The sequence below is a fragment of the Eriocheir sinensis genome, chromosome 1, assembly GCF_024679095.1.
Source record: "Eriocheir sinensis breed Jianghai 21 chromosome 1, ASM2467909v1, whole genome shotgun sequence".
NCBI classification, from domain to species: domain Eukaryota; kingdom Metazoa; phylum Arthropoda; class Malacostraca; order Decapoda; family Varunidae; genus Eriocheir; species Eriocheir sinensis.
This window is the reverse complement of record NC_066509.1, coordinates 2,656,891-2,801,069: the sequence shown is the minus strand read 5'-3', so window position 1 is coordinate 2,801,069 and position 144,179 is coordinate 2,656,891. Positions and strand designations below refer to the sequence as shown.

Sequence of the window (144,179 nt, the reverse complement as noted above, 5' to 3'; positions counted from 1 at the left end):
ATAAGGTTGGGTTTAGTAGGGAGTGGGTTGGGTTGCATTGGGTTGATAGTGGATTGGTTGAAACTGGATTAGGTCTGAGTTAAGCTGGGACGGACTACGCAAAGACTGATCTAACGTCACTTAAACCAAGAAATAAAAGAAAATAAAAAAGACTCACATTCTCCTTATTCTCCCTCCATCCCCAGAGCCCCAAAAAACAACAGTTAGCTCCTCAATCAGCAGGCCTAACACTGTGCACATCCACCTTCATTATACAACCTTTTCTTTCAACATTTTACTCTACGTTTACCTTATACATAGTCCCCCGATCCGCAGCGGAGAACGATTAGCTATGCGCGTGAATGTAAAGAAGGAGAATACAGATAACAGAGTGGGAAGTAAAAACAGAGAGAGAAAATATTAAGGAATGGAGAGACGAGGATAACCAGACATGGAAGACATAGAAAAACGATTAGCTATGCGCGTGAAAGTAAAGGAGGAGAAGACTGATAACAGAGTGGGAAGTAAAAACAGCGAGAGAAAAGATTAAGGAATGGAGAGACGAGAAGGACTAGACATGGAAGAAGGGAAAAGAAGGGATGAAAAGAGGAAAGTAGAGGAGAAAAGAGTTAAGATTATAGAATGGAAAATAGCGGGTTGGTTTTTTTCATCATTATTTCCCTTTTTTTTTTTTTTTTTTTTGCCCTTGAGCTGTTTCCTTTCCCGTAAAAAAAAAATGCTTGAAGAGAGAGAGAGAGAGAGAGAGAGAGAGAGAGAGAGAGAGAGAGAGAGAGAGAGAGAGAGAGAGAGAGAGAGAGAGAGAGAGAGAGAGAGAGAGAGAGAGAGAGAGAGAGAGAGAGAGAGAGAGAGAGAGAGTACACGGTTATAAGAGGAAGCATACATAATTAAACTACACAGAAAACGACGCTAAAATAGAATAGATCAATTGTCCACTCTATGTGAATTGGCCACTCCTCTCTACTCTATCCAGGAGCAGTAAGTAGCGGGCTTTTTTTTTTTCATTATTGTTTTCTATTTTCTACGCCCTTGTGGTGTCTCCTCTGCTGTAAAAAAAAAATAAGTAAAAAAAAAAAAGGTGTGTGCGTGCGTGCGTGCGTATATACATTCTTCCGCGGAACGCTCCCACCGCCACGTGAACAGTTATCGAGTCAACAGAGTATTTTCCGCTCAGGTGATCAAGCGGCGAACAGGTAAGATTGTATAAGTAATAAACCGTTCACCTGCTTCGCCGCCGCCGCCGCCGCCTCCCGGAAACTTGCATCTTGGAGTGACGAGCTGAGGTTTTTTTTAGTTTTATTTTTTTACTTTACTTTTTGGTATCTTGGTATCTTTACTTTTTACTTTACTTCCTGGTATCTTGGTTTGAGGAGCTACGTTTTCTTACTTAAATTTTTACTTCATTTTATTTTTCTACTTCATACTTACACACACACACACACACACACACACACACACACACACACACACACATGAGCTTCGTTTTTTACTTAACTTTTTACTTCGCTTTTTTTTTTGCTTCTTTATACTCACACACACATACAGACATACAGACAGCAAACACACACACACACACACACACACACGGGCCGCACCTCCCCTTCCAGGCTTCCGGTCAAACATGATGAGGGGTAGGGTAGGTTAGACAAGGGAAGGGTAGGAAGGAGCAGGGGCGAGGTAGTTAGGGCAGGGAGAGACAGGGGAAGGTAGGAAGGGGTGGGGTAGGGAAGGATAGGCAAGGGAATGATAGGAAGGGGTAGAGTAAGAAGAGGGAGAGTAGGCAAGGGAAGGAAGGGAGGGGTAAGGTAGGGGATGGTTAAGTTAGGCAAGGGTAGAAAGGGTAGGGTAAGGGTAGGTAAGGGAAGAGTAGGGTAGGAAGGGGAAGGGTAGGAAGAGGGAGAGTAGGCAAGGGAAGGAAGGGAGGGGTAAGGTAGGGGATGGTTAGGTTAGGCAAGGGTAGGAAGGGGAAGGGTAGGAAGAGGGAGAGTAGGCAAGGGAAGGAAGGGAGGGGTAAGGTAGGGGATAGTTAGGTTAGGCAAGGGCAGGGTAGGCAAAAGAAGGGTAGGGAGGGGGAGAGAAGGAAGGGTAGGGTAGGAAGGGTAGGGTAAGGTAAGGTAAGGCAAGGTAAGACAGGTGGGTAGATGTACTTAAAAGCGTTCTCTTGGGCAGTTTTATTGCGTTTACTTCCTGTTCTAACCGTGTACTCTCTCTCTCTCTCTCTCTCTGTCTCTCCCTCCCTGTATACTTTGACCATGTATATTTCCTTCCTCAACACAAGCTTCTGTTCTAGCGTTCTCCTGTCTAGTTAAATTATGTATACTTTCTTTCGCTTATAACCGTGAACCCTCCCTCTATTTCTCTCCTTTGTATACTTGCCTATGACCATGTATACTTCCTCTCTCACCACACGCTTCACTCTTCCCTTGATTAAAAGAGAAACAGAAAGAAAATGAGGCTTGATGATTGGTGGGCATGGGGAGGAAGGGGAGGGTATGGGTATAGGGGAAGGAAAGGGTGAGGGACCAGAGTAGCAGTATTGGGGAGAAAGGAGAAGGGGAGTATGGATATAGGGGAGGAAGGGGGTGAGTAGGGGAGTATGGGGAACATGGGTACAGGGGAGGAAGGGGGAGGTAGGGGGGCAGGAGAGGAGTACACTAACACCGCTGTCTCAACCTTCCTGCTTCTGCTGATGTTGAGGAAGCATCTGCTACTTTTTATGGGGCTTTAACATTGGTTCTGTGTGTGGGGGGGAGGGGTGGAGGGGGGGAAGGGGAGGGGGGAGAGCGGAGGAATGTTTGTGGGGGGGAGGGAATGTGTGCGTGGGAGGGGGTTATGTATATGGTGGGGAGGAGGTGGATGGGGGATTGTAGGGGGGAGCTGTGTTGGTGGGGGGGATTGTAGGGGGGAGCTGTGTTAGTGGGGGGGGTTGTGGGGGATTGTAGAGGAGTTGTGGAAGGAGGAGGTTGTGTGTGTGTGTGTGTGTGTGTGTGTGTGTGTGTGTGTGTGTGTGTGTGTGTGTGTGTGTGTGTGTGTGTGTGTGTGTTTTTTTTTTACACGAACGCTACCACCACCACCACCAACAACAACAACAACAACAACTCAATCACAGAAATCATAACAGTAATAATAATAATAATAATAATAATAATAATAATAATAATAATAATAATAATAATAATAATAATAATAATAATAACAGCAATGAAAATAATTAACCCACTTCCCATTTTCTTTCAGCCCCTAACGACCCCGGACACCACAAAACAAAATCATCTTCACACAATTTTTATACAGGACATAAAACCTTCGCAAGAACAAACACACACACACACACACACACACACACACACACACACACACACACACACACACTCTTTCCAAACCACAAACTCGCGCGAGCACCCTGATTGATACGCGACACACACACACACACACACACACCGCAAAATACATACACCGATGATAACAAGGCGACGAGGAGGCGAACAAAAAGAAGACGAACGCGGAGTCTCCCTCTAATAGAATCCAACACGATATATAATCTCATAACACGATCCGAACCGATTCCCGCGAGCGTGTAATTCAATAAACAAACGCTTCTTGCTTGGAGGAGGAGGAGGAGAGCGGGTGGATGAAGAGAAGACAGAAGGAGAGAGGGAGGAAAAGACTTTGCATGATATATATATTTCTTAATTAAATCTAAAGTATTCGTATTTGTGATGTTTTGGTGAAGTATAATGTATGGGTTATCTATCTTCCTATCTATCTATCTATCTATTTGTTTACCTGTTTATCTATCTACATATTCACACGCCTTGTTTAGCTTTTAACGCCTTACTTGAATTCTCTAACTTCCAACATCGGCGGTAACACAACACAACACACACAACAACATCCCAGCGAACCCACATCATCACCACCACATCTCCCCCTACCTCACCCCCTTCCCCTTCCACCACCACACACACACACATACACACACACATCCCCTCCCCCACCGTCAGCAGTCACATCTACGACTACTAATCGAAGCGTGCGTGGTGACATTTAAAGTCGGGAAAGGTTGATTAGCATGTATTCGCCCGATTACGAATGCACACACACACACACACACACACACACACACACACACACACAGTCAGTCAGTCAATCACTCACTCACTCACTCACACACTCACGAATCGATTCATGAACTTCGTTGGGTGACTGTGAAAAATCGAAGTGATTTTATTTTCCTCGATTTTTGTTTCGGTAAAGTTTATACCCAGTCAGTCAGTCAGTCAAGCGATCGATTAGATAAATTATTGTTTCCAGTGTTGTCAGCTAATGATTTCGATGTCAGAGTGTTCGTGAGAGATTGCAAGTATATATAAACACCTATTCTCGGTCTAGTTAGCTTATGATTTAGATGTTTGAGATTATAAAAGGAAAATGGTGGAAAATTATAGTGATTATTAATGATTGTGGTCAGCTAATGATTTCGATGGCAGAGTGTCCGTGAGAGATTGCAAGTATATATAAACACCTATTCTCGGTCTAGTTAGCTTATGATTTAAATGTTTGAGAGTATAAAAGGAAAATGGTTGAAAATTATAGTGATTATTAATGATTGTGGTCAGCTAATGATTTCGATGGCAGAGTGTTCGTGAGAGAATGCAAGTATATATAAACACCTATTCTCGGTCTAGTTAGCTTATGATTTAGATGTTTGAGATTATAAAAGGAAAATGGTGAGAAATTCTAGTGATTATTAATGATTGTGGTCAGCTAATGATTTCGATGGCAGAGTGTTCGAGAGAGAATGAAAGTATATATAAACACCTATTCTCGGTCTAGTTAGCTTATGATTTAGATGTTTGAGATTATAAAAGGAAAATGGTGAGAAATTCTAGTGATTATTAATGATTGTGGTCAGCTAATGATTTCGATGGCAGAGTGTTCGTGAGAGAATGCAAGTATATATAAACACCTATTCTTGGTCTAGTTAGCTTATGATTTAGATGTTTGAGATTATGAAAGGAAAATGGTGACAAATTATAGTGATTATTAATGATTGTGGTCAGCTAATGATTTCGATGTATGAGTGTTCGTGAGAGAATGCAAGTATATATAAACACCTATTCTCGGTTTAGTTAGCTTATGATTTAGATGTTTGAGATTATAAAAGGAAAATGGTGGAAAATTATAGTGATTATTAATGATTGTGGTCAGCTAATGATTTCGATGGCAGAGTGTTCGTGAGAGATTGCAAGTATATATAAACACCTATTCTCGGTCTAGTTAACTTATGATTTAGATGTTTGAGAGTATGAATGGAAAATGGTGGGGAATTCGATGTGATTGTTAACCTGGTAAAGGCGGGGATCATGTTTCTTAAAGGCCCCTCTAAGCGAATTAATGGAAAAAAATCATCACTCACGCAAACCATTTCATAATATATATCAACGCATTTGTGATCAGTTCATGCATCATCTATTTTTGGGGGTTTATATCATGGCAAAAATTTGGCCCGTCGCTGCTACCGGGTTAACGAATGTAGTCAGGGTACACAAAACGGGTTGATAGGGCGTGTAGGGCGATGATCGACTAACAGACCCGTTATGCGGATAAGGAGGAGAGAGAGACAGATGAGAGACAGATGAGAGCTTTACAGACAAACAAATCAAACACACACACACACACACACACAGCACGCCGGGGGTATACAAATAAGGTGCCCGATAAACAGTAAACTACACCAGAACAACAAACGCATACCATACAACTGTACACTCCTATGTCTTTCCTTCTCCCCACCTGTACCTTCGCCACTAACCCACTCCCTCTTCTTACTAGTCCCTTGATAAAAAAAAGGAGAGATATGAACTCGTAATGGGGAAAATGAATGGAGGGGAATTAAATACGATAACATGACGAACAAATTTGAGGTCAGTTGGTTCCTTGATATTACCGGAAAAATGAAAATGACTGAATCGTATCTAAAAACCGCACGATTAATTAAAGGCGGTGAGCTTAAAATAAATACCTTGAAATATATATCATGTAAAATTAGGTAAAATATATAGATAAGAAATTTGCGATCAGGGTTTTATTTTTCGTTAATGGAAGAGTATAAGAGAATGAACTTTAATTGAAAAAAATATAGAAGAAGCGCTGAACTTAAAGTAGAGTCTGAACGAATGTATTACCGTAAAATTATGTTAGAGATAAGAATATTAGGCTGCGATCCCTTTCCTTTTAATATTGTGGGAAGTCCATCTAAAAAAAATATATTAAAAGCGGTCAACTTATAATCGAAGCCTAAAAGAATATATTACCGTAAAATTAGGTCAAAGAAATTAAATAATATACTTTGGATTAATTATTTTTTTCTTTTTTTTGTTATTGGAAGAGTATAAGTGACTGTATTGTAGCTAAAAAAAAACCACTAGTAAAAGCAATGAACTTATAATCAAAACCCAAATTAATACAACACTACGCAAAATAAGGTCAGAGATATAAGTAGGTAACAAACTAGCAATCAATTCATTATACGTTTATCATTATCGGAAAAGTATAAATGACGGAATCGAATGTAAAGTTAAGGGGATTAGATTCGCCAAACTCTATCCTAATCAACACCTGAACTTCTATATTACCGCAAAATTAGGTCAAAGAGATATATGACAAACTCCCGATCGAATTCCTTTTATTTTTATTGATTGGGAAAGTATAAGTAACCGAATCGAATGTAAGATAAAGGGGATTAGATTCGGCAAACTCTATCCTAATCAATACCTGAACTTCTGTATTACCGTAAAATTAGGCCAAACATGCGATCGAATTCCCTTTATTTCTATCGATGCAAAAGTATAAGTAACCGAATCGATGTAAGGTTAAGGGGATTAGATTCGGCAGACTCTATCCTAATCAATACCAGAGCTCAGGTGAGAGGAAGTCGATCAGGTGACGAATATGCCTGTGGTCAATTTGCTCTCCTACTTTTCTTCTTGTTACAGGTAGAGGATTACAGGTGAGTGAGTCCCATGAGTGTGAGTGTGAAAGGGGATTAGAAACGGTACATGGGGTTAGAACGTTCATACCTGAGTGACCGTATAATTAGAGTGATAAAAGGGGGTTTATATGTAATTGTGTTCTCTTGCTCCACCTGAACCACCACCTCCACCTCCACCTCCACCATCAGTTCGCCGTCTCCACCACCCTCCCACCCGTTAATTTGCCTACTTTCTCTCCTCCACTGTACAGTACTCCACCATTTCTTGTCCTTATCATCTTCTCCACCGAAATCCACCACCACCACCTCCACCTCCACCACCAGTTCGCCGTCTCCACCACCCTCCCACCCGTTAATTTGCCTACTTTCTCTCCTCCACTATACAGTACTCCACCATTTCTTGTCCTTATCATCTTCTCCACCGAAATCCACCACCACCATCACCTCCACCATCCTGACAACCTAACTCCACCACCGATCCTCCTTCTTCCACCTTGCAAACCACTCTCAACTTCCTTCTCCTCAACCATCACCACCTCCCACTCCATCACCTACACTCTCTTCTATACTTCTACCATCACTACTTCCACTCACTCCACCACCACCGCCACCACCACCACCACCGCCACTTCCTCATTTAAGACCATGACGCTTCAGAATGCGATCGATAATAATTCATGTGTTCTCCGCTCGGCCGCGACCCCCCGCCCAGGTATCGGGTCTTCATTACCGGGGAGTTCGAAAGGAGGAGGACCAGGTGAGACAGAAGGAAGGAGAGACAAAGGAAGAGGAGGGAAAGGAAGAAGAGGGAGAGTAATAAAGATGGAAGTGAAAGGAAGGGAAGAAGGGTAGTAAGGGGAGATAAAGAGGGAAAGGAAGAGGAGGATGGGTAAAAATAATAACGGAGGAGGAAAATATGGTCTAACGGCGAGAGGAAGGACAAGGAGAGAAAATTGACGGGGAGGTAAAAGGAAGGAAAAAGGAGGAGGAAGTAGGTGGAAGGGCAGGTAAGAGGGGAAGGAAGAGGGAGGAGGGAGAAAGGAGGATAGCAGCATGATGGTAGAGTGAGGGATAATGTGGAAGAACGGCGGGAAGGGAAAAAGGAGAGGAAGGAGAAATGAGATGAAAGGGAAAGAAAAGAGATGAGAAACGAGAGGAAGAAAAACAAAAGGAAAGAGAAAGGGGAGGAAGGGGAAATAAAATAAACGAGAAACGAGAGGAAAGGGGAAAGAAGAGAAAGGAGAAGTAAGAGGAAGAAGAAAGGAGAAGAAAGAGACAGGAGAGAAAGAAGAAGAGAAGAGGGTACTTGCCGGTAGAGAAGGAAGAGAGGAAGGATAGAAGGATGAAGAGAAAGACCGGAGTTGGGAAGGAAGAGAGAAGAGAAATGGAAAGAAAGGAAAACAAAGAAAAGAAGATGGGAGGTAAGAAAGATAAAAGAAGGGGAAGAAGGGGAAGATAGTTAACAAGGAAAGTAAGATAAGAAAGAACAAGAGAATGAAAGGAAGGGAAAGAAAGGGAAGAGCAGTGAGAGGAAGGTAAGATAACAAAGAGAATGGAACGGACGGAAGGTAGGTAAGACGAGGAGGAGGAGGAGGAGGAGGAGGAGAGGAAGAACGTTGAGAGAGGAAGAGGGGGAGGGAACGGACCGGATGTGTCTTTACTCCACAACCTACCTTCGCCAATTACGTCTCTCTCTCTCTCTCTCTCTCTCATAATCCGCGTCCTTGCCATCGTCATAATAATTCGGGGCAAACAAAAGCAAACAAAAAGAAGCGGTGTTTGTCTAAGGCGTGGCGTGTGTTTGCCGCCGACATACATTTCTCCACAACTCCAAAAAAACCACAGGCGAGAGAGAGAGAGAGAGAGAGAGAGAGAGAGAGAGAGAGAGAAAACTCCACCCTATTAATTCCCTGGTTGAATCACACACGTACACACACATATACACATACACACATGGGCGCTATAGGGAGAGTGTGTATGAAATTGCGTACGATACAGAGGCTTAATCTAATCAGTATCTCATTCACACACACACACACACACACACACACACACACACAGCCAGAACATCTCTCTCCCTCTCTCTCAAGCACACTACGAAATGCATTGGTCTTCCCTACCACTGAATTACACGAGTTCAAAAATGAGATGTGAGTCGGAGTGTAGCCTCTTGCAAACTCCTTTATGTTCTTATGGTTCCTTCCACTCCGTCATCCCTACTGAGTGTGAGTGAGTGAGTGAGTGAGTGTGAGTAGCTATTCACAGCGGCTCTCAGGTGTTACTCGCAGCGGTGAAGAAGAAGAGGAAGAAGAAGAGAACAAAGAGAGTCAAGGTGTGAGATTCTTGCACTGACCAACACTAGGGTGAGAGAGGGAGAGAGGGAAAGGGAGAGAGAAAATTAAAGGAGGAAAGACGGAAGGGAGAGAGAAGTGCTATAGAGATGAGAGATGGAAAATTAAGAGAGGGAAGGTAGGAAAGATGAGGAGGAGGAGGAGGAAAAGATGATCAGTGAAGGAAAGGGACGGAAAAAGAGAGAAAGAGGAGGAAAGGAGAGGAAAAATAGTGAGAGAATGAGGAGGAAAGGAAAGGATGAACAGTGAGAGGAAGGAACGGAAAAAGAGAAAGAGGAGGAGGAAAGGAGGGGAAAAACAGTGAGAGAAAGGAAAGGAGAGAGAATGAGGAGGAAAGGAGAGGAAGAACAGTGAGGGAAAGGGACGGGAAAAGAGCGAATGAGGAGGAGGAGGAAAGGTAGCCAAGAACGGTGAGAAGAAGGAACGGAGAAAGAGAGAAAGAGAGAGAGACGCGAGTGTTCCCATCAGCGTGTCTTGCCCTGCTCGCCTGAATGAATGAGCGCACAAAAGAAAGAGTCAGGAGTGTGAAAGAGTTTCCTCGCCCGATCATCCCGCCGCTGCCGGGCCGAGGAGGAGGAGGAGTCGCGTGAGTGTTGGGAATTAAGTTCTTGCGCGTCGAAACAGGAGCTTGTGTGCCGGTTTTTGCTCTTCACTCATTCAGGTCTCGGCGGTGTTGAGATGCAGCGTAACTGTGGCGTCCCGCGGGGCAAACAGGCCATCGGGATGCAGCAGCAGACAGCGCCGACACGCCCCTCGCCTCCCCGACACGGCGGCGGTGGCGGCTGACGTGGGGGAGCCGCCGCTGCCCGCCATGGTCTGCCCGCACCCTGACGCGATTATCATACGTGACCGAGACCGATCCAGACCTTTTTGCACGCCCAGGAGCCGGGGCACGGAGACCAACACGACCTCCCCCACCCCAGCAATGCCCAAGGAGCTGAACACCGCCGCGTCCTGCCGGGCAGCGGGCGTGCTGGCGCGGCGGCCACAGACGACACAGGAACTCCCTCAGCGCCCGGGGTTTATAATGTGATAAGCGTGAAGATACAAACTGGCGGAGTTAGAGATAAAACAAGACTCTCACGACCCCCCCGGAGCATAAATCTCCGCCCCCCGCGCGGGGAAAAAACTTGGCTGCGGCAGCGGCGCCAAGACACCTGATCAAGGCGGCGGGTACTCACCTGTGTGGCGGCGGCCAGCAGCAGGAGGGCGTAGAGGAGGGCGTCGCGGAGGCTGGCTGCCCCCCCGGCGCGGCCAGGGGCGTGACACGCCATCGTTCGCACTGTCACTCGCACACACGAGGCCACAGGGACGCCAGATCCTATCTCAACATAGTGCCACAGGGCCACACGTAACAGCAGGTTCCAAGGCGGGCACGGCACCTCCTCTCAGGGTCAGGTGGCAGCGGGCGGCACACACACGCGACACACACGACTCACACGCCCCGACACACACTCGTTAGGGCGCTGCTTGGTTCGCGGGGCGGCGCGGGCCAGACACTTGGCATAGTGTATCACCATCAACCATCGAGTTATTTTAAGACAACAGTAAGGCACAGGATTGCACTCCTAAGGCTTATCAAAGGCTTCACAGGACCAGGTAAAGGCACTTGTTGGGTCCACGTCCGCGCCCTCGCTCCCCGCCACGAGTTTGACGTCCCAGGGGCCACACGGGGCAGGTGGGGCCAGGGCAGGGCAGGCAGGGGCAGCGTGCAGGGCGTGAGTCCGCGGCAGGGCGGCACGCACGGCTGGACAGCGGGCAGGTTGCGGGGGGCGGCAGGAAGGCGGGAGCGCGTGCAGGGGAGCAAGGGAGTGCGAGTGAGAGCAGGGGAGTGCGGGAGGTGCGTAGCGGTGTGTTCGGCGCACCGGCCAAGTAGCGACTGGCGAGCGGCGAGGCGGCGGAGCGGGCCAGCGGGGCGGGCGGCGGCGGGCACACGCGGGGGCACACACACACACACACACACACACACACACGATACACTCAGCAGCGGCAGCCACCCCCCCGCCCCGCCCCACGCTGCTACACCGCCACCGCCGCCACCGCTCACACCCGCCTGCCCCGCCCCACCCCGCCCCGCCCCATCGGCACACCGCACTTTCTACGCTTTTATGCAACGCTCTGCACGGCCTAAATGCTTCATTGAGGGGAGGGGGAGGGGGAAGGAGAGGAAAGGGGGGGCGACGGGAACATCACGCCGACACACACACACACACACACACACACACATACACACCTTCCTTACCTGCCACTCTCACTCACGACCTATCTACCTCCCCCCGCACACACACACACACACACACACACACACACACACACACACACACACACACACACACACACACACACACACACACACACACACACACACACACACACACACCGAAGGTTTCATTGTCAACCCACTAAAATAAATTGCACACACACACACACACACACACACACACACACACACACACACACACACACACACACACCGAAGGTTTCATTGTCAACCCACTAAAATAAATTGCACACACACACACACACACACACACACACACACTCGGCGCGGCCCAGTCTAAGTTAACTAACTCTGGCCGCCCGCGCGCCCGCCAACTCCCGGACGCTCCTTAATAAACAGCGAAGACAATGCCTGGGGCGCCGCCAAGCACCTGGGAATACGAGGCGCCCTCCGCTTGGCCTCGCTTCACTCTGCTTCACTCTGCTTGGGCCGTCGATAGGAGGTGCACTCTTCTGATTATTTTATCCTGTACCTGACATGATTTATCTCACTGTTTCTCTCATTTTTGTCATCATCATCATTATCATTGTCATCATCATCATCATTTTGCTTGACTCTGCTTCGCTTACTGATATGAGGTGCCATCTACTCAACGTACTTACACTGCGTTGCCCATCCTTACGTCGGTATCATCACCCTCATCGTCAATCTGCTTGTCTCTCCTTCTCTTATTAATGCGAGGCTTCCTATATGCTTGTTTTTGCTTCACTTTGCTTCACTCTGCTTGGGGTATCGATGGGAGGTGGACTCTTCTCTCTCTCTTCTCTCTTCTATACTTGACACTATTTAGATTTGTATTACTCCAGCATCTTCATCTTTATCATCTTTATTATCATCTTTACTTTGTTTGACTCTGCTTGGGGTATGGATAGGAGGTGGACTCTTTTCTCTCTCTTCTCTCTTCTATACTTTACATTATTTAGATTTGTATTACTCCAGCATCTTCATCTTTATCATCTTTACTTTGCTTGACTCTGCTTGGGGTATGGATAGGAGGTGCACTCTTCTCTCTCTCTCTCTCTCTCTCTCTCTCTCTCTCTCTCTCTTCTCTCTTCTATACTTGACATTATTTAGATTTCTATTACTCCAGCATCTTCATCTCTGCCAACAGAACGAATGATGACGGTGTATTGATTAGCTGTTATCATCCCCCTTCCCTTCACCTTTTTCGCCCTGATTGGTCCTATGTCCATGAGTTCTTCCCACCACGGATTCAGGGGGTCAGTGCGCCGGAGATGAGCACCGAGGCGACGCGTAGCTATAGCGTATGCACTTTACCCAACCGAACTTTACCCTTACATACCATTTTTCCATTTGGGGAGTGATAATAAGCGCACTTCTTAATCCTTTTGTGTGTGTGTGTGTGTGTGTATGTGTGTGTGTGTGTGTGTGTGTGTGTGTGTGTGTGTGTGTGTGTGTGTGTGTGTGTGTGTTTGTTTGCCCTTGACTGTTCCCCTGATGCAAAAAAAACATTAAAAAAATAAAACAGTGGCGGTGGAAGGTGTACAGGTGTGGGTTTATGTTCGCAGGTGTGTGAGTGTGTGTGTTCGCAGGTGTGTTTGTATGTAAATAATGCAAGTGAATAATAGATTCGTGAAGAGTGCATGGCGGTGGTCTGTGTGTGTGTGTGTGTGTGTGTGTGTGTGTGTGTGTGTGTGTGTGTGTGTACCTCTGTTTGTGCTTGTAACTGTACGCACACAAACAAACAGGACATAGAGAAGTGACCGCCATTATTAAGCTTAGATGTGTTACCGTTGAAATTAAGAAGAAAACGGGGGTTGATATTTGCACGTAACTTGAAAGCGGTTTAATAATAATTGCACGTAACTACGAATGTTGAATAAAAGAAAGAAAGAAAGAAGGACATACAGAGGAGATGCGTGCAGAAATGAATGAATGACTGACTGACTGACTGAATGAATGAATGAATGATTGAGTGAATGGATGAGTGAAGGAGTGAGTGAGGGAGTGAATGAGTGAATGGATGGATGTGTGAATGAATGGATGAATGAGTAAATAAAGAAAAAGATGAAAAAGATAAACAAAAAATTAAAACAATAAAGAAAACAAAAACCTCAACCACAAAACTAAACGAAGAGAAGGAAGGAAGGAAGCGAAGAAAGGAAGGAAGGAAGGAAGAAGGGAAGAAAGGAAGAAAGGAAGGAAGAAAGGAAGGATGGAAGGAAGGAAGAAAGGAAGTAAGGAAGGAAGGAAGGAAAAAAAGATGGAAGGAATAAAGGAAGAAAGAAAGAAAGATGGAAAGGAAAAAAAGAAGGAAAAAAAGAAGGAATGACGAAGGAAGGAAATAACGATGAAAGGAAAGAAGGCAGAAAGAAAGAAAAGAAAACAGAAACGAGAAAAAGAGAAGAGAAAAAAAACGTCACAATTGAAAAAAAAGCTAAATATATAAATGAAAAAAATAAATACACATATAAATAAATCCATCAAAAAAAAAACTATAAATATAATTGATAAATATTCAGAGGCCCAATTAACGTCAACTAAGAGATGTTTAACAACACTTATCTTTTTTCCTCTCTGGACGCATCGATGCCTGACTGTGTGTGTGTGTGTGTGTGTGTGTGTGTGTGTGTGTCAGAAAGAGAATGAGAGAGAGAGAGAGAGAGAGAGAGAGAGAGAGAGAGAGAGAGAGAGAGAGAGAGAGAGAGAGAGAGAGAGAGAGAGAGAGAGAGAGAGAGAGAGAGAGAGAGAGAGAGAGAGAGAGAGAGAGAGAGAGAGTTGGCAATGTCAGTAGAGAGAGAGAGAGAGAGATAGCAGGTGCAGGACAAGTGAGACCACACACACACACACACACACACACACACACACACACACACACACACACACACACACACACACACACACACACACATACATACATAGTGGTTATCTCGGTGTTGAAAAAAATAGGGAAAATAATCGTCTCCTTAAGTTCTTAAAACCCTAAAAAAAAAAAAAAAAGAACGAGAGAAGGCGAAATCTCTCCCCCCCAAAAAATTTACGATCGCAACACATCACCAACGAGGAGGAAAAAAGAGAAAAAAAACTAAGATTGAAACTCGTGGATAAAAAGAAAAACGAAATATATTAAACCCGCTGAAATAATACTCACAAATAAACAAACAAATAAAGAAAATAAATAAATAAACATAATAATGAACACGTTAACAATTAAAACACACGAAATACGAACAAAAATAAAACAATGCAAAAAATAATCATACAAAAAATTATTCAACGAGGGAAAAAATTATAAAAGATCACTGAAAGACTTATGTAGGAGGGACTATTGCTACATTTACTACTACTACTACTACTATTACTACTACTACTGCTACTACTACTACTACTACTACTACTACTACTACTACTACTCGTGTTGATTATAAAATGAAAAAAGAAAACGGAAAAGAAAAAATCCACAAAAAATAGACAAAAATAAGAGAAAATAAATAACAAGACATCAAATACTAAAGAATTTCTGCAAGACGTGGCAATAGTAGTAGTGGCGATAGTAGTAGTAGTAGTAGTAGTTGTAGTAGCAGTAGTAGTAGTAGTAGTAGTAAGGTGAGCCGCGGGAGGGCGCCACTGGCCGGCCCGCGAGGTAAACAAACATTGGTGGCCGCGTGACGCATGACCCCCACGATTGCCAGGACACGCCGCCGCCCCGCCCGCCTCGCGCCCCCATCACTCTCCGTCACCGCCGCCGACACACTCCCATGCGTTCTCGTGCACCTCATCAGCCAGCACAAGCGAGGAGAAACTTTTGAAGGCGCGGAGAGTAAGTGCGTTGAGAAAGGTGTGTGTAGATATATTTATTTTAAGATGGTAATTTGTGGAAGCATGTGAGGCGCATAAATGTATTGGGAAAGGTGTATATGCTATTTTTTTTCTTCTTTGGGTTATGTGAGAAACGATGCGTACTTATTTTGAAAGCCTGGAGAGTAAGGGTCATATTTTAAAACATTTCGTCCCCCGAGTTCACATATTTGACAAGGCTTTCGTATGAGTTTTGGGCATTTCCAGGAGTAGTTTTTATGACCCTGGTGGTAGTTTGACCATTCCTCTGTACTGTGAACCTAAAAAAACACTCTTGAGAACCCGATTAACCCCCTCTTTGACCTTTAGAAATAGCTGATGTTAGATGCGAAAATGTCTTATAATATCGACCTAGGTGTCATATAAAAGATGTGTATTATAGTATTTTTTTGGGGGGGGGTTATGTGTTGAAGCATGCAAAGTGTATATTTATATTTTGAGAGCATGTCGAGTAAATGCATTGCGGTTATGCGTGAAAGAAAAGCATGCGATGTATTTATTTTGAAAGTATGTAGTGTAAGTATATTGGAAAAGGTGCGGTCAATATTATTTTTTCTTTTTAACGGTTAAGCGTGGAGGCATGAGAAGCACAGGAGGTGAATATTATAGAAAACCTGTTGGGTAAATATATTGGCAGGGGTGTCTATTTACTTTTTTTTCTTTTTACATTGTTATTTGTGGAAGTATACGCGAGGTTTGTGTGTATTCAAGTGTATATTTAAGTGTAGATATATGAGTGTATTTTGAAAGCGTGTCAAGTGTATATATATTTTTGAAAGAACATCGATTAGGAGTCTTGGAAACGGTGTATGTACTATTTTTTTTTTCCTTTTTGATTAAACGGTTTTGTGTGAAAAGGAATGCGAAGTGTATATTTAAATTTTGAAAGAATATCGAGTTAGAATATTAAAAAAAGTGTATATATATATTTTTTGTTTCCATTAGACAGTTATCGATTAGGAGTCTTGGAAACGGTGCATGTACTATTGTTTTTCCTTATTTTATTAAACGGTTATGTGTGAAAAGGAATGCGAAGTATATATTTAAATTTTGAAAGAACATCGAGTTAGAATATTTAAAAGAAGTGCATATATATTTTTTTTTCCATCAGACAGTCACGCGTGAAACCTATTTAAAAATCTCAACGGCAAAGGAAGGAGGAAGCAACGCAAGGGCCAAAAAACGTGAAATAAAAAAGATACTGAAAAAAGACTCCCGCTATCTCGCAGCTCCCAAAAAAAGAAGAGAGTAGAAGCGCATCCAAAAAGATTACATGCGAAGTGTTTATATTACTGAGCACCGCGCGCCTGTGCCCAAAAAATGATGATTGATATTGTTGAAAAAAAAACATAAATAACACCGAGAAAAATATATCAGGCAGAATGAAAATAATAAAAAGTGAACTGTCAATATCCAATGAATCAACGCGTCAAAATAGGATCATAAATAACAAAGAGAGAATTTTTTTAAGGCAGACTGAAAAAAATAATAAAAAGATAACCTGTTAATATTCCTGTAAAAATCGCGCTAGTCTAAAATGTGATGCTTGGAAGGCTGAGAAAGAACATCAATCACAGAGAAAGAAAAATACTGAACGCCGACTGAAAAAAAATATATAAAACTGTCAATATTCGTATAAAAAAAGTGAACTGTTAAATATCAATCACAGAGAAAGAAAAATACTGAACGCCTACTGAAAAAAAAATATGAAACTGTCAATATTCGTGTAAATCATTGGACGCCTTCTGGAAATCCTTCGGGGTGAATTTATGGCGGCGACAGACAAGGAAGAACCCGTCAATGTATTCCGCCTTCAGGTCACAGGGAGGCGAGGGGGCGATGGCGTGTTGAAGGATATTCGTCTCCGTTTCATCTTTGCGGAATTATTTTGGGGGCATGGAATTTTTTTTATTTTTTTTTTTATTTATTTATTTATTTATTTTTTGCCTCGTCGTCACTTTTGTCAGTTTTCGTGATGTTTATGTGTGTGTGTAAAAGGTGTCAAGGGGAGGAGGAGGAGGAGGAGGAGGAGGAGGAGGAAGAAGAAGAGAAGGAGAAGAAGGCGAACGAGACAAGCTACCAAGAGAAGGAGAAGACAAAGAAGAACAAGAACAAGCAGAACATTTAGAACAGGAAGAAGAACAAGAAGAAACATATGAATTGGAACAAGAAGACTTAGAGGAACAACAACAACAACAACAACAACAACAACAACAACCAGACAACCAAAACACCTTCAGCGGAAAACGAAGCAGAACAAAAAAAAAGAAGAAAAAAACAACAATAAAAAAGGAAGACAAGAATAAAGAGAAAAAATAAACCCAATAAAACATAAAAACAGCGAAAAAATATAAACTCCAGAAAATAAAATGCCTGACGCCGCGCCCTTTTCCGAACTCTTCTTACCAACAAAGACGAAGAAAAAAAAGAGCATAAAAAGATCAAGACGTTCATATATCTATTTCCCGAAAGCAAGAAAGGGAAAAAAAAATGTGAGCAGTGAGTTCGTACGTTTGTTTTATCACCTGGCCGATGATAATAAACGATTGGAGTATTTGGATTGATGAAATAAAGATGCTGGGTGGATCAAAGAGGAGGAGGAGGAGGAGGACGAGGAGGAGGAGGAGGAGGAGGAGGAGGAGGAGGAATGGTTGGGTCACGTGATGTTATGATCTTGTGGTCTTTGTTGTCACTAATAATGGGTCGGAGGAGGAGGAGGAGGAGGAGGAGACACAGAGGGAAGGGGAAGACAGAGGAGGAAGAAGGGAGGAAACAAGGAGGAAAAGGAGGAAGAAACAAGAGAAACGAAAATGATGGACTGAACAGAAAGAAAGGAAGGGAAGGAAGGAAAAGGAGGGAGAAAAGGAAGAAAAAGCAAAAGTGGAAGACAGGAAGGAAGAAAAGACAAGAAAGAGAAGAGAGAAAGAGAAAGAAATGAAAAGGACAAGACAAATAAGAAAAAGGGACAAAGTGGAAAAGGATGAAAAAGAAGAAGCAGAAGTGGAAGGCAGGAAGGAAGAAAAGACACGAAAGAGAAGAGAGAAAGAGAAAGAAATGAAAAGGACAAGACAAATAAGAAAATGGGACAAGGTGGAGAAGGATGAAAAAGAAGAAGCAGAAGTGGAAGGCAGGAAGGAAGAGAGGAATTACAGACAGTGAAAGAAATAAACGAAAAAAAAGACGTGAAACAATAAAACAAGAGAAAGAAAGATAAGCGAAAGAGGAAAGAAAGAGGAAGAAGAGAAACAAGAAAATACACATAGAACAGGAGGAACCTGCAGCCCCGGCAGAGCCCCTGGCCCAGCTCCCCTTTATGTATCTCACCCCACCTCTTATCGCTGTCCATTGATTTATCTTGTCCAATTTATTATGATGTCTAAGCCCACTGACACACATCCACACCACCCTATTAGTAAACCAATTTTTGCACCTATTAGTAATTAAATTTAATTTATCCAGTTTAATCCCGTTTGAAATCTCGTTACCACTTTTACTTTCCGTTTTAAACCTTCTTACTACTGTAAAACCTTATGAATGTCTCAAACTTAAACCTGTCTCTCATTAAACCTCCTCTCCATCACGCACCCTTCGCCTTTCTAATTTTTAAATCGGTGTTTAACTTGTTTGATGGCAAGTTTCAGTTTCTCAACCTGAAAATCATTAGTCATCCTCCTCTGCACCGATTCTAACATTTTGATATCCATTCTATAGTAGGGTGACCAGAACTGAACCGCATAGTCAAGATGAGGTCTAACTAATGCTAAATATAGTTTGAGGAAAGGAGAATATAAGGACAAGTAGGAGGAGAAACAAACAAACAAACAAAAGATGAAATACCAAGGAGAAAGAAAAGAAAGAAAAAGAAGGAAGGAAGAGAGGAGGAGGGAGGAAGAAGGAGGGGCAAGCAAGGAGGAAGGAAGGAGGAAGGAGGGAGGGGCCGGGCACAAAGGAACACACCCACCCACCACCACCACCACCACCACCATCCACAGGTATGCTAATGCACCTGCCGGCTAATGACACCTGCCGACCAGCGCATTACGGCCGATCTGATACAATTAACCTGCCAAAGGAACACACAAGGCCCTGGCAAATTTGTACACACACACACACACACACACACACACACACACACACACACACACACACACACTAGTAAAATAGACATTCCTTAATTAAAAAGCTATTCGTAAATGGTGGTAGTAGTAGTAGTAGTAGTAGTAGTTAATTGTGGGGGATATAGAAATAAAAAAAAAGGAAAATTGGCTTAGAAATGAAAAATAAAAAGGAAAAAAGAAAGTTAAGTCTATCATGACGTTAATGTTTAAGAAGCTGAAGGGAAGGATCTAAAGGGGCGTGTCGGTGAGAAAGGGATGTGAAAGGAGGAGGAGGAGGAGGAGGAGGAGGAGGAGGAGGAGGAGGAAGAAGAGTTGGAGGAGAACGAGTTATAGGAGAGAAAGAGGACGAAGAGGAGGATGAACATGAACCAGAAAAAAAAATAAAAGAGGACGAAAAGGAGGAAAAGGAGAAGGGAACCAAGAAGAGAAGAAGGAATTAGAGGAGGAGGAGAAGCAGGAAGAAGAGGAAAGACGAAGAAGAGGGAGAAAAGGAGGAGAGAAGGAGGAGGAGAGGAGGAGAGCAAGGACGAGGAAGAAGAGGAGTAATAACAGTTTAAACCAAAAGGGAAATAAAAGAGGAAAAGGAGGAAAAGAAGGAAAGGAGAAGGACAAAGACGAGGAAAAGGATGCGAGAAAGAGAAGGAAAACAAAGAGAAGGAGATATTCAAACCAGAGAGAAAGGGGAAGAGGGAGAAAAGGATAAGGGAAACAGGAGAAACGAAGAAAGAATAGGAAGAGGAGGAGAAGGAGGAGGAAGAGGAGGAGGAGAAAGAGGAGGTGTGTGGGTGAGAATGAGAGCAGAGATAAAAGGAAAGAAAGAGGAAGAAAAGGAGAAGGGAAACAGGAGAACCGAAGAAAGAATAGGAAGAGGAGGAGAAGAGGAGAAGGAAGAGGAAGAGGAGGAGGAGAAAGAGGAGGTGTCTGGGTGAGAATGAGAGCAGAGATAAAAGGAAAGAGAGAGGAAGAAAAGAAGAGGAGCAGGAGAAAAGGAGGAGGAAGAGAAGAGGAACAGGAAGAGGAGAAGGAGGAGGAGGAGGAGGAGGAGGAGGAGGAGGTGTCTGGGTGCGGGAGGGAACATGATGAATCCTGACCCATTAAGGAGCAAGGGCCTGTCCCCTCCTGAGCCACGACACTACATGGGCCCAATGCATCACCAGGAGGAGGAGGAGGAGGAGGAGGAGGAGGAGGAGGAGGAGGAGGAGAAAGGAGCTGGAGAGGTGGATGAAGCAAATGGAGTGTGTAAAGGAGGAGGAGGAGGAGGAGGAGGAGGAGGAGGTGGAGGAAGAGGAGGTCAAAAAAATCCCTGTTGGCTTATAACGAGGCAGCCTGACCTTGGGATATGCTGAAGAAGAAGAAGAACAAGAACAAGAACAAGAACAAGAAGAAGAAGAAAAAGTAGAAGAAGAAGAAGAACAAGAACAGGAACAAGAAGAAGAAGAAGAACAAGAACAAGAATTAGAAAAAGAAGAAGACGAACAACAACAACAACAACAACAACAACAACAACAGAAACAAAAATAAATAAACAAAATAAATAAAAAGTAACAAAAAAGCCGTATTCCCGTTGTTATTGTTGTTACTGACGTCATTTCGCCCTTGAGCTGCTTCCGTCACCGTATACAAAAAACAAAACACAAAAACAAACATTCACTCCACAATTCTTCCCTCGACAACTTAACGGTCAGTACAATGTCGCTAAGTCCACTTTTTATTGCGTCATATTTTGCGACTTATTCATAATTCATTTGCGTTGTCGGAGTTAATAATTGATATGCTAACGTTTACTTTTTTTTACCGGAGAGAGAGAGAGAGAGAGAGAGAGAGAGAGAGAGAGAGAGAGAGAGAGAGAGAGAGAGAGAGAGAGAGAGAGAGAGAGAGAGAGAGAGAGAGAGAGAGAGAGAGTAAAGTTTCTGTCAATGTCTTGGGTTACTTTGCTTCGCTTAAAATCAATGAATCGTGGTTTTGAGTTTTTTTGGTTTACTTTGATCGACACTAATGAGAGAGAGAGAGAGAGAGAGAGAGAGAGAGAGAGAGAGAGAGAGAGAGAGAGAGAGAGAGAGAGAGAGAGAGAGAGAGAGAGAGAATGAGACAGGAAATAGACCAACTAGCCATCCATATCAATAACCAATTAAACAAGTCTACCATTATTTACAAACTCCCTTCTTGTTCTTCAACTCTTCTTCTTCTTGTTCTTCGTATTTGTGATTCTCTCCTGCATCATCATCATCATCATCATCTCCTCCTTTTTATCTTCTTTTATTCTCTTCATCTTCTCGCGTTCCTCCTCCTCCAATCTTCCTTCACATACCTCTTCTTTTTCCTTCTTCTTTATCTCTTGCCTTACATACCCTCCTCTTACCCTTCTTTCCCTTCCTCCTCCTCCTCCTCCTCCTCCCGTACCACCACCAACACCACCTCCCCAAGACTGACCACTCATAATCAAAGTCCCCGAATCGAGATGGGCCCCACGGCGACTACCCGATGGTCGCCGACACTAACCTCAAACCACGACGGAGACGGCGACAAAAAACACGCAGATACACTCGAGATCAAGGAGGGGGAGAGGGAGGGAGGGAGAGTGACAACAGGGAGGAAGATTACAGTGTCGCGGGAGGCTGAGGGCGGGAAGGCTTTCATTACGAGGCGATATGCTTGTCATTGTCCGTCGCTCTGTCGCAAGGGCCGTAATAAAGACTTGAGTTATGGGTCTCCCTAGCTGTGTTTACCTGCCCGGGTCTTTATCAAGGTTAATTAAATGGTTGGGAGAGACACCGAGGGAGACACCGCGGGGACGAGATGATGCTCCCTCCCTCTCCCTGTCTCTGCCTCCTTCTCTCCCTGGGGTTACTCTATACTGGGGGGGAGGAAAGGGAGGGAGAGAGGGAGTTTTAATGTGGATTTGGCGTGTCGAATCTTGTGTGTGTGACTGTGTGGTGATATGTGAGAGAGAGAGAGAGAGAGAGAGAGAGAGAGAGAGAGAGAGAGAGAGAGAGAGAGAGAGAGAGAGAGAGAGTAATCTATTTTTTTTCTTTTTCTACGGAAGACAAGAACCATGACAGACAGACAGACAGACAGACAGACAGAAAGAAACAGACAATCACAATATAACAGAGATAGACAGAAACAGACAGACAGACAGACAGACAGAAAGACAGACAGACAGACAGAAGGAAACAGACAAACAAACAGACAATCACAATAAAACAGAGATAGACTGACACAGATAAACAGACAGACAGATAAACAGACAGATAAATGAGAAAAAAAAAGGAGAGGAAATTACGGGAGGAGATTCGGGCCCTGAAGGACAATGGAGGAGGAGGAGGAGGAAGAGGAAGAGAAGGAGGAGGAGGGACAAAAAGAGGACAATCGACAGGATGATAATAATTAACCGAAGATTTAAACCCCTTTTGAGAGAGCCTCCTCCTCCTCCTCCTCCTCCTCCTCCTCCTCTTCCTCCTCCCTTCTACTTACTACTTAACCACATGCAAACCAGCGCTCATCTCTCAAAGGTGTGTGGGGGGAGGGGGGGAGGAGGGAGAGAGGGGACGGGATTGATCTAACTCTTCCTCTTCCTCCTTCTCTTCTTCTTGTTCTTCTTCTTCCTCCTCCTCCTCCTTCTCCTCTATTTCCCTATTCTCATCTCATTCTGTTCCTCTCTTTTCCTTCTTTACTTTTTTTTTCTTCTTCCTCTTCTTCCTTTTCATCATCATCATCCTCTTTTTTTTAATTTTACTCTCATTTTTATTTCATCCTCTTCTTCCTTTTTCTCTTCCTCTTCTTTCTCTTCCTCCTCCTCTTCCTATTCCTTATCTTCCTTTTCTTACTCTTTTCCTTCATTCTCATCTCATCTCATCTCTCTCTCTCTCTCTCTCTCTCTCTCCTTTTCCTCCTTCTCTTCCTTTTCATAATTTTTTTCTTCTTATTCCTTCCCCATTCTCATCTCGCCTTTCTCTCCTACCTCCTCCTCCTCCTCCTCCTCCTCCTCCTCTTCCTCCTCCTCCGCCTCCTCCTCCTTTTTTGGTCATTTCGTTTTCCCTCCCTCGCCAATCCATCTTATTATTTTCTTCCAATTTTTCACTCATCCTTTTTTCTCCTCTTCCTTTCCTCCTCTTCCTCTTTATCAGCGAAGCCTCCTCCTCCCTTTCTGGCATCGGTTAATACTTTGTTCCTCCTCCTCCTCTTCTTCTTCCTCCTCCTTCTTCTTCTTATTTGCATTTTCTCCTCATTTTCTGAACTTTTTTTTTGTTTTGATTCCGCATTCTCGTCCTTGTTTTCTTACGCGAATTTTAGAAAGAGAGAGAATGGAGAAAACGAAGGAAGAGAGAAGAAGAAGGAGGAAGAAATGAAAGGGAAAAGAGAATGAAAGAAAATGAAGTAAACGGAGGAGAGAGAAGAAGAAGGAAGAAAGAAAGGAAAGGGAGAAGAGAAAAAGAAAATGAAGAAAACGAAGAAGGAGAGAGAGAAGAAAAGGGAGAAAGAAAGGAAAGGGAAAAGAGAAAGAAAGAAAATGAAGAAAATGAAGGAGAGAGAAGAAGAAGGAGAAAGAAAGGAAAGAGAAAAGAGAAAGAAAGAGAAAGAAAAGGAAAAAGAAGGAAAAGAAAATGGATCACAAAATACAAAAAAAATAAAAGAAGATCGGATGTTAACAAGAGAAAGAAAGAAAGAAAGAAAGAAAAGAAAGAAAGAAAGAAAAGAAAGAAAAAATAATAACAATGAATAATAACCTAGCAAATCAGAGAGAGAGAGAGAGAGAGAGAGAGAGAGAGAGAGAGAGAGAAAGGGCGGGGTCCCCAGGGTATACATTCCCTTAACCCCTCCCCCCCTTTCCTCCCCCCTCCCCCCCTCTTCAGACTGCTCAAGCTCTCTGCATAACGAAGTGGGGAGAAGAAGAAGGGGAGGAAGGGGGAAGAGGGTGGGGAGAGGGGAGCTTGCCTATATAACGGCCCCACAGCTGTCTCTCTCTCTCTCTCTCTCTCTCTCTGCATCCCCCTCCCTCTCCTTCTCTCCCTATCCACTTCCTCCTTCCCTTTCTTCTCCCCTTCTTCCCCTTCATCATCGTCATTTTCGTCTTTTCTACCCATCCTGTCTTTTTTTTTTCCTTTCGTTTTTGATTTTTTCTTTTTTTCCTTTATTTTTCTCTTACCTAAGCCTATCTCTCTCTTCCCATTTTATTTTTATTTTTCTTATACCCGTTTTCTTTTGTCCTATTCCCCTTTTTTTCCGTATATCCATCCTCCCTTTTCCCCTCTTTACCTTATTTTCAAGTCCCCCTTAATTTATCATCCCCTTTCCCCTTTATTTTGTTTTTGTATCCAGTTCATCTTCTAAGCATCCCCCCTTTCGCCCTTATTTTTTTTTCTTCCTCCTCTTTTTTTTCGTCTTCAATGCCACCCTCATGTTATCCTTGAAGGTTCCTCCCTCCTCTCTGTTGCTATCAATCTCTTACTCATCCCTCTAACTCTTCTTACTCATCCTTACTCATTCTGCCTGTCTTCTTCCTTATTCATGGGGTCCTCATTTCCTGCTAAAGACTCCTTCCTTCTCCTCTCTCTATCTCTTCTTCTCTCCCTCTTCCTTACTCATTTCTTACTCATTCTGTCTCTCCTCTTCTTCCTCCTTATTCATGGCGTCCTCACTTTCTGCTAAAGACTCCTTCCTTCTCCTCTCTCTCTATCTCTTCTTCTCTCCCTCTTCCTTACTCATTTCTTACTCATTCTGTTTCTCATTCCTGACTCTCCTCTTCTTCTTCCTTATTCATAGCGTCCTCACTTTCTGCTAAAGACTCATTCCTTCTCCTCTCTCTCTATTTCTTCTTCTCTCCCTCTTCCTTACTCATTTCTTACTCATTCTGTCTCTCATTCCTGTCTCTCTTCTTCTTCTTCTCCTTTCTCATCCTTCCTTCCTTATTCAAGATGTCCCTTCTCTCTCTTTTAAAGGCTTCTCTCTCTCCCCCTCCCCCTTTCTCTTTCTCTCCATTTCCTGACCTGCCTCTCTCTCTCCACCTCCTTTCCTGTTCCTTCCTCTCTCCCCTTTACCCCCTCCCCTATCTCTCTCTCCCTCTCTCTCTCACTCTTCCCCCATCTCTCCCATTCTCTCTTCACCCATTCCCCACCCCCATCCCTCCCCCTCTCCCCCCACCGCGTCCCCTATTTAATCTTTAGTGACACTTTTCTCCCCACGAACGCATTACCTTGGCAGGAGCGAGGCGTGGGAAGCTTCGAGGCAACATAACTTACTGGTAGGTGCGTGGGAGGAAGGAAGGGGAGGGGAGGCGGTGGGGAGAAGGGGTGAAAGAGAGGCAGGGGTGTGGGGGGGTGGGGGGGGGAGAGTTAGTACAAGCATGGAAGTTATAGAGATGGAAGGGACGTCACACCTATTAACTAACCAACCAATCTACTTATATATACCCGACGACCCGTACCTACCCACCTACCTATTCTCCTATCATTCTTATGTCCCTGTTTCTACTCCTTCTTTTTTTTCCTTTCTCTTCTTCTTCCTCTTCCTCTTCTTTCTCATCTTATTTCGTCCTTTCGCCTACCAACCCTCTTACCTTATTCTCCTCTTATTTTTCTGTCCCTTTTTCTGCTCCTTCTTTTCTTCCTCCTCTTCCTCTTCTTCCTCTTTTTATTCCTTCCCTCATTCGTATTTCATCAACCCACCCATCTATCCACCTATACCCTATTCTTCTCCTATTCTTCTGTTCCCTCTTTCTATTTCTCCTTTTCTTCCTCCTCTTCCTCTTCTTCCTCTTTCTATTCCTTCCCTCATTCTTATTTCATTCATCCTTCCACCTGTATACCTCTTCCCCCCCCCCCCCCCTTCATACCTCTCTCTCACACCTCTCCCTGCATTCCCCCTCACACCCTACCCACTGCCTTCACACCTCTCCCCCCGCCCCCCTCCACCCCCTTGCCCACCTCACCCCCACCTCGACCTCTGCAAGCAGGTATCTGTCGCCCCACGGAGAATATACGCCGACCTAAAGTCTCGTGGGCGTCGAGTTCGCGGCCCTAAAGAGTCGATTCGTTGACGGCTGAATGGACGGGACGAGGAGGGATGGAGAGGAAGGATGGAGGAAGGAAGAAAGAAGGAGAGAGAGGAAGGAGGAAGGAGAGAAAGCAAGGAGAAAGAAGGGGAGGAAGGCAGGAGGAAGGGGAGGAAGGAAGGAGGAAGGAGGGGAAGGAAGGAGAAACGAGAGAGGAGGGAGAGGAAGGAAGGAGAAAGGAGAAAAAGGAAGGAGGAACAAGGGAGGAAGGAGAAGAAGGAAGGAGAAGAAGGCAACCTGTGGGGAATGGGAGGAAGGAAGGAGAAAGGAGAGAGGAAGAAGGAAGGAAAGAAAGGAAGAAGGAGAGAAATAGAACGAGAAAGAAGGGGAGGATGGAAGGAGGAAGGAGAAAGGAAGGAGGATGGAGAGAAAGGAAGGAGGAAGGAGAGAAAGGAAGGAGAAAGGAAGGAGGAAGAAGGAGAGGAAGGAAGGGGAGGAAAACTACATGTGAGAAAGGAGAGAAAGGAAGGAGGAAGGAGAAAAAGGAAGGAGAAAGAAGACAAAGGAAGGAGAAAAAAGAAAAAAGGAAGGAAGGAAGGAGAGGAAGGCTATATACGTGTGAGGAATGGGAGGGAGGAAGGAGGGAAGGAGGGAGGGAAGGACTGGCTAGGCGCTCTCCTTAGCATGCATTCCTTCACTCCTTCAACACTCCACATTCGCCTTGTCCTCTTCCTTAGTATGTAGAGATAGGTATGTGGCGTGGGTAGGTAGGTAGGTGAGTGGATGGGTAAGTTAGTAGGAAAGTAGATAGGTGGTCGGCAAGAACGTAGATGGGAGCGAATTTAAACTGGGAGGTAGACAGGTGGGGAAAGTAGGTAGATGAAATTATGTATCAAGGTAAATTGGAAGGTAAAGGGGAAGGGAAGTGAGTAAGCAGGCAAATGGGTATGGGTAAGCACTAAGCAGGTGAGTGGGTGAATGGGTAAGCAGGCAGAGAGTTTAAGCAGGTGAATATGAAACAAGGTAAGTGGGTTGCAAAGAACACACATAAGGGGCAGTAAGTAGCGGGTTTTTTTTCTTCTTTTTTTTTCATTTCTTTTTTTACGCCCTTGTACTGTCTCCTCTGCTGTAACACACACACACACACACACACACACACTAAACACACAAAACAAACAGGATAACACACACATACCAGGGCCAGGAGCGAGGCATTAGCTGAACGGCGAAGCTTGGCGAACTTTAAAAATCTTATTGTCTCAACACACACACACACACACACACACACACACACACACTAAACAAGATAACATACACATACCAGGGCCAGGAGAGGGGCATTAGCTGAACGGCGAAGCTTGCGAACTTTAAAAATCTTGTCTCACCGCAAACACACACACACACACACACCGGCTAACTGGCCCAACGGAACAGGTTTTTGGGGTCCCTCACGATAGGATAATTAAGCTGATCAGGACGAAGGGCTATGACGGTGCAGTTTGGGGAGTCGCAAAGAGAGTAAACAAGCGAACGAGCATCGGTGAGGGAGAGTTATTTGGCCGAAACTAACTGGGGGAGGCATATTAGGTCACAAGAGCCATTTCGAAGCCTTGTATTCAGATTATCTTCGCGTTTTATTCATTTTTGAACGCTGTGGGAAGCGATTGTGACTTGGGTTTGTGATGAGGTAAGGAAAACAGTCGCAAAGAGAGTAAACAAGCGAACGAGCATCGGTGAGGGAGAGTTATTTGGCCGAAACTAACTGGGAACGACACATCACTAACCATTCCGTATAGCCTAGCATTCATATTTTCGCGTTTTTATCCATTTTTGAACGCTATGGGGAGTGATTGTGACTTGGGTTTGTGATGAGGTAAGGAAAACAGTCGGAAAGATGAGCTAACAACCTAACAAGCATCAGTGAACGAGAGTTATTTAGAGGAAACTATCTGAGAACGACACATCACAACCATTCCGTATAGCCTAGCATTCATATTTTCGCGTTTTTATCCATTTTTGAAAGCTGTGGGAAGCGATTGTGACTTGGGTTTGTGATGAGGTAAGGAAAACAGTCGAAAAGAGGAGCTAACAACATAACAAGCATCAGTGAACGAGAGTTATTTAGAGGAAACTAACTAGGAAAGACACATCACTAACCATTCCGTATAGCCTAGCATTCATATTTTCGCGTTTTTATCCATTTTTGAACGCTATGGGGAGTGGTTGTGACTTGGGTTTGTGATGAGGTAAGGAAAACAGTCGAAAAGAGGAGCTAACAACATAACAAGCATCAGTGAACGAGAGTTATTTAGAGGAAACTAACTAGGAAAGACACATCACTAACCATTCCGTAAAGTCTAGCATTCCCAATTTCTTTGCTTTTTATCCATTTTTGAACGCTATGGGGGAGTGATTGTGACTTGGGTTTGTGATGAGGTAAGGAAAACAGTCGAAAAGAGGAGCTAACTACCTAACAAGCATCAGTGAACGAGAGTTATTTAGAGGAAACTAACTAGGAAAGACACATCACTAACCATTCCGTATAGCCTAGCATTCATATTTTCGCGTTTTTATCCATTTTTGAACGCTATGGGGTAGTGATTGTGACTTGGGTTTGTGATGAGGTAAGGAAAACAGTCGGAAAGATGAGGTAACAACATAACAAGCATCAGTGAACGAGAGTTATTTAGAGGAAACTAACTAGGAAAGACACATCACTAACCATTCCGTATAGCCTAGCATTCATATTTTCGCGTTTTTATCCATTTTTGAACGCTATGAGGAGTGATTGTAACTTGGGTTTGTGATGAGGTAAGGAAAGCAGTCGGAAAGATGAGGTAACAACATAACAAGCATCAGTGAACGAGAGTTATTTAGAGGAAACTAACTAGGAAAGACACATCACTAACCATTCCGTATAGCCTAGCATTCATATTTTCGCGTTTTTATCCATTTTTGAACGCTATGGGGAGTGATTGTGACTTGGGTTTGTGATGAGGTAAGGAAAACAGTCGAAAAGAGGAGAAAACAGCCAAACAAGCATCAGTGAACGAGTTATTTAGATTTTAAAGGAAACTAACTAGGAACGACACATCACTACCACCTCGCGACAGCCATTCCGGATAGCTTTGCATTCGTATTTTTCACGTTTTTATCTATTTTTGAAAGCAGTGGTGAATGATTGCGCCCTAGACTGTAATGAGGTGAGGAAAGCAGACCAAAACGAAGAAGAAAACATAAGGAAACACCAAAAGTAGATCGTCATAATGAACTAAACTATCTAAAACTACCTAACAAGCGAAGGACAGTTACCCGCTTCGCCCCCTCCATCGTTTCACAGCCGAAGCAGACGGAGGAGAGCTGTTTCTTTAGCTATAAAAAAAAAAAGGAAAGGAAACACCAGCTGCTAACCGTCACTGAACTAAACTATCTAAAACTACCTAACAAGCGAAGGACAGTTACCCGCTTCGCCCCCTCCATCGTTTGACAGCCAGAGCGGACAGAAGAGAGCGAGGAAACACCAGCAGCTAACCGTCATTGAGCTAAACTATCCCAAAATGCCTAACAAGCGAAGGGCAATTAGCCACTCCGCGCCCTCCATTTCACGTTTTACCGCCATCAAAGCACCGGCCAGGCAAGCAAGCAAACAGCCATTAATCATCAACCATCCACTAACCATTTTACACACACACACACACACACACACACACTTTCTTTCCCAGCGCTGCAGTTAATAAGTCTTCATCGATCACTTACACGAGTTAATTCCCGAGGCGGACATCTTACTATACGATCAAATGCAGGTGTCTTCTTTTTTTATCCCCCCGCCCTCCTTCCTCCTCCTCCCCCTGCGTGAGTTCGTCTTTTTACGCTACGGTGAGTCTCGGTGTCAGAAGAATTAATTGTTCCCGCTGATCCATCCTTCATTATTGACGCGGCCTGGATCGCCTCTTAACAGCCAGCCAGCCAGTCAGCTCGATCGGTCTTGGGGTCACCGTTGCCAGATTATCGTACTCAGAGCATCATAGTATTTGCCGGTTTCTGACGCTCAACTATTGCCAAGACACATCAGGATATAACTCTTTTTAACGGTAACTATAAATGAGTTTCGTTATTGAAGCCCAGAAGTTAGTTTTTAGGTAGGAAGTCGGGAAATATAAGCGACTGAGTACGACAATCTGGCAACGTTGCATGGAGTCTGAGTTTGCAAGATACACACATACACACACTCGGCTGGATCTAAACTCTATACTCCATGCGCTTGAGATTTTACGCTTTATACTAGACAAACTTATTTCACTTGATCCTTTATATTAGACTTGAAACGTGATTAATATTTGACCTAAACTCTAAACTGCATATTCTTGAGACTCAACACTGTCTATACCGGGTAGGAAACTATGTACTCTATCCTCTGTATTAGACTTGGAACCACACTTAATCCACACACAATCTACAACCTAAACTCTAAACTGCATATGCCTGAGACTCCACATTCTGTCTATACCGGGTAGGAAACTATGTACTCTATCCTCTGTATTAGACTTGGAACCACACTTAACTCCACACATAATCTATAACCTAAACTCTAAACTGTATATGCCTGAGACTCCACATTCTGTCTATACCGGGTAGGAAAATATATACTCTATCCTCCATATTAGACTTGCGTTCTCTACTGTCCCCTGTGCTAAGACCTACCTATATACTTTAAGCTCTAGAACATCTATACAAGACAGCAAGTATATTCTCTATCCGCTACATTTATCTCGGACTCTATGCTTTGCTCTCCATACATGATCTATACTAGACTTTAACTCTAACTTTAAGCATAAAAAAGATAATCGTGTCATATGTCCTTAATAATTACAGGTGTGCGTGCGTGTGTGCGTCCTTACACCTGTGACTTTGATCAGCTAACAGGAACAGCAAAATTAATGGAGTTACTTTACTTTTTGTTGTTGTTGTTGTTGTTGATGTTGTTGTTGTTGTTGTTGTAATTTGCGAGACCATTTGTTAGGTCCAGGAACAACAAAATTAGTGGAGGTATACTTTTCTGTTGTTGCTGTTGTTATTGTTGTTGCTATTGTTGTTGTTGTTGTTGTTGTTGTTGTTGTTGTTTTACCTCCTACCCGTCGCTGGTGCAATTTCCGAGACCATTTATTAGATCCATTTATTTCCTGCCAGTCATGATTGCTCGGAAATTGATCACGCGGTACTTAGGCGAAGCAGCTTAAGAAGGAGAAGGAGAAAAAAAAAAATAAGTTCAATAAAAAAAAAAAAAGGTTCTTGTGTACAATCATCCCCCCCCCGTCCGATGGTCTTAAGATACTGGTAATGACTCGCCTCAGCTGATTCGTTGAATAAATACGATGAATTATTACTGCCACCATGAATACGAGAGTGAAGTGCAGACAGACAGACAGACAGACAGAGCGACAGACAGACAGACAGAGAGAGCGACGGACACAGACAGACAGACAGACAGACAGAGCGACAGACAGACAGACAGAGAGAGCGACGGACACAGACAGGCAGACAGAGAGAGCGACAGATACAGACAGACAGAGAGAGCGACAGACAGACAGACAGAGAGAGCGACAGACAGACAGACAGAGAGAGCGACGGACACAGACAGACAGACAGAGAGAGCGACAGACAGACAGACAGAGAGAGCGACAGACACAGACAGACAGACAGAGAGAGCGACAGACACAGACAGACAGACAGAGAGAGCGACAGACAGACAGACAGAGAGAGCGACAGACAGACAGACAGAGAGAGCGACAGACACAGACAGACAGACAGAGAGAGCGACAGACACAGACAGACAGAGAGAGCGACGGACACAGACAGGCAGACAGACAGAGCGACAGACAGACAGACAGAGAGAGCGACGGACACAGACAGGCAGACAGAGAGAGCGACAGACACAGACAGACAGAGAGAGCGACAGACAGACAGACAGACAGACAGAGCGACAGACAGACAGACAGAGAGAGCGACGGACACAGACAGACAGACAGACAGAGAGAGCGACGGATACAGACAGACAGACAGAGAGAGCGACAGACACAGGCAGACAGACAGACAGAGAGCAAGCGACAGACACAGACACATAGACAGACACAGACACATAGACAGACACACACACACACAGACACACACACACACTATAACCAGTAACCTAAGTGTGGCTTCAAGCTGATACTGACGATTTAGCTAAGTTACGGTGAAGCTAACCGCTCTCTCTCTCTCTCTCTCTCTCTCTCTCTCTGAATCTATCTATCTATCTATCTATCACTTAAAATGCCTCCCCTCTCTGCCTACCTCCTTTTCTCAGCCATTCTCTTTCTCTTCTCTCAACCCCTTCTTTCCTACCCTTCTCTCTCTCTCCCTTCTCTCCCAGCACCATCTCCACTCCCCTTCTCTCTCTCCTACACACCCTCTTCCTCTCCCTCTCTCTCTCTCTCTTCACCTCCTTTTCCAACACCTCTCTCCCACCCCTTCCTTCTCTCTCTCTCTCGTCCTCTCTCTCCCCATTTCTTCCCCAACACCTTCTATACCCCTCCTTCACTCTCTCATATATACCTTCCTCTCCCTCCCTCTCTCTCTCGTCACCTCCTCTTCCAGCACCTCTCCCCTTCCTTTTCTCCCTCTCTATTTCCTTCTCCAACACCTTCTCTACCCCGTCTCTCTCTCACACACACACACCTCCCTCTCCCTCTCTCTCTCTCTCCTTTTCTCACTCCTTCAAGCTAACTAATTAAGCATCAATTTGGATTCAGGTGGCCGCGTCGCCGTCCCCGTCTCTACAGCATACCTCGCACGTTCAGCCTCGCCCTAGCTCGCCGGCACCACTAATGCAAGGGGCGGGCAGGGTGGCGGGTGGGAGGGAGAAGAGGTGCAGGGTGGGCAAGCTAGCAGTGGTGGTGGTAGTGGTAGTGGTGGTAGTGGTGGTAGTAGTTTAGTGCAGGCGTTATCGGACACATAAACTTAATACCTTGACCAGACAAATCCTGGTCCAGCCACCGCCCGCCACTACTACTATTACTACTACTACTACTACTACTACTACTACTACCATCACTACTAACCGCTTGACCGCTACCTGCACCTCCATCACCACACCCAACACCACTCTCACCACTACCCACCTCCACTGCATCATTGCACACACACACACACACACACACACACACACACACACACATATAGACACAGGCATTTTTTTATACAGACAGACAGATAGATATACATACCATACCCCGTTTCCTCTCTCTCTCTCTCTCTCTCTCTCTCTCTCTCTCTCTCTCTCTCTCTCTCTCTCTCTCTCTCTCTCTCTCTCTCTCTCTCTCTCTCTCTCTCTCTCTCTCTCTCTCTCTCTCTCTCTCTCTCTCTCTCTCTCTCTCTCTCTCTCTCTCTCCTTCCCTTCCTTTCCCTTGCTCTTTTTTCTCCTTCCTTCCTTCCTTCCTTTCCCTCTTTCTCTCTCCCTTTCCTTCCCTTTCTTTCCTTTGCTCCTTTTCTCCTTCCTTCCTTCATTCATTCCTTTCCCTCTTTCTCTCTCCCTTTCCTTTCCTTCCCTCCCCACACACATTTGCCTCTCCTTCCCCCTTCCTTTGCACTTTTCTCCCTCTCTCTCCTTCCTCTCTCTCCCTCCCTCCCTCTCTTCTCTCCACCTTCCTCCCGTTCCCTAATTGATCAATGTGTCTAAACTAAAAAAAAAAGGAAAAAAAAAGACTTAAGTAAATATGTAAAAGGTGAAGGAAAGTTTAAGGGTTATGGATAATTCCTCCTCCTCCTCCTCCTCCTCTTCCTCCTCCTCTTCGCTAAGCTGCCCCATCACTTCAGACAGGTTCTAATATTCGTGTTCAGAAAGGCAAGAGGAGGAGGAAGAGAAGGAGGAGGAGGAGGAGGAGGAGGGGGAGGAGGACGAAGAAGAAGAAGAAGAGGAGGAGGAAGAGAAGCAACCGTGTTTACTCTTATCACTCATAACAAATTAAAACCAAGGTGTGTGTGTGTGTGTGTGTGTGTGTGTGTGTGTGTGTGTGTGTGTGTGTGTGTGTGTGTGTGTGTAACCCTCTCTGCAGCAGCCTTAAAAAACTCTAAACCAACAACAACAACAAAAAAAAAAAAAGGTGGACGAAATCAGAACTATTAAGAACGAAGGGAGGAAGGAACCAACACGGGAAAGAGGGAAGGAGGAAGGGGAGGGGAAAGAAGGAAGAGAGAGAGAGAGAGAGGAGAAGCAAGGAAAGGGAAGGGAAGGGAGGGGAGGCAAAGAGGAGAAGAAAGAGGGGAGAGAGGAGAAGCAGGGGGAAGGAGAGCGAAGGAAAGGGAGGGGACGCAGAAGGAAGAAGAAGGAGAGGAGGTAGGAGAGGCAGGGGAAGGGAAAGGAAAGGGAAGGGAAGGGAGGCAAAAAGGAGAAGAAAGGGGGGAGAGAGGAGAGGCAGGGGGGAGGAAAGTGAAGGGAAGGGATGGGAGACAGAGAGGAGGAGGAAGGGAGGAGAGGCAAGGGGGAGGCAAAGAAAGGGGGGGTCAGTCGTAACCTAACCTTTATAGGGGTTCAGAAGGCGTGTTAATGTGCCAGGTTCAGGCTAGGCTCAGCTCTCTGCCCTTCCGTGACCCGTCCATTCTCAGACGTGCCTTAGCTGTGGGACTTCTTAGGCAAGGCAGGGCAGGGAAGGTGTGACGGAAGGTATGGGAGGGGCTTAAGGGGAGAGTGTGAAGGGGGGAGAGGAGGAGGATAAGGGGAGATGTGTGAGAAGGAAAGGAGAAAGAGGAATAGGAGAAAGGAAGGAAGGATCTGGGAGAGTTAGAGAAGGAGGGAAAGAAAGACAGAGTGGAGGGAGGAGAGAAGGATGATTAGGGGAGATGTGTGAGAAGGAAAGGAGAAAGAGGAGTAGAAAGGAGGAATAGGAGAAAGAAAGGAAGGATCTGGGAGAGTTAAGAGAAAGAGTGAAGGAAAGAAAGGAAGTAGAGAAGAAGAGAAAGAAAGAGTAGGAAGAAGGAGTAGAGGAAGAAGCGAAAGAAAAGAATAACTACTGGAAATGGGAGAGTTAAGAGAGAGTGTAGAAAAGAGAGGAAGTAGAGAAGAAGAGAAAGAGAGAGAGTAGGAAGAAGGAGGAAGAGGAGTAAGGAAAGAAGCAAAATAAAAGAATAACAACTAGAAATGGAGAAGCCTAGGAAGAAAGAACGAGGGAGAGAGAGAGAGGAAGAGGAGGAGAGAGGTGAGTGAAGGAGAGAAGAATGAGTAAGGAGGAAGACCAGAAGACGAACGGAAGAGGAAGAGAGAAAAATTAAAAAAGGAAAGAAATAAGGAAAACCAGAAGACGAACGGAGGAGGAAGAGAGAAAAGATAAAAAAGAAAAGAATGAAAAAAATAAGGAAGAAAAGTTAAGAAATACCAAACCGAGACATGGATGGGAAAGCGTGAACGAGAAAGACGGAAGAAACATAGAGAAAGGGAAGAATAAGAGAAAGCGAACGAAAGAAAGGAAGAGGATAATGAAAAGGAAGAAGCAAAAGGAAAAATACCAGAGTCAGACATAGAAAAAAAAACAAGAAAAAAAAGTTAGTGAGTAATGAAAGGTTAGGAAGATTAGGAGGCATGAGAATGGAAAAAGGAATGGAGAGAGAGAGAGAGAGAGAGAGAGAGAGAGAGAGAGAGAGAGAGAGACGGGGGGGGGAGGAGGGGGGAGGGATTATAACCAGCCCCAGCTTATAACTTGGTCCGTTCTAATCATTCAAGTCGCGTGTGATTGTGGATAATTGGTATGTTCGTGTGTGTGTGTGTGTGTGTGTGTGTGTGTGTGTGTGTGTGTGTCCGTTTTTTTTTTTTAACAGGTGGCGTTGCTAATGGTTTTGCTTGATGATGATGATGATGATGATGATGATGATGATTGCACGTATAAAAGGACTTAATATTTCTCGTTACGTATACATTACGAGTCCACCAGTCCGCCATTTTGAGAGAGAGAGAGAGAGAGAGAGAGAGAGAGAGAGAGAGAGAGAGAGAGAGAGAGAGAGAGAGAGAGAGAGAGAGAGAGAGAGAGAGAGAGAGAGAGAGAGAGAGAGAGAAAGAAAGCATATCAAAACCCAGAGAGCTACCAAGCCAGATCACAACAACAACAACAACAACAACAACAACAAAAAAAAAACAATAATAATAATAGTAATAATAAAACACACAAATCACAAATGCCAGCCAGAAACTCCTTTAAAAATAAACTCCTGTGTACATCATATTCCTCGCGACAATAAAGCTACACTATAAAAAAAAATACAACCGCTTAGTGTATATCAAGGGGATGAAGAGACCGCGCCCATACTACCACCACCATCACCACCATCCCTAGTTCGAGTCCCCTTCAAGCAATCCAAGTGTCAGTTAAGGCGTAGACGATGAAGGTATACTATAAAAAAATACAACCGCGCAGTGTAGAAGGGGGCGTGCACATGATACCACCACCACAACCACCACCACCACCACCAGTTCGAGTCCCCTTCAAGCAATTCAAGAGTCAGTTAAGGCAGAGACAAACGATTCCCGGGGCCTCATCACCCGACGCGGCTGAGGGACGATTCAGCCAGGTATGACGAGGAGAGGAACGCCACCTGAGTTCTGAGAGGGAGAGCTTAAGCAGGGCGGGGGGAGGGGGGAGGAAGGGGGACGCGGAAGGTAGTTTGACGGGTTCATGATTTATAATTGAGACCGAGAGACTGAGAGACTGAGTGAGTACGTCCTTTTGTGTTGGGTGCTTAAACGGAACGAGGGGAAGGCTAGGAATGTGTCGTGTCCTGAGGTAGACTGTAAAGGGTTTTATTCCTAAACACTTCGGAGCCTAAGAGCACACATTTGACAAGGCTTTCGTAGGAGTTTGGGGACATTTCCAGGGGGCGCGGAAGGTAGTTTGACGGGTCCACGAGGGAGAAGGCTAGGAATGTGTCGTGTCCTGAGGTAGAATGTTAGGGGTTATATTCTTCAACACTTTGGAGTCCAAGTGCACACAGTTGACAAGGCTTTCGTAGGAGTTTGGGGACATTTCCAGGGGACGCGGAAGGTAGTTTGACGGGTCCACGAGGGAGAAGGCTAGAAATGTGTCGTGTCCTGAGGTAGAATGTAAAGGGTTTTATTCTTCAACACTTCGGAGACCAAGAGCACACATTTTCATGCTGACTGCTCTTCTGAACTTGCTAACTGCATGCCTCCCCTCCTCCCGCGGCCCCGCTGCACACGTCTTTCTACTCATGCTCATCCCTATACTGTCCAAACCCCTTATGCAAGAGTCAACCAGCATCTTCACTCCTTCATCCCTCACGCTGGTAAACTCTGGAACAATCTTCCTTCATCTGTATTTCCTCCTGCCTGGGACTTGAACTCTTTCAAGAGGAGGGTATCAGGACACCTCTCCTCCCGTATTTGATCTTTCTTTCGGCCACCTCTTTTAATTCTTTTTTGGGAGCAGCGAGTAGCGGGCTTTTTTTTATTATTGTTTTCTTTTTTGTGTGCCCTTGAGCTGCCTCCTTTGTTGTAAAAAAAAAAAAAAAATTGACAAGGCTTTCGTAGGAGCTTCGGGGGATTTCCAGGGGTAGTTTTATGACCCTGGTGGTAGTTTGACTCTCCTTTTGTACCATGAGCCTAAAAGTACAAGGTATACTGGGCCAAGGGTCTGACATTTCTACCTAATATTTCTGGGCCCAAACACACGTACATTTGACAAGGCTTTCGTAGGATTTTGGGGGCATTTGCAGAGGTAGTTTTATGGCCCTGGTGGTAGTTTGACCCTCCTTCTGTACCATGAACCTACAAAAACACTCATTAGGACGCGACTGATCCCCCTTTCGCCCTTTGGAAGTAGCCGATGTGAAAGGCGGAAGAGTAAAAAAATACCACATTAAAATTCTGAGCCCAAGAACACAAATTTGACAAGGCTTTCGTAGGATTTTGGGGCATTTGTAGAGGTAGTTTTATGACCCTGGTGGTAGTTTGACCCTCCTTTTGTACCATGAGTCTACAAAAACACTCATTAGTACGCGATTAATCTCTTTTTCGGACTCCGGAAATAATTGATGTGAGAGGAGGAGGAAGCGTCTGAGAATCCCGAGTCGAGTACACGTTCCCTAACATTGGGTGCTCACACGGAACGCGGTAAATAGCCAAGGATCTCATTTGTACCGAGGCAAAAGGTTAAGAATCTGACTTGTGTGCGTCCTCAAATACCAGACACGGAGGGAAGGGTAAGCAGGGCACGACTCCGGCTCGTTGCTCGTACCGGAAGGCTCGTAGTGAAGCGTCCGGGTCTGTGGAAAGTGTGTTGGCTCGACGGCCACTTGCAGGCGCGCATATATTTGCTGTGCGTGGCGAGGCGGAAACAGGGAGTGAAGTGACGGCATTTTTTTTTCATTTGAGGAGAGAAATACAACGTGCGCGGCAAGGAAACGTGTCAGTAAATGGCTTTGGACGCGGTGCAGTTTTTTTTATACTTTATGTAAAGCAAAACAGAGTAAGGGAACAACATTCACCAGCAGAATCCTAAATGATGCAATGTTGTACCAAGGACTGAGAACTCATATAGATAAGAACATAAGGAGTCTGCAATAGGACGGAAGGCCTGTACATGGCATCTCCTGTAAACCTGACCCCCTCCCGCGGCTATACAATGTCGGCGGTGCAGTAGGAGGGCAGCAGGGGCTCCACGTCGTAGCCGCGCGCCAGCAGCCTGCAGCGGTGCTCGTCGAGGCGCTCCGGCACGCCCTCCACGCTGGCGGTGTCCTCGACGCTGCTCCACAGCTTCTCGGCCACCAGGGCGGCGCGCGGCCATGTGCGGGGGATCAGGTTGGTGCGGTCCTCGTACTCCGTCCACACGCACGCCTCGCCGCCCAGCACCAGCGCCTTCTGATCGTCCCAGCCTAAGAGGGGAGCGGTCACGGAGATAGATTATGACACTATGTGCTGCCAGTATTCTGTGAACCCGCTGACCAAGGGATCTTGCCCTAGTTACCTTAGGCAAACGCCCCCCCCCCCCCCCCTCTCTTTCTCTCAAAAAAAGGTGCAAACTCTGTAAGACTGAAGAGGAACACACACTCAGCCACTGTCCGGCACCGTCTTTGATAGTCTTTAATATACATTAAATGAATACTGACAATTTCATATCTACGGGGGGAAAATTCCCCCAATTTGCTAAGGCCTCATGAAGGCCTCTCTTTTGCTGTTCCCATAGCTGCACATTGCATCCTCTATAGTGTACTGTTAGAAATACACGTCTCGGCAATCCTTCTGACGCGACCATCCAGGGGGAGCGCTATTAGTGTTTATGTGAATGTCTACATGTACATTATTCACAGTACATGGTGCGACCGGAGCCTCACTCGCTCTTTCCCTCTCTCTCTCTATCTCTGACTTTTACCTTCCTTCTCCCATCACCTTCCTCTCCCCCTTCTCTCATTGCCTCTCCTCTCCCCCTCCCTCCTCTTCCCCTCTGTATCTCCCTTCCTCCTCCCCTAAGCACAGAAAGAATCAGCTTCGCAACAAATACCAAACTCCTTGGTAATGAAGGTGATCAAAGGCGCTCACCACATGCAATTACACCTGCGAGAAAGGAACACCAGGAAAAACACTGAGGAAGCGAGTCTTACCTGGGAAGTCATGGGGGTCGCAGGTGTAGTAGTCGAACCAGTCCGAGCCGAAGGTGTCGAGGTTGAGGTACCAGCAGGAGGAGAGGATGGCGAAGTAGCCCTGCATCGTCACCTGAAGAACACAGAGAGCTCGGTCATTACTCTGTCTCCGTGTGTGTGTGTGTGTGTGTGTGTAAGTGGGTGTTTGTATGAGCCATTCAGTGTTGCCAAGTCAGCGTTGAGGTTACTCGCGTTCTTCCACACAAAATCAATGTAGTTCCCCCCCCAAAAAAAGCTTAATGTTGAAAAAAAAGCGTTCAGTTTCAATATAAGCAACGATAAACTATACAACATTTGCCGAAGCAGGATGGAGAACACTACATATAACATTACAAGGAGGAGGAGGAGGAGGAGGAGGAGGAGGTGGAGGAGGAGAAGATTGCTTACTGACTGAACAACATCTCACCTCTAGAATCATGGCCATAAAATCCTAATGCATTTCTAGAGGCAATAAACTAATAATAATAATGATGATGATGATGATGATGATGATGATGACGATGTTTACTGCCCCCCCCCCACCACCACCACCACATTGCCTCACCTGGTCAACCTTGTCCATGAAATCCGCCGGGCTGTCTCCATCCTGCCAGACTTGTACCACCGTGTCCTCCGCCAGACTCATGCCCTTGTCGAACACGTCCTGCCACACCAAGTACCTGCGGGAGGAGGGGACAGAGGGAGAGATAACTTAGTGGTAAGCGCTGTCAGACGGATGTAGGAGTGTCCGGTCTTAGCCAGGGAAGCGACATAACATAGAGGGAAGGAGGAAACACAGCAGAGGGAAGGAGGTAACATATAGCAGTAGTAGAAGGAAGGAGGTAATACATGCGAAGGAAGGAGAAAACACAAGTAGAAGGAAGGAGGAAAGAATAGAGAGGAGAGCAGGACACAGCCTATGGTCGATATTGCAAGACAATTTCGCTATTCACATCAGCTATTTCTAAAGGTCAAAGAGGGGGTCAATCAGGTTCTAATGAGTGTTTCTTTAGTTTCGTAGTACAGAAGAAGGGTCACACTACCACCAGGGTCATCAAACTACTCCTGGAAATGCCCCAAACTCCTACGAAAGCCTTGTCAAATTTGTGTTTTGGGACGACGAAATGACTTATAATACGACCCTTTGGTATTACAAGAAACTTTCGCTCCTCACATCAGCTATTTCTAAAGGTCAAAGAGGGGGTCAATCAGGTTCTAATGAGTGTTTCTTTAGTTTCGTAGTACAGAAGAAGGGTCACACTACCACCAGGGTCATCAAACTACTCCTGGAAATGCCCCAAACTCCTATGAAAGCCTTGTCAAATATGTGAACTTGGACAACGAAATGTTTAATAACACGGATGACTCACGAGTTGGTGGTTGGCAGGCCGGCGATGATGCCAAAGAGCCTGGTGATGTAGTATTCCTCCAGCATATCGTACTGGCCGCTGATGCCGAGCTCATCCATGAAGTCCGAGACGGCAGGATTCGATTGCCTGGTGTCCATATTGAAAGATTAATCGACCACAAGTATATGATATCCAGCACCATACCCACTGCGCCACCCTGCCCCAATGATCATAGATAGGAGCTGGGCCATGAATCCATCCCATTCCACTTCATTCCACATCCAGCACCATACCCACTGCGCCACCCTGCCCCAATGATCATAGATAGGAGCTGGGCCATGAATCCACCCCATTCCACTTCACTCCATTCCACATCCAGCACCATACCCACTGCGCCACCCTGCCCCAATGATCATAGTTAGGAGCTGCGCTATGATTCCACCCCATTCCACTTCACTCCATTCCACCGCCACCACCTTCCCTACCACTTCACCCTACCACAACCGTCTCCATTACTCCAACCCGCTCTACCACCACAACTTCAATCCACACCACACAGCCACCACCACCACCTTCAGCCTACAGACACTAATTTCAGCTTAACCCGTCCGCTGCGATTGGCACGGATTTGGCTTTCACTGGTAGCCTGGTAATATATAAAGTCTCAGGTCTTTCTCTGCCTCTGTGGTGGATAGTGGAGTGTTTCCCATGTGGTATTGGTGTGTTGGATATCCCCTCCCAAGCTGCAGGACTTTACATTTTTCTTCATTGAATTGTAGCAGACACCTTTTGTTCCACTCCTGTAGCTTGGTGGTGTCTTCTGCTAGGAAAATCGCAGTCAAGGGCTTAAGGCAAGATCACACACTCACCAGCAGCCGTAGTCCACCTCGTCGGCGCCGAGGTGGACGTAGCGGTCAGGGAAGCGGCTGGTCACCTCCGCGAAGAACTCCGTCAGAAAGTCGAAGTTCTTCTCGTTGCTCGGGTCGATGGGGCCGAATGTACCGTCGGGCACTGAGTCCCTGCATGGCGGTGACAACAATTACTACTGAGGGACACACGGGTAGGGGCATACGCAGCGGGGCATGTCTTACTATATAATTATGCACTATATATACACTATAATACATATATATCTAGATGAACAGACAATTAAGCAGAAGGCAACTCACTGATAGCACTGCGTCAAGAGGCTGGGCTGGCCGGGGCCCCAGGAGCGGGTGTGACCTGAGGGAAGTGGAAGATTGATTGAATGATTGATTGATAGTTTATTGTTGCAAGTAAAACAACAAAGGAGAAGGGAGGAGCATGCCATCCCAACCCCCAGGCAGTACAGAGTGTGATTATACAACTAAGTGCACGCTTACTTTTGAACTTGTGTGTGTTTGAGTGTTATGAACAGTGAATCACCATGACCGTCTACAAAAAGTGCAGTAATCTAGAGATATTTCAGCTAGTACAAAGTTTTTTTTTTTTTTTTTTTTTTACAACAAAGGAGACAGCGTAGGTTTGAACACAGTGAATGTTACTCTACTCCCAGACACTCCCTAGCGGCGAGGCTTGCACGTCACGCCGCCAACAGATCGATGAACTGGTGAACTGACACATAAAAACAACATCATTACCCAAGCGTGACGTAAGCCGTTGGAATTGAGTTTGCAACACTGTAGTGAGCTGGCGATGACACCTCGGCGCCAGAGTGTCTGCTGCGGGAACGTCACCACACTCACCTCCACCCTCTCTGTATCCTGACCCGCCCACCCACCTGGCGTGTCGAACTCCGGCAGGACGCGGATGCCCCGAAGCCGAGCGTACTCCACCACGCCGGCCACGTCCGCCAGCGTGTACACGTGGCGCTCTGTGTAGGCGCCCAGGCGGCTGCAGGGCACGCGTGAAGCTACGTATTATTGGCATATGAGTGGTTGCAACACAGCAAAGCGTCATGTTATTGGACCAGACTTATTGACACTCATAAAAACTGAAGGCTCCACAGTACAGGGGCGCTACCTGATGTCAGGGAAAGCCACGCTGACGAAGGGGAAGCTCTGGTCGTCCACGACGTGCCAGTGGAAGACATTAAACTTGTTCATGGCCATGAGGTCGAGGGTCTCGTGGATCTTGGCGGGCGGCAGGAAGTGGCGCGAGGTGTCCAGCATCAGGCCCCTGGCGAGCAACACAGCGGCTTACTCGAGGCCGGAGGTTAGGACTCAGCAACGCAATGAAGACCAACAGACTAACTACGACAAAGTACTGATGATAAACACGTGTATACGGAATTACATCTCAGAAGACAGCCCTGACAGTGCTTCTAATTCTTGCATGGTTTGGTCAACCCATTAGCCGCTTCCAAAGCTGTTTCTCAATACCTGTAACTGAATCTCGGAAAGTCAGTGATGTGCGTGGCCCTGATGGCCCTGAAGCCCGAGGCGTCCGGCAGCAGCAGCTGTGAGAAGGTCTCCAGGCCCCTCAGGATGCCCCACACGCTCTGGGACGACAGCGTGGCCGACCCCGGGTAGTCTGGGCTGTCGACCTACGTGCCAGTGATAGGGACGAGGTCAGGCTTTATCTTTAACGAAAGGCATCGCGCGATCCGGAGTACCACCGAAGGATAGCGATAGTACAGCACACACAGCCAGCACACCGGCCATCGGAGGGAGGCACATATTCTCAAATATTTTGGGGTTTACGCATCCCAATTTGATAAGGCACTCGTAGAGGTTGCTGTGGGAATTTCCATGGGTAGCTTGATAAGCCTAGTGATAGTTTGACTCATGAGAACCCGATTAGTCTCCTTTGTGGCCTTTGGAAATATCTGACGTGGGAACCGAAAACGTATCAGATGACGGACCTGACCATTGCGAAACCGACCCGACAAATTTCAACCGGGAAACAGGTAACGTAAAAAACTTTGATACACAAGAAACTGAACCAATCAAATACCCAAAACATTACTCACCACTAGGCTGGACAATACACTAAATTCAAGGTAAACAGGTAAAGCTGGGGGCATACGTTAAAGCTGCGCGTGGCCTCAGTGCTCATCCCCGTCGCATTTTCTTACTATACCAGGTGGACGGCGGGATAACGGGTCGTATTTTAAAACATTTCGTCGCCCAAGTTCACATATTTGACAAGGCTTTCGTAGGAGCTGTAGGCCTTTCCAGGGGTAGTTTTATGACCCTGGTGGTAGTTTGACCCTTCTTCTGTGCCGTGAACCTTAAAAAACACTCATGAATAACAGATTGATCCCCTCTTTGACCTTTAGAAATAGTTGATGTGAGAAGCGATGGTGTCTTAAAATACGACCCAATGTCTCTCACCTTCAGCTCGTACGACTCGTCCATGCCTTGATACGGATAGTCCTCACACGGCGCGGAGAGGTTCACGCTGAGCTGGTCCAGGTAAGCGCGGGACCCTAAACTGTAACTCTTGGTCTGACGGTCCATCTGCAAGGAGGACAAAACTATTAACCCGTCCGCTGCGATTGGCACGGATTTCGCCTTCACTGGTAGCCTGGTAACGCATACTCCCAGGTCTTCCTCTGCCTCTGTGGTGGATAGTGGAGTGTTTCCCATTTAAATAACTCTCCTAAATCAATATCTTAGAGGATACTACTGCAGCATCCCTCCCTCATCACCTCCTCTCCTGCATACCTGTGCAACTGTTGATTGGACTGACTAATTGCACTTACTAATCATGAATCATAAATATCTAAATAACTCTCCTAAATCAATATCTTAACTAATGGGATGCAGCTCAGAGGAAACTGTTGACTGGACTGACTAATTGCACTAACTAATCTTGAATCTTAAATATCTAAATAACTCTCCTAAATCAATATCTTAACTAACGGGATGCAGCTCAGATGATATTACTACAGCATCCCTCCCTCTCCCTCATCACCTCCTCTCCCGCGTACCTGTGAGGCTGCGGACTGGAAAATGATGTCCGTGTACCTCGTGACGGCTTCCTCCACGATATCGCAGCTGTGCCCGACCACCACAAACCTAATGAACAAACACACAAAAAATTAAGCTTTTTCACGATACAGTTCAGGCGTCTTACCGTTTCAGTTAGCAGGTAGGTCAGACAAGTGTTGCAGAGGTCAAGGCTCCAATCTTTTTTTTATAACTGAAGCTTGAGAAAAAGAATATATGTATAGCTTTTTACTACTACTACTACTACTACTACTACTACTACTACTACTACTACTACTACTACTACTACTGCTGATGATGATGATGATGATGATGATATTTATTGTATTCATTATCTTTTCATATATATTGTATTTATCATTTTTCCATTAGCTTTTATTTTTTCTCTAAATTACGAGCTCTTGCACAGGTGTCACGTGACGTCTGCCGGTTCGCTTCAATCGCTGCACTCACGCGAAGTTGTCTGCCGTGACGGTCATGTAAGTGTCCTCATACTGGGCGGTCTGCGGGCGCGGCCACACGTCCCCGACTGTCGGCGTGACCATGGGGAAGCCAGCCCACGCCCGCCCCAGCCACCCAGCCGCCGCCACCACGCTCAGCACGTACACTAATGGATGGGGAAGGCACGTAGGGGTGTATGCGGGTAACACTGGCGGGGAATGTAAAGCGTCCATCAAACAAAAGCTCAGTCCAGTCCTGCAACAGTCCCCACTTGATGCACCTGTCCTGTCCTTCCCCTACCCAGTTCTAAAGAGGAGGTGCTTGTGTTGCGTGAGCCTGAGCCAATGGTGATTAGAGATTAGAGGTCTTTCGTAGGAGTTTTGGTCATTTCCAGGAGTTGTTTTATGACCCTGGTGGTAGTGTGACCATTCTTATGTACGGTGAACCTAAAGAAACACTCATCATAAACCGAGTGATCACCTCTTTGTCTTTTAGGTCCATATTCTTAAACGTACAAGACTCCCATTACGATTATTTCCCAAGGCCACAGAAAGGAATAACGGGGTTTTCATGGGTGATTTTCCAGTTCAGGGTGCAGCAAAGGTCGTGTCAAATTACCACTAGGATCACAAAACCGTCCATGGAAACCCTGTCATCTACTACGAGAGGCTTTTCAAACGGGTGAACTGAGACACTGAGATGTTTAACCCGGTAGCTGCGGGGGTCGTGTTTCTTAGGTTAGGTTAGGTTAGGTTAGGTTAAAGGCCCCTCTAAGTAAAATAATGAGAAAGAATCATCACTCACGCAAACCATTTCATAATATATACCAACGCATGTGTGATCAGTTTATGCATCATCTATTTTGGGAGGTTTATATCATGGCAGAAATTTGGCGCATCGCTGGTACACGGTAAAGCCACAAATTTGGCCCGTCACCGCTACCGGGTTAAGAATACAGGCTTACTAACTGTCGTGGATACCTGCATGTTATTGTTCTATGTCGCTCAGCACACTCACCAGCACGCATGTCACCTGGGCAGCCAGAGGAGACGAGTGCTTATCGCGGCGCCGAGAGCCTTATATATTGTACCGCTGCGCCTCACACCGCGACGAAATGACACAGAAACATTGAACCTTTGTCAACGATTGCAACACTCTCCGTGGGAAGGTGATGACGGTAGCAATACGACTAACAAATAATATCAACCACGAAACATGTGTGTGTGTGTGTGTGTGTGTGTGTGTAAGGCGTGCTTCACCACAGCTGGACATCATGACAGATTCGAGAGAGGAAAAGCGAAAGAGCCCCCAATTAACTTTGCTGAAATAGAATAGGCTACCTTCGAAATCAAGCGTACAGTCTTTACCAAACAGACGAGTCGAAAATGGGCGTGGAATTTTCCCTCTGAAGCAAAATGTGAGGTAGACTATAATCTTACAAACAGCGATATAAGAAAAAAGTAATAATCCTCGACAAAATAAATGTTGATAGCGACCACTGAGCCTCAGAGGAGAGATTACCAGGTAAGAAAACCACTTGAGAGTTTAACGAGCATGTATATTAAAAAAAAAAACGAATTCGCAGACAGCATTCACAGAAACTTTTGATACTGAAGAAATGAACGAGACACTTCCCTCGTTAAAACTCCACAAAAAAACTCTACGCGTGTAATCTTGTTCTGTTAAGATTCGTTCGAAGTAATTTCCATATCACGATAAGGCTGAGACGCTGACATGTGTGCGCAGTGTTGTGACGTGACGCACACACACACACACACACACACACACACACACTATACTCCTATAAGTCCTTTAGGAAATTTAGGTAAAACAGTCATTAGTAAAAACACTACACCGACATCACTCCCACTACTACTACTACTACTACTACTACTAATAATAATAATAATAATAATAATAATAATAATAATAATGCCTGATATGCTATTTCCTGATATCTATATAAACAAAACCCAATGTAACGGCCCGGTTCTACAATTCAAAATAATAGAATAGTTAAAAAAAAAAGCTGTTCAACGCGTGTTTGTAATAATGTAAAATCCCAAATGAACCCGACGGTCTGCATGTCGTCTTTCTCCTATCTCGTGAGAAATGATGCACCAAGGTCACTCAAATGTCACTTTCTTCTCATTAAACACACACACACACACACACACACACACACACACATTTATCCCCGAGGCTGATCCTCTACCACTTAGCCACCACAGGTGTTAGGTAACCGTACCATGGATAAAATGTCATCCCAGTAAGGCACGACGCTACCATTGCGACGCAGTGAATGGCAAACACCTGACGCCCGTGATTAACGCTTGGCGCACCTGTGAGCTTTGAAAGAGTGACCAAGGGGGTTTACAGCACACCTGTGGCCTCACAGGTGTAATCACACCTGACCCGTTTGGTCATGGCTAAGAACACTGAATTATCACCAGTATGACTAATGTTTGCTGAAGATTTATAATAAAGTTTTTGATATTTTAAAACCTGTAAACTGCGGCACCAACGTTGAGTGTCCCGCGGCGCAGCCAGCTCGGGGAAGCAACAACCAAGGCCGTGACATGTAGCCTAGTATAAAAGTGCTACACGTAACATGAATTTCCTAAGCAATTTGAAAAGCGGACGCTCAAGGTGTGAACAGCAGGTTATGGGATCAATTTGTACACCCCCACCCTCTCTCTATGGCAAGGGGGTGAAGGGGGCCGGGAGGCGGTCCACTGGATCACCCACACAACGCTGGAGCCCCGCCACGATGCCGCACGCCCAGGCCGCCGCTGCGAGGCTGTGCACGCTGCTGCTGCTGCTGCTGGGAGCCTCACTGACCGCCGCCAACTCTGAAGAGGTGAGGCTTGTAGGTCCTCGTGAGCAGCCCAAGACACATCGATTTCATGGCTATCATACTTAATGTTGACCAGGGCCTTTTTTTTTTTTTATAGCAAAGGAACCACCCATGTTTGTTTCCAAGTGCCTATAAGTTGCACAGTGACACCTACTTCAAGGGGTCTGTTATTAACGCTTTCAATAACGATATTTGCAGTAATGCTTAGAGCACATATATGTACCTAATGTAACTAATTGCACAGTCATTCCATTCATGCTGAGGGAGAGTAAAAGTGGAAGCTGTGGTGAAGGTGTCAAGGCTTGCAATGATGGGAAAGACGAACACGCAGTAAACTGAAGTCCGTATATTCTTTGGGAAGCAAATACAAGACGGACGAGTATGCGTCTACGTGATATGATACAAGGCGGGCGTGAACTGGCCTTGCTCGGTATGTTCAAACCCTTCCGCTTCTCACATCAACTATTCCCAAAGGCCGAAAAGGAGATCAATCGCGCTCTAATCCGCGTATTTTTAGATTCATGGTATATACTAAAGAATTATCAAACTACCAAAAATATCATAAAACTACCCATGCAAATGCCCACCACCAAAAGAATGATCAAACTACCGAAAAGATCATAAAACTACCCACGCAAATGCCCACCACTACGAAAGCCTTGCCAAATGCCGAAAAGGACATCAATCACGCTCTAATACCCGCATTTTTAGATTCATGGTATATACAAAAGAATTATCAAACTACCGAAAAGATCATAAAACTACCCATGCAAATGCCCACCACTACGAAAGCCTTGCCAAATGCCGAAAAGGACATCAATCACGCTCTAATACCCGCATTTTTAGATTCATCGTATATACAAAAGAATTATCAAACTACCGGAAACATCATAAAACTACCCATGCAAATGCCCACCACTACGAAAGCCTTGCCAAATGCCGAAAAGGAGATCAATCACGCTCTTATACCCGCATTTTTAGATTCATGGTATATACAAAAGAATTATCAAACTACCGGAAAGATAATAAAACTACCCATGCAAATGCCCACCACTACGAAAGCCTTGCCAAATGCCGAAAAGGAGATCAATCACGCTCTTATACCCGCATTTTTAGATTCATCGTATATACAAAAGAATTATCAAACTACCGAAAAGATCATAAAACTACCCATGCAAATGCCCACCACTACGAAAGCCTTGCCAAATGCCGAAAAGGAGATCAATCACGCTCTTATACCCGCATTTTTAGATTCATGGTATATACAAAAGAATTATCAAACTACCGGAAAGATAATAAAACTACCCATGCAAATGCCCACCACTACGAAAGCCTTGCCGAATGTATGCAGTCCTGAGTGACCCCGAGATGTAACGAGACAAAGAGCCAACAGAGAGTCCTTTTGTAAGCGCCCCAACCAAACTATATTCCCCACAATGATCCGATTTTTCTACTCAACGCTAGATACTAAAGAGATTCCCTGTGTGGTGTCTTAAAATTTTCTCCTTTTTACATCAACGCCAAACACTACACAAGGAATTTTCGTCGTGTTTTGTGCTTGGTTGGGGAGCTTACAAACGTGCTGTACTGTAACTGTAAAACTGGACCAAAGTGCTGGATGGCATTACGAAACCTTTAACCTTTAACCCCAAACTATCACTACCCAGCAGCTCTTCCCGATTACCCTTGCAGAGTGGCAGTAACAGTGACGAAGCTGAAGTGGAGCTGAAATGGGACGCGTTGGGGCCCGTGGAGGACAGACACTACGGTCTCAACATCCTGGACAGCCGCGGGGAGGTCATCCTGAGTGACCCTACAGACCAAGTCCTGCGAGCCGTGGTGAAGTCTGGGGACCCCCACTACCCCCTCGACCTCCACAAGGTACCCTCAACCCCTTCAAAGCTCACACAGGCCACGTTCTTGAGGTTGTATAATGCAGCCAGTCTTTTACAAGCATCCATCTGCCAAGCGTCTTTCACAAGCATCCATCATCTGCCAAGCGTCTTTCACAAGCATCCATCATCGGCCAAGCGTCTTTTACAAGCATCCATCTGCCAAGCGTCTTTCACAAGCATCCATCATCGGCCAAGCGTCTTCTACAAGCATCCATCATCTGCCAAGCGTCTTCTACAAGCATCCATCATCGGCCAAGCGTCTTTCACAAGCATCCATCATCGGCCAAGCGTCTTTTACAAGCATCCATCATCGGCCAAGCGTCTTTTACAAGCATCCATCATCGGCCAAGCGTCTTTCACAAGCATCCATCATCGGCCAAGCGTCTTCTACAAGCATCCATCATCTGCCAAGCGTCTTTTACAAGCATCCATCATCTGCCAAGCGTCTTCTACAAGCATCCATCATCGGCCAAGCGTCTTTTACAAGCATCCATCATCGGCCAAGCGTCTTTCACAAGCATCCATCATCGGCCAAGCGTCTTCTACAAGCATCCATCATCTGCCAAGCGTCTTCTACAAGCATCCATCATCGGCCAAGCGTCTTTTACAAGCATCCATCATCGGCCAAGCGTCTTTCACAAGCATCCATCATCGGCCAAGCGTCTTTTACAAGCATCCATCTGCCAAGCGTCTTTCACAAGCATCCATCATCGGCCAAGCGTCTTCTACAAGCATCCATCATCGGCCAAGCGTCTTTCACAAGCATCCATCATCGGCCAAGCGTCTTTCACAAGCATCCATCATCGGCCAAGCGTCTTTCACAAGCATCCATCATCGGCCAAGCGTCTTTTACAAGCATCCATCATCTTCCAAGCGTCTTTTACAAGCATCCATCATCGGCCAAGCGTCTTTTACAAGCATCCATCATCGGCCAAGCGTCTTTTACAAGCATCCATCATCGGCCAATCGTCTTTTACAAGCATCCATCATCGGCCAAGCGTCTTTAACAAGCATCCATCATCGGCCAAGCGTCTTTTACAAGCATCCATCATCGGCCAAGCGTCTTTTACAAGCATCCATCATCGGCCAAGCGTCTTTTACAAGCATCCATCATCGGCCAAGCGTCTTTCACAAGCATCCATCATCGGCCAAGTGTCTTTTACAAGCATCCATCATCGGCCAAGTGTCTTTTACAAGCATCCATCATCGGCCAAGTGTCTTTTACAAGCATCCATCATCGGCCAAGCGTCTTTTACAAGCATCCATCAAAACACAAGCCTCTTTTACAAGCATCCATCATCGGCCAAGCGTCTTTTACAAGCATCCATCATCGGCCAAGCGTCTTTTACAAGCATCCATCATCGGCCAAGCGTCTTTTACAAGCATCCATCATCTGCCAAGCGTCTTTTACAAGCATCATACACAACATTGCCAGATTGTCGTACCCAGCCTCCTATGTTTTCCGATTTCCAACCCAAAAACTACCTCCTCGACTCCAATAACTGCCTTCATATATAGTTAGCGTTAAAATGGTTAATTATGGGTGTTGTTTTGGCAATAGCTATGGCTCAGAAACCGGTATATACGAGGGTCTTGAGTACGATAATCTGTTTATCGACTTTGACTAAAACTACAATCATAATGAAAGTAATTTTAACATGGCATTCTCATCACAAATAATCAAAACAGAGAACAATGACATTTGCTGTTTACTTGCAACAATAAACCATCAATCAATCAGGGCGTTTAGGTATTAAAATATAACAAAATGAAATGTCAGACCTGAAGACAAACCATATTTCCCAGCCATTAGACCATATTTCCCACCCATTAGACCATATTTCCCAGCCATTAGACCATATTTCCCACCCATTAGCAACCATCTTTAACATACCCCGGTTGTATTGCAGCTGAAGGCTATAAAAAGGAGGCTGAGAGAAGATGGTGACCAGGTGCAGGAAACCGACCAGCCAATGGACGGATTGGACAAGAAGAAGCAGGTAACCGTAATAGCCCAGCCTAGCAATTCCAAGGCCACAAAGGAGGTTATTTGAGTACTCATAAATGCTTCCTTTCTTCTTTCTTCTTTTCTTGTTGTTGTTGGCAAGTTTACCTGTAATTAGTGGCCTTGCCCATTAAATTATATGTCTGTCAATGTGGTCCCTAATACTATATCTGCTATTATTGACTCAAGCATTTTACCTATAACTGACACCAAACTAATCAGCCTATAGTTTTGCATAGAAGATTTGTCTCCCTTCTTATATATTGGAATAACGTGTGCCTGCCTCCATGAAACAGGCGCACCACCCCTAGGTCTAGCGACTTCTTAAAAACTTATGTTAGCTACCCACTGATCTCAGAATATAGATTATGTATTAACACACACACATTACGCTTTATATCGCTTCTTAGGTCCTCCTCCTCTCGGTCCACTCATCTTATTCACACACTTTCCTTTTCAATAGTACATAACTTTCCAATTTTCTACGTTCATGGTACCGAAGCCTTGTCATACTAATCTCTATAATACATTGCACATTCAAATAAGCACTTTTCAAAAACCAGGTGTTATGTAGGCACATTTTTATAATAAGGCTATTTTTATAACGAGCTAAATTCTGCCCTCAGAGCGATGGGCGTGACGAGCCTGTCCTCTCTCGACTTGTGAAGTGGATTTGGGAATAATGACTCAACCATGGAATATATAATAGCCTCCTCGGCCTCAACCATCACCACCACCCCATCAAGAAGCGTCGTTCTCGCCTCAGAAAGTGGAGATAAATGACAGCTTTACGGCCACAATTTTATGAAACTAAAATATCGTATCCTTGAAGTGGCAGTAATTATGGGACTGGGTGTTTTGAAGTTGATATATGTTAAAAATTGCAAGTTTTGGAATCTTTAAGCTGATATGAGACACTGAGTAAGAAAATACACGACTTACATTAAAAATTCCGATGCTGTTTGACTTCAGAAGAAAAAATATACAGTATATAAATAAATGTACCTGTTATAGAAATGCACACTGCATGAGAATATAGCTACTATTATAAAAAAGATACTGCCGCTAACATATCGGCTATACAGTGGGGAAGCCTATGTATTAATAAGCGGTAAAATCTTGACCAAATACACATCACCAGTGCTAGGAAAACCAGACTTACTCTCTCCCGGACTCTCCTTGGAAATGACATCAGGAGAAGGAAGCTAAAAAAAAAATTGTAGGCTAAATGAAGTCAACATACTACTAAATACTACTACTACTAGTCTACTACTACTATACATAGTGTTGTGCTGGAAGCTTCCACATGTTCTTGTATGATCTAAAAGTCAGTCCCAGTCATAGTAAGCTAGTGGTAAGTGAAGAGTCAGAGTGAAGTGTACTACTAAAGAAGAATATTAAACTACAGAAACTGTGCAAAGTAAGCTGCCCAGAGGGACGACATGTTGACTGAACTTTAGAACTCAAAGAACAACAAGAAAGAGCACAGCAACAACAAGAAGGAACACTCCAAGAACTCAAGAACAACAAGAAAGAGCACACCAAGAACTCAAAGAACAACAAGAAGAGCACAGCAACAACAAGAAGGAACACTCCAAGAACTCACAGCTTAAAGCAGTACAAGATGGAAGTGAGTCAGTGCGAAGAGAAATGACTGATGTAACCACGAACTTGGGACAACGCCTGATAGAAGTGGAGAAAGAACACACAAATCTTCAACAAGAGATGGAGGTGGTACGGAGACGACACACAAAGAAATATTAGAAGTGCAAGGAAAGGTGAAAAGTCCGGGGTAGTTTGAGCCCTGTTTCGCCTGAGTTTATCCCCTCAGGAGTTTGATGGCAGAGCTGTTGGCAGCTCGGAACGGATGGGATGACCAAGAGTGCGCGGTACAGCTGGCCACTAGCCTGAAAGGGGCGGCGCTGGCTGGCACAGGCGCTGGAGCAACGATATGGGACCAAGCACCAGAACGAGCTCTTCAGGGTTGGGTTCAGAACCCGCAACAGGAGGCGCGGCGAGTCTCTTCAGGAACTCGCTCAGGACCTGACCTGCTGACGGTTTTGCTGCGTGATCAATTCATCGATGCCCTGGACAGCCCTCAGCTGAAGATAGCCAACATCAATGCTTCAGGGACGACTCGACTTCTGGCTTTAGGGCACGAAAGGGCGCTGTCAGCGACACAGACAGGTTCAAGGAAAGTGCTGGTACTGCAATATGAAGGTGCCGCTAAGAAGAAGCCCAGGAAGGACCCAAGTGCTGGACCTGTGGAAAACACTGGAAGAATGAGAAACTAAGAAGGACTGGTTCACGGGGCAACGACCAGTCTGTCCTGTACGGAGAACCACCATGACAAGCTGCCAAGTGGAGGAAGTTTGAGCTCGGAGGAAAGGAAGAGTTCCTCTCTGTGTACGTGGCCGACATGGATGACCCCTGCATCCTAGGTATGGATTATCTTGTCTCCCACAGGTGCGAGCTGGACTGTGAACAAGGAAGACCTGCCAGTGACGGTCAAGCGCACCACCATTATTCCTCCGAGGTCGGAGATGCTGTTACCCTGTAGACCCTGCTGCAGCGGAAGTGCCTGTCGTCGTGGCCAATGTCTCCTTCAGCCCAAAGAAAATAAAACACACCACATCGACACAGGTAGCCACCGCGAAGGATGGCACCAGCCCGTCGCAAGGAGATGGATGAGGTAATGGATGATCTCCGGCAACAAGGGTTATCAGGTGCTGCGGGATCGACGACACGCACTCATCTACCTCGACGACGTGATTGTCTCGTCAACGCGACCTGGGTGGGAAGTAATCTCGAGAAAGCCCTACCAGGCATAACAATACTAACATCACTATATGGCTCTCAAAAATAACAGTAACAACAACCACTGCACCCGAGCTGAGAATAAAATAAATAAATCAAAAAATAAATCAATAGGAAATTAGAGATACAGACAGAATATAAAGACTGATATGCACTAGAGTAACACAAACCTTCAGAAACCATTACCTAACCATGCTATAGTTCCTAGTGAAGGGAATCAAATAATATTACAATACCCCAGCTAATCTAAGGTTGCACTAGACCAAAACTGCTACTTCTTCATACGCCAGAAGGATTAAAGTGTTATAGGAAACTACTAAACTAATTAAAACTTGGTAGTTGTTAAAAAAAATCATATAAGAGATATACTATAAAATATGTGATCTTGACAAAACATTATGGTAAAAAAACACAAGTATACAAGAAATATTCATTCATTTACATTTTCTTTACAGCTTTTTAGTATTTACAAGATATATAACTTTGTCTCATGCCTATATATTGTGCAGTTTAGTTTTAGAGACTTTATAACAGTCGCTTATAAAATATTAAAAAAAAAAATCAAATAAATAGTCCATCTTACACTTAGCTATCACACTCTCTCTCCTTACTCTTTCTTACTCTTTACTCTCTCGTTTCTCTTTCTTAGTCTTATTTATTTCTCTCTCCTTACTCTCTTATAGCGAAACAAGATTGGTGAGATCATTTTTGCATTGGTTTCCGTGAGTCCTTTCCTTCCCACTGCTCTGCCAAACGGTCTCAACACCAATCTCTTCCTCTCATATGTGATCCATTGCTAACATGAGAGGAAGACCTAGGAAAACGCGGAGAAGGTGTATACAGGAAGACTTGGCATTGATGGGATTGGGTGAGCATCGGGCAGAAGACAGAGTATAATGGAGGAGAGCCATAAAGCGTCCAGCAGTGGGGTAGCTTACGCATTAACAAGCGGTAAAATCTTGACCAAATACACATCACCGGTACGAGGAAAACCAAACTTACTCTCTTCCGGACTCTCCTTGGAAATAACAACAGGAAAAGGAAGCTAAAAACAAAATAAATAAATAAAAATAGTAGGGTAAATGAAGTGAAAACGAACATTAAACTAAATTATGATGATGATGATGATAACAAGAGAGGCAGAGATAGGTTTTGGCAAAGTGAGGCAGGGCGAAGGGAGGAAGGGACCCGCAGAAGGCAATACAAAACAATCCCGCCAATCTGGCTTCACTATAGTCTTTGTTATTACGCTTATTCATCATACATAGATGACTTACTTCAAGATCACATACTCCATACACTACAAACGAACAACAGACTATGGAAACGATAAAACGACAAACAGGTACCGGGTCAAGGACTGCTTAGCGTTCGCCCTCTCCTGAACCTGGTGGAGATGGGCTTGGAGAACAGCCGCTCCATGCCCTCCAGCGGCACACCTCGGGTCTCCGGCAGCAGGAAGAAGAAGATGACGAGACCCAGACCAGCGAGACCCATGTACATGTAGAAGGTACCTAGGGGGGAGAGAGAGAGAGAAAGAGAGAGAGATGGAGAGAAAAAGAGACAGACAAACAGAGGGAAAGTGAGAAAGAGCGAGAGTGAGAGTGAGAGCAACAGAGAGAGAGAGAGAGGTCTGTGTTACACCTTATAAGACAGGAGGAGATCATCACCTTTATAGACAAAATGCATCTTTTTTTTTTTTTAATATTTGGGAAATCATAAAAAAACTCTAATTTTCCAGTCAGCTTGTGATAGGGGGCCGTATTACAAGTCAAACGCGAGAAGTTTCGGGTCCCTACAGAGTTCGGGATGAATAACTGAAGGGACCCGAAACTTCTTGGATTGGACTTGTAATAAGGCCCCTAAACCGACCTTTGTAGGGACCCAAAACTTCTCGGATTTGACTTGTAATACGGCCCAGAGGCAGAAAGGTTAGGGTGGATTTTAGAACAGTTTCACCCTAGAATGACAAAGGCAACTACATATACGAAAAGGTGCGCCACCCAGTGATGAAAACTTGATCCAGAAAAATATCCATAAATCAACAGGCAGTTTGTTTATGAGGGTAACGCTATTTTAAAATATTTGAGTATTTTACGAGTACTTTTCTCAGTAATTTATTCCAATATACTATAAGAAAGTTTGAACAAAAAAATGGCTTATAGGTTGAGTTTTGATTTCTTTCCTGTGAGCCTGATAAGAAAGTTTGAACAAAAAAAATGGCTTAAAGGTTGAGTTTCAATTTCTTTCCTGTGAATCTGATGAGGTTGAGTTTTGATTTCTTTCCTGTGAGCCTGATAAGAAAGTTTAAACCAAAAAAAAATGGCTTAAAGGCCAAGTTTCAATTTCTTTTCTGAGCCTAATGATATATACAAAACATAAGCCTAAAACCTCAAGACTTACCATGTTTGAGAAGAGTCTCCGTCAGGGTGAGGAATGAGATGGAGACCAGGAGGTTTGAGGCCCAGTTGACGGAGGTGGTGATGGAGGTGCAGGTGGCTCTGGCCCAGCCCGGGTATATCTCACTGTTGATGGTCCAGGGCATGGGGCCCATACCTGTACACACACCAACACAGAATTTATAATCAAATGTAAAAAGAAATCTATGCAACATGAAATTCCAATATGAAACATGATCCTACTGCTGGATGGTTGTAATCAAAGCCATACAGTAAGAGAATTTGACCAACTTCATCACAGTCACAATATTATTACCAAGAAAAACTGTGCAAAATTCAAACTAATGCCAATAATATAATGTTTTTTTCTGTGCTCAAGGTACTTCTGTATACTGCCTAGGGTTGCAAAATTTCTATACAACAAAGTGTGGTCATTCTTTGTTGATATATACCATAAGGTGCTGGTTATCATGTGTTTGAAGATACCCCAAGCTTAACCTAACCTAACAAAATCACAAAAAGTTACCACACGTCTTGACTCAGAAAAATTATAAATGCTTCTTTACTGACTGAGTGAGGTCATTCTTTGTTGATATATACCATAAGGTGCTGGCTATCATGTGTTTGAAGATAACCCAAGCTTAACCTAACCTAACAAAACCACAAAAAGTTACCATACGTCTTGACTCAGAAAAATTATAAATGCTTTTTTACTGACTGAGTGAGGTCATTCTTTGTTATTTTGTGCCCCGAGCTGTCACCAATTATGTGCTTGAATATGCCCTAAACTTAACTTAACAAAATCACATAAAGTTACCATACGCCTTGACTCAGAAAAATCATATGCTTCCCTACTGACTGAGTGAGGTCATTCTTTGTTATTTTGTCCCATGAGCTGTCACCAATTATGTGTTTGAATATGCCCTAAACTTAACCTAACCTAACAGAAACACAAAAAGTTACCATATGTCTGGACTCAGAAAAATCATCTATTCTTCCTTACTAAATGAGACTTTCTATATACCTCATTGAAGGCTTTCTTTGTTAATCTTGCTCTTTTGGTGATGCTATGGTGCCTGTGAACAAGCTGGACAAACTCCCCTACTCTACGCCTCTGATTGTAACACCTCACCCGGGGAGAAGCAGAGCAGGTAGAGGGCCAGGCCGACAATGCACAGCCAGGCGTACTCGTAGGGGCACCAGTCGTAGGCGAAGGTCACGTCGTCGGCATCGAGGAGGGTGGAGTTGGCGCACCAGCCGGCCTCACTCATCTGCAGGAACACCAACCCAATAGGAAAGATGGTAAAAGAAGAAAAAGAAGAAGAATGATTGATGTAATTGATATTTTAAAGTACCAATAACTCTTGCCTCTCCCCGCGGTCTGCATTACCTCATTGTAGGACGAGTGGTTGGAGGCAAGACAGGTAGAGTTCTGAATGTCATCTGGATCCCCTATGAAGCAGAAACCACACGAAGACCGGCTGGTACACACGCCACATCTGCAACACATTACATCGCGTGACTATAAGAAAAAGAAACTATGGGCCAGTCTTCCAGTCCAATACAGCAAATTTGTAAGCTCCCCAATCAAATACAATATACCACGAAAATTCCTTGTAGCTTTAGTATCTGGGCGTTGATGTAGAGGAGGAAATTTTAGGGAACCACACCGGAAATCTCTTTATCAGTATCTGGTATTGAGTAGAAATAGCGGATCATTGTGGTGGATATGGCTTGGTTTGGGCGCCTACAATCTCTCTGTGTTGGACTACTGCACTGGCCGTATATATCACTGAAGCTTTGCCAGTGTGATTCTGACTCATAAAGATACAATACATTATCATCATTCTACATCAATGCTAGGGGAGTAATTTTCTTTCTGTTAGTTAAGTAGAAAATACATTAAATATATATCATTTTATGGCAATGTTAGTAGAGTAATATTCCTTCTGATAGTAAAATAGAAATTACATTATATATATCATTTTAAAACAATGCTAGTGGGAGTAATTTTCCTTCTGGTACTAAAACAGAAAATACATTATAATATTCTTCTCCTCTTCTTCTTTTCATTCAATGTCCATATTTTCCTTTATGGTGTTGGATAAGCTATGAGTCTCTCCATATCTTGCAATACATCAGACACTATTTCATTATATATTATTCATTTCACTATTTACTTTTTCATTCATTATAGATCATTCATTATATACATTGCATTCTACTTAAAAACAATGCGAGGGGTGTAAAGTTCCTCCTTGTAGAACTTACGTATCAGCAACGCATTCAGACGAGGACGGATCTTGCATGAGAATATCCGGGCTGTGGAGGTACGCCAGGTGGAAGGTGAGGGCCAGCAGGAACAGAGAGACGACAGTGCCCAGGAGGGAGCCCAGGGTGAGGGAGCGCCGGCCGAGCCTCTCCACCAGCCACAGCCCGAGGAAGGTGCCGAGAAAGTTCATGGAGGAGGTGGCGGCGGACAGCCATATCGCGAGGGAGTTGTCGGTGACGCCTGCCATGGAGATGATGGAGGCACTGTAATACCTGCAGTGAAGAGAGTTAGAAGGCTTGATCATGGCTTGGTCTTAGCTGTTTTGATGCCTGTAGCAAAGAGTTAGGTTCAAGGCTTTATCATGATTCTGTTTTTGCTATTCGGGGGCCTGCAGTAAAGATAGGTATACAGGACTTTATTGTTGTTCTGTCTGTGTTTGCTATTCAGGTGCCTGCGGTAAGGAGTGATGAGGCTTTACCATGCTTGTAGTAAAGTAATGAGTGACAAGGCTTTATAATAGTTCTGTCTTTGCTGTTTTAGTGCATACAGTAAAATAACATGACAAGGCATTATCCTGGTTCTGTCTTTAGTAATCTATTGCCTGAGTCTGTGAGTTGAGGAGACAGTGAAAGGGTATACAAAATAAAAGACATCTAAAAAGTGCAGAGGACAAGGAATATCACAAAGAAACTCCCTTATTAATGACACTAGTTGTGAGGGAAGAGCATGTGGCTGTATGTAGCAATGATAATGGTACCATGTTAGTTGTGGTCCTAATCTAAGGTATATAGGATTGGAGGAACAGAATGTGAATGATAGGAAAAGTAAGTAAAAAGAGTAAAGGAGTAAATGGAGTATATGAGAGCGATGAGTAAATGAGGAGAGATGGCAAAGCAGGAACACTAACCAAACGTAAAAGATAAAAAAGTTGGAAAGTTTTGTTTAGTCGGTGCAATGTCTGTGGTCATATGCCGGAGGGAGACAGAAGGGGAAGGACAGGTGGACAGGGGCGTAGGGTATCGGAAAAGACGCCTAAATTTTTCCACTCCGCCCAGGAATCGAACCCAGGCTCTCTCAGTTGGGGAAAGACAGGAAAAAGCTCGAGAAAAAGAAGGAGGAAAAATTAACATACATACATAACCGTGTTGATGCCAGAGATCTGTTGGAAGAGCTGCAGTAAACACCCGAGCAGCAGCGCCTGACGGACTGGTTTAGACGCGAACACTTCTCTCAATCCCGCCTGCAAGAACCACAAGAATTAAACGTTTGACTAACCAACAAGGAACTACAAGGCTTCCATTCCGCTACCAAACATAAACTCTAGCAAAGTGAAAGACAGCCTAAAGAATGAATGGCCATCTAGGAACAAGGCTTCAATATTTCTGCTAAACTGAAGATCTGATGATGAGAAAGACAAAAAGTAAAGTAGTCATCCCTCAAATAATACAGTTTCCAATAGTTCAGTTTCGGTTTTGTGGATTTTTATAGAAGAGTTTTTAGGATTTTTGAATTTCCCATTGAGCAGGAAGTTTAAAAATCCTAAAAAGATATTCTATGACAATCCGTATAAAACCGAAACCGTACTATTTGCAAGACGACTGTACTGTATATAATCATCAAAGAATAAAAAAGCTTTAATATTCCTGCTAAACTCAAAATCTGGTTGTGTGATAAACAAAAAATGATAAAAGAATGGATGTGAAAGTAATACCAGGTGTTATCCTTACCTGATCAGCATCCTCAGCCAGAGCCACTTTCACTGATTCAATTTCCTCCTTCAGATCTGCATTCTTTGGTCTGATCTTCTCCAGCACTTCCCGAGCATCCGTTTCCCTGCAAAATGTAGCTTGTGAGTGTCCTGGTACATATACTTTTTAATGAGGGGAATGCCAGGTCTTTTTTATGTCAAGTTCGTTTTATATTCAGACACACACAAGCTCATGAACACCCACCAATACCCACCCAGGTTTCTTTTATATATTTATACACACACAAACTCATGCACACCCACCTATACCCACACAAACACACCCACCCACCTACACCCACACACCCACACTCACAAACACAGACGCACCTCTCCCGTGACAGTAACCATCGCGGGCTCTCAGGCATGAAGGCAGAACCAATGAGCTGCAGCAGGGCAGGTAAGCCAGCAAGGCCCAGCATGTACCTGAGGAGCAAACCAACTCTTAATAGGATCAACACAACCAGGGAATGACTATAGAAGAAACCTAGATCTGTCAGTAAGATCATGATCACAGCACAATGGCAAAGATCAGTGAGAGTAAGATATGAAGACAAAAATTACCATGAATTTTTCCTTTATTGCAAATTGCTTCCTCAGAATTATGGACGTCATGAACAACACCAAGATTATATACAAGTAAAACATCTCAAGGGGATTGTAGTTTAGTGAATAATTCTTGTTATCAAAATATCTGCAAGTAAAAAAACTCAAGAGAATTACAGTTTCATGAATAATGCTTGCCATCAAAAATATATCCAAGTAAAATATTTCAAGAGTATTGCAGTTTAGTGGATAACGAATGCTTGTGCAACTACACAGGAGGAAAAAAAGCACTTTGTATACAAAGAGCCATGATACTAACCTCCAACCCATCTTGACTTCAGAGAAAGCCCCGGCGACGATGGAGGAGACGACCTGGCCACCAGTGATGAAGATGTTGTTGACCACCGTGATCCTGCCTCTCAGGTGCAATGGGGAGACCTCACTCAGGTACACCGGGACAGCCATGGACGCAAAGCCTGCCAGTGGTGGTGTGTTCCTTGAGCGTGTACTCGTATTCTTACAACGACATACAAAATTCCCAGAATGGTATGCTCAGTTATTCTCATATGAATACCATAGAAAAATTACTAAACAGAAAAATGACAGTACATGTTTTCCCTACATATAAAAGATATTTGCAATGGTCTTCCAAAATACATCAATATAAATCACTTTCCACATACATTTACAAATTTTTTATACCTACACAGAGTTTGCGTACTAGAAATAGGAAGCTAACACTAAATATTTTTAGTAGTGTTGGGAAAGGCAATATTTCAGGAAGTGTTAAGAAGAACATTATACCAATCCCGATGCCGACAATGATGCGGCCCACCAGGAGGGTGACCTTCTCGGGGGCAGCGCCCATCACTATGGCCCCCACCAGGAACACCAGGCTGGCGCACAGGATCACGGGCCGCCGCCCAAAGCGATCTGAAAGGAGTTCACTCATGGATATACTTCAGCCAAATGCTACATATACCAAAATCAACATATGTAATGACAACAGTGATACATTAATGCAAAACCTTAATTTCAATAAATTAATATGACAATCATTATATGGAAACTGCAATTGGTCCTTAGCTATAAGGGATCCCTCCTCAGGCCCTCTACAGGACAAAGGTCCAGGCCTCACCTGTGGCTTGGCCGGCCACCAGGGCAGACAGGAAGGCCGCCCCGATGGTGGCGGACACAATCAACTCATGCCACACTGTGCTCAGCTCAAACTCCTCCCTGTAAAAAATCATCCATACCTTGTGGCAGTCTGACTTGATGATTAGAAAATCAGAATATTACACAAAGAACAGAATGCACTGTAGTCAGTAAGTCTATGCTGGATTATTTATAGAAAGTATATTAATACAAAATTCATAGATGTAAGTTGAAAAAAATATATTTATGGATTCATACACAAGCACTGCAATAAATAGAACAGAAGTGAAAGATAAATCAGTTATCAGAATAAATAAACAGAACAGGAGTGAAAGATAAATCAGTTATCAGAATAAATAAACAGAACAGAAGTGAAAGATAAATCAGTTATCAGAATAAATAAACAGAACAGGAGTGAAAGATAAATCAGTTATCAGAATAAATAAACAGAACAGGAGTGAAAGATAAATCAGTTATCAGAATAAATAAACAGAAGTGAAAGATAAATCAGTTATCAGAATAAATAAACAGAACAGGAGTGAAAGATAAATCAGTTATCAGAATAAATAAACAGAACAGGAGTGAAAGATAAATCAGTTATCAGAATAAATAAACAGAACAGGAGTGAAAGATAAATCAGTTAGCAGAGGACTAAAGACAAATAAATATACAAATGAGGTAAAAATAGCACTGAAGGCAGGCCATTGCATTACTGAGATACTCATGAGGGGCAGAAATGTAAGCATGGAGGAGATAAAGGATGAAGGAATGGTACATAGTTTTGCCAGCCTTGAACTCTGCCTCTGTAAACTGGACAGGGAGTGAATTAGTGTCTGAAAAGTTTTGGGAGTGAAATAATACTTGTATGAAGGGACAAATGCAAACATTATGTAGTCTTCCTTATAGTATATGAGAAACATTATGCTCTAGTACTAAGTAAGTTTGCTGATAAAATCAACTAGTTGTTATCACAACTTTACATACAATTTTCAAGCAATCAAGAACTAGTAAAAGCAACCAAGTACAATTTATATTATATATTTTGTTGACTTACTGCTAGAGGTGGTGAGGTCCCTCCACCCTGCAATGACTGCTGACCCAGAGACAGAATCATTAAAATTAGAGCAACACTTGTGGCCAATCTTCCTCAACTCTTGCAGGTGACACAAACATTATTTACTTTACCTACCACATATTCACGAGTTACACAGTATTTCTGCACTTATGGCCACACAAACATTTTTTCTTTGGAAAATTCCACTAACAACAGTGGCAATGAAAAGTAATAACTGCCTATCACAAAGGCAGCACACTCAAAGACTCACACACCTTATGAGGATCATTGCCCCGGACACCACGCCAGTGTCATAGCCGAAGAGGAAGCCACCAATGGCGCTGAGTAGAGTCAGGAGATATATTGCCGTTGGCAAGCTCTCAGCAGCACTGCCCTCCCCCATTGTGGTCCCTGCAACACACAAAAGGATTAAAAGCTATTTAATTAAATCTAACATAGTTTTTGTTGTACATACACAGATATGAACCTCTTTTTTACTTAATGCTTTCACCTCACTATAACCTTATATACAACGCCACATTAGCCAACCATCAGAACATCCACATTAGCCAACCATCAGAACACCACATTAGCCAACCATCAGAACATCTAAGGGTCAATCTACTTGCTGTCTTGGTTGGAGGCGTCACCTGACTCTAGATGGGGTTCTCAGAACCCCGTCTAGGTAAGAAACCTAATTCCAGAACCCTAGTTCTTATTTTTCTTGGAAGAGAATATTTAACGATGACTGTAGAGCAAAGAGACTGACATAGAGAACTAACAAAGTCACACACACAGAAAAAAAAAGTAAAATCCCAAACCCAGAGTTGCAACCTTTCAAATGTTTTCTTATAGGAAGGGAGTTCACATTTAGGTAAATCTTAGGAATAGCGGCTCCTAGCGGGCATGTGTTTAGGGCACGGTGTGTTGGTAATTACAACATTTCTAGCACATACGACGGGGGTTTTGACAAGTGGACAGGCGTGTTTATGTCACAAGGGGTGTATTTTTCCGCGCGGGCTCTTCCCTTTCTTCACCCCGGAGCTCACAGTCTCATCGGCCATCGACTTGGAAGAAATCGTGAGGCCAGCGTGGAAAAATACACCCCCCTTGTGACATAAACACGCCTGCCCGCTTGTCAAAACCCCGTCGTACATGCTAGAAATGTTGTAATTACCACCACACCGTGCCCTAAACACACACCCACTAGGAGCCGCTATTCCTACGATTTACCCTGACTTTTCTTGAAAGAGAATATTTAACAACGACTGTAGAGCAAAGAGACTGACGTAGAGAACGAACAAAGTCACACACACAAAAACATGAACCACATAAGAAAATCGTTGGTTGGGTGAAACTGTAAACTGTCCACGTTTTCTTATGGGAAGGAAGATCACATTTATTTGAACTGAAGAACACCATGGAAGGGAAACTACAAAAAAATCCTTACTTATGCAGTTTAAAAGCTTCCCCACAAACTTATCAAACTGAGACTGAATATTGCGCATGTGACTCAGATGCTGGACAGTGTTGTGCAATGAGTGTGTTGCTGGGCGAGTCATTACCGCTGGAGGAGGACAGGAGTGGTATGTGTTGGTCGTCCATGGCACAGCACAGACATCCGCGCCACATGAGTAACACGAGACTGCTGAGTGCTGACCAAGGCTTGTCTGGGCCCCCTGGTGCTACATTCCTCGGTGCTGACGTTATATTCTAAGGCGCCTCTTGACTAGTCCACTACTCTCTATTTCTCGCCATAATGCCTCCCCCCGTCCACACTGCACCATAATTCAGTGTTCTCAAGCCTCCAGACAGTGTTACAGGTGGCGGGGAGGCGTGGCAAGGATATTCCGAGCCTGGGTGAGGTTTAATTAAATGGATACACTGAATATTGGCGCAGCGACGGTCACACGCGGCGGTAAACACTGAACAGCTGACCGTGACACACACACACACACACACACACGCACGCACACACACGCACGCACACAGCTGCCAGACGTAGAGGCAAGACACTTTTAAGGCGGCTTTACACGTGGCAATTTACAGCCGCGATGATCTAGCGGCCATACCACCTGGTGCTCTCGGGACAAGCACCTTCACACGTGGGAGGAGCCGCCGGGAGCATCAAGACGTAAACTGCTAGTAAATGCAAGGGCGTGAATTCATCCCAGACACCCAAAAAGGCTACTACCATATCTTAAAACCACAATGAGTTTGGTCCATTAGCCTGATATTGTAGAAATGCTTTAAGTAAATGAGTTTTACCTTCAGTAGTATTGATTGATTGTTCATTGTTGCATTTAACAACGAAGGAGAAGGGAGGAACATGCCATCGCAACCCCTAGGCATTACTTATATAGTGTGATTATATAATACACGAAAATAATCGTTCCTTACCTCCTTCGATATCTCGCAAAGCAACATACGAGAAATGTTTATTTATCGTATGTTGCTGCCACTCTCTCAAAAGTTGCTTTGCGCAGACTCAGCTTCTCCTACAGCTTATCTTGTGGGTCCAACAAGTATCTATGTTGCCTCACTTCTTCTAGTAATGCCACCTCGGCCTCCCGGCTCCAAATCTTGTCTGTATCTGTCATTTCTTGTTTTATTGGCGCCGACATGTACTCAGCCGCCAGTCGGCAATACAAGACGGACACAGAAAACTTGCCGCGCGAAGGGCTCCCAGACCCAGACCCAGACCAAAAATGCAGCCGCGAAGAAGAAGAAGAAGAAGAAGAAGAAGAAAAAGAAAAAGAAAAAGAAAAAGGAAAACAATAGACCCAGACAGTAGACACATCAGGGAGTGCCGTTACAAAAGCAAAACTCCCGACCGACTACTACTACTATTGCCCGTATTGGCGACTAGGAATTGCCAGGTGTAAAGCCGCCTTTAGAAGAGAACCTCAAATCAATGTCTACCAAGCGATTCCTGACGATAGATAAATTTGTTAAGTTTGGGTTTGATTGACTGGGGAGGACACTTATAAGCACACCACCTCAAATTGATGTCTACCAAGTGATTCCTGACGATAGATAAATTTGTTAAGTTTGGGTTTGATTGACTGGGGAGGAAACTTACCAGCTCTATATATTGACGACTGACGCGCGACGCGACGTGACGTGCGTGTGACGAGAGGTGACAAAACAACTGAACAAATTTTCAAATATCATCATTGTTAAACTGTTAAACTGGGGTGGCGATTCATGACTTGACGTGACGTGACGTGACGTGACGGGACGCGACGTGCTTGGTGTAAACGCAGCCTAAGCATACCACCTCAAATTGATGTCTACCAAGTGCTTTCTAACGATAGAAAGATTTGTTTAATTTCCAGTCAGCCGTCTTAATAATTCCTTCTTTATTACTCTTTTTCTCCCTTCATACACCAGAAACTTAACGCACTATATCACCCCAAAAATATTATCTACAACCATTCAACCATCAAATCATAGACGAGTGGTAGGCGTACGTTACAGAGCCTTACCTCGGCATATCTACATCTACCTACACCTACATCAACTTACACATTTAGGCCTACATATCTACATCTATATCTATCTACGTATAGAACATCTATCTACCTACATCTACGTACTCATCTACATCTACGATAATCTACATCTTTCAGCCATACCCAAAACTCATTCGGGGAGGTTCCTATATAGCCGGGTAGTACTTCCTTCACTTTGGTTTATTCAGCTTGATGTGGTATTACGAGTCCAGCGCGTGATCAGACCATGGTGAATTACTCCCCCCTTTCCCCCTCCCACACACTCACTTTACGCCTCAACCCTTTATTACCGTGTCAAGAGAACCTGCCAACGAAGAATGGACTCGATCTCAGGCGTTTCCGTTGTGGCCCAGCCGGGAATGCTGTCCACCTGTCACTGCAGAAAGGGGACAGCAGAGGCCTCAGATAATGCCCTGATAGTAGCGATAATACCCTGCTATCTTTGTGTTAAGGTCATCGCTATATTCACGTTCGGTTTTGCCCACTATCTATAGCTGAGGGTTATCACGAGATTCACATTAGATTCCAAATACTATCTCTATGAAGGCTATCACAATATTCACATTACATTTCATACATTATCTATCTATCTATCTATCTATTATAAGAGGCGAAGCAGGTAGAGAGGCAGCCCCCAAACATCTGAGATTCCGAGAAAGAGAAAAAGGAAGTGAAAATGATGAGAGAGAAGGAGAAAGAGAACGCGATGATATAGAAGATTAGAGAAATGGAAACAGAGAGGTGGGGTAATAAATGTCTTAAAATACATAGCAACAACAAAGCTAATAAAAAAGTAAAAACAACAAAATATTACCATCATCACAACATACACCTTAGATTTCCAATACTATCTATCACAAAAGCTATTACAATATCCACATCAGATTTCCAGGCTTGTCTAAACTCTGGTCCTTGCCAAAAACACAACCTGAGGAGGTCATGGGAAGATAATGGCTTAGCTTATCAGAAAACTTTATTGTCTAGCGTACAGTGAGTGGTATTCATGCAGATGCAGATGGACCTCAGCCGTACAGATTGTGCAAAAGGTTCTCTGCGTAAACTATAGCGAGGTCGTAGGCACTCGGGTGGGGGTGGAGGGATGGGGAGAAGGGGAAGGGGAGGGACATGGGTTCAGTATGTGGAAACAGATGTGACCGGGATCGCTGACAAGTTTGCATGATACGTATGTGCAAAATCCTAAAATAATATACAATAATAACAGGTTGCGTGTATAAATATGGTGTTATTCATTTTTACAACTGAAAAAAGACGAAATACAAACGCTACGTATCTTTGCTCAGAGATAACAACAACCTAATAACAAAATGCGTGTCTAGAGAGATATGGCGCTATTCATTTTTCGTCGTTATAAAAAAATATCAACGCTATTATTGCTTTGGTAACAACGGCAAAATTGTTCTGTTGAATCGACGGGCTTCATACCTTCAGAGGCACCAGCAGGATCCCCGTCCCGTGCGTCACCATTTGAGTCAACCGCTGCCACCAGTGTATTACAGACTTCGTAAGCCCCGACGCTCCACACCACAGGAGGCTGACCAGGTGATACAGACCGATAGAAGTTTTGCCTGACACACCACCTTCGCCTTCTGCTGCCCGTGACGTTGACTATAACAAGAAACTGCATTGACTGGCCTTCGTAGAATAAAACAAGAACCTGCTTTTACTGGCGTCCATCAATCTGACTGCTGCCCATGTGACATATACTATAACAAGAACCTGCATTGTTTGGCGTTCGTGTCGTCTGTCTATCTTTTAGCGTTCGTGTTTGTCCATCTACCTTTTACTATTTCGAACACTTCGCTGGCAGAAACGTCATGAGTCGTTTTTCAATATTTTCCTTTTCTATAAGGACCGACGATGATCCCAGCTGTCTAGATTCAATTAGTCCACTTAACGTCATGTTAAATCAAGCTTCAAACATCCACCTCTCCGATCACTCACAATGTAATACTGGGAAAGCTTTCAAGAGTTTCCCATCACAAGTGACAAACTGTCTCTTCGTGCTCTTCATTTCTTGCCTCGCCCTCGCCACCTACGCACTGTTCGCTTCCAAACGCCCCTGAAAATTTGGAATCACTGGAGAAAATAAATCGATGGGAGTTTCTTCGTTGCTTGTTGATGCACATTTGTACTCATAACAAATATATATACCATTCACAGATAGATGCATGCAGGCACTCAAGTGGGGACCTCCATTGGGTTGGTTATATAGAGAGTACGAAAATAGTATTCCGAAACAAAATATTGAGCACTGGCTAAAGGTTGCTACGAATAGAAGTATCACACACACATCGGATCAGAGAGAATCGGGGACACGTCGTAAAACACATGGATAGGATTCCCGATCTCGACTCCCGTACTCCCAGACGCTTTCGGCTCTCACAACAAATACTTTCAGAGGCCGCAAAGGAGATTCGTCGGGTTCTCATGAGTGTTTTTCAATTCCATGGTGCAGAGACCTTGTCAGACCATCACTAGGCTCATAAAAAACGCCCATGGAAATACCCTCACAACACAACCTCTACGAAAGCCTTTTAAAACATGGATGTATTAGCCCTGAAATGTTGGAGAATATAGACGTATGTTTTGCATTGCTACATTTTCGGCAGGATGAGTGATCGGTCCGTGTTCCCATCAACAGGAAGTGGATGCGAGGAGCCAAAAAGATGCTTCTACACTTCAGCTCGCAAGGCCAAAGTATCTCGCTGCATGGCTGAGTCGCGTCCACACTTTTCTTGGCCGGCGAGCAGAGTACCAGTGGGCGGGGCCGAGAGGGGCGTTTGTCTGAAGCTCAGTTTAACATGAAGTTCAGGAGTCAGTCTTTAGGCAGCGCGGAGTCGCTTTTCCCTCGCACGTATATCCGCGTCGCCTTGCTGCCCAACACCCGGTCCAGCAGCGACGTCTTGTTCCTCTTCCGCACGTTCTGCACCTCCTTGAACACCTCGTGGAAGGCGTTGGCCACCTGCAGCACGTGTTCCGACGCCGCCACCTCGCAGAAGAAGCTCTCCAGGTCCTTGGCCAAGATCTCGCCTGCAACAAGAGTAGAGGTGATGATGATGATGATGACCCAGCAGCAGTTATCATCGACAGCAGTAGCACCATCAATAATATCAAGATAGTGACAATAATGATTACTGCTCTTCATTTTCCTCTTCATCCTCCTCTTCTGCTTTCTGCTACTACTACTATTACGTCTACTACTACTACTACTACTACTACTACTGCTACTACTACTACTACTACTACGACGACGACTACTACCATCACCCCCCACACACACCGCCACCATTACTACAATAATCATAAAAATATTAATAATTATATAAGCCTTCCTTCCTCCTCCCGTACCCAACTTGTCGATATATACCATAATAGAAATAAGAATAAGAATAAGAATAATACGACCTACATAGAAACAGTACCACGAGTAGAAGAAAAAGGTTAATTGATTATCACTAGACATCTTTATCAACAGGCGTCAAACTTTTACCATAACAAAAACTACATATGCTTTGAAATATGAATCAAAGCGGATAATGGATGACCTCATAGGAGAAGAAAGAAGAGGACCAAGAGGAAGAAGAATCAAAGGAAGAGAAGGAGCAAGGGGAAGAGCAGGAGGAGGAGGAGGAGGAGGAGGGTCAAATTGAGGAAGACAAAAACGAAAACCATCAAGGACATTATTCCCTTATATACCCACGTAAGCATGTCATCAAAGCAACGATCGCACACTTTTTCCGGAGAGTTAAGTGTTGCTGCTTGAGTGATGGCGCGTCGGATGTCATATTGGAACCGTCTGGCTGAGAGAGCGCGCGAGAGCAAGAGAGGAGGAGCGTCGCGTCGGAGGGGGTGTGTGTGTATGCATGTGTGGGCTCGGGATGATAGAGGTAAACAGTTTATCCTCTCTTAATACGCAGAGTGACACCTCCTCTTTCATGTCACACGAGCACCGGGGGCCACAGCGTTAACCTACATAGCAGCAGCCTCCGGTTCTCCTCTTCTTGCCGTTGAGAAAGCACTTGGGCTATTTGTATGGATAATGTTGATATTGGACAATGAGAGAGATGAGGAGGGAAGGAGAAGGGGTGGAGAGATGGGAGAGAGAGAGAAAGAGAGAGAGAGAGAAGAACAAGAACAAGAAGAACAAATAAAATATAAAGGAAGAAGAACAAGAACAAGAACGACAAAGAACAAGAACAACAAGAACAAGAATGAGAAGAACAAAATCAAGTTACAAAGGTCCACAAAACACAATACGATCCCTTTAGATGTTAATATTAATGGGATCGATTTCTTTTCTTCAACTCCAAAAGAATATCGGAACCTATAACCAAATTTTTCTTCCATTCCAAAAAGTATATCGTAACTTATAACCAAATTTTCCTCCTCAAAGCCTAATAAGGACCTTTTGATATTAATATTAATGCGAATGTTTCTGTTTCTTCCACCCCAAAACTACATCGTAACCTATCACCAAATTCCCTCCTCTCTTTACAGGCTTCAAGAGATTAAGGAGATCGGAAGCTGAATGTAAGAAGCATTGCCAAGTTATGTGTTTTTTTTTCTTCCCTCCGAGAGATGTATTTAAGCACAGCGCTAAATTAGGACTATTCACGTAGGTAGGTATGTAGGTAGATTCTCTCTCTCTCTCTCTCTCTCTCTCTCTCTCTCTCTCTCTCTCTCTCTCTCTCTCTCTCTCTCTCACGTTGGTTTGTTAGCTCAGTGGGATTGAGTCGAATCATTAGTTAAGTTTCGAAGCTTTTTAAGAAGACTTTCATAATAAAAGAAAAAAAAAATAACTGAAAACATGATAAAAAGGAACGTGAACAAAAGAATTTAAATGAAAAGGTATTAGAATCAGAGTGGGGGTGGAATCGGCGGGTGAGTGTAGCGACGCGCCCCCTTATGTATGCTTCCCGTTAGTTAGCAGTATTAAAGGAACATCAAGGAAACCAAAAGGAATCGAAATACACATTCATAGCAACACACACACACACACACACACACACACACACATACAGGTAAGAGGAGGGGGGGTGAGGGGGGATGACACACACACACACACACACACACACACACACACACACACACACACACACAGGTAAGAGGGGGGGGGGTGAGGGGGGATGACACACACACACACACACACACACAGGTAAGATTGGGAGGGGGGATGACGCACTGATTTCAAGAGGTAGCGACTTCGTTCTGGCCAAAAGGGAAGCCAAGGTGAGAGGGGTCGCTTGGACTATATTCGCGGTGTGTGTGTGTGTGTGTGTGTGTGTGTGTGTGTCCTGAAGAAGTCAAACGGCCCCGCCCCTTGCCACACACGAGTCTCAGCGCTCAGTGTTTGTTCGTGAGTTCGTACGTTTCATTATTCCAGTAACTGACCTCTCTTTTGGCCACTTTGTAATCTTTTTGGGAGCAGCAAGTAGCGGGTTTTTTTTTCATTAGTTTTTTTTTTTTTTGTGTGTGTGTGCCTTTGAGCTGCCTCCTTTGCTGTAAATAAAAAGGCAGATAAAGTATTCTGGAGTATCTAGCTGAAGTTAAGAATTATGGTTATGAAGTGTTGTTGAGAAGACTAGGACAAAAAAAAAACTAATGTATTCCGTTTCTCGATAAAAAAAAAATACTTCATCATATTTTTTTCCATATTATTTTTCAACACATCAGGTGAAGAAATGAGCGGAAAAAAATACTCTTCCATAATTCATAAAAACAAAAACTTTTACAAATTACGTAAAACTTGAAATAAAGGTCAATAGGAAATATATGTTACACCATGAAATGTTAAAGTCAACCCCCTATGACATTAACTAAGGAAAAAATCAAGAAAAAACAGGTAGATGACTAAAACTTGAAAAGGTCAACTGTAAGGAATATCAAACACTGAAATGGTAAAATTAAATCCCTAAGACATTATTAAAAAAAAAGAAAAAAAAGTCGAGTCCTCCAACCCTTACCCTCCTCCGTGGACACCTGTCTGAGGTGCACCATGTCCGCCTTGTTGGCCAGCAGCACCATGGGCGGGCCGAGGGTAGGGGACACGTCGCCGCCCATGCCGCCCGAGAGAGGTAGGGCCGTGGGCGTGAGGGTGGCGGCGCTGCCCAACCCGCCGCCGCGCCCCCCTGCCTTGCGCTCGCAGATGTGCAGCCTCACGCGTTTGGCCCAATTAAAGCTCTGCCGGTCCGTGATGGAGTAGACGAGGAGGAACCCGTCCGCCCAGTTGATGGTCTCCTGCGATGGTAGTGCCTCCATGTTCTGCAAGAGGTGGCTTCATGAGTGATGGGGGAATTTGTTGTTGTTGTTGCTTTTTACAGGAAAGTGAGAATTTTCTGGGGGATAAATGAGAGGAAAACAAAAAGTCTGTAATGGCGCTGCTCCTACAAAATTAAATAAAAAAAGAATGATTGGCCAGAGGAGAGAGTCAATTCAAATGTGTGTGAGTTGTTGTTGTTGTTGGTTTTTACAGGAAAGTGGGAATTTTCTGGGGCATAAAAGAGAGGAAAACAAAAATAAAGTCTGTAATGGCGCTGCTCCTACAAAATGAAATAAGAAAAGAATGAATGGCCAGACAAGAGGGTCAATTCATGTGTGTGTGTGTGTGTGTGTGTGTGTGTGTGTGTTCCGGGGCTGAATCAGACTCGTCGTTATATGAGGCTTAGTTTTCATTCTTCCACTCAAACTTAAAACAAATACATCTCTCCCCTTGATATAGTAAGTACCAATTATAACACTGCGTACAAAATGGCAAACACACACACCCTATTAATAACCATCTTCAGAATCTATAAGAAATCTTGACGGGTGAGAGGGATCAGTGTCCCTATCTTATCGGGCTGTTTATCCGCGGCCACACGATGCTCTTGTTCCGCTAAAAGCTCGTGCCATCTGCCCGTTCAATTATCGTCTCGAATATTATAATAATCTCCTCCCTCGACCTTGTTCTCTGTCTTCCTTGGCACGGCTGATCTCATACTTGTCACGCTGTCAACCTATTGTCCATCTCGCGCGGCGCTCCACACTGCCACTTCATGTTAACGTTGGCACACAAATAGCTCGGCGGGTTGTTGTTTTTTTCGTTGTGATTTGAGGCTGTTTCATTCTTTGTGCTTCATTTCGTTATAACACTCGCTACTGTCTATCCCTCGGCCCTCCATATTAACGGCCGTCCCCGCAGCCATTTCATATTAAAGGGGGTACATAAATATATAGCTCTGCGTTTTTCTTCGTTGTGATATAAGAGGCTAGTCCTTCTTACGTCCTTCCTTTCGTTATTACACTCGCTATTGTCCATTTCACGGCCTTTCATATTAACGGTCCTTCCCATTTTCATGTTAAAGGGAGTACATAAGTAAACAGCTCTGCGTTTTTCTTCGTTGTGATATAAGAGGCTAGTCCTTCTTACGTCCTTCCTTTCGTTATAACACTCTCTATTATCCATCCCACAGCCTTTCATATTAACGGTCCTTCCCATTTCCGCTATTTCCTCCTCTCAGGGTATCCAAGACTCTACAGGTACATTATGTGAGCGACTACAGCGACTTTTTTTCCAACGGGACCAATTTACTTTCCATCTGAGTGGGCGGGGTAAGGAAGTGGGTGCGTGTGGAGGGAGGAGGTAAGTAAGGGGAGGAGGTAGGTGTTTCTGGGAGGCCGACAGGTGTGCTCAAGTCATTATCATCAGTCACGGGGTCCTTGGAGACGTGGACACATATATAGTTTGCCAGGGACGCTTTACCCCCTACCCTCTTAACCTTCCCCTTATATCCCAACTGCCTGTGTCCTTCCCCTTCCCTTCCCTCCCCTTCCCCTTGACCCACTATTACCCCCCTACACTATAGCTACCCTGGGATGCCCTTGTACGCCCCCCTGACCCCCTGGTGACGCCCCCTCCCCCCTGTGTCGCCCCCCAGTGTTTAAGAGGGATAAGGTTAGGGAGACAGGACAGTGTTGGCAGCCTTGGTCTAGATGAAGCAATGTGTGTCCCTCCCCTTTCCCTCTACCCCCCCTACCCCCCCCCCACCCCGCTGTGTGTGTGTGTGTGTGTGTGTGTGTGTTGTAATAATAGTACGTAGATCATCTGTTTCTTGCTCTATAATAAATCGCATGTAGTGAGATAAACAAAAGTGACGTCATTCTCTTGATAAAAATAGAAGATAAAAAATATATATAAACGAGGAAAATACTGAAAAAGGCGTCTTAAAAAGTTATTTCAGGGCGAATAAAAGGGCGTGTGAGAATAGTTTACTTTTTGTTTAATGAGGTGAATCTAGCGACCATTGATTACTGACTACTAATAAGATGAAGACAGGTAAATACACGTGGATAGATAGGTAGATAGATAGGTAGAGAGAGAGAGAGAGAGAGAGAGAGAGAGAGAGAGAGAGAGAGAGAGAGAGAGAGAGAGAGAGAGACAAATAAAGAGAGGAAATCAGATTCGTCAGGTAAATCATTAACCACTCAAGAAAACTACGAATATCAATGAGGTTTGGGAATGCAGCGACAGCAAAAAGTGACAGCTGGGAGGCGAAGAAAACTCCACTTCAAGGCTCCCTGATGGCCGGAGAATTACGAGAAGCACATTATTAATCCCTGCACAAGCCGTCGCCTCGCTATGATTTCCCTCTGTAAACAAACTCGAGTGGCGCCGCAGAGGAAGAGTTGGAAGCTAAATCGCCCGTGAAGGAAGGAGTGGCGCGCGCATGTTGTTAGGCTACCTCTTGCGACGCCCTCACTTTCTCCCCCTCCTTCTTGCTTTCTCTTCGTGTCCTTTGCTTTTTGGTTATGGTTTTGCAGGAAAGGAAGTAACTCAAGGGGAAGAAAAAGAATAGAGGACAGAGAAAAGGAAAGAAAGAGGATACTAAAATAGATAGACGGATAGATGGATAAATATAAACAGAGAAAACGGAGAAAAGAGAATGCGAGAGAAAAGAAATGAGAAGAAAGAGGATATTTAAAAGCCCATTGGCAAGAAAAAGAAAAGAAAAGAAAAGTCAGAACAATTTAAAGGTGTCTTAATAGGCTATACCCATTCACATAAACAATAACATCAGCAGGCATAAGAAAATAGATATAAAACAAGAAAATCAAACAATATAAACGACTGAATAGATAAATGAATATACTAATGACTAAAAAATGAGATTAGCGTCAATATAGCGCCAGGTCGACACAACCACTAAACTCCACATGAAGAGCGAGTGAATTCTAATTAGGGAAGGTGTTAAGCCATGCAGGTGACTCACAGTATCTCCAAAATCATTCACGGCTTGCCTAGAAGAAGTGGATCAGAATTTACAGTGGGACAACTTGGGATGCAGGGTAGAAGCTGAATATATAAATAACCTCAGACTAGCTCGTTGGGAAGAAATATGAAAGAACTATGAGTGTGACGCCCTAGGAATCGACGTTGAATATATGAACAACCTCAGAAGCATGTAGGAATTTAGTATGTGACAAAATGGGAATCAGGCTAAACGGAGAATATATATAAACAGTCTTAGATTTCCTGATGACATAAATCGTTCTGAGCGAGTCTGAGAAAAATGAAACACCCAAAGCATAATAGAGTGACTGAATGGATAGATATGCGCTTTAGAGTTTTAGAAAAGGAAAATAAAGGGAAAACTAACCGCTGTGAGGCAGAGTAGGCTATGCACTGATATTTCTTCAAAACTATATATATTCAGATACTTCCTTATGAAAAATATAGACAGACAGACAGAGAAACAGAGACAGAAACAGAGACAGAGGGAAGCGGATAGTAACAGATAGCAATAAAGTATCTTAGTCCTTATTCTTTCACTGCAAAATAAGGAAGATAAGGAAAACTACTTATTAGGATTGTCAAATTTTCGATCCCTATTTTGGTTTTGGTTAGTTATGCCTATAGAGTAAGGAGTGCAATGTTGTTGTTTTTTTCGGTGGGACCAATGTAAGTTCTCTCTCTCTCTCTCTCTCTCTCTCTCTCTCTCTCTCTCTCTCTCTCTCTCTCTCTCTTAATGAATGTTTGCCCAAAAGGACGATATGACGTCAGTAAACACACATCCTCTTGCCCTTATCGCACTTATAACTCATCATTCCTCCGCCTCCGCCTCCTCCTCCTCCTCCTCCTCGCCGCCGTCCGCACTCCATCTCCACAAATCACGCAGGAATGTCTCGCCGTTGCCTCGCCCCGCACGTCACCGTTTCATCACCAAGACGTCGCTGCCAACATTTTTACGGCGCGGTCGGAGAGGTTTGGTTTTAGGGCTTGACTGCCAATGTTCCTACGACTACTGTGGGCTCTGTTTTACCGCTTCTGTGGCTACTGTTGCTACTACTACTACTACTATTGCCAATGTTCCACTATTTCTATTGCTATTACTACTGCTACTAATACTAATACTAATGCTAATACTGATACCAATACAAATACAGATGCTATAAAGATACATTTCAATAATATTACTTCTCAATCTTGGAAACTTAACTTCTTTTACTACTTCTACTACTAATGCAACAACTACCGCTACCTCTACTACTACTACTACTACTACTACTACTACGGTAAGCTATATATTTGGTTCTTTCTTTTAAGCATATCGAAATAAATTATGAGCTTGTTACGAAATTAGACCAACTTAGCTTCATCTCAGCCGTGACTCTTGGGGCAGAATGGTAAAAAATAAGATAACCTTCAGATTCTCAGCTAAAAAGAAAAGCGAAGAATATGTAGGGAAAGAGGAGGAGAGAGAAGGTATGTGGAAAAGACGAGGATATGGGAGAGAGAGGAAAGGAAGGAAGGAAGAGGAAGAGGAAGGGAGAGAAGGAAAAGGGCAGAGAGAAAGGAGTAAAGAAAGCGAGGAATATGCATGCAGTGAAAGAAGAAAATATATGATAAAAAAATGAGAATGAGAAGCGAGAGAAGATGGGAAAGAGGAAGAGAAAGACACTGAAAGAAGAGGGGAAAGTGAGGAAAGGAAAACGATGGAAGAGAAAGAAATACAGGGAAAAAGAGAAGGAATATAAGAGAAAGAAAACATGAGAGAAAGACAAGGATAATTATGAGAGAGGAAGAGGGAGAAAGGAATGAAGGGAAGAAAGAGGAAGAAGGGCAAGACAGGAGAAATGAAGTGAGGAATGGGCAGCGAAAGAGGGAGGAAGGCAAGGAAATGGGAGAGGGAAGGAAAAGGAATGGGAAAGAGGGAGAAAGAGGGAAAGAGAGTGAGAAATGAGAGGTGAAAATAATAAACGGATAGAAGAAGAAAGGATATAGAAGAAAAAGGAAGCAAGAGAGAAGGACAAGGATATGGGACAGGGAGGAGAGGAGAAGGAGGGAGAGGGAGAAAGGAAGAAAGGGAGGAAGAAAACGAGAAAAGGGGAATGAAGGGAAAACAAGGATAGAAGAGAAGGAATAGAAGAGAGAGAGAGAGAGAGAGAGAGAGAGAGAGAGAGAGAGAGAGAGAGAGAGAGAGAGAGAGAGAGAGAGGAAGGGAGGATAAGGGAAGTGGAGGTGTGGGGGGGTGGGGGGGAAGGAGCAAAGGACACGGCGCCAATGTGCGAATATTTTGCCTCCAAACAGAAAAAGAATTTATGAAACAGTTAAGTGCCAAGTGGAACCCGTGACGAGTGCTGCTCCCACCTGCCTCCTCCTCCTCCTCCTCCTCCTCCTTCTGTTTCTCCTCTTCCCTATCTTTTCACATGTCATTCCCTCATCTGACTCCACAAATACTATTCCTCCTTTATTTCTCCTCCTCCTCCTCCTCCTCCTCCTCTTCCCTATCTATTTACAAGTCGTTTCCTCATCTGACTTCACAAATACTATTCCTCCCTTATTTCTCCTCCTCCTTCCTCTTCCTCCTCCTCCTCCTCTTCTTTATCCTCTTTTTATATATATATCTCCTTCCTTCACACATACTTTCATTCTTTTGTCTCCCTTTTTCCTTCTTTATCTCCCTTCTTCTCTCCCTTTTTTTTCTTCACGTGGGTAATATCTTTTTTCTTTCTTCTCTCTCTCTCTCTCTCTCTCTCTCTCTCTCTCTCTCTCTCTCTCTCTCTCTCTCTCTCTCCTCGTAACTTGTCTCCTCTTATCCTCTCTCCTCTTCTCTCCCTCCACCTGTCGCCTCTTCTCCGCCAAATCTCTCCCTTTCTTCCACTGTCACTGCTCTTTGTCCTCCTCCCTGCACCCTTCCTCCCTCCCCTCTATTCTTCCCTCCCTACCTCTCTCTCTCTGTTTCCTATCCTTCTCCCTCCTCAATTCTCTACATTCCTCTCTCCGTCTCTCTCTTTCTCCCTCTTCGTTTTCTTTCCTCCTATTCCTCTCTCTACCTGACTCCCTGCATTGTTCTCTCCGTCTCCTTCTCTCCCTTCCTCCTAGTCTCTTCCTTCCATTATTCTTTCCCTCTCCCTCTCTCCCTTCTTCCTACCTCTCTGATCAGCTGTTGTCTCCACTCACCTCTACACACACACACACACACACACACACACACACACACACAATAGGTACACTTCACACCCTGTTCTACCTTTCCTGACCCTCCCCTTCTCCCCTCCCAATCATCTAGTCCAACTCTCTTTCGTATATACCAATTATGTAGTTTTTTGTTTCTTTATTAAACAGAAAAATGATTGACGTTCGGAGATGAGCACCGAGGCAACGAGTAGGTATGACGTATGCCCTCAGCTTCACCTTCATCTACGTTGTACTAAGATTCCCTGATTATGCATGTTTTGATTCTCTTTCCTCTCATTCTGACTTTCTTAACCTTTTCATCGTCATCGTTTTCAGTATAATTACATCGTCGTCTTCCTCATTATAATTTCACTCACTCTCATCCTTCACGCTAATTAAAGATCTTTGCTAACTAAGAGATACGATAGAAGAGGAGGAAACACAGGGAAAAAGAGAAGGAATAGAAGAGAAAGAAACCATGAGAGGAAGACAAGGGTAATTATGAGAGAGGAAGACCATTAACCATTTTCGATTACCATTATTAACACACCCAAACCAATCCTTAACTCACTGTCTGTATCGCTCTCACCCTCCCAACTGTCACCCGTTATCACGATCCTCACACGAGAGACATTTCTAGTTTCGTTTCCAAAGCATGTATCTTATTTCTATTCACGCTAATCACTACCACACCACTAGCACATACACAAATCAATTCTCAATCCAATGTTTATTTTTTTTACCCTCTTTGCTGTCACTCATAATTACGACTTTACACGAGAGACATTTTTAAGTTTCGTTTTCCAATGCATGGATCTTATTCTTATCCACGCTAATCACTATCACCACTAGCATATACACAAATCAATTCTCAATGCAATGTTTATTTTACTTACTCTCCTTGCTGTCACTCATAATTACGACTTTACACGAGAGACATTTTTAAGTTTCGTTTTCCAATGCATGTATCTTATTCTTATCCACGCTAATCACTACCACACCACTAGCACATACACAAATCAATTCTCAATCCAATGTTTATTTTTCTTACCCTCTTTGCTGTCACTCATAATTACGACTTTACACGAGATACATTTTTAGTTTCCTTTCCAATGCATGTATCTTATTTCTATTCATGCTAATCACTATCACCACTAGCATATACACAAATCAATTCTCAATCCAATGTTTATTTTTCTTACCCTCCTTGCTGTCACCCATAATTACGACCTTACACGAGAGAGCCGCCGATCGAAGAGCTACACCAGGAATGATCGAGACACGGGGTATGCATCATCGCCTAACCCTGCCCTCGGAGCGATCTATGGGCACGGTTAAGGAGGTAAGACGGCCCACATGTCTGGGGCGTCACCTGCCACACCTCTAATTAATTCACGAGCCGCTTGAATCACCTGCAGTATAGTCTCACATGTTGCACAGGTGAGGAGATGGTGGAGGAGGAGGAGGAGGAGGAGGAGGAGGAGGTGTTGAGAGAGAAGGGAAGGGATCGAAAGAGTTGGAGAGGTATGTAAAGAGTGAGAGAGGGATGGAGAGAGAGAGAGAGAGAGAGAGAGAGAGAGAGAGAGAGAGAGAGAGAGAGAGAGAGAGAGAGAGAGAGAGAGAGAGAGATAACACTCCCCCAAAAAACACACACACAGATTATGGATTCGTGCTTTCAAGAATAAATTGTCGAATGGATTCACTCAAGATTGCAAACTCTTTAATAATAATGGCATTTGTATCGCTTTCAGTCTCTAATGTGATAATATAAACTCATGGATTAGCGAGCTTTTTTTCTACACTCTTTTTGTTGCCCTTGAGTCATCTCCTTTGTTGTAAAAAAAAAAATAAATAAATAAAGGACTTTTGTTAATTGTAGTTTTGCTCTCAGTGTAAATATCTCGCAGCTGCTTTGGTGAACATATCGACATCTTGACACCAATACTTTGCAGAAGACTTGTTAAGAACTCATTATTATCATTATCAGTCATTATCTTAGTGAGGTGTGTCTTCATCTCTCTTCGCCGCCAAGTTGACAGCCGCTGGGTGTTCTGAAGTCTCCCCTTTTATCGTTTATCAAGTGCATCTCAAAAATGTATCGCTTGCTTAACTTCATTATTTTAGTAGTCAGAGTTTCTTCGTCTCTCCTCGCCTTAACGCTGACAGCCGCGCCGCTAAAGCAAAATTCTAACAGTCTCCGGACGGGTTAACGACTATTTCCTAAAAGTTGATCAAAGCGTCCTCTACTTGATGTCTTTTGGGAACGCGCGTCCTGTCAAGCGGCGAAAACGTAAACAGTCATTCTATCTGAAATTAATTATCCAAACCTCGTTCACGCTGATTTGTTAACGCTTCCTCATTATCTGTTTGAGGAAAATGCTTCGCGGGTTACTAAAAGGAGATCCAAGCGTCTTGATGTCTGTCGGGAACGCGCGTCGAAAATGTAAACAATCATCCTATCTGAAATTAATTATCCAAACCTCGTTCACGCTGACTTGCTAACGCTATATTATTAACAATCATTCTATCTGAAATTAATTATCCAAACCTCGTTCACGCTGACTTGCTAACGCTATATTATTAACAATCATTCTATCTGAAGTTAATTATCCAAACCTTATTCACGCTGACTTGCTAACGCTATATTATTAACAGTCATTCTATCTGAAATTAATTATCCAAACCTCGTTCACGCTGACTTGCTAACGCTATATTATTAACAATCATTCTATCTGAAATTAATTATCCAAACCTCGTTCACGCTGACTTGCTAACGCTATATTATTAACAATCATTCTATCTGAAATTAATTATCCAAACCTTATTCACGCTCATTTGCTAACACTTTATTATTAACAGTCATCCTATCTGAAATTAATTATCCAAACCTTATTCACGCTCATTTGCTAACACTTTATTATTAACAGTCATCCTATCTGAAATTAATTATCCAAACCTCGTTCACGCTGACTTGCTAACGCTATATTATTAACAGTCATCCTATCTGAAATTAATTATCCAAACCTCGTTCACGCTGACTTGCTAACGCTATATTATTAACAGTCATCCTATCTGAAATTAATTATCCAAACCTTATTCACGCTCATTTGCTAACACTTTATTATTAACAGTCATCCTATCTGAAATTAATTATCCAAACCTTATTCACGCTCATTTGCTAACGCTATATCATTAACAGTCATCCTATCTGAAATCAATGATCCAAACCTCGTTCACGGTGATTTGTTAATACTTCCTCATTAAACGTTTGAAAGATATGTTTTATGATGGCGAACTAAGAGTTTTTCACATAAATAGTCAGATCGATGTCTCACAGTTTTTGCATATTTTAGATTCCTGTTTATTCCTCACTCATTAGCGTTCACAAAAATCATCTATGAATGTAATCAACTACTTAGTAATGCCGATATAATTTTGGTTTACGAATTTCATGTCTTTTATATTCCACTACGAGATCGATGTTACAAAGTTTGCATTTCTGTTTAAATTATCGCTTATTCCCTTACTCATAGACGTAAAGAGAGAGAGAGAGAGAGAGAGAGAGAGAGAGAGAGAGAGAGAGAGAGAGAGAGAGAGAGAGAGATGTGTCATGAAACTATTTATTTTTTCACATTTTCTCTTTAATTACGAAAATGACCTGTGATGATAAAAAAAGGAAGGAGAGTAAGTGGCTTTAGATTAAGACATTTATACATTTCTACTTCAAATCCATACCCATTGAGAGAGAGAGAGAGAGAGAGAGAGAGAGAGAGAGAGAGAGAGAGAGAGAAAAGAGAGGGCGGTAGAAAGAAAGTAGGCTATTTTTCACCTCTGTCAGCACCTCGGTAATGGACTCCGCAACCCATGACTCTACCCTTCTCTGCCACACTCACGCCCGTCCCTGCAGCTGTCCTCACCCGCTCACCTCACCACCTCGCCACGCCCTCTGTCCACACCAGGGTTATCAAATTATCGTACTCAGCCACTCACCACATCGTACTTTCCGGTTTCTGAAGTACAGCTTTCGCAAACAGACACCAATGGCTAATGACTTTAACGATAACTTTAACTGGAATTTCGTTATCTGTGTGGGCGGAACACTATATATAAATGGACGGTATTATTTCGCTTCTCACATCAATTATTTCTAAAGGTCGAAGAGGGGGTCAGTCGGGTTCTAATGAGTGTTTCTTTAGGTTCACGGTACAGAGGAAGGGTCAAACTACCACCAGGGTCATAAAACTACTCCTGAAAATGCCCCAAACTCTTACGAAAGCCTTGTTAAATATGTGAACTTGGGCGCCGAATCCAAAGGCCAAAAATGAGATCGGTCTGGGTCTTACGAGGGCTATTTTATGGTCCATGTACAGAAGAAGGGTCAAGCTACCATCAGGGTCATAAAACTACACCTGGAAATCCCGATACCTCCTACGAAAGCCTTGTCAAATATGTGTTCTTGAGCCGCGAAATGCTTAAAAATACGCCCCTATAGACTATAAACACTATAAACAGATTGCCTTCCTCTTTTTTTCTACTAACGGCGTATAGGCCAAGTGTTTTAAGGCAGGTTTTAGAACACACACACACACACACACACACACACACCTTGAATGCCAATGAAAACTCTATCAGAATGTGCGTCAGGTGAAAAATCGGTCCTCATATATAGAAATGTGAAAGAACACACACACACACACACACACACACTCACACACCTCGAATGCCAATGAAAGCTATATCAGAATGCACGCGAGATGAAAAATTGGTCCTCGTAGAAATGTGAAAGATGCCGAAAAGTGACTTAGGCAGCTTGTTTACGAGAGTGACGATCGAAGTAGGCTATATGCAAGACCTTCCCTCACGATCCCTTTTGGTTAGCTCTTCCTTGATGTGTATCCTTTAAACCTTCCGTAGTGAGATGAATATAAGTAAAAAGGTTCGTTTGTTCAGTAAAGGATAATATGAGAGGATTTAGAGATTGTATGAGGGTGAAGCATTGAAATGAGGAGAATTAAAGGAGTTTGTGAGTGGGCTAACACGATTTCTCTCTCTCTCACTCTCTCTCTCTTGCGTAGGAGTGGGCGCCAGTAACGTCACTTCTGCCACTTGTAACCAGAGAGAGAGAGAGAGAGAGAGAGAGAGAGAGAAGTTCAAGGATGAGGAAGCAAAAGAACACACACACACACACACACACACACACTTACACACATACTATAATTAACCACAACCTAATGGGGCCGGGATATTCCGAAAATAGCAAGTGGGCTTCTATAATTAGCGAATGTCACGTCCTGGGCGTTGGAGGTCCACGTATATACCGAGGAGGCTATTCCCGGCCCGCTTAAAAGAACGATGTACCAACTCAACCAGCGGCTAAAACGGTTCCTGCGTGGGGGGAATAGGAAGGTCGAGGGATGGACTTAGGAGGGAAAAGGGAGAAGAGGGAGGGAGAGAATGGGGGATAGGCAGTAAGGAAGAGAGGTAGAAAGAGAGATAGGGAGAGGACGGGAGACAGGTAGAAAGGAAAATAGATAGAGAGAGAGAATTGAAGGACAGGCAGTAAGGAAAAAAGGTAGATATATAAAGAGAGAAGAAAAGACATGAAGTACAGAAAACAGGTAGAGAGAAAAAGAAATAGATAGATAGATAGATAGATAGAGATAGATAGATAGAGAGAGAGGAAGGAAGAAAGGTAGAAAAAAAGGGAGATTGATAGAGAGAGAGAGAGAATGGAAGACAGGAAATAAGGATAACAGGCAGAAAGGAAGAGATAGATAAATAAAGATAAATAGTTCGAGAGAGAGAGAGAGACAGAGAGGAGAGGGAGGAGAGTCAGCGAGAGAGAGAGAGAGACACAGAGAGGAGAGGGAGGAGAATCAGAGAGAGAGAGAGAGAGAGAGAGAGCACACAGATGGGTTGACGGGAGGCGGGCAGCGGCGATGGATAATCCTCATTGCTCATGTTTTTTCCTCCCCTACAGCCATTACTCCTCTCCCTAGACGGCTGACTCATCTTGGCCGAGGTGAGAAGTGATTCTTGTGTTAAGATGACAGCTAGAATGAGCGAGGGAGAGAGAGGGCGAGAGAGAGAGAGCATTATATTTCCTTTCCACGCAACAACGAACGCTGACGCACCACCCCGAACACACACACAAACACACAAACAGACAAACAGCTGAGAGTGCAATGTCTATTTCTCTCCCACCGTGGAATATTTAGACTACTACGTGAGGTTCCTTTGTACCTACACGAGAGAGAGAGGGAGAGAAACCGAGATACACCTTACATTATAAAGACATAAATCCTCCCCTGATATGTTGCTCCCCTTTGTATACTGTTTTCTTAATGAGCGGTAGAAGAAAGAGGAATACGATTAGTAGCCATTTTCTCCTTTTACAGAGGGCACGAGAGAGAGAGAGAGAGAGAGAGAGAGAGAGAGAGAGAGAGAGAGAGAGAGAGATTAATAAGTGAAATAAACGAGAAAAAAAATGCTTTCAAGAGTTTGTTTTCTTTGACGGACGCGAGGCAAGAAAATGAGGATATGTCAGCTCCTTCAAACACACACACACACACACACACACACACACACACACACACACACACACACACACACACACACACACTCGTTACCTTGCTACAGGTGTCCAGGATTTCAAACAGCACCGGTTCTCCGTCCACCAGGATCTCATTTCTGTACCGTTGCTCTGGAAGACACGAGAAGGGGGAAGGGAGGTTAGGAGGGAGTCAAGCGAGAGTCCGTGTTTGTGATGTTGTTGTTGTTCCTGATTGCGAGACTAATGCGGAAATATATAAACCGAATGATTGAAGGATAGAATAATGTAATGATGAAAGTAATGAAAAAACGAGATAGTAATGATGCTGATGTTGGTAATCACAATAATAATAAAATAATCGTAAGTGTAGGATAGGAGTTAAGCGCGTGTCTGTGTTTGTTTGTCCTGACACTCATACAAAAAAAATAGGAGAAATAAATCGAATAATTGAAAGGAAAAAAATATAGTGATGATGATGATGATGAACGACGACGATAATGAGGATGTTAATAATGATGAAGACAATAACATTAAAAAAAAAACGTTGTAACAATAGAAATAATGATGATAACAACAATAATAATAACAATACTAATAATAATGATGAAGACAATAACATAAAAAAAAACGTTGTAACAATAGAAATAATGATGATAACAACAATAATAATAACAATACTAATAATAATGATGAAGACAATAACATTAAAAAAAACGTTGTAACAATAGAAATAATGATGATAACAACAATAATAATAACAATACTAATAACAATACTAATAATAATGATGAAGACAATAACATTAAAAAAAACGTTGTAACAATAGAAATAATGATGATAACAACAATAATAATAACAATACTAATAACAATGATGAAGACAATAACATTAAAAAAAACGTTGTAACAATAGAAATAATGATGATAACAACAATAATAATAACAATACTAATAATAAGAATAAAAATAAAAATAAGAAGATGAAGAAGAATGGTAACAACAACAGTGACAGCAGGAAGATGTTCTAACACGTAATAGCGACAGGCGCACGGTGAGTCAGTGTTACCAAGTGTGTGCACAGGTGTTGCCTCTCACCTGTGCCGGGAGGTGGAGATCTGTAGCCAATAGAAACGCAGATTTAAAGATCATATGCGCTTTAGATTATACGTTAGGATACACTGATTTCAAGGCCATTTGTGTACTGATGTCTCAATCGATCTCTCAGGTGAAGATGAAGTCCATTTCAATACTTGCTTCTCTGTTTATCTCGTGATTTCACATAGATTTGAAGGTCATTTATTCACTTACGTTTCCATAGATGTTACAGGTGAATTCACACTTAATAACGTCGCTATTATCTCTTGATTTCACTGATTTGAAGGCCCTATGTTTAGCATCAAGACAAGGAGCATAGAATGACTTAAAAAAAATTGGAAGGCACTTAACAAGAAACCCATTATATAACTCTCCAGCTGATAACGTCGATTTTTTCTTCATACTTAATCAACACTACCATATCTTCCGTCTTTGTCTGTCCTCTGATTCATGACTCGCAGAAAACTCACCCCCACAGAGTTATATACTGTCTCTAACTCTGTGTTCACCCCCCCCTTCCCCATTCCCACCACCAGCGCCCCCTACAGTCTTTGCTCCCCCTTCCTCCGCTCCTTTTCTCCCCCCTCCCCACACGAAATTGACCTCTCTTTTGGCTACTCTTTACTTTTATCTTTTATGGGAGCGGCGAGTAGCGGGCTTTTTTTGTTTGGTATCCTTTTTGTTGCCCTTGAACCGTGTCCTCGGATGTAAAAAAAAATAACATAACATAGCATAACATAACACTAACCCCTCCTTAAACATCCCTCTCCAAAGCTTAACCCCCTTCAAACATACCCCCCTCCTCAAGTCTAGCCCTCCTTCCCCTTCAACCTCCCTCTCCCCCTTCTCATAACATAACATGGCATAACATAACACTAATCCCTCCCTAAGCATCCCCCTAAAAGCTTAACCCCCTTCAAGCATACCCCCCCTCTCAAGTCTAACCCTCCTTCCCCTTCCCCTCCCCCCTCCCCTCTTTTGATACCCACGTTCCACACTTGAGATTATCGCCAACACTTGTGGTTCATAGCAGAGGGTTTGGGCATGGGCAATTGTCACTCTTGTTGTTATTGTTGTGATTAGTATTGGTGGTGGTGGTGGTGGTGGTGGTAGTGGTGGTGGTGATGGTGGTGGTGTCCCATTTCATTCATTATAATATCTACTATTGGTATTGTTACTGTCACCACCACCACCACCACTACTAATACTAACACTAACACTAACACCAATGCTAATACTAATACCAATACTACTACTCCTATTTCTACCACCAACGTTATTTCTCCTAAGCGAGCAGAAAAGTTACAAAAAATATATAATAGTTCTTCACAATCCTAAATATAGCTGCTGAATGATGATGATGCTGATGATGATGATGAAGAGGACGGTCAGACAAATATAACTGCGACTTTTTTTTCGGCACCTGAAGATAAAAGTTTCCTGCGTCACTTTGTTTTATGGTCTTTTATTTTTGTTTTGTTTTTCAAGTTACATCATTTTCCGGATCATTAACTTGACTCATTTCCGCTCAGAAGGTTGAATTCAAGGCCGTGATAAAGGAGGTGCCAACTTTTCTTCTCTCTCTCTCTCTCTCTCTCTCTCTCTCTCTCAACACTCCATTCTTTCTCCCCATTTCTCCCTCCTCCCTCCTCTTCCTTCACCTTTTTTTTTCTCTCCCTCCTTCTCCTCCTTCTCTTTTTTTTTTTTTTTTAAACAGGGCTTACAGAAGATTGTGCTAAAGTTGAAGGTTTTAAGCTTCATCTATCTATAGCTACATCTATCTCCCTCCTCTTCCCCCTTAACTGACGGCAATTCTTTCTTTTCTCCTTCAATTTATCCTTTCTCTTCCCCCCATTCACACTATCTCCCTCTTCCTCTCCTCTCGTAAGGTCGTGAAAGTGACAGATAAAAACTTGGACGAAGACGGAACGCAGACATGATTAGGTGAGTGAAATGAGGCAAGACATAACCGTAGACTTGTTCCTATTTTTTTGTTTCTTCGTATATCTCTTTTAGTTCTGTTTCTTGTTCTTGTTCTTGTTCCTGTCGTTATTGTTCTTCTTGATCCTGTTCTTGTTCATGTTCTGGCTCTTCTTCGTCTTAGTGTTCTTGTTTTTTCGCTGTTCTTTCTTTCTTTATTCATTTCTCTGTCGTTCTTTATTTTTTCGACGGAGAAGAGGCATGGAACCCAATTAAGCATCACCGCCGAAAAATAGAGTGCCACCATCACCTCTCCCCATCCTCACCACCATACCACCAACGCCCACCCTACAACCGCGCTCTCCCCGTCTCCCTTTTTCTCTCTCTGACTCACTTCCTCCTCCATCTACTGAAATTAATTGTCTATGGACCGTAAGCTTGGTTAAGTTGATGTATCCTCCTCCTTCTGTCTGTACACGAGGCAATTAGAATATCTTGAAAATGTTTCTTATACCCTTTTCCACTTCATTCGCCACTTGGGTATGTTGGGTATGTTGGGCAGTACATAGAGACATTAAAAGTGTTTCTGCAACATTTATAATTTCTTCCTTCACTTGGGTATGTTGGGTATGTTGGGCAGCACGTAGACATTTAAAAGTGCTTCTCAAACATTAATCATTCCCTTCTCCACTTGGGTATGTTGGGTATGTTGGGCAGCACATAGACATTTAAAAGTGCTTCTCAAACATTAATCATTCTCTTCGCCACTTGGGTATGTCAGGTATGTCTCAGTACACAAAGCCACTCAGGTCTTTGACAACAGAATGATTATTGAGGTTAATGAATTTGCCCTGAACTGTACCATACTGTGTTTACAATCGCACCCACAACAGCTAACCAAAACAAATAAACCAACTTACAAATTAAAGCAAGTTTTAGCCGAGGACACAAGTAAGATGTTGTTTTAGATTTCACACTCCTCTACGCACACTAAAGGAGCAGCGCTTGACTGTTTTTTTTTTTGTTTGTTTGTTTGTGTGTGTTTTGTTTATGCCTTTGAGCTGTTTCCTTTGCTGTCAAGAAAACGAAACGCCGCAACCAACATCCCAACACTGCCCGTCCATCATGGCCCCCTAAATCACGATCGTGGCCTCCTTAGGAACCATGGACACTACCTTGAGAAACACTGATTTAGAGCATTGATTATAAATAGTTTAATTGTTTTCAGAAGAATAACTTTTTTTTTTACAACAAAGGATTCGGCTCAAGGGCACACAAAAAAAAGAAACAATAATAATAAAAAAAAAAAGCCCGCTACTCGCTGCTCCCAAAAAGAATCCAAAGAGGTGGCTGAAAGAGAGGTCAATTTCGGGAGGAGAGGTGTCCAGATACCCTTCTATTTTGTAACCCCTAAGAACGATGGGGTTGTTTTTAGAAGATTATTTACTTTGGAACACTAAAAAAAACGAAGGAGTTCCATCGTTTATGCGTTTTAGAAGAATGAATATTTTTGGAACCCCAAAAATGATGAAGATTTATAGTTTGATTGTTTTCAGACTAATAAACATTTTGAAACTCCTATAGACAAAAGGGATCTACGCGGAAAATCAAATCGCTTATACAGAGAATCCGCCCTGACTCAACTCTTTCTTCCTCTCTTCCTCTCTTCCCTGTAGTCCTTGGAGGGAGGGAGAAAGAGTGGGGGCGTGCTGACGGGGGAGGCTGAGGGGGGAAAGTACCCTGGGTTGGGGGAAAATACCCTAGGAAAAACATAACTTGTGGGGAAAATACCTTAAAGACAAGCGTTGATTTGGATTTGTTTTCATTATTTGTTCGTTTGTTTTGTGAGTGCTGAAAAGAAAATGGGGTGAGAAGGGGATGAGAGGGAGAGTAGAAGAGGGGAAAAGGGAAAAGAGAATAGAAGAGGGGAAAAGGGAAAAGGAGAAGAGTGAGAGGGGGAAAATGAAGAGCGGAAAAGGGGAAAGGATTGGCGGGGTGACGGGGTGTGGCGGGCGTGGTATAGCTTTAGTTTAGCCCATAACAGTGTGGCGCAGTTTCACGGTCCAACAAGGAAGGGAGAATGCGAGGAATAGGTCACAGGTACGGAACAGATTATTTTCTTTATCCAGTTATAGTCCAATACACCCCATTACAACCCATTATAACCTATTAACCACTATCTGAACGGGTACGGTACAGATTATTTTCTTTATCCAATTACAGTCCATTATACCCCATTACAACCCATTATAACCTATTAACCACTATCTGAACGGGGACGGTACAGATTATTTTCTTTATCCAATTACAGTCTATTACACCCCATTACAACCCATTATAACCTATTAAGCACTGTCTGAACGAGTATGGTATAGATTTTTCTTCATCCTATTAGAGAGTGTCGCAGTTTCACGATCATGCAAGGGAGATGGAGAGGAAGGATGAGGTTCAGGGTATGGAACAAATATTTTCTTCAGACAAATTTACGAACCCCTTTTCTTTGTTTATTGACCTTGAGCTGTTTCCTGTAACATTAAAAAATATGACCTAATACAGACCGTTACAAGCAGCCCATTACATCCCCTTACAGCCTATTATACATCATTAAAGAACATTACAACGGATATGGTACAACAGACTCTTTTCTATAGACCACCACAGACCATTTTTTCTTTGTTTATTTCCCTTGATATGTTTTCTGTACCGTTAAAAATATACCCCATTACAGATCATTACATACAACAAATACACCCAATTATAGAGCATTAGAAAAGGGTGTGGCACAGATTTCTCCTTATCCCATTACATCCTGGCCCATTATCACGACCATGCAGGGAAGGGGGATTAGGAGGAAGGGGAGGAATGAGTCACGGGAAGGGGTGTGGAAAGCTTGTGTTTACCTGAGACGGTGGTGAAGATGGTGACCTTGATTTTCACTTTTAGAGGAGGAGGACGCATAGGAAACAGGTATAGGACAGGTAGAGGAAACAGTTAAAAGAGAAACAAAGACGAGACAATGATGATGATGATGATGATGATGATGGGGAAGTAGAGGGAGGGGAAAAAGGGGAACTCCGCGCGTGTAAAGCATTCCAATCCCCTCTTCCTCCTCCTCTCCCCTCCTCCCCCTCTACCCTGGTCTTCCCCTCTCTCTCAGCTGTTGTTGGTATATTATTAAAGACAAAGGAGAGAGAGAGAGAGAGAGAGAGAGAGAGAGAGAGAGAGAGAGAGAGACTTGTGGATAATGGGATATTAGAGTCAAAACAAAATATATGTACTCGGGTTCTCTCTCTCTCTCTCTCTCTCTCTCTCTCTCTCTCCCCATCTCCCCCCTTCCCCCACCCATTATCTCAAAGCACAGAGGAGACCCGTGACATTTTTCGCAGAGAAGTTATTAATGGGCGCCGTGACAGTGACGGAGAGAGGAGAGGCGAGCCTGGCGACCGTATGGAGGCGGCAAGCACAGAGAGACCCAGACCAAGACCGAGACCCAAAACAAGACAGCTGCCATGAAGAAAAGGCTAATTGGACGTAAGGCATCAGGACACACACTTTGTGGATTGTGTTGTTGTCTTGAATGTGTCTACCGGAGTGAGTTTTCCGTGTATTCGAGTGTCTGGAGAGTGAAGTTTGTACCGATTTCACAGTCCAACACAGCGTCTTCGTAACAGCCCGAACCAAACTATAGAATCCCATACACTCCAAAATGGGGAGGTCTTCGATGCCACACTAAATACACAAGACTTTTCTAGTACAGTTTCATCAAATTTGTGAACTTGAATATAAACACCAGACACTATACAAGGATATTTCGAAGGCTCTGGTATTGGTTTGGGAGCTTACTAACCGATTATGGGGAACTGTGAAACTGGCCCTTAGTGTCGAGAAAGGGATAATTAGACCTAAGGGATAAAGATACACGCTTCGTATTTAGTGTTGCATCCTCTATTGTGTGTAAGGAAGGGCGGTGAAGTGTTTTCCTGGATACTTGACTGCCTAAAAACGTCGAATCAGGTACCTCATAAGAACCACTAGCAACAAAAAGGAGATAATTGGACGTAAAGAATAAAGACACTCGCTTATTACGTAGTGTTGTGGCATCTATTAAGTCTTAAATGGGTGTTTCTCTAATGATTGACCGTCTAGAGTGAAATCTGGGACCTCTTCAGAACCTTTAGCATCAAGAAAGGAGATCATTCAACGTAAAGAATTAAAGACACGTGCTTATTACGAAGTGTTGTGGCATCTATATATTAGGTCTTAAATGGGTGTTTCTCTAATGATTGACCGTCTAGAGAGTGGAATCTGGAACCTCTTCAGAACCTTTTGCATCAAGAAAGGAGATAATTGGACTTAAAGAACAAAGACACTTGCTTATTACTGTTGTGGCCTCTATTAGATCTTAAATGGGTGTTTATTTAATGATTGACCGTCTAGAGAGTGGAATTTGGAACCTCTTCAGAACCTTTAGCATCAAGAACGGAGATAATTGGACTTAAAGAACAAAGACACTTGCTTATTACTGTTGTGGCCTCTATTAGATCTTAAATGGGTGTTTACTTAATGAGTGACCGTCTAGAGAGTGAAATCTGGGACCTCTTATGAACCTTTAGCATCAAGAAAGAGATATTTGAACTTAAAGAATAAAGACACTCGCTTATAACGTAGTGTTGTGGCATCTATTAAGTCTTAAATGGGTGTTTCTTTAATGAGTGACTGTCTAGAGAGTGGAATCTGGGACCTCTTATGAACCTTTAGCATCAAGAAAGAGATATTTGAACTTAAATAACAAAGACACTCCTTTTGTAGTTAGTGTGGGAGTCTTTGTTATGTCAAGCGAAGGGTTTTTCCTGGATATTCGAGGGACAAAGAACTCTGAGCTTCAAGAATTAAGAGATACAGGTATAACTCTCGACTCAGGTGATGTTTGGGTTCCTGAAAAAGCCACCTATGCGTACACACCTGGCTCCCAGACATACCTGGTAACCTGTGTGTGTGTGTGTGTGTGTGTGTGTGTGTGTGTGTGTGTGTGTGTGTCTCGGTCTCTCTCCCTCGTCTCGTCCCCTTCCTCCCTCTCCTTCTCGCTATATATAACAGTGAGTCACCATCTTACCTTCCCTCTGCGATATCGTGCAGGTAAACCACACAATCCGGTCATCGTGTTTGCTCCAGAAGGGAAATAAACCAGCGAGGGAATCTCCGGAAACACACGCGGGTTCGGAATACATACACTGAGGGGAGGGAGGAGGATCAAGACACCTTTGGAATATAAACTGATTCTCTTTTCTTTTTTGTGGCTTTTGGGGTCTTCCATCTATACTTTATCAAGACACCTTTCGAGTATAAATTGATTCTGTTGTCTTTTTCTTTTTTTCCTTTTGGGGTCTTCCATCTATACTTTATCAAGACACCTTTCGAATATAAATTGATTCTCTTCTTTTTCTTGTTTTCGTCTTTTGGGGTCTTCTTCCATTTATACTTTATCAAGACACCTTTCGAATATACACCGATTCTCTTTTGTTTTTCTTGTTCTGTCTCTCGAGGTCTTCCATGTATACTTTATCAAGACACCTTTCGAATATACACCGATTCTCTTTTGTTTTTCTTGTTCTGTCTCTCGGGGTCTTCCATCTATACTTTATCAAGACACCTTTCGAATATACACCGATTCTCTTTTGTTTTTCTTGTTCTGTCTCTCGGGGTCTTCCATTTATACTTTATCAAGACACCTTTCGAATATACACCGATTCTCTTTTGTTTTTCTTGTTCTGTCTCTCGGGGTCTTCCATTTATACTTTATCAAGACACCTTTCGAATATACACCGATTCTCTTTTGTTTTTCTTGTTCTGTCTCTCGGGGTCTTCCATCTATACTTTATCAAGACACCTTTCGAACATAAACTGATTCTCTTCTTTTTTTTTTTTTTATTTCGAGGTCTTCCATCTATACTTCTTTCTTAGGGTCGCAAGTTTCAAGGCTTTATTTACTTTTGTTATGCCGTAAAAAAGTGTGAAATACCGTAAACACCGAACACGCGACTTCTCTGCATCATTACGTTTTCTATACACAACAACAACACAAAAACTCGTCAACAGATGCGATACGTCTAACAGCGAGAACGAAGCACCACGTTGATTCTTTCTCTACTAATCTATTCCTTAGGACGTAGCTGATAGGTCCATATTCTCAAACACTTCAGGGATCACACACACACATTTGATAAGGCTTTCGTAGAGGTTGTTGTGTTAGTATTTCCATGGGTAGTAGTTTTATGAGCCCAATGATAGTCTGACATCCTTCTCCTCTTTTTCTTCCTCCTCCTCCTTTTCTTCCTTCTCCTCCTTTTCTTCCTTCCCTTCGTGGCCTTTGTAAATGTCTGTTGTGAAGGCTGAAAGCGTCTGGGCATACAAGCTGCCCCCCAGACGCTGCCCCGGCGAAGACAAGGGGGCGGGGTTATGGCGGGTGTATTTACAAACACAAGCCACGCGTCAGGCCCCCCACCGCCCCCACCACCACCATCACTGCTTTCCCCACCACGCTGACTCACACCAAGGGCCAGTCGACAGTCTACCACAGTCATTGTAAGCTCCCAAACCAAACTGTATTCTCCACAATAATCCGTTTTTTCTAGTCAATATCAGAGACTAAAGCGACTTTCTGTGTGGTTTGCTAAAATCTCATCCTTTTTTACAGCAATCCCAGACACTATGCAAGGATTTCTAGTGGTATTTCGTGTTTGGTTGGGGAGCTTACAAACGTGCTGTATTGGACTGTAAAACTGGCCCCCAAGACACCCACGCATTACCATCATCACCATCATCATCATCATCATCATCATCATCATCCCCATCATCATTAGTGTCATCATCATCATTATAATTATTAGTCTTACGATTATCTTGTGTTTCCGTATGTTATGTGTGCAAACAGACCTTGGAAAACCTAAACAGACCTTCGAGAACCTAATCAGACCTTGGCAAACCTGAACACACCTTGGAAAACCTAACTAGACCTTGGAAAACCTAACTACTGTAGACCTTGGAAAACCTAACTACTGTAGACCTTGGAAAACCTAACTACTGTAGACCTTGGAAAACCTAACTACTGTAGACCTTGGAGAACCTAACTACTGTAGACCTTGGAAAACCTAACTACTGTAGACCTTGGAAAACCTAACTACTGTAGACCTTGGAAAACCTAACTACTGTAGACCTTGGAAAACCTAACTACTGTAGACCTTGGAGAACCTAACTACTGTAGACCTTGGAAAACCTAACTACTGTAGACCTTGGAAAACCTAACTACTGTAGACCTTGGAAAACCTAACTACTGTAGACCTTGGAAAACCTAACTACTGTAGACCTTGGAAAACCTAACTACTGTAGACCTTGGAAAACCTAACTACTGTAGACCTTGGAAAACCTAGCTAGACCTCGAAAAACCTGAACAGACCTTGGAGAACCTAAATAGACTTTGTAAAACCTAAATAAACCTTGCAAAACTTAACCTTGAAAGAGAAATCATATCTACGCGAAGAAAGACTGATAGTAAAATGCTACATGCGTCGTTTTATTAGAGGAGGAGAACGCCCTTTGCAGCGATGACTAATACAAATCCAAGTGGTCCTGTCATCGTCTGAAATAACAGCGGCGCCAATATACAGTGTCAGGCTGGGAAATAAATGACCCCTATCTGACAGTCTCTCTCTCTCTCTCTCTCTCTCTCTCTCTCTCTCTCTCTCTCTCTGAATAAGAAGTAGAAATATATAAATAGCCTAATATCAATTCCCTTACTGTCCTTTCAACTTTCCTTTTTACTTTTTACAATTATAGATCATTCACTTCCTTGATAAAAAAGAAGAAAAAGGAGAAAAATATTAACCACTCGGATTTCCATCACAGACACAGAGGAAAGGGGCGAAGATAAGATAAGAAATAAGAAAATAAATAATATGTACTTTATAAGCCTTTGACACACTGCTAAACGGGGTACAACTTAACGCTAATGACTTGTTAAACGCGGTACGATACACTGATGAGAAGATGATTGGGGTACATGAAGACGCTGATGAACTGCTGAATTGGGTACAACTTAACGCTATTGAAGTGTTAAACGGGGTACGATACACTGATGAGAAGATGATTGGGGTACATGAAGACGCTGATGAACTGCTAAATTGGGTACAACTTAACGCTATTGAAGTGTTAAACGGGGTACGATACACTGATGAGGAGATGATTGGGGTACATGAAGACGCTGATGAACTGCTAAATTGGGTACAACTTAACGCTATTGAAGTGTTAAACGCGGTACGATACACTGATGAGGTGATGATTGGGGTACATGAAGACGCTGATGAACTGCTGAATTGGGTACAACTTAACGCTATTGAAGTGTTAAACGGGGTACGATACACTGATGATGACGAACTGCTGAATTGGGTACAACTTAACGCTAATGAAGTGTTAAACGCGGTACGATACACTGATGAGAAGATGATTGGGGTACATGAAGACGCTGATGAACTGCTAAATTGGGTACAACTTAACGTTATTGAAGTGTTAAACGGGGTACGATACACTGATGAGAAGATGATTGGGGTACATGAAGACGCTGATGAACTGCTAAATTGGGTACAACTTAACGTTATTGAAGTGTTAAACGGGGTACGATACACTGATGAGGTGATTTTTGGGGTACATGAAGAAGCTGATGAACTGCTGAATTGGGTACAACTTAACGCTATTGAAGTGTTAAACGCGGTACGATACACTGATGAGGTGATGATTGGGGTACATGAAGACGCTGATGAACTGCTGAATTGGGTACAACTTAACGCTATTGAAGTGTTAAACGGGGTACGATACACTGATGAGGAGATGATTGGGGTACATGAAGACGCTGATGAACTGGTAAATTGGGTACAACTTAACGTTATTGAAGTGTTAAACGGGGTACGATACACTGATGAGAAGATGATTGGGGTACATGAAGACGCTGACGAACTGCTGAATTGGGTACAACTTAACGCTAATGTATTGTTAAACGCGGTACAATACACTGATGAGGTGATGATTGGGGTACATGAAGACGCTGACGAACTGCTGAATTGGGTACAACTTAACGCTAATGTATTGTTAAACGCGGTACAATACACTGATGAGAAGATGATTGCTGACGAACTGCTGAATTGGGTACAACTTAACGCTAATGTATTGTTAAACGCGGTACAATACACTGATGAGGTGATGATTGGGGTACATGAAGACGCTGATTAACCGCTGAATTGGGTACAACTTAACGCTAATGACTTGTTAAACGCGGTACAATACACTGATGAGGTGATGATTGGGGTACATGAAGACGCTGATTAACTGCTAAATTTGGTACAAGTTAACGCTACTACTACTACTACTACTACTACTACTACAAACACATAAGAAGGATAGATAATCATAATAATAATAATAATAATAATAATAATAATAATAATAATAATAATAATAATAATATCTATTCTTAATCATATTCTTAATCTCATTCTTACTCTTTTAAAGCTCTACTCTATCTTATTTTCTTTTCTTTTCTTCTTATCTTACTATCTTCTATCTATCTTATAACTATTTTTATCTATCTATCTTCTCACTGTCTTCTTTCTATCTATCTTTTTACAATACTCTTCCTATGTATCTTCTTATCATCCTTCTTATCATCATCATCATCATCATCATCGCCACTAATACCGTCACGCTCATTACCACGCACCATCACCAGCAGCAACCTCATCACCACCATCCCCTTCATCACCATTACAGACTGTATGAAACTTATGATGACGGCGACAACGACCCCAGCGGAAGCCAACAGACACTCCCCCCTCCGCGACAGCCCCCTCACAGCCGCCCCCAGCAGCAACCCACCTCTCCCCTCCTCGGCCGCGACAGCTCTGAGCCTCTGACAGGCGCGGGGCACTTGTCTGTTTACCATCACGGGACGGACGCTCGTAAATTTGTCTACAATCGCGGTGATCATTCTCAGGTGACGAGTGTTGGAGGAGGAGACGGGGAAAGGGAGGGAAGGGAAGGGAGGGATGGAGAGAGAGAGATGAAGGGAGGGTGGGAGAGAAGAGGTGATGGAGGGAGTGTAGTGGTGAAGGAGGGAGGGATGAAAGAAGAAGATAGAGAGAGGTTAGAAGGATATTGATGGGGTTAGGAAGGAAAAGGAAGGAAGGAGAGGGATGGGAAGGGTGAAGGGAGGGAAGGAGAGAGGGATTAAGGGAAGGAGAGAGGGATGAAGGGAAGGGAGGAAGAGATGAAGGCAGAAGGGGAAAGAAAAGTATAAGTAGATAGGGGAAGAGAGGAGTGAAAAATTAGATAAGGATGGTAAGTAAGAAGATGAGAGAAGTCAGATAATAATAGAAGAAAGAGATAGACAAACAGAGAAGAAAAAGGGAGGAAGAAGGAATGAACTTTGGTACCATTACAACTCTGCCAAGAAAGAGGATACGAGTAGACAAAAAAAAAATAGTAGAAAAAAGGGAGACAGGTAGACAGAGAATAAAAAAAGACGAAAAATGGCAGAGCAAACTTTAACAATATAACATCCTCCACTTCCCTCCCTCTGACAAAAGGACCATAAACTCCACCACTACCTGCATTCCACTTGTCATCAACTATACCTTCCCTTCACCTTACCTTACCTTAACCTTCCCTTCCCTTCCCTTCACCTCCCTTACCTCTGACAAAAGGACCATAAACTCCACCATCACCTGCATTCCACCTGTCATCAACTATACCTTCCCTTCACCTTACCTTACCTTAACCTTCCTTTCCCTTCCCTTCACCTCCCTTCCCTCTCTCAACAGGACAACATATTCCACCACCAATAGCATTCAACCTGCCCTTAACTTCCCTTCCCTTCCCTTACCTTACCTTAACCTTCCTTTCCCTTCCCTTCACCTCCCTTACCTCTGACAAAAGGACCACATATTCCACCACCAATAGCATTCCACCTGTCATCAACTATACCTTCCCTTCACCTTACCTTACCTTAACCTTCCCTTCCCTTCCCTTCACCTCCCTTACCTCTGACAAAAGGACCATAAACTCCACCATCACCTGCATTCCACCTGTCATCAACTATACCTTCCCTTCACCTTACCTTACCTTAACCTTCCTTTCCCTTCCCTTCACCTCATCTCCCTTACCTCTCTCAACAGGACAACATATTCCACCACCAATAGCATTCAACCTGCCCTTAACTTCCCTTCCCTTCCCTTACCTTAACTTAACCTTCCCTTCCCTTCCCTTACCTTACCTTAACCTTCCCTTCCCTTCACCTCCCTTCCCTATCTCAACAGGACCACAAATTCCACCACCAATAGCATTCAACCTGCCCTTAACTTCCCTTCCCTTCCCTTACCTTACCTTAACCTTCCTTTCCCTTCACCTCACCTCCCTTCCCTCTCTCAACAGGACCACAAATTCCACCACCAAAAGCATTCCACCTGCCCTTAACTTCCCTTCCCTTCCCTTCCCCTTACCTTACCTTAACCTTGCCTCCCCTTCCCTTCCCTTCACCAGGCCTCACCTTCTGCGCCCTTGTTGACTAGCATCCACCCACACACACGTCAAACATTATTATGACTGGAGGAGGAGGAGGAGGAGGAAGAGGAGGAGGAAGGGAGAAGAAAACGGAGGTAGGCTGACATGAAAACACACTCAGGAAGGGTATAGTCTTTCACCCGTTCATTGTGTAGCAGTAGTAGTAGTAGTAGTAGTAGTAGTAGTAGTAGTAGTAGTAGTAGTAGTAGTAGTAGTGAACCCCAAACCATTACAATCAAGGTATTCCCCCTCCCCCTAATACCACTCCCCTCCCCCCTTCCCTCCCTCCCCCACCTAACCTAACCAAGCACCACCCACCCCATCTCTCTCTCTCTCTCTCTCTCTCTCTCTCTCTCTCTCTCTCTCTCTCTCTCTCACCCACCCTCCCTCTCCCCTCGTTCATCGCCTTTCCCCCTCGCTCACCGGCCTTCCCCCGCCTCGTTCCCTCCCCTCAAGTCAGCAGGGCAGCACGAGGGGAGGCAGACCGTCAAGTGTATCAAGTGTCTGGATAATTCTTGGCTCCGCGTTACTGCTTTCACTTTGGCAGACGAGGGACGTGTGTGCTTGTAGAGGGAGGTGAAGAGAGTGGGAGGGAGTTGTGGTTATGTTATGTTTACTATTTTGAAAACTTACAAAAGGACAGAAGAGGTGAATGCAAAAAGAAAAGACCAATTAACAAAGTAAGCTAAAGTGAAGACAAGAAAACAGAAAAGCAAGGTCAGCCATTGAAGCAAAGAATTAAAAACCAGGAAAATAAACACCTATTTGACAAGGCTTTCGTAGGAGTTCGGGGAGAGATGGGGAGGGGAGGGCGTACTTTGAAAGGTGAACGGATAAGGTCAGGAGGTTCATAGATGTTCTGGTAGAGTAGCAAAGAGAAGGAGAGGTGGTGGCTACTTTGAAACAAGAGGGATGGAATGAAGGAAAGCGTAGGAGAGGGAGTACTTTGAAAGGTGAAGGGATACGGTCAAGAGGTTCAAAGATGTTCTAGTAGAGTATAGCAAAGAGAAGGAGGTGTGCGTTCAAAGGCATGCAACTGAATCAAGGAAGAAAGGAAGGAAGGAAGGAAAGAAGAAAGTAAGAAAGCAAAAATGGAAGACAGGAAGGAAAGAAAAGAGGAGAGAGAAAAGGGATGGAATGATGGAAAGCGAAGGGGAGGGAGGACTTTGAAAATGGAAGAGATATCGAGTCAAAAATCCAAAGATGTCTACAAAGAAAAGGAAGAATGAGGAGACATTGAGAGAGAAATGATAAAAAGAAAAGTATACGGAGAAGGGAAGAGGTAGAGGTTCTTTGCTATAAATATAAGGGAAAAAATAAAGTTAAGAAGTTAAAAGATACCAAGGAGAAAAGGAAACGGAGATTGATGGGGACTTCGAAAGAGTGACAGGTTGAATCAGGACTCAATTCCTAGTATAGCAAAGGAAATCGGTTTAGAAAGACGATATAGGAGTCGAATCAAACCCCAAGTCGTGAGCTTTGAATCTTTATCACGTCGGTTCGGATTCCACTAACTTAGAATCCAAACCTTCCCTCGTTGGCGAAAAGTAAGTTAAGTAAGTAAGGCAGGGCGAGATGGATGAGACAGGGAGAACACGTAAACACTGACAATCTCCCTTCCTTCCTAAACGACCTATCTTTATCTCTGTCCTCCCTGCCGCCTCCCTGTATATTTCCCTGCTAACTTAACCTTCCTCTCTATCCCTCCCTCTCCCTCGCTGCCTCTACTCCCTTGAAAAAAACAGTGTGGTAAAAAAATTGGTTGTGGTTGAAGTATAAATATGGAGGTGAAGGGGGAAGGAGTTTGGGTATATAAGACAAGCGATGAGGAATTGAGATTGAGAAATGTTAAGAGAGAAGGGAAGAATGAATGGAGGTTATGTGTCAAGGGTAGAGGAATGTAAAGAAATGTTAAGAGAGAAGGGAAGAATGAATGGAGGTTATGTGTCAAGGGTAGAGGAATGTAAAGAAATGTTAAGAGAGAAGGGAAGAATTAATGAAGGTTATGTGGCAAGGGTAGAGGAATGTAAAGAAATGTTAAGAGAAGATTATAAAGACTAGAGAATACATGGCAGGGATAGGCACGCAGATGAAAAGGAAAATCAACGACGAAAGTTATTATATGAATTGTGAAGAGAAAGGGATACATAATAGATTACATATGAAAGTTAAGAATATGGGTGAAAGATGAGTCAATGATATGATATGGGGTATGGTCAGGTATGGGAGTTTGGCAATGTGATATCGTGATACTAATGTGATAATATGATAATACAATGTTGATCTTGATAATATAATGGCATTGTATGTAGGGGGAAGGATTTTTGTTCTATATGACTTTATACAAAACAACTTATCTAATTCACCGCAAGACACCTCTCCTCCCGAAACTGAACTCTCTTTTGGCCGCTCATAACTTTCGTCTATGTAGAAACAGCGATTAGCGGTTTTTTATTTTGTTTTCTTACACATTTTTGTTGTTGTTTCTTTAGCTGTAAAAAAAACAAAGTTGAATTATCCCTCCGCTTCCATATACTCCATGCCATCTGGTGACGAAACAGTGCACTAAGTATGAACGGAAATCTGTCTCGTATGTATCGAAGCACCGAACTCAAGGCATTTGAACCATTTGAAGCATACTTTCGTACCCGAGTGAGCGAGTATACAAGTATGAAGGGAGACGGGCAAGGATCTGATAACAAACAAACTCACGCCCCTACAAACGAAAGGAGAAGAAGACTCAAAAAAGAGGGGTGAAGAAGGGGAGAAGGAAGGGGAAAAGGAGGGGGAAAGTAGGGGGGAAAAGGAGAGGGAAAGGAGAGAAAAAAGGAGGGGGAAAGGGGAGAAAAAAGAAAGGGGAGAGGAGGGGAAAACAAAAAAGGCAAGTCTTCCCCCTCCCTCCCCCACCTCCTTCGCCCCCACCTCGTACAGAAAGGCAGAGAAAAGACACAAAGAGAAGGTAAAAGACGAGGAAAAGGAGAGGAAAAGGAGGGGAAAAGGATGAGGAAAGGAGGGGAAAACAAAAGCGCAAGTCTCCCCCCTCCCTCCCCCACCTCCCTCGCCCCCACCTCGTACAGAAAGGCAGAGAAAAGACACAAAGAGAAGGTAAAAGTCGAGGAAAATGAGAGGAATAGGAGAGGAAAAGGAGGAGAGGAAGGGAGGAGAAAACAACAACACAAGCCCTCCTCCCCTACCCCTCTACCCTTACCCTAGTCCCCTCGTCCCCCCCCTTACCCCCCCACCCCCCACCCCGTGATGCATGCTGCGAGGGCGCGTGCAAAAAGAAAGCCAAATAATCACCTACAGAAGGGTTAGGCGGCGCCCCGGTGTCCTGCTCCTGAAGGGACGGCTGGGCTTCGTCAGGGCGTCGCAGGGGGGAGAGGGAGGATCAGCAGAGGACCGCCCCCCTACCCCCTGTACCTCCCACCTGCCCCCCTTCTCTCTTCCCCTACTTGCCTCTACTCCTGACCCTACCCCTCACATGCTCTCCTCTCCTCCCCTTCCCCCTGTTCTGCCCCTCTTCCTCCCTTCCCTCCTGCTTCGCCTCTTCCTCCCTAGTTTTCCCTACATTCTACATTCTTCATTCATCTCTACATCTTACATTCTACACCTCAACATTCTCCTACATACACATTATTCTTCGTAACGTTAAGGGGCTATTACACTGGGCAAATTTTCCGTGGATCTTCAGTCAAACCACGATTTCCGCTGGCGTGGTTCTCATATTTCCGTGGTTTTCTGACGTGTCCACGATCTTCCAAAGCTACGGTAGATTTCACCAAAGGAAGACGGTATTGCTCACCATCATCATCAGCAGCAATAACAAGAAACAAATGAGAACCACGCTAGCGGAAATCGTGGTTTGACTGAAGATCCACGGAGAATTTGCCTAGTATAAAAGCCCTTTTTGTCTTCACTCCTCCCCTTCCCCCCTTCCCACAGACATCACCCTCCCCGCATGAGTGTCTCCCCTCCTCCCCTTCCCACAGACATCACCCTCCCCGCATGAGTGTCTCCCCTCCCCCCTTCCCACAGACATCACCCTCCCCGCATGAGTGTCTCCCCTCCCCCTCCTGCACCCGGCAAGACTTAAATCTCTTCTCCCAACTGCAGTTCTTCTTAATGGCGACGATGTTCAGTAAAGAGAGTTTGATTCACACTTGCCTTGCTCCATATCATTATCCCTCAGTCAGTAAGATGGTGGGGGAACACACACACACACACACACACACACACACACACACACACACACGGGCTCATTCTTACCGACCCATTTGATTCACTTGCTCCACATTTTACCAATCAACCAATCAACCAACCAATCAACCAGCGAGCCAGCCAAAGAGATTAAGGAGGGCAAACAAACATATAAACACACGCGTATATATAAATAGACGATTAAATCACCGTAGATGTCACCCTGAATTAATTGCTTCAAGTTTAGACACATTAACGACGCGTAACGGCCAGGTAGAGAGCGTATCCTGACCGCACATACGTCAACACCCTAAAAAATTACAATATATTACATCACGGTGAATCCCAGCGTGATAATACGATACTTGATTAAACCTTTTCCTTTTTTACAGTGAAGGAAGTAGATTGAGGGCAAAATAAATGAGAGAAAATAAAACAAAAAACTCGTTATTCACTGCTCCTGTGTAAGAGAGTAAAGACGAGTGGTCAAAAGACATGTCAGTTTCAATACAGTTACACGCAGTCATCGGTTATCAGTCATCCTTCTGTCCCGCCCCAACCAAACCGTGACGGATCCTCAATATGTCTCCAACCCAAGAATAAGATATCGAAGACTCACATCGATGCATTTAGCGAACATGACAAGCCTTTAAGCCGAAGCATGAAATAAGAAATCCGATGTCAAAATGGATAATGACTTCCAATTTATATTTCGACAACAGTTTTATAATTTTTTCAACAACCACTTTATCAGTAAGGAGGTAAACAGGAGCTGCAGGAAGGTAAAGTTGGGGGCATACGCCATATCTGCGCGTGGCTGCGGTGCTCATCTCCGTCGCATTGGCCCTTGAGCCTATGGTAGGAAAGAACCCATTTTCCAGGGACGCAGAGCCAGTGTAGCATTTAGGTTACCACAGTTTACCTTCCCCAGGCACCACCATGTACCTTTATGGGGCTATCACACTGGGCAAATTCTCCGTGGATCTTCAGTCAAACCACGATTTCCGCTAGCGTGGTTCTCATTTGTTTCTTGTTGTTGCTGATGATGATGATGGTGAGTAATACCGTCTTCCTTTGGTGAAATCTACCGTAGCTTTGGAAGATCGTGGACACGTCAGAAAACCACGGAAATATGAGAACCACGCCAGGGGAAATCGTGGTTTGACTGAAGGTCCACGGAAAATTTGTCCAGTGTGATAGCCCCTTTATATCAACCAGCCCGCAAAGGAGGAGGAACGGCTGGGTGGACTGCATGCCGACTGCCCGGGCTGAGATTCGAACCTGGGGGCCGCGGATTCAGCCAGTCACGGAGGCGAAAATACCTTAGCACTGAGAACAGATTTAAAAAGATAAACCCTTCCAACCTGCAACACAAGACGTCCCTCAAACACACCCCAAACAGATGGTGCTCAAAGAATACTCTCCCAACCTGCAACACAAGACGTCACTCAAACTCAACCCAAACAGATGGTGCTCAAAGAATACTCTCCCTCCCAACCTGCAACACAAGACGTCACTCAAACACAACCCAAACAGATGGTGCTCAAAGAATACTCTCCCTTCCAACCTGCAACACAAGACGTCACTCAAACACAACCCAAACAGATGGTGCTCAAAGAATACTCTCCCTCCCAACCTGCAACACAAGACGTCCCTCAAACACACCCCAAACAGATGGTGCTCAAAGAATACTCTCCCTTCCAACCTGCAACACAAGACGTCCCTCAAACACACCCCAAACAGATGGTGCTCAAAGAATACTCTCCCTTCCAACCTGCAACACAAGACGTCTCTCAAACACACCCCAAACAGATGGTGCTCAAAGAATACTCTCCCTCCCAACCTGCAACACAAAACGTCCCTCAAACACACCCCAAACAGATGGTGCTCAAAGAATACTCTCCCTCCCAACCTGCAACACAAAACGTCCCTCAAACACACCCCAAACAGATGGTGCTCAAAGAATACTCTCCCTCCCAACCTGCAACACAAGACGTCACTCAAACACAACCCAAACAGATGGTGCTCAAAGAATACTCTCCCAACCTGCAACACAAAACGTCCCTCAAACACAACCCAAACAGATGGTGCTCAAAGAATACTCTCCCAACCTGCAACACAAGACGTCCCTCAAACACACCCCAAACAGATGGTGCTCAAAGAATACTCTCCCTCCCAACCTGCAACACAAGACGTCCCTCAAACACACCCCAAACAGATGGTGCTCAAAGAATACTCTCCCTCCCAACCTGCAACACAAGACGTCACTCAAACACACCCCGAACAGATGTTGCTCCAAGAATACTAATAAATTACCCTCCTCGCCCCATGACGCGCCGTATGAAGTTATGAATCCTTCCTTGTCTTCTCAAGTGGCCGTGTGATGCCGCGCCGCCTCAAAGAGTGACCACATGACCTCAAATACCTGCCTTACGTCTTCCCCCCCTGTCCCCCTCTCCCCTGAGCAGGCCTTGTGTCTTGGGGCCGCGGGGGACCGACTGACCCTGTGGCCCTCATCTGCGCTAGTCGGCCAGGTCCCCCGCGGTGCTGGTGTGAGGCCTGGCCAGGAAGGGAGGGGAGAGGGGGTGTTAGCCACGTGTTTTCCCATGGTGGCTTAGGGACGCTTGGATTGCCTGTCAGAGGATCGAAAGAAGGCTTAGATAACTTATTCCTGGCTTAGGGACTCTTGTTAGCTGATGTTCACTAAGAGGTTCGAAACAAGTCTTCTTTTGTGGCTAAGGGACGTTTGGATTGCCTGTCAGAGGATCGAAAGAAGGCTTAGATAACTTATTCCTGGCTTAGGGACTCTTGTTAGCTGATGTTCACTAAGAGGTTCGAAACAAGTCTTCTTTTGTGGCTTAGGGACGTTTGGATTGCCTGTCAGAGGTTCGATAGAAGGCTTAGATAACTTATTCCTGGCTTAGGGACTTTTGTTTGCTTGTTATGACCACTAAGAGGTTCCAAACAAGTCTTAGATCACTTATTCGTGGCCTAGAGACGCAGACTTGCTTGTTATGTTTACTAATTGCGTCAAAGCAATCCTTAGATCACTTATTCTTGGTTCAATAAAGGTTTGTTAGCGTTTAATTATCTACTGTCCATATTCCCAAACATTTTCGGGCTCCCACACCCACATTTGTTAAGGGTTTCGTTGAGGTCGTTGTTGATATTTTCATGAGTAGTTTTATGAGCCCAGTAGTAGTTCGACGAGGCTCTTGCGCCGTGACTGTAAAAAAGCTCTCATGAGAACCCGACCAATCTGCTTTGTGGCCTTTGAATATATTTGTAATGAGAGCCGAAAGCGTCTGAGGATAAGGCTTTAGATAACTTAAGTGTCTGTTCTTTTACATCCATCTCATTTATCCTTACTTTCACATCCATTTTTTACTTTAACATCCATCTCCTTTCTCCTTACTTTCACATCCATCTTTTACTTTAACATCCATCTCCTCTCTCCCTACTTTCACATCCATCTCCTTTCTCCTTACTTTCACATCCATCTTTTACTTTAACATCCATCTCCTCTCTCCCTACTTTCACATCCATCTCCTTTCTCCTTACTTCTCGCTAACTAGACGCTGAGTGGTGGCTGTGTGTGTTATACGAATACGCTAGACTGTCACCCATCCACGAGCAAGAGGTGTAGGTGACTTATTTTCGGTCTGCACACCTTATGAACACCTGCCATGCCCATTACACACGTCACAACAAAGCGTCGATATTATAGTCTTGGTCTGGAGACGTGTTGAGGGCCGTCACGTTTTGGTTGGGCCGGGACAGAAAGAATGACTGATAACCGATGACTGATGACTGGTTTGGAGACGCTTTGGCTGGTCAGGTTTGCTAAATGTATCGAAATAAGTCTTAGATATCTTATTCTTGGTCTGGAGACGTATTGAGGGCCGTCACGTTTTGGTTGGGCCGGGACAGAAAGAATGACTGATAACCGATGACTGATGACTGGTTTGGAGACGCTTTAAAGGCTTGTCATATTCACTAAATGCATCGATATAAGTCTTAGATATCTTATTCTTGGTCTGGAGACGCATTGAGGGCCGTCACGTTTTGGTTGGGCCGGGACAGAAAGAGTGACTGATGACTGATGACTGATGAATGCTTTGGATGCGCTTTAAATATATTTCAGAGAACCTTTTTTCTTCAAACTATCTATTTACTAACCAATGAATACGTGCCTACGAATTGGTGAGCCCATTCGAAAGAGCGTGGGGGCGGGGAGGGGCCGAAGGATGGGCAAGGACACACACCTCTCCATCTATCTCTCAAATTATCTCTCTATCTGTATATATTAACCGAATCGGCGTCGCGTTCGAGTTGGCAACCCTCAGAACCATTCAAAAAAGCGGGGAGGGGGCGAGAGGGGAGGGGCAAGGACACACACACCACTCTGTCTATCTATCAAATTATCTCTCTATCTGCATATATTTAAATGAATCGGCGTCGCGTACGAGTTGGCGAGCCCTCAGAGGACCATAGTCTCAAACGCTTGGCCGCTCACACACTCACATTTGACAGGGTTTTTAAAGGAGTATTGGGCATTTCCAGAGGTACATTTATGATCCTGGTGGTAGTTTGACCCCTCTTCTGAACCTTAAACGTGAAAAACACCGATGAAAACCCGATTATACTCCATTTTAGCCATTGGGAAGAGCTGACATGGGAGGTGGAAGCGTCTGAGAATAGCGATCAGAACCATTCAAAAAAGCGGGGAGGGGGCGGGGCGGGGGGGGTGGGGGGCAGCAAGGATACCCGCCCCCGCCACCTGTTCGCGGCTGAGTGTTTGGTTGAAGCTCCCCCAAAAGGCCCAACAAGAATGTGAGGCCTTGCGTAACTGTCTCACTAACGGGGGCACCTGCGGGAGAGAGAGAGAGAGAGAGAGAGAGAGAGAGAGAGAGAGAGAGGGGGGGGGAGGGGTTGGGGATGTTGTGAGAGAGAGAGAGAGAGAGAGAGAGAGAGAGAGAGAGAGAGAGAGAGAGAGATTTGGCTATATTTATTGTCGACAGAAGTAGTGTGGAGAGTTGGTAACACTCGTCTCGATTTCTTTCTCTCTCTCGCTCTCTAACCCTCCTCTCTCTCTCTCTCTCTCTCTCTCTCTCTCTCTTTATCTTCTTGCTTTTCTTCCCCTTCTTCTTCTTCTTCATCATTATCATCTTCGAATTCTTTCTCTCTTCCTTTCTTCCTATTCCCCCTCCCCCCCCCTCTCTCTCTCTCTCTCGTTGTGACCGCGTTCCACCTTCAACACTCCGGGACTAATACTGCAATCAATCATCTCTCACTTTAGTCTTTAGGTCCATATTATTAAACGCACCGAGCTCCCTTTATCAGTATTTCTACAGGCCACGGAGAAGATTAACAGGGTATTCATGGGTGAGTTTCCCGTTCAAGATGCAGCGGTCGGGTAAAACTATCAATTGGGTCACGAAAGACTCCACGAAAAGCCCTGCAACTTGTACAAGGCTGTTTTTCATGAGCCACAGAGAAGCCTAACCGGGTGTGTTCATGGGTGAGTTTCCCGTTCTCAAGATGCAGCGGTCGGGTAAAACTATCACTAGGATTACAAAAGAGTCCATGAAAACCCCAGTAACTTCTACGAGAGGCTTTTCAATAAGGCGAACTGAGGTAGCTACTGATATGTTAAGGATTCTAGTAACGTTGTGATAGTAAACAAAAGAGCAACGAGATGCGCACGTGGTCTTCAGGGACACGAGAGAAACAAAAGACAAGCGACGTAAACAACCAAGTGAGGTAAACAAGTAAGCAAGCAACCACAAGTAAGCAAGCAAGATCAAGCTTAAACATTAGTGAAATATATGGATGCTAATAAATAAAGGACAAGAAAGTGTATAAAAAAAGAGGAGGAGGAAGGAGGGAGAAGAAAGTAATGATTTAGGAAGAGGAGAGGGAGGAGGAAGAGGATGAAAATGATGTGAAGGAGAAGAGGAGGAGAAGGAGAAGGAGGAGGAAAATATATTGGGGGAGAAGAGAGAGGGAGGAAGACAGTGTGAGGGAAAAGGGAGAGAGAAAAAGAAGGAACAGAGGGAAGAAGGAAGATGAGAGAGAGAGAGAGAGAGAGAGAGAGAGAGAGAGAGAGAGAGAGAGAGAGAGAGAGAGATCCTTGACATGTTACGTGTGAGAGAAGATTTATAAGAGTCAGCCAAGGATTGAGAACCGGAGGAAAAAAAAAGGAAAGAAAAAAGACATTCAAACCTACTATATTTCTTTGAGAGAGACTTAAAGGCCTTGAAGAACACACATAAATGGAGATATACGACTCTCTCTCTCTCTCTCTCTCTCTCTCTCTCTCTCTCACGGTAAACTGAACTAAAAAAATTCCCTTGTATGTTATTTATGGCGTTTTCAAGTTATTACGCGTAAGAAAGAAGTAGGGATCTCTCTCTCTCTCTCTCTCTCTCTCTCTCTCTCTCTCTCTCTCTCTCTCTGGCTTTCTTCCTCTCCCTCTTCGTTGTCTATTTGTTCTTCCCTTTTTCTTTCTTGTTTTCTCTCCTCTCTTCCTTTCAAGCTTTATATTTCGTCCCCCCCTTCTCTCTCTCTCTCTCTCTCTCTCTCTCTCTCTCTCTCTCTCTCTCGAGTGGGCATACCTAGCACTTGGCCGCCCGAGTTATTGACATTACTTTTCCTTGTCACCGCGGCGTCTGGGGTCTGACGTGTGTGCGTGTGCGTGCGTGCGTGAGTGTGTATATGTGTGTGTGTGTGTGTGTGTGTGTGTGTGTGTGTGTGTGATATGATTCGCTACGATGTTTGGTTTGCTTCGTTAACTTAAGTGTGTAGAAACTTTCATTGTTAATTCGTATGAGATGATTTGATTTTCTTTTGTTTATAGATTTGCATGATGCATTAAGAGATCGTTGTTACAAAAGAATGATGAGTTGAAGGAACAAATAAAAAGACTGGTGGCAATAGGAGGAGGAGGAGGAGGAGGAGGAGGAGGAAGAAGAAGTAAATGATGTAGGAAGAGAAGAGGGAGGAGAAGAGAATAAAAATGAAGTGGAGGAGAGGAGGAGGAGGAGGAGGAGGAGGAGGAGGAAGAAGAAGTAAATGATGTAGGAAGAGAAGAGGGAGGAGAAGAGAATAAAAATGAAGTGGAGGAGAGGAGGAGGAGGAGGAGGAGAAGGTAATGATGTAGGAAGAGAAGAGGAAGAAGAGGAGAAGATAAGGATGTAGGAAAAGAAGGAGGAGGAGGAGAAGAGAGGAAATGATGTAGGAAGAGGAAAGGGAGGAGGAGGAGGAGGGGAGGGAAGGGAAGGAAATTATTTAGGAAGAGACAAGAGAGAAAGGAGGAGGAAGAGGAGGAGGAGGATAAAAAAATAACATAGGAAGAGAAAAAGGAGGAAGAGAGGAGGAGGAAAAGAAGGAAGATACGGAAACTATTCAGGAAGAAAAGAGAGAGAAAGAAAAGAGAACGAAACTAAATAAGAAGAAAAGAGAAAGAAAAGAGAAGGAGAAGGAAGAGGGTACGGAAATGAAGTAGAAAGAGCAGAGAAGAGAGAGGGAGGAGAAGGTGAAGTGGACCCCTAAAATTAATGAGTTGTCGGGAACGGCCGTAAAACCAGGGACGAAAAAGACTTACACGAATTAGATAACATAAGAACATAGAGAGACTGCAGGAGGCCAATTGGACTACACAAGGCACCTCCAGACCTCCCCCCCCCCCCCCCCCACTACCACCCGTCATCCTCGTCCATGGATCTATCAAGTCTACTCTTAAAACAAGCTATGGTCCCTGCACTCACTATGTGATTGCTGAGTCTATTCCATTTCCTTACCACCCTATTACTAAACCAATGCCTGCCTATTTTCCGTCTAAATCTATACTTTCATTACTGCGTGTTCTATCCTGCTGGCTAATTCTCAGTACTTTACTTATATCGCCTTTGTTGTAACCCTTGACCCATTTGAAAACTCCTATCAGATCTCCCCGCACTCTTCGTCTTTCTAGAGAATGTAAGTTGAGATATTTCACCCTATCATGATATGGGAGGATCCTAAGCCCCTGAATCATATTGGTCATCCTCCTCTGAACTGAATCTAGCAAGTTGATGTCCATTCTGTAGTGTGGGCACCAAAACTGGACAGCATAATCTACGTGTGGCCTAACTAGCATATAATGGCCCTCCCCTCCTTTCTGGCCCACGTGTGGCCCGTTCACATGATGGCCCTCCCCAATGTCTATATAGTAACCTTATATTGACATTGGCCCTCCCCTCCTTACTGGCCCAGGGTTGGCCCGTCCACACAGTGACCCTCCAGGGAGATTGAGAGAAAGATATTTAAGAGGTAGCGAGATAGTAGACAAGAACACAGCAGACAGACCAAAGAACGAGAACAGAACGAGAATAGAACGAGAACAGAACGAGACAGATTAAGAGACGAGGGAAATCAAGAGAGATAGAGAAATTATAAGAGCGAGACAGTAGCTATCAGTGGGCGAAGGAGGCTGAGGGCGAATCCGACAACTACCTCAAACCCAACACTCAAATGAAGTTTAGGAGCTTAGATTCATCCTTCCTGCCCCTATGAACTACATCAACGACTAGTGTTTATGTACAGTGATCGATTGCATGCCGTTAATGATGTGAATGTGATCGCTTTTAGCCGGAAACCGTTGAAGACAATGTGCTGGGTAGGGCAATCTAGTAACTTGGGAAGGTGGGCGGGGCTTTTAGCATGGAGAGGAGGGAGACTATAGTAATTCCTATATTAGCTGTTCAATGGCTATTGGAAGACCAACACCTACTTTTCTATGCCTTTCAATGCCTATCCCTATCCCCTATCTAGTGGTGGTGGTAGTAGTAGTAGTAGTACTATATAGTAGTAGTCGTCGTCGTCGTGGAAGTAGTAATAGTAGTAGAATTAGTGGCAACAGCGGCTCCACTTGACGGGAGTCAACGCCACAACGCACTCGCCAAACATGGTAGTAGTAGTAGTAGTAGTTGTAGTAGTAGAAGTAGGTAGTAGTAGTAGTAGTGGTAGTAGCAGTAATGGCAACAGACAAGTGCATCCTACAACTCCCCATCCCACCTGAGACAAAAGTCGCTCGTGACCGTTCAGAGCGGCCCGCTGGGGCAGAATTGCGAGATTGAAGGGTACGGCCGGCCGGCGGCTGGGCCGAGCGTAAAATAAAGCCCCTATTACACGTATCCGGTTTCCTACGGCGCCGTCGGTCGCGACGCTAGCATATGTTCAAACCGGAGCGTGTGATAGCAAATCGGCCGTATGAACGCTCACCCACGGCCGGCCGGATGAACTTTCGCCAGTACTAAAGTTGGCCGTACGGCCACCTTCAAACAGCACGCTAGAGCAATAGCAACGAGATTGTCGTCGAGAGAAGGCATGTCACTCCTCCACCACATCCAGTGCTACACTGACCCACTTGCCACCGGCCGTTCAACTCTAGCCGTAGGCCAGAATTTTCCTACGGCGCCGTAGGCCAGGTTGGCCGTAGGAAACCGGATACGTGTAATAGGTAATAAGTATAGCTCTCCCGCGCGTGGCCAGCGGGGGACAGCGAAACCCCGGGCGGGACGGTACTCAAGAAACAGGTAGCGAGTATGCTAGGGGAAGCAAGGGTTGAGCGAGTCGGCGGCGGACTTGCTCCACAACCCGCTCGAGCTTCCCCGCTCTTAGGGGCCGGAGCGTGTTGCACCCACCAGAGCGACTAATCGTTTGCCAACCTCTCAGACCGGGGCCAGCAAACTTGGGAGGGATTAGTCTCTTGAGTTGCACGCACCGACCTCAACACGCCGTTGAACTGTATCCTAGTTCAAGCACCCTCCCGTGGGCTAAGACTCGGCATCGCTCACTTCCACCTGGCAATCCTCATTCAGGTTGATGTTGACAGCCTTGTCTTGCCCGTCCCTCTCTTTCATGAGAAGCTTCTTGACATCAGCTGCGGCTCCTCGTGGCGGCCGGCGCACGGTCTTACCGTGTTTGCCAATGCGATCAGCCCTCAATGCAGCGACCTCTCTCTCTCTAGGCGATGGTTACCGCACTCTGCGTGTGATAACGCATCCCGAGGGTGACGCCGCACGCAATGTCGTCGGTTAGAACCCTATCTATTGTTAAGGGGCGCGGCGTCGCTGACCAGAGCTGTCCGACGCTGAGCGATCTCCTTGACGGTGTGAACCGCACGCAATGTCGTCGGTTAGAACCTTAAAAGAAGGCGCACGGGTGACGTGGCCGGCAGAGTTTCGAGCCCACGCATCATCCTCCGTCTCTTCTTAGTTAAACAAGGGACGCAGCGTCGCTGACCAGAGCTGTCCGACGCTGAGCGATCTCCTTGACGGTGTGAACCGCACGCAATGTCGTCGGTTAGAACCTTAAAAGAAGGCGCGCGGGTGACGTGGCCGGCAGAGTTTCGAGCCCACGCATCATCCGCCGTCTCTTAGTTAAACAGGGGACGCGGCGTCGCTGAACAGAGCTGTCCGACGCTGAGCGATCTCCTTGACGGTGTGAATAGCCTACTGACGCAGCTTCTATCGAGCGGTCGGTTGTGTCCAAAAAGTGTTTTGAGTGCGAGTGACGTGGGGGCAGTCTCTCCTCTCTACTGAAAAGGGGCGCGGCGTCGCTGACCGGAGCTGTCCGACGCTGAGCGATCTCCTCTACCCTACGGCTAAGCGAGCGTGCGGCACGCCTCTACTCCTGATGGTGTAGGGGTTGTGCTCGTTCGCCGCTTGGCCTCCAGCTAACGGCATAGCTACCTGGTTGATCCTGCCAGTAGTCATATGCTTGTCAAAGATTAAGCCATGCATGTCTAAGTACAACTCGATTTAAGGCAAAACCGCGAATGGCTCATTAAATCAGCTATGATTCATTGGATCTGTACCCACACAGATGGATAAATGTGGTAGTTCTAGAGGTAATACATGCACCACATCTAAGGAAGGCAACAGGCACGCAAATTACCCACTCCCGGCACGGAGAGGTACTGACGAAAAATAACGATGCGAGACTGACTCATTGGAGGCCTCGCAATCGGAATGAATACACTTTAATAAAACCTATAACGAGGATCTCTTGGAGTGCAAGTCTGGTGCCAGCAGCCGCGGTAATTCCTCCAGCTCCAATAACTCCAATCCTCCAAACAGATATCGCCCTAGTTCTAACCCTAAACGATGCTGACCAGCGATCCGCCGGCGTTATTCCCATGACCCGGCGGGCAGCTTCCGGGAAGCCAAAATCTTTGGGTTCCTGGGGAAGTATGGTTGTAAAGCTGAAACTTGACGGAATTGACGGAAGGGCACCACCAGGAGTGGAGCCTGTAGCATAATTTGACTTAACACGGGGAAACTCACCAGGCCCTGACACCGGAAGGATTGACAGATTGAGAGCTCTTTCTTGAATCGGTGGATGGTAGTGCATGGCCGTTCTTAGTTGGTGGAGTGATTCGTCTGGTTAATTCCGATAACGAACGAGACTCCAGCCTACTAACTAGTCAACATATCTCCAGCAATTGCTGTCCAGTTTGCAACTTCTTAGAGGGATAAGCGGCAACTTCAGCCGCACGAGGTTGAGCAATAACAGGTCTGTGATGCAAACTAGGCTGGAGATTCCGTCACGCAACCCGCTGGCGGCATTTCCACACGAGCCTAATCTGGCGCTACAGAAGCGTGTGCCGTGATGATGAAAAACAAATCTCACTGTTGCAGCAGGACGGAGATACGTTGTTGGGAACTATAAGACGGCATCGCTTACTTCCACCTGGCACTCCTCATTCTCAGGTTGATGTTGACAGCCTTGTCTTGCCCGCACAATCCCTTTCTTTCATGAGAAGCTTCTGGGTGCTGCGGCTCCTCGTGGCGGCGCACGGTCTTACCGTGTTTGCCAATGCGATCAGCCAATCAGCGACCCCTTTCTCTCCAGGTGATGGTTACTCCACTCTACCTACGGTCAGGGAGTTGTTGGCGGCAGAGTAGCATCCTCACTGCGATTCGTTAAGACTACTCCCTAACAGGCTGGAGGTTTCGTCACGCAACCTGATGACGGAATCCTCCGACTACGAGCCTTAAATTTGTTGCTTGTCCGCGGAGATCACTCCTCCGACCGACGAGGGGGTGCCTCGCTTCCTCATACGGTGGTGGGGTGATCCAGCGTCATTTTAGCAAGTCGTGTGCTTGCTGCTAAGACAAGCTGGATATGTTCCCTACAAGTGATTGGAGAATTTTCCTGACTTTTGGAATTGTACAAGTCGAGGAGATACTGCTGGCTCTTCATACGACATACAATTTGTAGTGTGGCGGGTAAACTTTACCTCTTAAACGCTGGACGAGACCCTCAGTCCGTCATCATGTCCTTCCTGGCCTACGTTTGGCCCGTCCACATGATGGCCCTCCCCTCCTTCCTGGCTCACGTGTGGCACGTCCACATGATGGCCCTCCCCTCCTTTCTGGCTCACGTGTGGCACGTCCACACACTGGCCATCCCTTCCCTATTAGCCCACGCTTGGCCCACGGACAGTGTCCTTTGATCCTGCCTCTTCCTGTCCCCTAATCTTATTCCCTTCTGGTCCTCTTCCACTCAGTTCCCGCTCTTCCCTTTCCTCCTCCTTCTCCTCTTCCTGCTCCACTTCGGGCCGTGTCAAGAGGGTATTCGATTCAAAGTCATTCGACAATGCTCTGAAGAAAGACCGTTGAAAAGGAGGAAAGCCGAATGAGGTGACGATGATGATGGTGATGATGGTATAGGCCGCTGTTATCTTTCGTATTATTAGCGTTATCTATCATGATCATTGTTATTCCCTACCGCCATCATTAATGATAATAATAATAATAATAATAATAATAATAATAATAATAATAATAATAATAATAATAATAATAATAATAATAATAATAATAATACAATTGCTACTACTGCGGCAGCTGCGTTATTAGAATGAGCGGCAGTAGTAGAAGTAGTAGTAGTAGTCGTAGTAAGTAGAAATAGTACAATCTCTACCTTTATCTTATCAGTACTTAATAGTGTACCTAAGTATATAGTCTTTTCACAACAAACTCATCATAAAAATCTCTTGCACCGTGTCATCCTCTTTTGGTTTTTGTGAAGAGCTTTATCATTTCAGTATATTAAGTTTTTACCACGAATAGCTATACTGATCTTACCACCACCATCACCCTCACTACTACTACTACTACTACTACTACTACTACTACTTATGCACGTAAAAATAGATAAGAAAGCTGAGTGATGGGAATGGCCTTGAAGACACATTTCTTTCTTCTCCTCTACGTCAAGAAGGATGAAGGAGAGTCTTAAAAACATGGAATTGGTCTCAAATGGCGCGCAATTCATTTCTCTGTCTATCTATCTATCTATCTATCTATCTCTCTATCCCGAAATTGACCTCTCTTTTGGCCACTTTTAATTTGGCTTGTGGTGGGAGCGGTGAGTAGCGGGCTTTTTTTTCCTATACTCTTTTTGTTGCCCTTGAGCCGTCTCCTTTACTGTAAAAAAAAATCTATCTATCTGCCTATCTATCTATCTATCTATCTATCTATCTGTCTGTCTCTTAATCTATCTCTGTTGCTGCCAAACGAGACCCAGAAGATGTTGGAAAGAGGTTAGCTACTGTTTTTTGTTTGTTTGTTTGTTTGTTTGTTTTTTGTAAAGGTATATTTCACCTGAGGATTTGGGAGAATAAATAAATACCTGTCCCTTATCTCTATATATATTTCGTCTTGCTTCCTTTGCTTATCCACTTATTTCCTTGTTTATTTTGTTTACTTGTATTGGCTTACTTTTTTTTCGTTTTGTTTATCTTTATTTAATTGTTGACTTATTCATTTTACTTATTTTTCCCTATTTTTCCCTATCTTTATTTTATTTTATTATTCATTTTGGTCATCTTACTTCTATGTGTGTTTCTCTGTGATGCAACTGAGTGAGAAAGGGTTAAGAATTTATGTTGTATTTATGTTTTTGTTACTGAAGAAAATAACAAACTGACAATATTTGTACGATAGTTTTTTTCTAGTTCGTGATCACATGGTTCATTGTTGTTGTTATTGTTTTTGTTACTGAATAGAATAACAAACTCTCTTTACATTCGTACGTTATATATCTGTTCAGTATACGTTATCTACCTAATTGCTAAAGACTTCGCTATGTATACCTCAACTAGCCAATCCCTTCCTTCGCATCCTCCTCTTCTTCCTCATCCTCATCCCAAAACGCCTTCAAACCACTTCTCTTCCTGCCTTTCCTCCTCCCCCTCCTTCAACGCGTGCCTCTCTCCTTCCCTCGTCTCTTGTCACTCACTCACTCCTCGCGGATGCTAACGACATGCCTCAGCTCTTGATCCAAACGAGGTATTCCGCGACGAACGTGGATGGAAGCTGCCTCGATCTGTCACCGGCGCATAAGGGAGGAAGAGGAGGCGCAAGATGTAACGAGATTTGAGTCCATATTCTCAAAGTCTTCGAGGCCTCACTGATTCTATGTTTAAAGGCTTGTAGGAGTTGTAGCGGGATTTCCATGGGTGGTTTCATGAGCCTAGTGGTAGTCAGAGGTTTCTACACTCCCAAGAGCCCGGTAAGTCTTGTATGTGGTCTTAATTAAGAAAGTACTCGTAGCAATGCAACCCTCAGAGCATCAGAATCAAAATCATCCACCCCTTGTATCGCTTTGGCAGTCATCCATCACCTAAACCCCCATCATCCACCCACAAACCCTCGACCTCCAACCACTAAACACCCATGCCATCCACCTATTAGTTACCACTCATCCACCTACCAAACAGCGGCCATACACTCACTATACACCCATCATTCACATACACAAGCAACCAGTCATGATGGATCGTTGAAGGGATAGCAGGTTTTTGTCACCTATTGTTACTTGTCTGCCAGTGTTCTCTTCCTTATACGATTCTCTTTTGTTTTCAGTGCTAATGGTCCGCTTCCTCATCTCCAAGACTCCAACCCCCAGAAGGAACAGAACCAAGACCATTCATTCGTTGCCACAAGCCCCCTCTACCTTCTACAAGCATTGGCAGCGGTTTCAAGATGGTGGGGTATCAGTAAACATGTGGACGGCGTTGTACCCTCCCCCGCCGCCCTATACCCGATGCCCTGGCCAGCTATACTCAAACCTAACCCATCTCACATACTCAGTGGATGAACAGAATAGCGACGACCCAGGAGGCAGTCAGTCCAATCACACCAAGAATGCGAGGGATGGACAGATGCCAGGTTACGCCATTAGCTTCAAAGGCACACATACCCACTTATTGCTGACCCATTAACCCAAGGGAAGCAATTGGGTCCATACTCTTATATCGGGCTCCCATCACGACTGTTTTATAAGACCACAGAGAGGATTAACCGGGTGTTCATGGGTGATTTTCGAGTTCAAGGAGAAGGCGTGGAAAACTATCACCAGCATTGCAAAACAGACCATGAAAAGCCCAGTTCTACTTCTACGAGGGTTTTTCATAAGGCCACAGAGAAGAGTAACCCGATTTCCAAGGATGATTTTCTCGTTCAAGGTCCAGTTCTCGTGTAAAACAATCACCCAACAACTTCTACGAGGCTGTTCTTTTTAGGCCACGGGGAAAATTACCCGGGTTTACATGTATGACTTTCCGGTTTAATAGATGTTAATAAAGAAGTGTGGCTGGAACGAACGCACGAGGAAGAGGGAGAAGATATGATAGAAAAAGAAACCTGTGTGAAAATATATAGAAAAGGAAACCGACGAAGGGAATGCACAATGAGGAAGAGAAAGGAGAAAACATGATCAGGGGAAATACAAAATGAGGAAAAGGTTAACCCGTCCGCTGCGATTGGCACGTATTTTGCCTTCACTGGTAGCCTGGTAACATAATATAGTCCCATGTCTTTCTGTGCCTCTGTGGTGGATAGTGGAGTGTTTCCCATGTGGTATTGGTATGCTGAATTTCCCCTCCCAAGCTGCATGACTTTATATTTTTCTTCATTGAATTATAGCAGCCACTTTTCGTTCCATTCCTGTAGCTTGGCGAGGTCTTCTTGTAGGAAATACGCAGAAGTCGTGTAAAAATATCACCAGCATCGCAAAACCGTGAAAACCCAAACAACTTCTACGAGAGGCTTCCATACAGGCTCATATACTGAAGTGCCGTTACGTTGAAGAATATGGACCATGGCAGCTCTCTTGTGTTCCCGTTCATTGCTTGTTTTGGCTGACCCTGTGAGGTTTTCTATGCCTCAAGAGGGGACATTGAGTTTCCTTGGGTCTGTCCTAATCGAGGGTCGTAAATGAAAGCGTGTGGTTCCTTGCTGACATCTCGAGGCTGGGTGGGTGGGATGGGTGGGATGGCAGGAGGGGTAGAGGGGGGATTGGTTGGCAGGGTTTAGGTGGTGGTGGTGGTGGTGGGTGTCGACGTAGTGAAAGGTTCTATCAGTGGTTTACTCGGATTGGTGGTAGTGATGGTGGTGGTAATGGGCAGGAGTGCGTTCCAAGACATGCAATTTAGTGGATGAAGGAAGGAAGGATGGAAGGATGGAAGAAAGGAAGGAAGGAAGGAAAGAAGGAAGGAAGGAAGAAAGGAAAAAAAGGAAGATAGAAAGGAAGGAAAAGAAGGAATAGATGGATAGGTAAATAAGCTACGAAGTGTGATTCTTGGAAACACACACACATAGATCGAGAGAGAAAAATAAAGACAAAAAGGAAGGAAGGAAGGGTAGGAAAAAAGGAAGGAAGGAAGAAAGGAAAAAAAGGAAGATAGAAAGGAAGGAAAAGAAGGAATAGATAGATAGGTAAATAGACTACGAAATGTGAATCTTGAAAAGACACACACACACATAGAGAGAAAAAAATATAAAGAAGAAAGGAAAGAAAAAAGAAAGATAGGAAGGCAGGAAGGGTAGGAAAGAAGGAAGGAAGGAAAGAAAGAAGAAAGGAAGGAAGGAAGGAAATAAAGGCCATAGGAAAGAAGGAAGGAAGGAAAGAATAGACACAGATAAAAAGTAGATAAAGAGTTACTGAATCTTAAACAAACACATTATTTTACAGCAAAGGGGGGCAGCTCAAGGGCATGAAAACAAAAACATCAACAGCAGAAAAAAAGAGAGAGAGGCCAAAACGGAGGTCAGTTCTGGGTGGAGAGGTGACTTGATGCTCTCCCCTTACAAGAGTTCAAGTCGTAGGCAGGACATAGATGGATATATTAAGGAGAAGGACGAGGAGGAGGAGGAGGAGGAGGAGGAGTTAGAGGTGAAGAGTTAATAATAATAAACACGTAGCAGGAGAGGAAAATAATGGAGGAGGTGGAGGAGGAAAAAAAGAAAAACAAATACAAATAAAGAAAGAAAAAAATATGTGACTGAAGAAGAGGAGGAGGAAAAGGAGACGAAGAAAAGAAGAAAAAGAAAATAAAAAATAAACACGAAAAAAATAGAGAAGAAGTAGAAGAAAAAGAAAAAGAAAAGGAAGAAAAAAAGAAAAAGAAGAAAAGAAGAAAAAGAAGAAGAACAAGAACAAGAAGAAGAAAGGAGTCAAGAGAAAGAATAAAAAACAAAATATTAATCAGTCTCTTACCTGCCTGGTGGTCGTACTCTCCAATGTATCTCTTGGTGAGGAAGCGGACGATTAGCGCTGAAAAAACAAAAGAGCATCGTTTATAAGGAAGAGAACATTGGCAGAGCAGTAACAATAGATGACAAAAACATGATATCCCTACAACGATCTATCATTGACTACGTGATGGGAGAGGAGAATCTAATCCTATATAACAATAAGCAATATAAACCTACTACAAAAATAAGTAACAGAAACAGATAACATAAATGATATAAATATAACGTAATATAAACATAGGTATGACTTCAGTAAGCAATATAAATAAGTATTCCAATAGTATATATGTTTACAAAAGTCCTCCCTTCTCCTTTGTTGTTTTACTTGCAACAATAAACTATCAATCAATCAATCAATCAAGATATCGATTCTATGTTGCTGTAACCACCACCACCACCACTACTACTACTACTACTACTACTACCACTACCACAGTATTCACAACCACCACCATGACCACGAATACAATCACCATCATCACCACCACCACCACCGCCACCCCCCTTGCCACTGTCTGTCTGTCTGTCACGTGATGTCTGTTTGTCGCCGTCCGTCCGTGATCATAATGGGAGAGATTCACCACGTGGCACATCTCCATTTTCTCCTCCCTCCTCTTCCTCCTTCTTCTCCTCTCCCCTTCTTCTTTTGCCTCCCCCATTATCTTTGCCTGCTTCTGTCTTTTCCTCTTCCTCTTCCTCCTCCTCGTTCCTTCACGATGTTTTGCTTCCTTCTTTTCTTCCTGGTTCTTCTCTCCTTTCGTCTGCTTTATTTTTCTTCATCCTCATTCTCTCCTCCCCATCTACCCTCCTTTCTTCTTTTTTTCAATCTACTCTTTTTCCTCTTCCTTCCTCTTCTATTTCTTTCCTACTTTTCCTCCTCCTCCTCCTCCTCCTCCGTTATCTCTTTCCCCCTATGCATCTTCTTCCTGTTGACTACATCTCTCTCCTCCCTCTTCTTCCTCCTTCCTCTTCCTCCTCCTCTTTCTCCTTCTTCTCACTTCGTCTGCTTTCCCCATATATTTCCTTCTCCTCCTCATCCTCCTCTTCACCTCTCCTCCTCCTCCCCCTCCTCCTCTTCCTCCTCCTCCTCCTCACTTCATCTCCTCATCCATAAACGGAGAACTATTTGTGTGTCTGGCGGTGTTACTGCTCTCTCTCTCTCTCTCTCTCTCTCTCTCTCTCTCTCTCTCTCTCTCTCTCTCTCTTTTCACCCTCTTTCTCTTCCTTCTGGTTCTTCTCTTTCCATCTTCCTCAGTTTTCTTCTTCTTTTCCCCTTTCTCCTTCTTCCTCCTCCTCTTTACTCCTCTTCATCTACCCTTTCTTCTACTTTTCCTATTGCTTCTGTTCCATCTTTCTCCTTTTCCTCCTCCTCCTCTCTCTCCATATTCTCTTATTCCTCTTCCTACTCCTTCATTCCATTTCCCCTTCCCTCTTTACTTCATCCCCTCCTCATGTCCCCCCACCCCCCTCTCCCTCTCTCTCTCCCTCTCTCTCTCTCTCTCTGGGCAACACTCACCGCTCTTGCCGACCCCCGGAGCCCCCAGCACGGCGATCTTGACTTCGGAGAGGGAGGACTTCTTGCGTCTGATGCCCCGAATAGCGTTGCTCGTCATGCCTGGTGGAGGGGAAGAGAGGATGAGAGACGGACAGATAGATAGATAGATAGAAAGAAAGAAAGATAGATAGATAGATAGAAAGATAGATAGAAAGAAAGAAAGAAAGAAAGAAAGAAAGAAAGAAAGAAAGATAGATAGATAGATAGACAAACAGTTAAGAAAGTAATCTCATGAAAGCAAAAGCAGATAAATACACAGTTAAACAAATAGACAGATAATTATATTTAGACAAGACATATGAAAAGAGTTATTGGCGGAAGTAATAATAATTATCAAACAAAAGAAGAAATATTTATACACACAAAATAAAATAGAGGTATGGGGTGTGTGGATCATATAGTGTGTGTGTGTGTGTGTGTGTGTGTGTGTGTGTGTGTGTGTCATATGGGAAAGCAAAAGAAGGCGCTTGTAGTATTTTTATATTTGGAAAAGGCGTACTCTTTCGACTCTCACAACAGATAACTCCGAAGGCCACAAAAAGGAGATTAATCGGGTTCTCGAGAGTTTGTTTTCACGTGCATAGTGTAGAAGCCTTGTTAAACTATCACCAGGCTCATAAAACTACCCATCACAGAGGTGGTAGTTCTCTCATTGTCCCTTCTCCTCTCCCCTTCTCTTCTCCTCTTCAGTTTAAATTCCTCTTCCTCTTCCTTGCTTTCTCTCGCTTCCCAGTCTAATTTTCTCTATTCCATCCTTCTCTCTATTTCCGCAAATTATTTTCTGTCGCAACTAAAGCAACGAAACGAAAGCCTTAACAATTGTGGATGTATAAGCTCCGAAAACATGGACTTGAGAGTATAAGGGTTTGAGGCACAGAGTGGAGGAAGGGTTGAAGGTGTTTCATACCTTATGTGCTGCATGGAGAGGTGGGAGGAAGGGAGAGGGAGGGGGGTAATGGGAGTGTCAGGTGTGTAAAATTTTGGCCCACTTAATATAGTCTTTTTTTACAGGAGAAACACATAGTGAACTTCATTTTTTTCTTTTGATCTCCTTTCGTTACTGTTAAAAAGAAATGAGGATAGGAAATGACCGAAACCAGGAAGAAAAAAAGGAAAAGAAAGAAGAGGAAGAAAAAAATAGAAGAAGAAGAAAAGAGAAGAAGAGAAAAAAAGAGAGAAAGTGAAAGAAGAGAAATACAAAAGAGTAACACAACGAGAGAGAGAGAGAGAGAGAGAGAGAGAGAGAGAGAGAGAGAGAGAGAGAGAGAGAGAGAGAGAGACCCCAAAATAGAAGACATTCATTCTACGTTGGGTCGCTGTCTGTGTCTCCCTGCTGTTAGAACTGTCAAGCGAGCTCCCAAGTATCGCTAAGAGGCTCAGTCCACCCCAGTCCACTACCCCAAGTCCACCCCAGTTCTTTCCCCAGTCCTCCCACTACCCTTTCCCTTGGCCAAGCTGGGAAGGGGGGCGAGGGGGGCGGGGGGCGGACGGCGTGTGAGGTGACAGACAGATGATGTTGGTTTATTTATCTATGAGAGAGAGAGAGAGAGAGAGAGAGAGAGAGAGAGAGAGAGAGAGAGAGAGAGAGAGAGAGAGAGACCAACCCGACAACATTCATATACAAAAAGATCATTCGGTTTACCTGAGATTACAAAAACAAACCCTGATACCTCGGCTTACCTGAGAGAGAGAGAGAGAGAGAGAGAGAGAGAGAGAGAGAGAGAGAGAGAGAGAGAGAGAGGGTTATCGAATGTTCCCCTCGGTTTAGTATGTAATAATATTTGCCGGGGAAAAGAGTAAATTTGAATAAACTGTCAAGATCTCGCCGTGAAGGGTGGGTTTCATTCCTTCGGTTGACACGCTATTTACAAATGTGGCCGTGTGTGTGTATAGCAAGACTCACAGTTTGCTGACAGGCGCTGGTGTGTGCTGGGAGAGAGAGAGAGAGAGAGAGAGAGAGAGAGAGAGAGAAGGGGGGGAGTACCACATCAATAGTCCTTCCAGCATTTCCTTTAACCGAACTATATTTTCTGAAAGGCCTTGATGTGTTATGGTAGGCTATGTTGTCTGTTGGCCTTTTCAATCATTAAATCGCTAGTTCTGTTGGAGGTGGAGAGCGATGTGAGGGTAAAAGAATAGTGATTTGTGATGTAAATGGTCATATTATTTTACGGGAAAGGAAGCAGCTCAAGGGTAAAAAAGAAAAGAGGAAACAACAAAGTCCACCGGCGCTGCTCCCGTGAGAAGTGTAATTGTAGAAAGATTCCAAAACAGCGGGTCAGAATCTGTCATCAATATTATGTTTCATCTAATAAATCCGTGAATGACCTCTAACAAAAAAATACCGGATTGGTTGATTGATTGATTGATTTGAATTAGGCGCCGCAACAGCCAGGGTCATATATAAAGGCAAAACAAATTATAGAGCTTGAGTTTGAATAAAAAAGGAGACAGTCTAATAACCATCATATTTGTACATCAGATATAAAGCAGGCCCTCGTTGTTTGTTTACGGATCAAAATCATATAAAGAGTTAATTCAGCTGACGAAACAATACACAAACCTTGAATCTCTGGACATTGAAGTTGTAGCCTGCTGCCAGAAAAAACCCCATGGCGGTCATACTTTGTCTTAAATGTATTTGCCCCGATAATTAATATGAGGAAAATGTTAAGATTACTCAGATATATTTAGGGTACCCCGATGTCCATTCCCCCAGTTAATTTCAGTTCTAATGTGGAATATTTAAAGGCATTACTTATTAAAACATTTTCTAACAATATTTATGAAAGCGAATACCTTTAAACATGGTATGACTGGCCTGGGTTGATTCTCTGCGGTACTACAAGGTATCCAACAGGCAAAAGATAAGATTAAACAGGTAAAACAGGAAATAGATAAGACAAAAATTCATCAAGACATTTTTTGACCTAAAGTGATCAACTCATCTGGCCCTCCTTCGCTATCATGTCTTTCTAGGAACAATACATCGAGGCTTTCATTTCGTCCTTTGGTTCAGACTCCATTACAGGGGGAAAAAAAAGGAGCTTACACACGTACTAGGCTATATACACCCTGCCAAGCGTTGTCCCTGTCCCTGCCAGATATTTTTTGGTGCTCATCCAGGCAGGAAGTGAGTGAGATCCATTAATCACCATCAGTCATCGTCATTATCACCCATTTTAATCCACTCCCTGACTTCTATGGATCTTGAGTCCATTCATCATCGTCGTCATCAGTTATTATCCATTACTAAAGAGACCACTCCCCGACTTCTGCATATCCTGAGTTACCACTTTGGTGCTTTGTAATGAGTTTTTTAGGTCCCATATAAAGAAAATAGTGATTTTGAGACATTTACGTCGCTCCCTGTAGCCTATTACATCAGTAGGCTATATTTAGAGGGGGGGGGGGGGTTCTTTTAAGGAGTCAATGGATGCAACAATCAAACAATCAAACGTTTTCGAAATTTTATTCTAAATTCTAAAACGTCTTTAAGTCCAACGTCTTCTAAATCTTGAATATATAACTTGGATTGTTTAAAGCTACCACTTCCTGATACACGTTTTTTTCCAACACTGACATATTCACTCATTGTATGTGATAAAAAGCACAGACAAATCACAAGTGTGCATGTATTTAATTGAGAGTTCCTGTTAGTTTATTGTGGTTCCTATTTAGGCCTACATCCTCTAAAATTTCGGGGCTTACACATCCACATTCGATAAGGCTTCGGTATAGATATTGTGTTAGCATTTCCATTGATAGCTTAATGAGCCTAGTGTTAATTTGACATGATTTATACACCATGAATGTGAAAAACACTCATGAAAGCCCGACTAAACTCCTTTGAGGCCTCTGAAAATTAAGTTATTGTGGAACCCGAAAGCGTCTGATATAGGCTACGGGCAATGGAAAGTAGGCTACCACATTACCCTTTAAGAATTAGTTATAATCAAGAGAATGAAAGACCGGTGGAGCAGTGGGTAGCGGGCTTTTTTTCACATTTGTTTCCTTTTTTTATGCCCTTGAACTGACTCCTCTGCTGTAGAAAAAGTGTGTGTGTGTGTGTGTGTGTGTGTAGTACAGAGAGTCATAAGTGTGAGTTGTAAGAGTTATAAGTGTGTGTGTGTGTGTGTGTGTGTGTGTGATTCACCACGATCTGATCACTAGTTGGACTCGTAATCGCCAGCAGGTACCCTCCCCACATGAGCAAGTCTCCTTCAATCCGCCTCCTTGTCCACCCAGCAGTTTATGGGTACCGGGCAGCAGGCGAGGGTTGTGTCCCGCCTCCTGTGTGTATATGTGTGTGTGTAGTAGGCTAGAGAGAGAATAACACTTACTTGGTACACCGAAGCGCCGGCCGGAGAGACTGCACCTGCTTCGGCGACTATCCAAAGCTCCTCTTCCTTCACTTGTGTCACAGCGACCTTTCAAACATAGTATCCGACGTTGAAACAATCTCCTGTGCTTCGCGTACTAAAAAAGGATCACTTATGGCACTGCAGGATAACTTTTCGCACACTTTTCATGTATAACAATATTAAATAATGGTGTCTCGTATTGAGTCGAATCCGGATATAGTCGAGAACACTAACACGCGAATGAGCTACGTGCGTCAGTGTGAAATGAAGACCTAAGAAGCGATACAAAGCGTCAGAGGTCTACAAAAGAAGAAGAAAGTGAAGTCGTGGTATTCCCAGTGGCCGTACCCAACTGGCTCCCTCCTGTCATCACTGTGGCACTGCCCTGACTGAGGCACAGGTTGGGTTGGCTCGCGTGCCACGAGCTGCCAGGTTTAGCTTTGCCAATTCTGCCAGACGGCCGCCTTGCTTCAACACGAGGGAAGCTACACACGCGGGGCCACGCACGTCCATGCCAAATAGCCTCTTGTCTCCCCTAACAAAACAACAATAATAATAACCATAAATGTCACTCACCATGGTCTGATCACGCACCGGACTCGCGATACCCAGCCAGTAGCTACCCATGAATACGGATCTCTGGGTACGGCTGAAACCTCACACACGCACACACACACACACAGGAGGCGGGACACAACCCTCGCCTGCTGCCCGGTACCCATAAGCTACTGGGTGGACAAGGGCACAGATTGAAGGAGACTGCCCATCCGTCTCCACTCCCCCTGGAATCGAACGCGGACATTAGTTGTGAGGCGAGCGTGCTAGCCACTGCACTTAGGAGTTAAAGTCAGTTGTGTTCAAGAGTTCAATTTGCGCCACATATCCTCCTCGTCAGCAGACCGTATATTCGTAAAGGCTGCGGTGGCTGGTCTCTGGCAACCCCCATCTATAAACACTGCCCGCAAAAGCGATTGAAGGTTATTAATGTAAATATATACAATTTACATTCTTACCACTACTCAGGGAAAAATAACACAACTCATATAGTTCAACAGATAAAGTTTAATAATTCAACCTAGACATCCATCACGTGGCACAGGCGAGAACTGCGAGAGGCCGTGAAGGCACAGCTTTGATCCAGTACCAGGGGTGAGGCGAAGGAATGCAAACAGGCATGTCAAGATTAATTAACAACTGCACGTGGGTGTGGCACAAACTTCTTTACAATCTTGAGTGCCTATTCAAAATTTCAAAACAAGGTGCAGGAGCGAGGGAATGAGCAAAAACCACAAAGCACCACTCCTTGCACTAGGCCCATATCCTCAGCCATTTCTGGGTTACACTCAAATAAATCATTCGTAGAGGTTGTTGTGGTTACTTTCATGTGTGGTTTTACAAGCCTAGTAACAGTGTGACAAGGCTTCTGTACCGTGAATGTAAAAAGCACTCATGAGAACCCGGTTAATCGCCTTTGTGACCTTTGGCAATGTTTGTTGTGAGCCAAAAGTGTCGAGAATATGGACCTTCGCCACCTGAAACAATACAGAGGAAAAAAACTTGCTTGGCATGACATTCAATTGTGCCACTTTGAGGAATTGGGATTTTAGAAATGTCTTAAGTGTAAAACAATGAAATGATGCACTTCAGACAAGAATGGCATCACTGATCTCAAGGATCACAATCTTTGAAAGAAAACAAGTCGCACTCCATAGGTTGCTACTTGCTAGACTCACTGCATGCCAGCTACTGCACAAATGAACACACAAAATATAATTAAAAGTTTTAATTTTTAATTGGTCATAATATATACACAAGATTATTTCCATCCTCATTCACAATTCCTAATGATGACCGGTTTTCTGTAAGCTCACCGAGTTTCTTGTAGCAGCAGCAAACTGATGCATGGCAACTATAATGGCCAGCAACTAACCATAAAACTTACTCTATTATCACCATTGTATCTCTCAAGCTGTATATAGTCTTTTCTGAATGAAGAGAGTGTGTTAATGAGGCTGCACTCCCTCCCTATTGGGCTGAACAAAATGCATCCAAACATTTGAAAGTTTCATTGAATAAATGCAAATGGGATCATTTAATTAGTGAAATGTTATACAAATAAATAATGTATCACGTTTTAGTCATGTAATTATACAGTCTAAAAATAATTGTGTCAAATAAATCTAGCATTGTTAACACCAAAGTCAGATGACAAATATATTTGATAGGCTAGAAAGGATTTACATTATTTTCATTATATTCATAATCTGTCACTCACAAAATTATAAACAAAGGTCAAAAACATACTTCGTGCAGTCACTTTATATAGGGATACAGAGAGCACTACATTGAAAGCATTTTTTTTAATTTAATCAAATTTAGCTGTAGCCTACACACTCCCTTCATGCAATGTTGTGGTACACCAACAATAACTAAAATATTTTAAATGTAGTATTCTGTGTGGCTGGGCATAAAATAACTGCAAAGTTTTTTTTTACTTATAGTATTTTTGTGACTCACTAAATCTGGGTACACCAATACCAAATGTAAATCCATTGCATTTTCCAAAATCTCAAATCTATCTGTCATTGTTGACTTCAATATAAGCAATACAACATTTATTGATGTCATAATAATTTTTAGACTTAGTAATGTCACATAACTAAATTGCTACATTAATGATTTATAGAATATCTTGTTCATAACATAACCCCCATTGCATTTATTTCACCACTGTTTAAAATATTCAGATGTGTTCCCTCTAGGTAGGAGAGCTGACCTTCACAAGCACAAACTCCTTGAAAAAAAACAATCTACAATCGATATAATTTTTCTAACAATAACAATGCATGTAAGGCACATCATTTTCATTGTGTTAATTACAAGCAGTAACCTTAGTAGCCCAGTGTCCTAGGAACACAAATAGCATGTTTGGCTGGCTGACGGGCACCAGAGCAGGGGGGAAAAATTACAGATCTGATTGTCAATTTGTTCTATGGACATACTTGCTCAAAAATGTGTGTGTGTGTGTGTGTGTGTGTGTGTGTGTGTGTGTGTGTGTGTGTGTGTGTGTGTGTTTGTGTGTGTGTTTGTGTGTGTGTGTGAAGGAAGGTGGGACTCTCACTATGACAAGAGGTAACCAAGGTTTGGGAATGTCCATCCATTACCCACCACTGTCAGAGCCACAATACCCAACCAATGTCTACATGCCTTGTTAGCTTCACTCTCATGAAAAATATAGCTTTAATATATATTTGTAGCATACAGTATTTACGTAATGAATGCAAGCCGTTGTAATACTTTGAAAAACAATATCGCTTAGTTTTATGAATAAGTTATACAAAAATATATATACCATTACCTCTATCATTACACTCTACAATTAAGCCTAATTCTTAATCACTGAAGCAAGATGAAAACAGTATGTGATCTCTTACACGGGGAAAAATCTCAACACTTCTGTACATTATCACATACTTGTATTGTCCATTACATAACGTTGGCATTATATTTCTGTGTATTACCATAAAGCAGTCTGGGCACCCATTATGCAGTACATCCCCAACACAAAGTTTGGCAATGCAACACCATTTTTCTCCTTACTTAACCCGAGCAATGCCAAGGCCAAGTTTTGAGTGTGGGCCAGGTCATACAACAGACATAAGGGCCTGTGAGTTACCCTGGTACATTTCCGAACAAATCTATCTTCACAATTTAGAATCTACAAAGCCTGTTCATTGAGAAACATCCAATACAAGTTTATCATTACTGCTCATCTCAATAGAAGTTCAAAGCTTGCTAAATGTTGATACTGTGAAGTGTCTCTAGGATTTCTTCTGTCTGCTGCTGCTCCACTAGGCAGGCGAGTGCGCAGTGCTAATAGGCTAATACAGTGAATAATGATCACAACATGAATGAATCTATGGAGACATACAGCTTCCTAACACATTGGTGATAAAAAGAAAAGGCATTTCAATAATCCTACTCCATCAATATACTTTGTCTCAAATCTAAAAATTTTAATTCTTGTTTGGAAAATGTCAACCATATTGGTGATAACAACAACAGAACTATAGTCCAACCATTTTAAATAGTTCATTTAGGCGTTCGATTCAGCGGGTCCTTTCCTTCCCTCTACTCTGCCACACAGTCCCAACACCTGTTTTTCCCTCTCATATGTTACCCATAGCTAACATACAAGAGGAAAGGATTGGTGTCGGGACTGTGTGGCAGAGCAGAGGAGAGGAAAGGACCCGCGGAATCGAACGCCCAAACAGACTATTTGAAATGGTTGGACTATAACTAGGATTACAGCCAGTGTCCAGCCAACACTATGCTGAAGACAAAATGGCCAAGGCCAACTGGATCAGATGCTATCTTATAAGCCAACAACCATACACACTTCTTGAGTTGGAATATTCTATAACTTATTACAAAGTGGTCATGCATATAAATGTCAACTAGCAGTGGACAAAACACTTGAACAGCCGCACAAGCCCGACAACAAGAAAAATGAAGGCAGTACAGAGCTCAGACACGGCATGGCTGAGGGACAAACTTTGCTGATTTGTTTTAGCGAGCCTTACTACTTAGAAACAATTGAAAGGTTTACACCAAGGAGAGCAAGAATTTTGTGTCCTTCAAGTGGTATGCACTTTAACATTATATTTAAGGGAAGTTTATTGAAGGAAATTTTAGTAGCGAGGAATGAGCATTGTATTATGAATATAATATATTAATAATTTTGTTTACCATTTACCACACCATTCTTTGATTTTGTCCCAATGGAATCAACACTTTTAGTTTTGCAATTACATATAAATTTTAGGGAATCACTAACAAACACATACTGACAGAAATTATCAACGTGGATGAAAATCCGTCTTTCGTGTCAGGTGTTGGGGGTGGGTAAGCATCTTGTTCCTCAATGTCCAACCCTGTGGAGAGCCTCTATCCATACCAGTTACATACAGGATGCTGGCCGTCTTCAGGTTTTATCTATCAATTACCATTACACGAAGCCAAAATGTCTTTTCTGACTCGACAAGTCCTGAAGCAGCACTGAGGTGTGTGAGGACCAGCCGTCCTGTGCACTAACAGCAATAGCAATGTGCTAATGCTCCTCACCACCTCTTTGTAGCTGCCAATGGCTCCTAAGGTATATCTGAGCACTAGTAGTCTTTTGAATTGCTTTTTAGGGGTCTTGAGAGGAAACTGGCCAACTATTAACTTTATAACCTTTTTTGTATTCGGGTCCTGGAACCAACTGCTGTTTTTAGGTAATAATAGGCCACCTTTAAAAACCTTCATGTATATGGGGCCTGGAGTCAACTGCTATTTTCCTGATCAAAACCTGATATAATCATGTCTGTCCCTAACCTGGACATCATAATGTGGCAGAACATATCCAATCAACTGCATCAAAGGCGCCATGACTGTTTGTTCTTATAAATACTTGCATTACCGCTATTGCACTGTTTTTTGTATGTACAACCTCATTATTGGCAAATTCTGACACAAATGAATGAACAAGGTATGGCCAAATAAAATACAACTTGTAAGTCTAACAATCACACTGTCCTGAAGATTCACCACTGATGGAACTTCTGAATGAGCCTACAAAACACTTTCATTAGCAGCAACGTCATCTTTGGTTCACCGGTAAGGAGTACAAGTTGTCCCACATAGCAGCGGCTCACCCTGTCAGAGCAATGAACCTAAGCTGTTGTACTTGTTGATACATTTTTCTGCATCTCTGGTGAAAAGTACAACTTATCATCAAGTTTTTCATCTTATAAGAGTAATGAATCTCCACCATTGTACTCGTCAATACATTTTCTGCTGCATCAGTTTAGGTACACACGAGGACCCCAGAACACCCCCATCACGATTATAAACATAAGTCATTCTCATTCTCGAGAAAAGAAATTTGAATGATAACAAGATAATTCAAGCAAGAAATAATTCAAGCTTTTGTTAAATCTAAGAAGCTTGGCTCATTCCACAACATGTTACTTAGAGGATCATGCACACACACAAAGATACATTGCTGCACAGCAGTTTGGATTGTTGCAAAATTGTTTTTTGGTGTTTCTGAAAAAATGCTGAAAGCACTCCTCCAAAACACTTTTTTAGAACCAAGTAAACATATCTACTCTGTTGCACTGTTTGCAAACAATGTTAACACTGTGAACAGTGAGGTCTTGGGAAGGGTGTGCCTTTCCAGGGGTCCCTTTGTGTGCTTCAGTATATCCCATGACATGCAGAACACTTAGTTGTGGGAGAGGAAACCCCTCACAGACATAAATTAGAAATATCTCATGAACCAGACTAAAGGTAGAAAGCCATGGTATACTTCCTGAGCATCATTATGCTACAAATAAATAGGCACTGTTACTTTTTAGGCAACTTACATTCACTTCCACAAAACAAATAAATTATTTGGCACTAACTGCAGGTGTCACAACTCATTTCTCAGTGTGGTTGTGGTGCATAATTAAATGAAGAAGCACAGTGCAGTCATTTCACTGTGTAGCTTGAGACATTAAAACATTAAGGTAGCCTACAAGTTGTACTGAGTAATGAAGACATTAATGCTTGAAACAATAATGCTCCTTTGACAAGGCAGAAATTATATAAAATTAGACATAGATTAGCTGAATGGCCTATGCATACTGAGGAGGCTGGCAGGGCATGAACACAACTTGGTAGACATCTTTGATCCAACTTTCTACATGATATATAGAATTTTTAATTTGACTGAAAAAATTGAAATATGTCAATAAAACTCACTGCATTTTTCTTATCACTTAAACCCCAGCTGAGGTAAAAAAATTATCTGGCCAACTATTCTGGCAGAGCACAATGCTCAAGCTCCTCAACAATCACAGTCAGGTTCTTGCTGGGCTGACAGGGAGCGGGCGGAGGAGAGGAGGATCCGTCTCCTTTCTCTTTCTCGACAGCATTTCCATCACCAAGATTTCCCTCAAATACATCTTCAACTTCTTCATCAAGTTCAATGATTTCCAACTCATTTGTACCTATTTCACAATCTTTTGTCATGGTCATCTCTTTACCACTAACCAGTTGGGCTGTACAATCTTTTTCAGGCATGGCATCATGGAATGGCTTTGACAACATAACACTTGTTTTACAGCTTGCTTTACCCTGACAACTCTCTTCTACTGCACTACCAACAGAAAGCTCAGTGGGTGTTGTACCTCTGGAACCCTCAATTTCATCTACATTTACAACTTCCACACAGCTTCCAGGCGGGGTTCTTCGTCCCTTTGTAACCTTCTCATCTACATTTCCATCATCAGACTCAGCAGCCTTCAAACTGGATGTCACTGCCCCCTCTGCTGCCACATCACTAGGTGACTGTGACGCCCCTTCAGAGGAACTCCCTCCATCACTCTCTGACTCCTGGCTGCTGCTCTGCCCACTCACAACTCTCTCACCACTACAGCTGAGAGGGTCACTGCTGCCTGTCAAGCTCCTCTCCCGCCCCTCGGCAGACTCAGGGCTGGCCGCCTCCAGTGTGTCTGATGCCAGGCACTTGTCACCATTTTCATTCAGCTTCTCCAGCTTCTCTCGTAAGGATTCCCAGTACTGAAAATATGTTGTATAGTATGCACCTCTCAATATTGCTTTAAAGTGACTGCAAATAGCAAACGATGTAAATTTGTAAATATTAAACAATCTTCTTACATTATTCTTATCCAGGAAAATATATATGTTATATTTGAGTATACATAAATGCAAAATCTGAACAACTCCATAAATTAGATAGCATACTTTTTCATCCTGGCTCAGATCTGCCGGCGGCAAGAAATGTTTGTCATTTTTGTTGTACTGGTGGTCCTCTCCTGGCGGCGGGGAGGTGAGCTCCGCCCCCACCCCCGGCTCCCTCGGCATCTGGCACCGCCGCTGCTCGTGGATCTGTTCAGAGATCTGAAGGAACAGGAATTCATCATTAGGAGCACGTTTCCATTTTATGCATGACTTTTCAAACTTATAATGAAGCCAACACTAATAATGGTTCCATGCCAAAATGATCAGTGAGGCAAATAAATCAAAATTGATTTTAATATACCATCAAAAATTTTAATCATGTCAGCTAAGTCTATTAGGAACACCCACATAAGTAGCACTGACCTGTTCTAGCCGGCGCAGAGACTGGGCGTACGTCGCCTTGGCCGCAGCAATGGCTGTCTGGAGCTGCTGCACGCGTTCCTTCTGGCCCTCCAGCTGTGCCTCCACCCTAAGCTTCTCCTCAAAATATCCCAGTGACTTATTGATTGAGGACTTAAGGCCACGTTGGAGCTGCTGCACCCGCTGCTCCTCCTGCTGGAAGACGGCTGCACGCCGCATGTGTTCCCGCTCGCTGGCGGCTTTCTGGGCCTCTGCCTCCATTACCTGCCAGCACCAGAGCATGCCATGCCTCAGCCAGCATACTGTTATTACTATCACTATTACTATAAGATTGAACAGGAAGAGAGGAAAGAGTGTGGACACTATGCACTGCCTGTTCAGCAGTTCCCAAACACCTGAGACACCAAGAAAGAGAAAATGAAGGTGAAAGCAATGAAAAAAAAAATTAGAAATAGGGCGGGGGTTTCCAGGAAGGCAAAAAGATCAAGAAACAGAGTGAAGGACCTGGTTTGTCACCCACCAGGGAAGGGAGAGTGAGTACCCCCAGGAAGACCAGGTGAACAGGTATGGCTGTGAGTGTGAATCCATGCTCTAGAACATGATGGCCGTTGGGTAGCAAGCTCATCCACCCTTTGACAGGTCTTATATTTCATCCTGCTGGGTATCTAGCCACCCTCCTCACTGGATAGCCCAGTGGGGGAGCCGGTTCAGTCACCAACAATCTGACCATGCAGGGGGCCGTACTGGATTACAGTTCATATTTAGATAAATCCCGGAGTTTATCAACCAAAGGACAAAAATCTATTATGTAACACATTCACTTAGGTCATGCCTTCATCCACTGTCATGGGGACATACCTTCATGGTTGCATGGTTTAACATCTCTTGCCATGCTGAATCAAACTGCCAGTTCTCACTGCGACTGTTGACAAATCGCTCTTCAGCCAGAGCTATGGTCTCTTTGGCTGCTTGATGTAGAGCTGCAAAGCAAAGTGTGCCAGTGATGTTAATGTATTTGTTCTTGTTAAAAAAATTATTATATAAATCTTACATCAGTAACTCTCCTTTGTGAGTTAATATAATACATTAGGATGGAATGAAACATAACAGAAGAGGTCTTGTCCAATGGAGATAAAGCTTGAAAAAAGCAAATGTATTGACGAGGCTGGCTGGTAAAAACAGTGAAACTACATACTGGAAGTGTGGCATGGAATAAAAGGCAAAAAGTGATGAAAAAAATAGCAGAAGGTGAATAGTGGAGTGAGCACAACTTGATATATTTGGGCATGTGTAAAAACATGTAGGTAACGGAAAAAAACCTGGATAACTCTACGTATCATTCACTCCTTGAGAAATGCCTGTCTTGCTAACAACATTACAGGAAAGATAAAAATACACTTATGTCATGCAGAGAAAAGAAAACACCTTACCATTGGCCCTCTGGTACTGCACCGCCGCTCGCTGACACTCTAGCTGAGATGTCCGCGCCAGCTCCAGGGCCTCGTAGTAGGGGCGGGCCTTCTCGATGCAGTTGCCCAGCTTCTTCCCCATGGTCTTGAGGCGGGCCGTTGACTCAGCAAAGGTTGAGCTGAAGACATTGTTAGTTTCCTGGAAGCAGAAATATACAATTGTTTTTTTTTTCTTTCTTTCTTTTTTTACAACAAAGGAGACGGCTCAAGGGCAACAAAATGTGAAAAAAAAAGCCCGCTACTTGCCGCTCCCATAATAGACAAAAGTAAAGAGTAGCCAAAAGAGAGGTCAATTTCGGGTGGAGATTAAAAACAAAGAAAAAACAAAGAACTAAAACAAACAATCCAGGGTTAACAAACTAAACCACAAACAAGCAAATGATGATAAGTCTGGTTAACAAACACTCAGGTACAGGCATCTACAAAACATTAAATCAGATGAGTACAAAAGAAAGGCGGACACAATCCTGCACCCTCCCTTCTTTCAGTGTTCCAAAAACTTACCTCCAATTTAGATTCCAGTTTATTGATGTCATCTGTGGCAGTGTTCAGCTTCTCCAGCTCAACCTGCATCAATAAGAATGGTTAAAAACACATACACAACTTGAAACAGTGAATACAGATAACATACTCTAGCAAATGTCAACATGATGACTCTCAAACCAATCGAGGCAAATAGATTCAACTTCCTGAAGCTCAACAAAACTCAGTACAACATGATAGTTACCTACTCTGAAAACTAATGCATCACAGGAAGACATCAACAGACGAATTAAGTGACGGGCCAAATTTGTGCCTTTACCGTGTAGCAGCGACGGGCCAAATTTGTGCCATGATATAAACCCCCAAAAATAGATGATACATAATCTGATCACAAATGCTTTGATATATATTATGAAATGCTTTGTGTGAGTGATGATTTTTTCTCATTTTTCTCGCTTAGGGGGACCATTAAGAAACATGATCCCCACTGCTACTTGGTTAAATCCATATGCTACTTCAAGGGACTCTGAGTTTGTATCACTTTATTTTATTTTCCCCTTGATACCCTTTCATGAATTTCAATAATAAATATAATACAATAGTATGTTGCTAACCATAGTATACTCCAAGACTTCAGTGTACCATTTAACCCGGTAGCTGCGGGGATCATGCTTCTTAAATGCCCCTCTAAGCGAGAAAAATGAGAAAAAAATCATCACTCACGCAAACCATTTCATAATAATGTATATATCAATGCATTTGTGATCAGTTTATGCATCATGTATTTTGGGGGGTTTATATCATGGCAAAAATTTGGCCCGTTGCTGGTACACCGTAAAGCCACAAATTTGGCCCGTCACTGCTACCGAGTTAAATATTATACCGCAGTTTTCCCTGATGTAGTACTATAAAAACAACTCCAGAAACAAGTAACAAGACCTTATATATCATGGGAATGCAGTGAACTGAAATAAGTGACTTGGCAGGACCAGTAAGCACAATACATAAGGACAATATATGTAATTCAATACAAGGACAATATATATAGCTAATTATAAAGACAGAAATAAGTACCTAACTAACATGCTATCCAGGTCACCAGGAACTTGCATGTTAGCTATTCAAAGGTCCCTCATACTAGCCCACGTCACCCTGATCAATATCTTATCTCATCAAGGTTAAGATAATAGCGGAAAATTGCCGTCACTTTGGTTGTTGGGTAATCCCTGATATTGCTTTAGTTGAGTGGTTCAGCACACAAAAGGAAAGAAAAATTATGTAATGTAAATATTGTTAACACCATTTTCAGGGGTTATATGAGAGAGAGAAAGAGAGAGAGAGAGAGAGAGAGTGTGTGTGTGTGTGTGTGTGTGTGTGTGTGTGTGTGTGTGTGTGTGTGTGTGTGTGTGTGTGTGTGTGTCCCTATACTCTATACATCAATTATATATACATACTGACTTCTAGAAATTATAACTGAAAGAAAATTCCCACTGATATTGGGAAGCATAAGATTTGGTTGGAGAGCAAGGAGGGAGAGGTAAAGGAGGGACACGGAAGAGCATGGAGGGAGAGATACAGGAGAGCACAGAGGGAGAAGAGCAAGGAGAATAGAGGGAGAGGTACAGGAAATAGCATAGAGGGTGAAGTACAGGAGATAGCATAGAGGGTGAGGTACAGGAGAGAGCATTGAGGGTGATGTACAGGAGAGAGCATTGAGGGTGAGGTACAGGAGAGACCAGTGAAGGGCAGACAGGTAGTAATAGATGCAATGGAGAGATATGAAAGGAAGAAGTGTGAGCATGGGGGTAAAGAACGGTATTATATACAGAATTATCCTCCCAACTCTGTCATATGCGATGTGACAATTTGACAAAGGCACAGTTGACTACTTGAACTTGTGAGTGCTAAAGAGGACGATAAAGCATTAGACTATTTCCCCAATATACATGAGTCTTCAAGGGGATATAGGGCAATATAATAACAACTACAAGCTACACTATTTCCACAGAAGCACGAAAGGCTACTAAATAGTGGGTATACTCTTGTAATTGTCATATTTTTGCCCAATATACCCTGGAGGACACATATATGTATTAGGGAAATAGTCTGATCCCTATTTTCCTATTATTAGTCAACTGTGTCTGTGCAAACTTGTCTAAATGTCGCAAAGCAGTCACATGTGCCCATCATGATATGCCATCCATTTTCACCCAGTAAGTGGTGGTCATTATGAAAATTATGGTATCTAGTACATATTTGTCATAACTTTGGTTTAACAGAATGCATGAGTATGATGAGGATAACACTGTGAGAAGTTAAGTTGAAGATGCTCCTGCACTCTTCTTTTTTAGACCTCGACACTTTTGTATAGTTTCTTAGGTATTTTCTCCTTCCTTTGTATCCTTATTTATTTTTCACTCTGTTTCCAACTTTCAACCAACAATGTTTTCATGAGGCTCACAACTCCTCCTGCCCTCTACCCTGCTGAGGGGAAACTCCTATGGGAGAACAGGATGAAGGAAATATATAGATTCCCACTACAATAAAATAATTTGCAGCAGAACAAAAATACATCTCGTCTGCCACATCAAACAACCCGGGGAATGTTGAAGAGAGGAGAGCTTACTAATTTTGACACACTATTTATTTCTGGGCAAAATACAATGTTTTTTATCATGGAGATAATTTTATATTCCCTAAATGATTGACTTTTGAATACCTGAAGTGCATTTGCCGCCACCCTGCTCCGACCAGCCAGCATAGTAGACCACCCCCGCCGCTGCCCCATCCTGCACTGCATATTTTTGCCGCCCACATAGCATGCCAAATTAATTTAAACTGAACTAACCTAACTTAACCTCTTGTAACCTACCTAATGGTAAGGCTTCGCCCCCTCGACCCCCTTAATGGGACGGCTTTGCCCCCCTCGCCCCCCCTTCTATTTTCCGGAAGTCATTCATTACAGCACTGCGTTTAGGGACCAAGAAATAATCCATATAATCAACTTTGCAAGAAGAGGCTACCCATTCTTCACCATTAGCCAACAACCCTAAGGAGCTCGGTAAGACGTTAATAAATGGATAATGAGTGACCCGGAACTGAGGTCTTGTGACGGATGAGCCTCTGAAGGAGTGTTAGCTACGGCCCAGTCACCGCGTCAGGGTCACGGGGGGGGCGCGCACCTGTATCCTGGGGTCGAGCTGCTCCTCCTGCACAGCCGCCATGGTGTCCTCAGGCTGGCATGGTGCTCCCTGGCCCAGCGATTATCTCCCTGCCAGACACTATCGCGGGGAATAGACGCGCGAGGCAAACACTACGGCGGGCGCAGGTCCTGATAACAAGTGCCTGCCTACCCCTACACCATGATCCAGATTATCGTACTCATAACATTGTATTTTCTGGTTTCTGGCCCATGAATACTGCAAAAAAGAGCCTCAATAATTACCGATTTTAATAGTGATTATGAATTCATATCGTTATCTTTGTGGGTTTGATAGGTTTTGGTCAGAAATCGACAAAAACAATACGCCAAGTACAAGAATCTGGTAGCGTTGTACACCACCGCTCCTAGAAGTACGACAAATAATAATAAAATACGAAAACTAAACCAGCTCTAGGCTCACCAAAAACATCTATAATCAACGGTTTTACTGAGATTTATGACTGAATATCGATTTTTAGTGTAGGCTGGGGAGAAAATATTCAGAACTTGGGTTGAAATCGGGATGTATAATGCGACGAGTACGACAATGGGACGCTCCCGGACACTGATGGCCGTCCTGTCAAGAAATCCAATGCTATTTTCAAGGGAAGATTCACCTGCCAGCTGGGGAAGAGGATTGGACCCTCTTCATCCTTTGTGTTTTTCCTTCAGCCTTGTTTTGCGTTTTAATTTCTGTTTTTAATATCTCCCTTTGCCCTCAGGAGTCACCCCACAGAACATATCTCAGCTTTCCTAGGCCTTAAAATACATAGAAATTCCCTTTATTTGTTTTATTCGAGGATTTTCCCGAAGGCTATGGATACTAAGGATACGTTTTGGGCTAATATATATTTTTTTCATCCACCAAAAAATAAAATTGCTCCTGGATAACGTTCTATAGTGAGTCTCTGAAGATCCAGCTTATACGTTTATTCCACTATTGACAAGCCACCAGCTGACCGAAGCCAACTCTGGGAAAATGTCTCGTATAGGAACACTTATGAATTATCTATAACTCACCCTGATAATATATGGCTGAAACAGACTAGGCTTTATTTCAGTGATTTATTGTCTAGTTGGAGGTTAATTTAGGCGATTTATCCTACCAAAAAGAGATAAAATAAGGTTGGTCTAAGCCAACTCTGGGAAAATGTCTCGTATAGGAACACTTATAAATTATCACATGTATAACTCAGGCTGATATTACATGGCTAAAACAGACTAGGCTTTTATTTTAATGATTTGTTGTCTAGAAAAGAGTTCATATAGATGCTTTGTTATCGTACCAAAAAGATAAAATAAGGCTGATCTAAGGAAAAATGTCTCTTATGAACACTGATAAATA

General features: G+C 43.8%; 6 protein-coding genes across 11 annotated transcripts in view; 1 reads left to right on the top strand and 5 right to left on the bottom strand.

Annotated features, from left to right (window-relative positions):
• Positions 1-11,415, bottom strand: part of LOC127007515 (protein jagged-1-like) — a 21,886-nt gene extending 10,471 nt beyond the window's left edge. Inside the window, exon 1 of the mRNA XM_050878685.1 lies at positions 10,524-11,415. Coding sequence (XP_050734642.1) covers positions 10,524-10,616 — 93 coding nt within the window. The 5' untranslated portion in view covers positions 10,617-11,415. The remainder of the gene's footprint in view (positions 1-10,523) is intronic.
• Positions 11,416-39,030: 27,615 nt separating this feature from the next.
• LOC127007400 (beta-hexosaminidase subunit alpha-like) lies at positions 39,031-47,103 on the bottom strand. Of its 3 annotated transcripts, none has more exons than XM_050878466.1 (13): positions 46,950-47,103; positions 45,945-46,098; positions 45,473-45,560; positions 44,874-44,999; positions 43,920-44,083; positions 43,561-43,716; positions 43,319-43,431; positions 42,726-42,780; positions 42,426-42,575; positions 41,578-41,703; positions 40,773-40,887; positions 40,190-40,301; positions 39,031-39,463 (listed from the first exon to the last, which is right to left on the bottom strand). In XM_050878466.1, the coding sequence occupies exons 1-13, from the start codon at positions 46,957-46,959 to the stop codon at positions 39,207-39,209; spliced, it is 1,626 nt and encodes a 541-aa protein (XP_050734423.1). In that variant the 5' UTR covers positions 46,960-47,103; the 3' UTR covers positions 39,031-39,206. The 3 variants fall into 3 exon arrangements, with proteins under 3 accessions (XP_050734423.1, XP_050734333.1, XP_050734510.1); XM_050878376.1 differs by having other exon boundaries at positions 45,945-46,140; positions 46,950-46,974; XM_050878553.1 differs by lacking the exon at positions 46,950-47,103 and adding an exon at positions 46,913-46,934.
• A 1,032-nt stretch (positions 47,104-48,135) lies between these two features.
• Positions 48,136-53,642, top strand: LOC127007350 (uncharacterized). The gene is made up of 4 exons (XM_050878247.1): positions 48,136-48,792; positions 50,482-50,670; positions 52,595-52,684; positions 53,316-53,642. Exons 1-4 carry the CDS (start codon positions 48,544-48,546, stop codon positions 53,370-53,372), a joined length of 585 nt encoding a protein of 194 aa, XP_050734204.1. The 5' UTR covers positions 48,136-48,543; the 3' UTR covers positions 53,373-53,642.
• A 2,282-nt stretch (positions 53,643-55,924) lies between these two features.
• Positions 55,925-68,582, bottom strand: LOC127007260 (proton myo-inositol cotransporter-like). 2 transcript variants are annotated; one of them, XM_050878121.1, is made up of 13 exons: positions 68,485-68,582; positions 64,955-65,090; positions 63,609-63,706; positions 63,275-63,403; positions 62,790-62,946; positions 62,255-62,350; positions 61,905-62,010; positions 61,314-61,417; positions 60,177-60,449; positions 59,296-59,404; positions 59,038-59,176; positions 57,910-58,062; positions 55,925-57,020 (listed from the first exon to the last, which is right to left on the bottom strand). In XM_050878121.1, the coding sequence occupies exons 2-13, from the start codon at positions 65,080-65,082 to the stop codon at positions 56,860-56,862; spliced, it is 1,653 nt and encodes a 550-aa protein (XP_050734078.1). In that variant the 5' UTR covers positions 65,083-65,090; positions 68,485-68,582; the 3' UTR covers positions 55,925-56,859. The 2 variants fall into 2 exon arrangements, with proteins under 2 accessions (XP_050734078.1, XP_050734003.1); XM_050878046.1 differs by lacking the exon at positions 68,485-68,582 and adding an exon at positions 66,245-66,639.
• Positions 68,583-69,154: 572 nt separating this feature from the next.
• LOC127007115 (ras-related and estrogen-regulated growth inhibitor-like) lies at positions 69,155-129,953 on the bottom strand. 3 transcript variants are annotated; one of them, XM_050877784.1, is made up of 6 exons: positions 129,509-129,953; positions 125,127-125,225; positions 123,573-123,629; positions 87,281-87,354; positions 74,179-74,476; positions 69,155-71,245 (listed from the first exon to the last, which is right to left on the bottom strand). In XM_050877784.1, the coding sequence occupies exons 2-6, from the start codon at positions 125,221-125,223 to the stop codon at positions 71,031-71,033; spliced, it is 741 nt and encodes a 246-aa protein (XP_050733741.1). In that variant the 5' UTR covers positions 125,224-125,225; positions 129,509-129,953; the 3' UTR covers positions 69,155-71,030. The 3 variants fall into 3 exon arrangements, with proteins under 3 accessions (XP_050733741.1, XP_050733885.1, XP_050733829.1); XM_050877928.1 differs by lacking the exons at positions 123,573-123,629; positions 125,127-125,225; positions 129,509-129,953 and adding an exon at positions 101,809-101,848; XM_050877872.1 differs by lacking the exons at positions 123,573-123,629; positions 125,127-125,225; positions 129,509-129,953 and adding an exon at positions 95,332-95,523.
• A 618-nt stretch (positions 129,954-130,571) lies between these two features.
• On the bottom strand, positions 130,572-142,999 carry LOC127007071 (SH3 domain-binding protein 5-like). Its single transcript, XM_050877648.1, has 7 exons — positions 142,815-142,999; positions 139,654-139,716; positions 139,111-139,288; positions 138,539-138,660; positions 137,684-137,944; positions 137,324-137,479; positions 130,572-137,137 (listed from the first exon to the last, which is right to left on the bottom strand). Exons 1-7 carry the CDS (start codon positions 142,854-142,856, stop codon positions 136,373-136,375), a joined length of 1,587 nt encoding a protein of 528 aa, XP_050733605.1. The 5' UTR covers positions 142,857-142,999; the 3' UTR covers positions 130,572-136,372.
• Positions 143,000-144,179: the final 1,180 nt, after the last annotated feature.

Coding starts and splice junctions, on each gene's coding strand:
- LOC127007400 (XM_050878376.1), bottom strand. Junction 45,000..45,472: donor TCCAGTCCGCAGCCTCACAG/GTACGCGGGAGA, acceptor TCCTCCTTGCAG/ATGGACCGTCAGACCAAGAG. Junction 41,704..42,425: donor GAGGTGGACTACGGCTGCTG/GTGAGTGTGTGA, acceptor TATGGACACCAG/GCAATCGAATCCTGCCGTCT.
- LOC127007350 (XM_050878247.1), top strand. CDS start 48,544: ATGAATTTCCTAAGCAATTTGAAAAGCGGACGCTCAAGGTGTGAACAG. Junction 48,793..50,481: donor CCGCCGCCAACTCTGAAGAG/GTGAGGCTTGTA, acceptor TTACCCTTGCAG/AGTGGCAGTAACAGTGACGA. Junction 52,685..53,315: donor GATTGGACAAGAAGAAGCAG/GTAACCGTAATA, acceptor TTCTGCCCTCAG/AGCGATGGGCGTGACGAGCC.
- LOC127007260 (XM_050878046.1), bottom strand. CDS start 66,311: ATGTGGCGCGGATGTCTGTGCTGTGCCATGGACGACCAACACATACCA. Junction 62,351..62,789: donor GAAGTCAAGATGGGTTGGAG/GTTAGTATCATG, acceptor TTTGCTCCTCAG/GTACATGCTGGGCCTTGCTG. Junction 59,405..60,176: donor TCTGAATGCGTTGCTGATAC/GTAAGTTCTACA, acceptor AATGTGTTGCAG/ATGTGGCGTGTGTACCAGCC.
- LOC127007115 (XM_050877784.1), bottom strand. CDS start 125,223: ATGACGAGCAACGCTATTCGGGGCATCAGACGCAAGAAGTCCTCCCTC. Junction 87,355..123,572: donor AGAGTACGACCACCAGGCAG/GTAAGAGACTGA, acceptor CGTGTCTTCCAG/AGCAACGGTACAGAAATGAG. Junction 74,477..87,280: donor TCCTGGACACCTGTAGCAAG/GTAACGAGTGTG, acceptor CACCTCTTGCAG/AACATGGAGGCACTACCATC.
- LOC127007071 (XM_050877648.1), bottom strand. CDS start 142,856: ATGGCGGCTGTGCAGGAGGAGCAGCTCGACCCCAGGATACAG. Junction 137,480..137,683: donor CTCTGCGCCGGCTAGAACAG/GTCAGTGCTACT, acceptor CTGTTCCTTCAG/ATCTCTGAACAGATCCACGA. Junction 137,138..137,323: donor ATCTGAGCCAGGATGAAAAA/GTATGCTATCTA, acceptor ACATATTTTCAG/TACTGGGAATCCTTACGAGA.